Raw genomic sequence first — 144,179 nt, 5'->3', positions numbered from 1 at the left:
AATTTTGGAGTTATGTGTCTGTTTTGCAAAAAAACTTTCTTCCACTCTCATTATTTCCACTTTTAATGCTAATTGACAATTTTTTTTTTCGTCTTCACTCTCTTAAGCCATTAACTAGCTTTAACTAGAGGTCAGGGGCGAATCTAGCATTTTATTGGGGGGGGGGCAAGAGGAGTCCATACCCGATAGTTAAGGGGCATGGAATATATAATATTTTTCTTTCCACATTGTTTTGTGGGGTGACTCCCCCCCCCCAAAAAATGACGCCCCTGCTATAGGTCAATCGTCAATTCTTGATATTATTTTTAATACTGATTTTTTTTTTCCATTTTATCTGCCTTTTACCTGTTTTATGTGTGTTTGACAAACTGCTTTTGCCAGCTTCGTATTATATTAGCAATTCAAATATATTTTATTTTCTATTTCAACTGCCTACTTTTTACGTCCAATGCAGCGATTAAAAAAGGCAATCCATTAACACCATCATGTTGTCCAACGTAATTCCCTCAGGATGTGCGAAGATGTACGAAGATGCGAAGAACAGAGCAGCGCAAAGCCGCAAACCTTGGTGCTTGAAGTCAAAAGCCAAGTTTTTAGTCCATATAATAGAAGTGCGCAAGCAGAAGCGCTAAAGCTTTTAATTTCCGTTGTGTCGTAAGCCGTTCCGTTGCAAGGCTTACTTCGAATGCAGTTCAGCCCTTTTAAACTTCAGATAATTCTGAAAATTGGGAGAAGAATATGCACACCATTATTTCATCAAATCAAACAATATACTCAAGCAAGGAAAAGTGGTCGGGGACGGCAATTAGAATATCACCATTCATATAGTTCAAAGCATTATCAGAAGGTGGTAGAAGAACCACAAGTTTTTGTCAAGCAGATTGTTATACTTGTCATGATGACTTCCTAGAGCGAAGTTCTTGAACCTTTTAGCAGCTTGGCTTTAGTGTTACAAACTATTCTTATATCATCAGCAAGACCAAGGCTTCCAAAAAAATTTGTTACAATTAAAATGATCACAAAAACATATAACTCAGCCATGTATAACTCAGCCATAAACATATAACATCAAGCCATGGAGAAGAGTTAACGAACTAAACAACGCTGAGTAGTTCATTTAATAATTTCGTACATACTCTTCAAAAATTATTCTTTTCATTTAATGTTTCGTTCTTATTGATTTCCCGTTTTGATTTCCTTGAAGTGCAGAAGAAATGGACGAAAAACTTGTATAATGCGGTTCTATTAAGACGGGTGTATAATTTAGATAGTAGAAAAAGAAGTACACGTGTTTGTGCATAACAGAACGAAAATTAAAAATGCCGAAATATTCAATCACAATCTGAAGTGCCATTGGTATTTGTAATTTCTAGTAACTAAAAAAAGAAGGAATTTTAGTTTGAATATTGACGGTAATGGATTACACATGAATTGATTGGACGTTATTGACGTTAACTCTTTTGTTAATGGAGTGACGTTCACTGATTGAAGAGTGAATAAATCGATATGCATATCAAATATAATATCTAATATGATATAATATCTAAAATCTATGTATATATAAGAGATACAAGTGGAATGAAATCATTTTAATACAATCCTAAAGAGGGCTTATGCCATATTTGCCTCTCACTCACTTCGCCTATTTGTCTTGGCTTTTTCTAAAATTAATTAAAAAAAAAACTTTCCGCAAAATAAGTTTTTCAAAGAAAAGTAAAGCCCATTTTAAACTTAAGCTCAGCAGAAACCAATATCTGTTAAAATTAAAACTCAAAACGACCAGAAATTATTACTAAAGAATAAATGAAACCCAAAACGAACAGAAATTAAATGAACAATCATAGCAAAAAACATACAACAAGTAATAAAATAAATGAACAAATAGATCTTAAAGCGAGTAATGCTTAGATTGAATATGAAAATCAAGCCTAAAACGAAAAAAATACATTTTCCTATTGAAGTACAAATGAAACTTAAAACGAACAGAAATGAAATAAACAATCAATGAAAACAAAAATACAATAGATATTAATGTAAATTAATAAATTAATCGTAAAACGAGTGAAACTTAAATTGAATATGCAAATCAAGCTTGAAACGAACAAAACTCACTAGTAAAAAGAGTTTGGGTATGACCTCCTTCTCTCACTTTAAAAGTCTAAAACCTGTTGCGTCATTGGCGCTTTACCGAAAACCAATTTTATGACAAATATTTTCTTTTGTACTTAATATTGAAAATGAACATTAAAATTAAAGTAACATTTTGAACTGATGAGCTTTCAGCAATTAATATCATTATACATTAAATATTCAGTTTAATTTAATAGCTCTTTCTAAAGTTGTTCAAGACGAATATAGTTTCACTACAAACAAGTGTTTCGATACTGCCTCCTTCCTCAACTATAGATAAAATCCAAAAGCCTACTGCGTCATAGGCGCTTAACTGAAACCGAATTTTATTACAAATATTTTCTTTTCCGGTTCTTACATAATTAAAAATAAAAAAAAAAATTACCGTGAAATAAATGCTTGAACTATTGGATCTTTCTACAGTTAATATCGCTATATATCAAGTATTCAATCTGATGTTGTTTATACTTACCAAGACTGTTCAAGATGCATATAGTTTTTTGTAAAGCGCCAATGACGCAGTAGGTTTTAGAAATTAACAGTGAGAGAAGGAGGCGATACCCAAACTCTTGTTTGTAGTGATTTTTGTTCCTTTCAAGCTTGATTTGCATATTCAGTTTAAGTTTCACTCGTTTTAAGATTTATTTACTAATTTTCTGTAATATCTATTGTATGTTTGTTTGCATTGATTGTTTATTTAATTTCTGTTCGTTTTAAGTTTCATTCATAATTCAATAGCAAAATATTTTTATTCGTTTTAAGTTTGATTATCAAATTCAATTTAAGCATTACTCACTTTAAGATCTATTTATTCATTTATATTATTACTTGTTGTATGTTTTTTGCTATGACGGTTCATTTAATTTCTGTTCGTTTTGGTTTTCATTTATTCTTTAATAATAATTCCTGGTCGTTTTGAGTTTGAATTTTAACAAGTATTTGTATCTGCTGAGCTTAAGTTTAAAATGACCTTTACTTTTCTTTGAAAAACTTATTTTTCGGAATGTTTTCTTTTATATTAATTTTTGTTCGTTTTTGATTGCTAAAAGTTTCAAGTTTTTAAAAATTCCTTATTTCAAAATCAAACTTTAATAAAAATCGAATGTTCATCAAAGTATCAAAACTGGTATCAAAGTAACAATATCACAATGAAAAAATGGGTTTGTGTCAACCTCGAAGTTTTTATTATCTGATATTTGAAATATTTTTAACAAAATGGCTATATACAAATTTTATCGGAGGGGTGTGGGGGAAAAGGGCGTGGGGGGGGCGAATTAACCTTCGATCTCTTTTAACTCTTTAGAATTGAACTAGAACTTTCTATTTTTAGTCAAATTAACCCGCTATGGCGTTTATACGATTATTCCTTCTGGAGAAAACATATATATCCCCAGAGCATAAATGGCCGCGCATACTTCCGAGCCCTGGGGGGTTGTGTCAACAATAAAATTATAAAATATGATGGTTGTACCATTTTTTAACAAAACGGTCACCTCAAGTTTGTATAGAATGTGTTTTTCCATCGGATACACCCAAAGGCGTGGAGGGCGGGAGGGCCTAGTTGCAGTCCGATCTTTTTTCACTCTGAGAAAATGATTTACAACTTTTAATTTCCATCCAAATGAACCCTCTCTGAAGTTTATACGAGCATCCCTTTCATAAAAATCATAAATGGCCCCAGGACATAGTTTACAATGTCTGCCTCCGGGCCCGGGGGGGGGGGGGTGATTCGACACCGGAGTTTTTGTTATCTGACCTTTGAACTACTTGAAAAAATGGCTCTCTCAAAGTTCTTATCAGATGGGTTTGAGGAAATTAGGGCGTGGAGAGGGGGCTAGTTGCCCTCCGATCTCTTTTGACTCTTAAAAAGTGAACGAGAACTTTTAATTTTCAATCATATGAGCCCTCTCCGAAGTTTATACGAGCATACCTTCCATAAGAACCATGTATGCCCCCAGAGCAATACTTACAACGCCTGCCCCAAGCCATGAGGGGGGGTTGTCGACACAGAAGTATTTCTTATCTAACCTTTGAATTATTTTTAACGAAATGGCCATACGTAAAGGAGTTTTTGTTATATGATCTTGAACTATTTTTAACAAAATGGCTATCTCAAATTTTTTATCAGATGTATTTGGGGAAAAAGGGCTTGGGGGGGGGGGCTAGTTGCCCTCCGATCGCTTTTGACTCTTAAAAAGGGCACTAGAACTCTCGATTTTCAATCGAATGAGCCCCTTTAAAGTTTATGCAACGACCCCTTCTATATGAAGTGCCTCTGGAAAAAAAATAAAGAGAGTGTGGGAGAAGGCTAGGTGCCCTCCAATCCCTTTTGACTCTTAAAAAGTGAATTAGAATTTTCAATTTCCAATCAAATGAGTCCTCTATGAATTTCAGAAGAGCATCCCTTCCAAAACAACCATATGTGCCCCCAGGGCATAACTTACGACGCCTATCCACGGGCCCTGGGGGGCTGTATGGACACCAGAGTTTTTTTTTTATCTGAACTTTGATTGATTTTTAACAAAATGACTATCTAGAAATTTTATCTAATGCATTTAGGGCGTGAAGGTGGAGGGGGGGGGGGGGTTAGTTGCCCTCAGATATTTTTTGACTCTTAAAAAGTAAACAAGAACTTTCAATTTCCAATCAAATGAGCCCTTTCCGAAGTTTAGTCGAGTATCCCTTCCATAGAACTATATATGCCCCTAGAGCATTACTCATAACGCCTGCCTCTGGGCCGTGGGGGGGTTGCGTCGACACAGAAATTTTTCTTATCTGACCTTTGAACTATTTTTAATTAAATGGCTATTATAAAAATTTTATCGGATGGCCTTGGAGAAAAAAGGGTGTGTGGGGCGGGGGCTATTTGCCCTCGAATATCTTTTGACTCTTAAAAATTGAACTAGAAATTTTAATTTCCAATCAAATGAGCCCTCTCTGAACTTTATACGAGCATCTTTCACAAGAACTATATACGCCCCCAGGACAACACTTAAAACGCCTATCCCCCGGGCCCTGGGGGGAGTTTTTGTTATCTAATTTTTGAACAATTTACAAAAAAAATGGCTATCTCAAAATTTGTAGCGGATGGGTTCTGGGAAAAAAGGGCGTGGGGGGGGGGATAGTTGCCGTTAACTCTCTTGACTCTTAAAAAGTGAACTAGAACTTTCAAGTTCCAATCAAATGAGCTCTCTATGAAGTTTATACGATCATCCCGTTCATAAGTTCCATACATGCTGTTAGGGCATAACTCAGAACGCCTTCCCCTGGGCCCTTGGGGTTTGTATTGACAACTGAGTTGTTCTTATCCAACCTTTGAACTATTTTTAACAAAATGCCTATCTCAAAATTTTCATAAAATGGGTTTGCAAAACGAAAGCGTGGGGGGGGGGCTAGCTGCCCACGGATCTCTTTTGACTATTAAAAAGTGAGCTTGAACTTTCAATTTCCAATCAAATGAGCCATCTCTTAAGTTTATACGAGCATCCATTTCATAAGAACCATATATGCCGAAGGCCATAACTTAAAACGGCTACCCCCATGCCCTGGGGGGGGGTTGTGACGACACCTGAGTTTTTGTTATCTGTCATTTAAACAATTTTTAACTTAATGGCTGTCTCAAAATTTTTATTGGATGCATTTGGAGAAACGGGGCGTGGGAGGGGGGCTGGTTGCCCTCCAATCTCTTTTGACTCTAACTAGAACTAGAACTTTCAATTTCCAATCAAAAGAGCCTTCTCTAAAGTTTTTACGCGCATCCCTTCAATAAGAACCATATATTCCCCGAGGGCATAACTTACAACACCTGCCCTCGGGCCTTGTGGAGCGGTCTTAGCCCCGGAGTTTTTATTACATGGTCTTGTCGGATAGGTTTGAGGAAAAAATGGCGTGGAGGGGGGGGGGGGGGGTCGAGTTGCCCTCCAATCTCTCTTGACTCTTAACAAGTGAACTAGAACTTTCAATTTCCAATCACACGAGCCCTCTTTGAATTTAATACGATCATCCCTTCCATAAGACCCATATATGCCCCAGGGCATAACTTACACCGCCTACCACCAGGCCCTGGGGGGGGGGGGGTTGTGACGACACAAGAGTTTTGTTATCTGTCTTTTGAGCAATTTTTAAGTTAATGGCTGTCTCAAAATTTTTATTGTATGCATTTGGGGAAAACGGGGCGTGGGGGGGCTAGTTGCCCTCCAATCTCTTTTGACTCTAAAAAAACTGAACTAGAACTTTCAATTTCCAATCAAATGAGCCCTCTCTGAAGTTTTTAAGGGTATCCCTTCAATAAGAACCATATATTCCCCCAGGGCATAACTTACAACGCCTGCCCTCGGGCCTTGGGGGATGGTGTCAGCCCCGGAGTTTTTGACTCCCGGAGAACTATCTCAAAGTTTTTATCGGATGGGTTTGAGGAAAAACCGGCGTGGAGGGGGGGGCTAGGTGCCCTTCAATGTCTTTTGAGTCTTAAAAAGTGAACTAGAACTTTCAATTTCGAATCAAACGAGCCCTTTTTGAAGATAATACGAGCATCCCTTCCATAAGACCCATATATGCCTCCAGGGCATAGCTTACAACACCTGCCCCTGGTGGGTTGTGTCGAAATCGGAATTTTTTTTATATGGTCTTTGTGCTATTTTTAACAAAATAGCCAGCTCAAAATTTTTATCGGATGCATTTGAGAAAAAAAGGTCCGGGGGAGGGGGGAGCTGGTTACCCTCCGATATCTTTTGATGCTTAAAGAGTGAACTAGAACTTTCAATTTTTAATCAAATGAGCCCTCTCTGAAGCTTATACGAGCATTTCTTCCATAAGAACCATATATGCCCCCAGGGTGTACCTTATAACCCTTGCACTGAAGACTGTGGGGGGAGAGTCTTGTTAAACGTATAATTTCCAGAACTTTCAACTACGTTGAACAAAATGGCTATGATCAAAATTTTGATTGGATGTGTTTGGGGAAATGGTGGGCGTGAAAGGGGTGTTAGTTGCCACCCAATCACTTTCGACTATTAAAAAGAGAACTAGCCATTTAAATTTTCAATCGAATGAGCCTTTTCCGAAGTTTCTACGAAAACGCTTTCTATAAAAACCTTATATGCCCCCAGGGCATAACTTACAACCCTTGCCCTGAGGGATGTGGGGGGAGGGTTGTCATCCTCAAAGACCTAATTTCCAGAACTTTCAACTACATTGATCAAAATGGCTATCTTAAAATTCTAACTGGATGTGTTTGGAGGAATGGTGGGCGTGAGAGGGGGGTTAGTTGCCCTCCAATCACTTTCGACTATTAAAAAGGATACTAGCCCTTTGAATTTGCAATCGAATGAGTCATTTTCGAAGTTTCTACGATAAAGCCTTCTATAAAATCTTATATGCCCCCAGGGCATAACTTACAACCCTTGCCCTGAGGGCTGTGGGGGAATGTCCTCCTCTAAAACATAATTTCTATCTGGATATCAACTACCCTGAACAAAATGTATATCTCAAAATTTTGATTGGATGTGTTTGGGGAACTGATGGGCGTGGAAGGGGTGTTAGTTGCCTCCCAATCACTTTTGACCCTTGAAAGGGGCAGTAGAACTCTCAATTTCCAATCGAATGAGTCCCCTTTGAAGTTTCTACGATGACCCCTTCCATATGAAGTGCCTCTGGGAAAAAAATAATAATAAAATGATGGAGCCGTATGACCTTTACTATAGGCAAGGCTATAGCGTTGCCTCTGATTAGCCAAGGCTTGATGCCTGCAACTACCTGATGTCATAGGCAGCGCGTGAGCGCTGCCTAAGTAAAGAACGATGTGGGCACTATGTGTTTTTTTTCTTCTCCAGCCGGGCACTTCGTATCGAAGGAGTTGTCGTAGAAACTTCGAAAAGAGCTCATTCGATTGGAAATTGGAGTGGCTAGTGCCCTTTTTAATAGTCGAAAGTGATTGGAGGGCAACTAGCCCCACCCCACGCCCATCATTCCCCCAAACACATCCAATCAAAATTTTGAGATAGCCATTTTGTTCAGCGTAGTTGATTTCCAGATAGAAAAAATGTTTTTAAGGAGGACACTCCCCCACAACCCTCGGGGCAAGGGTTTTAAGTTATGCCCATAGGGCATATAAGAAGGATGTTGGCACAGTGTACTATGTATTATTTTTTTCCTTTAGAGCAGGCCACTTAATATGGAAGGGGTAATCGTAGAAACTTCATAAGGGGCTCATTCGATTGGAAATTGGGATTTCTAGTGCCCTTTTAATAGTCGAAAGGGATTGGAGGGCAACTAGCTCCCCCTCTATCCCATCATTCCCCCAAACACATCCAATCAAAATTTTGAGATAGCCATTTTGTTCAGCGTAGTTGATTTCCAGATAGAAAATATGTTTTTAAGGAGGACACTCCCCCACAGCCCAACGGGCAAGGGTTTTAAGTTATAACCTGGGGGCATATAAGGTTTTTAAAGAAGGCGTCGTCGTAGAAACTTCAAAAAAAGCTCATTCGTTTGGAAGCTCAAAGGGCTAGTGCCCATTTTAATGGTCGAAAGTGATTGGAGGGAAACTAGCCCCCCCCCACGCCCATCATTCCCCAAACACAACCAATAAAAATTTTTAGATAGCCATTTTTTTCAGCGTAATTGATTTTCTGATAGAAAATATATTTTTGAGGAGAGCACTCCCCCACAACCCTCAGGGCAAGGATTATAAGTTATTCCCTGGGGGCATATAAGGTTTTTATTGAAATCTTTGTCGTAGAAACTTGAAAAACGGCTCATTCAATTTGAAATTTTAAGGGATTGTACCCTTTTTAATAGTCGAAAGTGATCTGAGGGAAACTAACCCCACTCTCTCTTCTACCTTTTCCCAAAACACATCCAATCAAAATTTTTAGATAGCCATTTTATTCAACGTAGTTGAAAGTTCTGGAAATTAGGTCTTTGAGGATGACAAAGTTTTATTTATTTAAAGATATAAAGTTTTTATTGAAAGCGTTGTCGTATAAACTTCAAAAGGGCTCATGCAATTGGAAACTGAAAGGGCTAGTGCCTTTCTCAATAGTTAAAAATGATCGGATAGCGACTAACGCCCCTCTCACACCCACCATTTTCCAAAACACATCCAATCAAAAATTTGAGATATCCATTTTGTTCAACGTAGTTGAACGTTCTGAAAATTAGGTCTTTTAGGATGATAACCCCCTCAGAGCCCTCAGTGCATGGTTTGTAAGTTATGCCCTGGGGGCATATAAGGTTTATATAGAAAGTTGTTGTATAAATCATAGGCAGCACGATCGCGCAGCCTAAGTAAAGATCGGGGACATTTGAGAACGAGACAAGAAACGGGGACTAAGTAAAGAGGAGGACACTCCCCCACAACCCTCAGGGCAAGGGTTTTAAGTTATGCCGTGGGGGCGTATAAGAACGATATTGGCACAATGTATTATTTATTAATTTTTTCCTTTAGAGCAGGGCACTTCGTATCGAAGAAGTTGTCGCAGAAACTTCGAAAAGTGCTCATTCAATTGGAAATTGGAGTGGCTTGTGCCTTTTTTAATAGTCGAAAGTGATTGGAAGGCGACTAATACCCCTCTCACGCCCACCATTCCCCTGAACACATCCAATCAAAATTTTGAGATAGCCATGTTGTTAAACGTAGTTGAAAGTTCTGGAAATTTGGTCTTAGAGGATGACAACCACCCTAACAGACCTTAGGGTAAGGGTTGTAATTTATGCCCTGGGGGATTTAAGGTGTTTATAGAAAGCACTATCGTTTCAAAAAGGGCTGATTCGATTGGAAATCGAAAGGCCTAGTGCCCTTTTTAATAGTCGAAAGTGATTGGAAGGCTTGACATTTTTATAGTAAAGATCGAAGTGGGTATAATATATTATTTTTTGTTGTTGTTGTTGTTTAGACCAGGACATTTCGTATCGAAGGAGTTGTCGTTGGAACTTCGAAAAGGGCTCATTCGATTGAAAATAAAAGGGGCTGATGCCCTTTATAATAGTCGAAAGTGACTTGAGGGCAACTAATCCCCCTTCCCCTCCCACCCTCCCACACCCACCCTCCCACGCCAACCCTCCCATTTCTACTCTTAATATTTAACCAAATCAAAATAGCGTAAGTGTATCCAAGCTATCAAAGAAAGTAAACAGATTTTTTGGGGGGGAATCAAGTTTTCCATTTCAGGTCAACTAGAGGAGGTATGAAACTAAATTAAACAGTAATATTCGTTTCCAAATTTTCTAAAGAGTGTACGTTGTTAAAAACTGCTGAAAATGTTTCTCCAGCATACAAATAGCAGGCCATAGTGTGAAGTCTTAAAAAACGAATAGATTTAAAGTACTGTTTCCTATCTCCCTGAAAATGAAATGTCAATATAAAGCTAACATACAATAATTTAAAAAACTTTGTCCCCGTAATAAGATTTACAACTTATAGTAAAGAACTCCATTTAACAAAAAATGCACAAAAATAAAATCAAACAATCTACCAAGCGTGAAACTACCACAAATCAGCATCGATAAATAAATGAAACCCAAAACCACAGTTTATAGAATTAACAGTATGATCATTCCTTATCTTACCCATTATAAAAACCCGGACCGAGGTGCAAGTGCTCTAAAGAATGTAAAAACATAAGCGGCATTAGATCTTTTCACGGGTAGACAAGTCATGTTTCTCTTGGACGCGAAACTTAGAGTTATAAAAGAAATAAGTGGCAACCTGCTATTACGAATAATGCACTTTGTAACCCTCTTCAACGCGAAACTTACAGTTATAATAGAAATAAGTGGAAATAAGTGGAAACCCGCTATTACGAATAATGCACTTTGTAACCATTTCTCATTGATTGACGCAAACACACTGATACATAACTGCACAAATAAGTGGGAGGAGCTTTTTGTTCACACCGAGAATGAAGACCAGAAATGATCTGCGATAAACTTACTGGATAATTCTATAAACTGTGCCCAAAACGAACAGAAATTACAATAATTAACCGAGTCAAACTCAAAGCGAGCAGAAATTAACATAAGTTGGGCGCAACACCCCTATGCCCTCCCAAAGCCAGAACAAAATTTGCACTTTATGGAAAAAATACAAATGAATGTGCATTGTCACTTTAATATACATATACTGATATTTAGTAATCGAAATGTTAAAACTATTTGATTTATTAAAGTTATAAAATTAAAAACATTTATATTTTTTCATTCTCATTTTTTGTTTAATGGAGTTCTTTACTTTTTTATTTGAAAAACTTATTTTGTGGAAAAAGTTTTTTAAATTAATGGAATTAAAAATCGTAGGGCCTATCAATCTATCTGCGTTGTTCCCAACATGGGATGCTGGCCCCGCCAGTAGGGCATGGTAATATTTTGGTGGGTCAAGGGCAAGATGTGCACCCTTTGGCTGACTATACATTAGAGCCTTAATTTGAAAAAAAAAGTCATGTGAATGACACAACATTCATGTGCTTTTCAAGAGCAATCGAATGACGTCACATTCATATGCATTAAAAGAGTAAAAAAGATATGATAGTAATGCAATAACGTTAAGCATTGTATAGAAGATCTTTTCTACAGAAAACGTCTTTCATTAGCTTAAAATACGTCTAAAGGACGAAATCCCCCCCCCCAAAAAATACCAGGTTTTTTAAGCTTCCTTTTGGTGAATTATCCATGTGAAATTTTAAATATCAAAATTTTAATATCACGGATAAGGAGGACATCAGGAGTTTATAAATTCTTAAGGGGGCATGGCTAAAAGTGGTTGGGAGCCACAGATCTATCTCCTCTTTACATACCGCCCTTCATGAATCACGCTCTATCTATCAATAACTTTTTTCCTGGTCTGGATTTGAAGGCAATTTGACCTTAATTGGGTACTCTTGCATTATATGGGACTTTCTAAAAAGTCAAGTTTGGTTAACGCTGATGAATAAAATAAAATAGGTTGAATATATAATGGTTTATAAACAAATTTGGGCTATATATTTGCACGTTAGGGGGTGGGAAGTACAGCATACCATATATTAAATACGTAACCTAACCTAACCTAGGTACCTTTTTCCCTCCCTAAACTCCAAAAAACAACAGTTTAAATATCGTATACGCAATAAAAAAACCATGCTATGCATTGTATTACTCTATAACGGTTAACCTGTCAAAAACGGAGTTTTCGTGACTGGTTTCTTTGTAAAGGTTCATATAATACAAGAGTACCCTTATATGTATCCATTGACATAAAACCTTGCCCTGTAATTTATATATAAATAGACTTCTTCGAATGACGCAAGACGCACGAAAATGTTCAAAGTTCCAAGTCCTCCAAATACCAAGACTTTTACAGGTTCCATATATTTTATGATACACCTATTTCGGGTATTTTCACGAACTTACCTCCTTCCCCAGATAAATTATAGCGTATACTACATTCCTGAATGGACAAAATAGACTGTATCGAGTCGCTGAGGCGAACGAACTGAATCGCAGTTGCTGAAATTTAAACGATGGTCGCGTGGATTCATATAATATATGTTCTGTTAAGCTAAAAATTAACTAAAAAAAAACAAGTTTTTTTAACTGAAAGGAACGACGTTAAAACTTAAAAACGAACAGAAATTATTCCGTATATGAAGGGGGCTGTCCCCACCTCAACGCCACGCTCTTTACGCAAAAGTTTTTTTTTGTTTTAAAAAATAGAGTTGTGAGAAAGTAAAACTTTAGCGTAAAGAGGTAGGCGTTGAGGAGGGGACAGCCCCCATCATATACGGAATAATTTCTGTTCTTTTTAATTTTTAACGTCGTTCCTTACTTTCAGTTAAAAAAAACTTGTCTTTTTTATTTAATTTTTGAACGTTTTTGAATTAATGCAGGTTTTGATTTTGGCTCACCCTACATGAATAATTAAAACAAAATTTGCATATTAATTTTATTTTTATTTGGTTAAATGGCTTTCTCGAAACTTGTTTAATTTTATTTACGAACGTTTTATTAGTAATAAATATACGTAACTTACGAATTAACTGACGCAACGAACTTCTATATTCATATATTTTTAACACGTATATTAGGGGGTTCGCCCCCTAGTCAATACCCTGCTCTTTAAGCTAAGGTTCGAATTTTTTTTCCAATTCTTTAAAAATGACCTCTTAATCACAATCAGTTGATCAGTTGAAACACTTTTTTTTTTATTTAATTTCTAATCTTTTACTTTAACAATGATGGGAAATCCGGCGCCCCCTTCATAGCAATGTCTCTTCCCCCATGAAAACTTCTTTCATGGAAAGATCCTCCCATATCACACCCGACCCACCCCCTCCCCCCACCTGCCAAAAAAATCCCCCCTGAAAACGTCTGTATACTTCCCAATAACCAATACTATATGTTAACATTGAGTAAAGTTCATAACTTTCAGTCCTCCCCCCGGGGACTTTGGGGGATTAAGTCATCCTAAAAGACATTTTTATCATATTTTCGACCACGCTGAACAAAATGGCTGTCTCAAAATTTTGATCGGATGACTTTGGAAAAAAATGAGCGTGGGAGGGGGCCTAGTTGCCCTTTTTTTTGGTCACTTAAAAAGGGCACTAGAACTTTTAATTTCCGTTCCAATGAGCCCCCCACGATATTCTAGGACCACTGGGTCGATACGATCACCCCTGGGGAATAAAAACAAAAAACAGATAAAAACGGATCCGTGATTTTTTTTTCTGGCAAAAAAATGCAAAATTTCATATTTCTGTACATAGGAGATTGAAACCTCTACAGTAGGGTTCTCCGATATGCTGAATATGATGGTGTGATTTTCATTAAGGTTCTATTAGGGGGTCTTTCTCCCTTTTTTCGAAAATCAGTCAAATTTTCTCAGGCGCTTAACTTTTGATACGTAAGATTGAACTTGATTGATGTTATATGCTTGAATTCAACATTGGAATTTGATTCGTTTGATGCATTCATTGGTATCAAAAACTCTTTTTATAGAGATTCGGTTACAAATGAGCTGTATCACTCCTTACTTACAGTTCCTTACCACGAACTGTTTAATTAGCTACACCATTCAGCGCTAATATTATCGATATTGTTTTCAATAATACATCGAAATTCGGGAGGAGACGCTTAGTATATAGCCACTGTGTTGGCAATGATTGAAAAAATCCAACTAAACGTCATTCAAGTAAACACAAATGACATTGTTTGTCAACATCTGTCCCCTAATTTGGTTGCAATGCATTGTCTAAGTGAAAATAATGTCAATAATGTCAGAATTAACTGATACACTTCATAATGTTCTAACCATCATTTAAAATAGTGTAAATTCTGTTTAAACTTCTGCGTCTTAGGAGAATTCCCTAGAAGCAGGAAAATTAAATTACCAGCCAGACCGTATAGTTTGTCTCATCCAGATAGAAGGTAAGATATTGGAACCAATTGGGAGGGGGGAAGGGAATTTTTAAAAACATTCTATTGGTATTTTATTAAAAAAAACTATCCCCCTTGATTTTAAACCAAGGCCGTATCCAGAGGGGGTAAGGGGTTTGATCCCCCCCCGCCCTGCCGAAATATTTGTTCGACTCGTAAAAACTTAACAAAAATGCATGTATACAAATTTTTGATGCGTTTTTAAAGTTATTTTGTAAAAACACCCCGAATAAATACCCCCCCCCCAAACAAAAACCCTGGATTTCGCCCTATTTGAACAATACCTCTTTTAAAATTTTATTACAATAATAGAAAAATTCTTGCCCCCCCCCCAAAAAAAAAAATCCGTAAATTTTTTTTAAAAAAAAATTTACTGTCATGATTCTATCATTTTTTTTTTTAATATTCGATTTTAAACATGAATTTTGTTGGAATAATCTCCTCATGGAGTCAGTGCTAGATAAATGTGTAGCATGAAAAAAATTGTTCTGTTATAGCTGTAAATTTATCTCCGCTGATCTACAGTCAATTATATTTAGAAAAAGGAGGGTTTTCTCGATTGTGCAAAATTTAAAGCTAAATATGTTCCAGCTCACTAAACAATAGATGCCAAGACTTTTTTCTTTTAATCTAATTATCCAAAATCGGTTGTTCATGTTGGGCAACTGTGAATCCGCCCATATATAACTCATTTCCCCCTTGACATGGCAAAAGTATCTGAATGCTTCGAGTTCAGAAATGATACGGACCTCTCAGCATGAGGTACATGAATGAAAGTAGCCAAACCGCTTCTATCTGCCCAGACTTGCTGGATGTAACTCGCTGATATGCCATGCTTGGAACGCAGCATAGGAAAGGGTTTTTTTAAGAATCCACGGGGGACTTAGTGAAAAAATTTTTGATTGCTTTTGCATTTAAAATTAGGAACTTTTGAATGCTTTATTACTCGCATAAAGGAACATAATCAATGGTAATAAAGAAAGTTTTGCTAATAATTTATTACAAAAAGACAAAAAAAAAAAAAAAAAAAATGAAGTTTTAGCTTTACATAGAGACAGTGATAACTTAATGAACAGCAAGCGACATTTTAGGCAAAGCGAAAAAAAGATTTACGAAATTAAACCACTTAATTTCGAAAAATCAACAAATGAAATAGTAAGAAATAAAAGAAAATAAACCAGATTCGGTGATCACTTTGATTTCAGAATCCAAGCTATTCTTTGCAAAGTGTAGAAGTGTTTAAACTAAGAATAACCATGTACAGTGATATTATACAGGCCGAAATCGGGAAGCAAAAATTTTGGTACTTGTGCATTATATCCTACACAGCGCTATAGACTGCACAAGGAAATATTACAGGAAACAAGTCAAACGGGTATTTGCAATGGATAAATGCATCGCAAAGCCTGATTTCTTATTACGTTTACAATATTTAAACTGTTGTTTTTTGGGGTTTAGGAGGGGAGAAATAGGTCCATAGGTTAGGTTGCGTATTAAATATATGCTATGCTTTGCCCCCCCCCCCGTAACGTGCAAATTTATAGCCCAGATTTGTTCTAAACAATTATATTTTCATCCTATTTTATTTTTTTTCATTAGCGTTAACCAAACTTGACTTCTGGGGTTTGTAGGATATAATGCACAAGTACCGAAATTTTCCAGATATCTCCTATGCCTAACTTTTGTCTCTACCTGCCATTTATGCAAATTCCAGATACGGCATTCTCTGCCAAAGGACTTGGTACAGAAGTTAACACTCGAGTCGTTTAATGTAAATTTAGATAAATTCCTTGTGAAGATTTAAGGTGGATTAAGGGGGATTTTTCCTCCTCTCTCTTTCTAGAATTTATTGTACAGTAGAATCAGCGTTTTTATAATTATTTTCTTTTTATTTATGTAATTCTTTAATTTTGGCGAGTGTCCTTAAATCCTTATTCCCTCTCCCACAGAATAAATGAATATTTTGTTAAGTAAATTTTTAGGTGAATTTTGTAATTAAAGTAACTTTTTGTCAAAGGCGAAATAAGTTATCTAAATTGGACTAGATAAGATTTATTCATAATCAATTAATCATACAAGAAAATACATTGAACTAATCCCACAAAGGCTCCTAGGCCTGTAATAGAGGGGGAAAACATACCGTTTAAATCAAACACTAAATCAATAGAAAAAAAGTTAAAATAGGCCTACATTGAATAAATTACACAAGATGAAACAGATTAAATAGGCTAAAGTATTCTTCATTTATAAAATATCCTTATTTATATTTTATATACAAAGTATTCTTTATTTATATTTTTGGCTAGTTTGGTTGCACGTATGCCAAAAATACTTAGGCCTGTAATAAATCAAACTGAACTGAAATAAAGATGCTTAGTCGACTTTTCAATATCAAACAGTTCGTGGTAACCGAAACTATAAAAAACAGAATTTTGATACCAATAGATACATCAAAAGAATCAGATTTTAATTATGATTTCAAATATATAAGTTTCATCAAGTTTAGTCATACCCATCAAAAGTTACGCGCCTGAGAAAATTTGCCTGATTTTCGAAAAAAGGGGAGAAGACCCCCTAAAAGTCATAGAAACTTAATGAAAGTCACACCATCATATTCAGCGTATCAGAAAACCCTACTGTAGAGGTTTCAATCTCCTATCTACAAAAATGTGGAATTTTCCATTTTTTGCCAGAAGAAAGATCACAGATGCGTGTTTGTTTGTTTTTTTTTTGTTTTTTTTTTCCCAGGGGTGATCGTATTGACCCAGTGGTCCTAGAATATCGTAGTTGGGCTCATTGGAACGGAAATTAAAAGTTCTAGTGCCCTTTTTAAGTGAAAAAATGGAGGTAAATAGGCCCCCTCCCACGCTCATTTTTTTCCCAAAGTCACCCGATCAAAATTTTGAGATAGCCATTTTGTTCAGCATGCTCGAAAATATTACAAAAATGTCTTTTAGGATGACTTAATCCCTCGAAGCCCCGAGGGGGAGGGCTGAAAGTTATGAGCTTTACCCAATGTTAAACATATAGTATTGGTTATTGGGAAGTATACAGACGTTTTCAGGGGGAATTTTTTCTGGTAGTGGGGGGGGGGGGGGGCTCGGGGGTTATATGGGAGGATCTTTTCATGGAGGAAGTTTTCATGGGGGAAGGGACATGGCTATGAAGGGGGCGCCGGATTTCCCATCATTATTTAAAACAAAAATCAGAAATTGAACATAAAAAAACAAGTTTTTCAACTGAAAGTAAGGAGCAAAATCAAAACTTAAAACAAACAAAAAATATTAGCTATATGATTGGGTTCACCTTCTAGTCAATGCCTCGCTCTTTCAGCAAAAGATTTTTTAGTACTTTCATAAGAGCTATTTATTCTAATTAACGGCCTTTGTGATTAAGGGGTCATTTTTAAAGAATTGGAACAAAATTCGAACTTTAGCTTAAAGAGCAAGGTATTGACTAGGGTTACATAAGTTAATTTGTAAATTACGTCAGAAACAAATTCAGAGACAGCCATTTAACAAAAGAAAAATAAAATTTTTATGCAAATTTTGTTTACTTATTCAATGACGGTGAGCCAAAATAAAAGCTGCATTAACTAAAAAACGATCAGAAATTAAATTAAAAAAACAAGTTTTTTAAACTGAAAGGAAGGAGCGACATTAAAACTTAAAACGAACAGAAATTATTCCGTATATGAAAGGGACTGTCCCCTCCTCGACGCCTCGCTCTTTAAGCTAAAGTTTGACTCTGTCTCACAACTTTATTTTTTAAAACAATAAAAAACTTTAGCGTAAAGAGCGAGGCGTTGAGGAGGGGACAGCCCCTTTCATATACAGAATAATTTCTGTTCGTTTTAAGTTTTAATGTCGCTCCTTAATTTCAGTTTAAAAAAATTGTTTTTTTTATTTAATTTTGTTAAAGAACAAAACACTTTTTTCTGTAGCCTATTTCAATGTTAAAATTTTTATTCAAAGATCTAAAAAAATCAATTATAAGAGTGAAAGTATTTAGCTGAATTGGAAACTTCATTTAGGTATAGCGCATAAATTAGGTCTAATAGACTTTAAAATAAAAATAATTAAAAATGCCCAGCATTTTTCCTGGTCCTGGTCATGCTCAGAATCACCTACCTAGAATCCTACCTACCTAGAATCACCTACCTACCTAGTACAGAATCACTACATGCCCAGAAGCACCTACCAGAATTACCTAGGCGATATAAGTGCGCATGTGGAAATGTAATCAGTTGACAAATCATGGACAGCTGCAACCTAGTAAAGAGCGAAGCATGGCCAACAGTAATCGAAAGTTAAAAAAAAATGTTTAAAAAGTTTTGAAAAAAAAGTCTAGTGAGAAAAAACTGCCATTAAAGCCAACTCGGGAATGGTAACTATTATTTCAATTACTCTTAAAAGTAAAAGTTTATTGCGTGAACGAATGACAATTTCGACGAAAGAGCCCGAAAAATCTCAAAAATGGCATCGGATCGAAATTAAAAATAAACCATTGGAGATGCCATGATTGAAAACCATGTTAATGAGGACTGCAGCCCCCTTCCTTGCAAAACGAGGAACATCACTTTTTTGCATAAGTCACTGATTTATCTCCGTTTTGTTTACTCGAGGATAACTTACCGAGGCTGTGGTCGAACAATGTCGGGAGAGAGCTCATTGAAAAGAATTCCCAATATTTAGTACCCTATTTAAACAACAGAAGAGATTGTGCCACAGGAAAGTAACCCATTTCCTTTAAACCTTTCTTTATGTCGTCTTCCCACTCCAGACGAGGACGACCTGATTTCCGTTTAGCCCTAGACGGTTGGCCGACAAGGACAATCTTCGGCAATCTGTCCTCCTTCATCCGCAACGTGCCCTAGCCACCTCAACCTTTTTTTCATTATAGCCCTAGAAAGCGGTATTGAACCACATTTTTCGTACAGCCAATTGTTTGAAATACAGTCAGTCAGCCGGGTACCCAGAAAAATCCGTAAGCAATTTCTCTGGAAAACATCTAGCAAATTTTCATCCGCTTTTCGGAGCGCCCATGCTTCACAGTCATATTTGACCACTGTCATCACTGAAGCTTTTAATATTCTAATCTTGGTTTGCAGACTTATGTTCCAAACTTTTTTTAACTGTGAAAAAACACCCTGAGCCTTGGCTATTCTATTTTTAACATCTTCACTGCTCCCACCATCTTTACTAATAATAGCCTACTACCAAGGTAAGTGAAGCTGCCCACCTGATCATTCTTTTCGTTACCCAACATCACCTTTTCATCTTCACTTATTCCTAGCCTTAGTGACTTAGTCTTCATAACATTAATTTTCAAACCAATTTTAGCACCGTGAACTACGCAAAACCTCTAAAACTTCATTCATTTTGCTCAAACTTTCATCTAGGATGCTTAAATCATCAGTATAATCTTAGTCCAGGATACTCTTTCTTCCCCATTGGATTCCGTGGTCTCCCATTACCTTTCCTGTGCTCCTTAAGACAAAGTCCATCAAAATGATCCATATAAAGGGGGATAGAACACAACCCTGCTTAAATCCTGATTTAATACAAAACCAAAGGTGTTGGATAACTCTAGGCACTTCTCAATTATTAACCTAAGAGTGAGATTTTGGTCGACAAATCCTCTACCTTTTCTAAAACCGCACTGTTCTTCTCTTAAAACTTTGTCTACATCATCTCTTAGTCTAAAAAGTATATGGAAATAGATTTTTTAAAAAAATATGAAGCTGTTTAGATACAGTTTAATACATTTTTTTTAAAACTTTCACAATGTCACAATAAATCAAGTTGCGCAAACGAATGTATACTCAGTTTTAGGCTTTTGATGGACTCCAAATTTGAGCTTTTTTCTACCTGAATGCCTTCTTTTAGAGAAATGTCGGCTTAAGATAGTGTCAGGGATTGAGATGTGTCAGAGATGACATCACCCGACTAATTGATCAGTATGCATAAGTCAAGGCACTATTGAAGACTCCGAGAGAAGATTTAGAAAGAAAAAAATAGTTGCAAATTAAATGCTAAAGGTAAATTCGATTAATAATCAAATCTCTTAAAAGACAAAAAAAAAAATCATTTTAGACATCATGGACAATAAAAGTATGCTGGATTCCGACATATTTGAAAAAGTGGTTCCATAGAACCGAATCATTGCCACTAAATAAGAAAATTCACGTCAACATAAAACCTTGATAGAACTTTAAAAAATCGCTTCATAGTCAATATTTTTATAATACATTTGGACTTGATGGTGTATGTGGTTTAATATATAAGGAAAAAAACTCGAATATTTCAATTTGTTCAAGCTTTTTGATATAATCAAACAGTTTGTGGTAGCGAACTGTAAGTAAGGAGCGACACGGCTCAATAGTAACCAAAACTTTAAAAAACAGAATTTTGATGAAATAGATATATCAAAAGAATCGAATGTTTATGCTGATTTTTGCCAATATTTTAATGGGAATATTTCTCAAATTTTTATAATATTCAATTCAATTTATTCAATTCAATTTATTAAACATTACAATAAATAAATAAATGCACTTAAGCGCTAGAGGTCCCAAGAAGCATAGCTTTTAGAGGACCTCGTATCAATCACAAAATCCACACAAAACAAATCAGGGAAGGAAAAAAAAATACAACAATATCTCAAAAATATAAACACAATGCGAGAAAAAAAAAAAAAAAAAACAAAAAAACAACTGCTACACAATAACTTTTGAATTAATTTTATCTGAACTGAAAATGTCCTGTAATTTATTAGAAATCCAAACCATTAATAATATTATTAAACAGCGGGGTTCGAATCTCATTCAACATAATGAGAGAGGAGAAAAGAAAAAAAAACTATATAAAGTAAAGCGGAATAAGTAGATAAAGCAAAATGAATAAAGAAATAAAGAAAAAAAACGAAATACTTCAAGCCTTAGAGAATATTTTTCTGCAAAGGGAAGAAGAGTTTTTAAGAAGAGAAAGTTCACTGGCAATAGAGTTCCTAAGAGCAGTTGCTCTATAAATTAGTGACCTCTGAGCTGCTGAGGATACCCTTTTAGGCAACCGAAATTAGTGAACAGAGCTCCGTAGCAAAGTCTGGTACTTACCTGTTGATACTCGGTCAAAGTAGAATATCGTATTTGGAGGAAGCGAGAAATTGAAGGATCGGTGAACCAGTGTTATGTTCTGCTTCTGGGTAAACACGTCTAAGGCATCTAGATCTGTATCACTGTAATAATTATCTGTATCATAGAGTAAGAGAAGGCGAAAAGTTGCCTCCACTGCTCTATTCTGTACTGTTCGGAGTTGCCGAAGGGAAGAATAGTTAGTATTGCCCCATACAGTAAAAAGGTAAAAGGTAAAGGATGCGGCACTAGACCCTTAAGGTCCAAACCGGCGGTGCTGATCTCCGTTTCGTGGCCCTTCAGCCAGGAAGTGCAATGGGGGGCTGGGGGCAAGCATTACTGTTTAATATCTTCTTGTTTACTGGGCAGGTCATTGCCTTCTTGCCCTCTGCCAATGCCCACGGTGAGGTCACAAGATTTTCCCAAAATGGATATACATCTACTCAGTTTGCTAGCTTATTACTCAAGGCGTCAATTGACAATAATGTAGGGGATTTGGTTTAAGATTAATTTTGTTAATCTTTTGGGGGAAAGGGCAATTTTTTGTATTTTTTATTTCAATAAAAATACCAAAAAGGGTGTTGTCTTAATCTAGGGGGCAATCACCCTAGTCCCGCCTCTGCTTATACTTGGGGTACTGAGTAAGTCATTAGATTAATGAAGCACTTCTAAGGAAAATTCAAGAGGGCAGAGTTTAAATAAAAGACATCCTCACAAGTTACTACATCAAATAACCCACATATCGTCCATATGATTGTTAATTCTTCTGCCCACTAATTCAGAAAGAACTATTGCATTGTTTAATTCTTCCAAGCGAGAATTTAAAAAAATACGAGGACAGCAAAGAAATTTCGACGACTGAATACCAATGAACGTTGTCTCCACTAGTCCTCTTTAGTTCCTAAGTCATCAATCATATTATCATCGATCATTTGATCACCCGTCTACTTAACACACTAAAAAAATGTTTTCATTGTGTGAGCTCACTAGCGTAGATACAAATTCAAACCGTTTTCTTGCTGTCAAGGTTTTACTGCAAGAAAGTGAACACCAAATATTGAAATTCATTTTAATAAATAAAAAAAAAAAGAAAAATGAAAAAAGGTACTTACGTGTTATAGCGACCACACTCAAGAAGTGAAGTTAATCATTATGAAACTTACCAAAATATGATGAAAATATAATATTTTAGTAACAAAATTAAGGAACCAAAAACAACAACACTATTCAGGGTCAGTGCCATAGTTGCAATCAAATGTTTAACTAAGAGTCCCAAACATGAATTTTTTTCCTGGTCTTTTGCCATTTTTTTCTTCTCTATTGTTATTTATGTTAAACTTTCTTTTATTTACCGGAATTAGCAAAATTAGCCAATTCATTCCGTTACTTTTTTACCAGTCGCTTTTTCAAGTATTTTTTTATTTATTTATTTAATGTGATTTTTTGTCATATTAAGTTAACAAAAATGTTTGAATAGTACTGGGATATAAACAGAGCATACAATAATTCTGATTTTAGAATTGTTCTCTATGGATCTCTATAAATGCGTCTAAAACTAAAATTCAGAAGTTTTGATGTCCGGGCACAGCAAAGTTATTTTGGGAGGGATAATTGGCTATAGCCTCGTAACGCTTAGGAATACATATATTACGGGGTCTCTACCTTAGCTCTTCTTCCCAAAACTTAAATTAACGGGCTTGTCTAACTGGCAAGCTTAATCCAGCTGGTCTTAATCCTAAATTCCCAGAGAAGCTGCTCAGAAAAAGCTTAGGTCGAAAATCTCACCGTCTCTTGTGTGCGATTTGAAAGAAGGCCCTCGTTGCTGTGACCGTTTTCGAGTCGACCCAATGTTTAACCAACTGCTATCCTTTTTTCTGATTTTTTGTAATCTTTTCAAAGAACAATTTTTTATTACTTGTCAAACAGGACTGACAAAAATAGCTATATTTTCTGAATAATACATATATTTTTTTTCTAGGCTATTAAGCACAAACAACTGACCAATTGTGATACATGGGGGCCATAAAAAATTTAAGCTCCATAGACAACTTGACATCCAACTGAAAAGACCAACTGAAAAATAGACCAAAATTGACATCCCAACCGAAAAGAATAATTTAGATCTGACTGCGAAGAAATGATTCAAAGTTCAAATAATCAGTATAGTTATAAGACTTGGATTTTTTTTTATTCCATCCCCAGACAAGTTAGTATAGGAAAAGTAAAATCCGGCAAAAATAAACAAATGTTTCTTCTAAGGCTTTTTGGATTTCTTCTTCTGCAGGGTTTCTTCTGTGAGTATGCCCGTCTTTCCGTTCTATTTGTGTATTTCAAAACGTTTCGACGTCTTGAAGTCATCCCAGTACGAGGGGCTTTAGAAGATAGACTGAGAAGAGAATTTTAATCTTACCTGTTCGTAAAAAAGTATCATCCTTTGGACAAAATGTTCCTACATTTTGGTAAATAATGTTCATGAGTCACCTCTAGGCGTTTTGAATCGAAATCCCAAATCTCACTTTTTCAGGGATTGACCCAAACACAAAAGTAGTCTGCGTTTTTGCTGAATTCAAATCCTAAATAACCAGAGCATGAGAAAGTTCAATATCTTCATTCCTACTCCGCAAAACAAATGAATAAGATTGAGCGACATACAACTTAGCTTATTTCATTCAACAATCCACACTTAACTTCTGAATTCAATCGAATCGCTTCTTCACACCAGAGAAACCTATTTCTATGCAATCATTTACCCTTTGAGTTTTTTGTATACAAAACTCCAGCCATGAACGAAAACAATTAAAGTCAATGAATGCTTTCATTTGCTTCTTCTTAATTATTACTTTCCAAAACTTTGTTTCTAACAAGACATCATTTACTAAGATTTACACTGTGGATGACGTCTGGGCCCTGCAGCTTCATTTAAGGACGATCACAAACAGAATGTTTCTTCAGAGCCGTGATTCCCAACATGGGATGCACGCCCCACAGGTGGGGCATCGTAATATTTTGGTGGGTCGTCGGCAGGACGTGCACCCTTTGGCTGACTATACTTTGAGCCTTAATTTTGAAAAAAAAAAAAATTTCATGTGAATGACGTATCATTCATATGTATTTAAAGAGCAAAAGAATATATATATATATATATATATATATATATATATATATATATATATATATATATATATATATATATATATATATATATATATAATTATAGAATATATATAATTATAGAATTGCATTATGGTTAGTTTTCTCCTTTTCTATCGTTTCCGATTGAAGCTTAATGTTTATGTTCCCTCTAAAACAAGCAATTTTACAAGCCTACAGCTGTAACTTGCAGCAAAATGCCAAGATACTATATCATTGCATTCATTAATCTCGGATCTGTTCTTTCACCGAGCCACAATTATTACTTTTTTTCTTAAAGAAGGGTGTAGACTAGCTTAAAACACGGAAAAATTGTCCTTTCTTCGGTGATTTTCAAGCCATTTTCAAAGTATTTTTAACCTAAAAACCTCTATATACCGAAATTCAGGAATTTACGTTGGTAGATGGATAGAACTGAATATGAGCTATGGAGTAATAGTAAAACTTTCCTCTCCCGTTGATATATTACAACTGCAGGAGAGCAGAAAAATAACATTCCGAAACTAGGACAGGAACTTAAACCTTAAGCCTAACTGTTAATTATCTTCTTAATTTTGTTCTTCTTTGCTCAGTGAGTTGTACTATTTTACACTTCTTGTGGGTCATAAAAAAACAAGAATATATAGAAAATATTGTGTTTCGAACAAGGATAAATAGAAAAGGACACGCGGACGGATTTTACAGTGATATAACGGGGCTTACAACGAAACATGGTTTAAATCACTGTTCTTTTGCAAGGAATTATCTTTGTTTTGTACTTACTAGAGAGCAATGGCAACGTCAAGATGGTACAACCATAATAAAAATAAAAATAAAAACTAAAAAAAAGTGCAAATTTAGGCTTAAATTATGCCACTGTGGAATATTAGGTTACAAAACAAAATTATGGATTGTCTGCAGTGTCAGAAAAGAAAAAAACATCATTTAAAGAATATATATAAGATATATGCTGCAGTAAAAATGAACTTAAGCTGACATGTAAATAGTCGATAATATTCCAACATTCGTTAGCTTCACTTTTTTCCCTTGAAACGACACTATACCGGAGCGCATTTGGAAAAATGGCCTCGGACTAGTTTCTAGTCTAGTTAGCATAAGAATAAAAGACAAACATTACCCAAGCGTATCCATACTTGAAGCCAAGCCAAGGATTGTACACAAAAAAGGTGTTCTTGTGCCTCTGGCTATATTTAACTAGTAAAGCGTAAGGCTATATTAACCCAGACCCATATGTGAGGGTTTTCTCTGGTGGAGGATGGGGCAAGGCACATTGAGACCCCAAAAATAAAGAATTTATGAGAAAAATATAAATACTTGGCAGATTTCGGAGGGAGGACACCATCCGGAATAATCCCCTTCAAAATACGTAACTGTACTCACAAGCCGAAATCACAACACATTACGTACAATCTCCATGGTTTTGAGTTACGCGTATCATAAAAGTGCCTCAGTCTAATGCATCGATTGGTGAAATTGGAAAACCACTTATATTACGTATTTGGATTTATCCCAAGTCTAACAAATGCGTACCTGAATTTTTTTAAAACCCAGTATAGCACATTCAAACTCGAAGAAAAATGGCAGTCCGAACCCCTAGCCCCGACGACTTCGGGAAGGTTGCAATGAGATGAGCAGCAGAGAACACAAACAGCTCCTGTTGCCACCAGCTCAAATTTGTGCAGCTTTTGTATTTTTGATTGAAGAATTTGAGTTCTAAAACCTCTATTTCTTAAGTGCAAAGAGAAACAAAAATATACGATCGCATAATTTTAATAACATTATTAAAAATAACCTTTACATATATACATTATTATGAAACAGCTAAATTTACAACTCCGTTAAATACGTATGTAATATACACTTCATAAGATATATTGACAGACTAGGTTTGAATTGGCGAAATTCATGAAAAATTCAGTTTGCAAAACACAGCAAACAAGTAAAAGAACGTTCAAATTCTTTAACAAAGGATATTGCTCAATTTTACAGAGTAGAGCAAGTTATGAAAATGTAACTCATCATTGTTTAATTTACTCTTACAGACTGAAATTCTTACAGCAAGTGTTCATTGTCACCTTCCGTTTCCTTGAGGGCATTTAAAACAAGACCCAAAATCCCCTTCGATTATCTCATTGTTCAAGTTGACATAGTTACACATCGTTTAGGCCCAGGTAGGTTCAGTATTTAATAGGGTTCAGAAGGGCTGTAAAACCATTACTGTCTCCGCTAAAACGCCTTGTCACAAATTCCTGAGTCCAACTTGATATACACAGGCTATAGAATTTTGTGGTGTGGGACAGTAAATTCAATAAACAAAGTCCACTTCTCAGTCAAGTAAACAGGGGTCAAAAACAGGTAACAGCAAATTATGTACGATTTAAACAGATATTGCTTGTCACATTGCTCAAATTCATTTTGGATATGTAAATATTTAAATAAACGACTTAACTCTGATTTTTGACACAACATGTCTGAGAATTTAAGAATTAAAGTCATGCGAAAACAAAGAAAATAATAGGAATACAAAATATAAAATAATAGTTTTTTTTGTGTAGAAATTGTTTTGTTTGAATAGAATAACAAAATACAACCTTATCCTTAATACTTTTAGGGTATGTGAATTTAAACAACTGATCCCTCAAACTCGTTAGGTTGGAAATGGTTGGTACCTTAATTATTACTGAAGAGACACGCATATCATGCTTAAGAAGTTTTCGAACCCATTTATGTGATTATTCACCCCACCCCCATTCAAGTTAATATTATTGTTTTTGATTTCCCTGGCGATCGTATTGAAAAATCGTAACCACATTTTCGGATACTTTTCTCAGAATGTCAAAAAATTTTAAATGTAAGAATTAATATTGTACAGGATGAGTAAAATGTGGAGAATGATGAAACAAATGAAACTGCTTTATACTAGAAATGTTTCTCTGCCTAGATTTGCAAAAGAAGCAGTTTTCAAGAATATTCCATGGAAACCATAAAAACACATTCGCATTCGCTTTTTTGTTGTCTTTTGTAAAACTTATAGATACCGTCTGTCTTTACCTTTTCAAACAAGATTTTTAGAATTAAAAGTTCAAAGGTTTTCTAAATAAAAGAATCTACCAATACCCCCCTTTCATTTTCAAACCAGTTGAGCTTTTTTGGACATTCAGCAAGAGACAGTAAATAACAAAAAACATACTATTACAAAACTCGGCGATTATCGGTCTGGACCAGACAAAGAACATTCGGTGAAAGAAACAAGCTTTGATTGAAAACAAAAATTGATTACTTTCATTCGTAACAAATAATGGAATCGAACAAGCTTGGCGTTCGTTCGGCTAAACAAGCAATTGCATTTGCATGAACGAAACGAAACACTATACACTTCATCATTTGATCCCTAGGTGGCACATTGGATAGGGTAGCGGACTTACGGATACCCCAGGAGATCTCAGACTCGAGGCAATGTTTCAACCTAAATAGGACGTTCCGAAACAATGGCGCTATGATGAGTTGCCAAACTCTAATGAAAAGTTATTTTATCACAGGCTCAGGATTGATACAAATTTTCACAACGATCAACATGACTTAACACCCTGTCTATCCTTTGCGTTAAGATTTTAATAGTTTTGTCAGGTAAGAAAGGTAAGTAATCAGATACTTCTTTTTCTCTAGTTTCAAATAAATCTTTCAACAAACTACCTATATTCTTTCCACTCTGTAGCTTCCGTAATCGCTTCACTGTTCTCCGCCTAAATAGACACATACTATCCAATAATAATTTATGATAATGTTCATATTTATCAAGTAATCTATAACCATGTAACAACCCACTTTCATTGTCTAGAAAAACTAAAAGTCCACTTTGTGGATCTTTCACTAAATTATGAGCAGGCGCGTCCATCATTTGAGGGTTCCATTGAAGATTATACATATTATTTACCACACGATCAAGGTTTGCAGTTAAATAGTCAAATATAATAAGCTCCGACCACTGGGCTAATTCTTTGAGTTGTTCAATGTCTTCATTAACTCTCAACTGGGATATATCTGATGGATGCAAGCGTCGAGTTGAGTTTCTTAACACTGGGGGAATTAAAGCTGGCTCTAGTCCTTCAATAAACTGAGTCAAAACTACAGGACGGTCTTCATTCCACTGAGCTAAGGTTAATTGCGATCTTATATTAAACCACTTTTCTTTTTCAGGTCTAACTAGGGCAAGAGAAGTGGGAGGCAAATTACGAATACCGAGAAGGCGGGCTAGGTAATAACTAAAAATCTCTCCCTGTATTTGATCGAAGTTTTGCCGGTAACGGCCACAAGATCTCTTACCATTATCAAAAATGACAAGACGGTTCTGCATTCGACCACAGCCTTCTTCGAGTCGAGCAATCCGACTTTTTTTCAAGTATCGTATCCATTCTTCTTCTATTTCTTCAGAGAATCCTTTAGGCAGTAAATTTTCTACATTTTCACTCCAAAATATGCCATCAACTGTTTCTGAATGTATATGTATCACTTTTGTCTCAGTTATTTCAATGGGCTCTGGCCTGACATGAGATATATTCACTTTTAAAGGTTCAACGAAAGTTACAGAAGCCTTAGTTTCAGTAACTGGTAGAGTCAAATTAGTTAAGTCTTGGTAAGGAAGGCCAGGTAAAAGCACAAAAGCAACTATGGCACCAACTACAGTACCTAACGTAAAAGCTAGGCATGCAGTGGCTAAACACAAACTCCTAGAGGGTTTTGATGGTGAAGAGGGTCCAGGCATTGGTAAAGCTGCCTCAACACCAAACAGTCTAGGTTTTCTCATTCTCAAATGTGATGCCCACTGAACTACAAGCATATGGGCATGATCACTATTATCCAAAATGTAGTATTCCTTTGCTACTAGTCACGAAGTATATTTTTCCAACTTGAATGTCCAATGGCAAAATTGGCAATAAGCAGTATCACACTAACAAGTTCCGTCCGTTCGCATCAAACAACTACTGAAGACTGTCTATTGAATCTCTCTCGGGTTGGGCTCAGGGTCTCAGCATTCGCTATGTGACAACGGGGGGTACAATGGTTGAATACCTCAGGTACTGACTACCAATTCATCCGTGGGGTAGCTTTGATGGCTATTTTTCAGTGTCAGGTGCTCTACCGGGATTCAGCCTTCCGCTCGGTTAATTCTGAAAAATAATAAAGGATTATTCGCGCTTATCTTATATGTACTTTATTGTAATCTTATCAAGACCAGGAGTGATTGCATTGTCGGCTAACCGTCGCCACTGCTCTATACTAAATTTGACGGAAAAAAAAATTTGACGCCAAAAAGAATGGAAAGTAAAAGTAAGATCATTGTTGAATATGAAACGATAAAGCTACGAAAATATTTGTTAACAAACAATTTTTTCTTAGACGATTAAAATCGACTTAAATTAACCCTTTTTGTGATTTTCAAAGCAAATATGTACTCAGGATTTGATCTTAAGGAGGTGGATTTGATAAAAGAAGCAGAATCATAAAAAAATATATACCGAATTATACCATACTCCCTAAAAAACTGTTTATGCATAACAAACTGTCTATAAGCAATTAAATGTATCGTATATCCCCCATAGGAAGGGGGGCGTAGAGGTATTTTCCCTAACCCATATAAAGATCGAAAGTATACAAGGATGGGGTAACTGAATGCGGTAAGATGATACTCCGCCCCTTTCATTGTACAAGTCTGTTTGTGCCAAACCGAAACGTGACCTATGTTGAAAATGTACTTGAATTGAAGACGAATGGATATTTAATAAAAAAAAAAAGAAAAAACAGAGTTTAATTGACGATATGTCTAATTTAAAGGCTAGCATAAAGTAAACAAAGAAAAAAAAAAGATAAGAAAAAACACAAACCATTTAAGATGGTTCATACTAGTAAAGGCAAAAAGCAGTGTTGAAAGTGAGGAGATGAAGGCGCATTAGCAAATCTCAATTGGAGAAAAAAAAATTAAATGTCCATTAATGATTGTTACACTTTTTAAGTACGCAAATATAATCTCCCATTCTCAAGCTTCGTAAAAACAAACTATCAGCGTAAATGGCAGGGATTGAGGGACCGGAACTGATCCTTACACATAAGATGATTTCTGGTCGTTTTGAGTTTTATTTTCGCTCTTTGCTTTCATTTGAATAACTTGTTAATTTTTGTCTAATTTCTGCTCGTTTCAATATTATATTTAGTATATCATAAGTATGAGGATTTCTTCAATCCCAATCCCTTCTGGCCTTTACGCTAAAGTTAACTGTTGTATAGAAATGCTTCAAAAATGCCAGTCGCACCTAAAAATACGACCCCAAAGATTTTTTTTAAGACGGGTACGAAATGTACAATTTTTTTCAGGAAGTACTGTTTATATTTTCAAGGGAAGAATTACGCCGAGGAATGACCCCCCCCCCTTCCACTTTTGTGTAGGTAAGCATATAATACGAAAATTTATCGGAAAATGCCAAAAGGCCATTGCAACAAACAAAATAATAAACATAGATAACAAACGATCTTCTTATCAATATAATTAGATTTACATAAAAAATAAACTAGAATGCCCTTAAATTTTCATTGTGCTTCATAAGGATATAACCTAACATAACATGAGGAGTTTTCCCAGCCCCGTAATAGTGTAGTGTTTTCCCAGCCCCGTAATAGTATGATATAAATTATATTTCACACATCAAAATATTTCTGCAATAATAAGGGGGCCACTCTCCTCTTAGCCCCCATACCATATGCTTATTCCGAGTACATAATTTAAAATTTTGGAAAAGCTGGAAGAGCCCTACCGAAATCTATCCCCCCCCACACAAGACCCAATGACCTTCTACCCTACTCCAATAACAGGTAGACAATAACTAACAAATAACGCCATTCCTAATTATCAAAAAATATGGTGGGAGGGGGAAAATCACGAAAATGTAGGGAGACAAAAGGAATTATTTTTCAATTACTTCAATGAAGATATAAGAAAGGTTTTTAAATATGTATAGTAATGGGCAATTTTTTATGCCTTTTCAAGCAAAATGCTAACATAAGGTATTTTTCAAAACTTAAAGGGGGGGGGGGTCGAAATATGTAAGGGGAATTACTCTCCACCCCCTTCGGTACATGCTGATGTTTTTAAATAAAACATTGTTTCCAATAACATAGATTTTAGCCTTTTAGTCTTCATTTTAATATTTAAATCATTGCATAATTGGTAGCTATTTCACAATTCAAGAAAATGTAACGACTTTTCTTTCCGGTGGAGGCGATCACTTTCCGCCCCCTGATGCTTATCTCAAAACACCACCTGTGCCAACAGTTCCGCCACAATTAGCACAGTTTCCACCATGTTTGTGGCACTTCCGCCATACTTGGCTGGTGCCGCTTGGTGTACATAATTTCTGAAAGAGGACGTCCCCTTGTTTCTTTCAATTAATGTGCTTCAGCTTCAAATTTTTAGTGAACTTTTATAGAAAACTGGACTGTTTGGGTTGAAATTTTCACTGTTAGAGTCAAACAGGAGGATTCAGAATCCAAGAGGATCAGGACATGAGCTTTTAAGACTTTCAAAGTTTTACTAAGGGGCGAGGGGGTATGATTAATGTAGATTTAGCGACTGAAACACCTCGGCCAATGTATGAACAAAAAATTACTTAAAAGAGTACCTTGAAGAGCAATGAGCTATGTTGGAGAATCTGTAATATGAAATTGGGAAAAAATTGACTTGATTAGACACATGCATAAGAATCTATTCGGATTAGGAATTATTAATAATCTAGTTCACTTATTCATTTATATTTAGTTTTATTGCTTATTTATATACATCATCCCAGAGGTTCATTTCTTTCAGAGAAATTAAATAAAAAAGACAAGTTTTTTTAATGAAAGTAAGGAGCGACTTTAAAATTTAAAACGAACAGAAATTATTTCCTCTATGAAAGCGACTGTCCCCTCCTCAACGCCCCGCTCTTTACACTAAAGTTTGACTCTTTCTCACAAATTCTACTTTTTAAAACAATAAAAAAAAACTTTAGCGTAAAGAGTGAGGCATTGAGGAGGGGACAGCCCCTTTTATATACGAAATAATTTCTGTTCGTTTTTAAGTTTTGATATCGCTCCTTACTTTCTGTGAAAAAAACTTATTTATTTTATTTAATTTCTGATCGTTTTTTAGTTAATGCAGCTTTTATTTGTATAAAAATTTTACTTTTCTTTTGCTAAATGGATGTCTTTACAAATTAACTTACGTAACTAACTTCTATATTCATATATTTTTCTTCTGGCAAAAAAATACAAAGTTGCATATTTTTGCAGATATGAGCTTGAAACCTGTGTAATAGGGTTTTCTGATACGCTGAATCTGACGGTGTGATTTTCATTAAAATTCTTTAACTTGTAGGGGATGTTTCCCCCCTCTTTAAAAAATCGAGTAAATTTTCTCAGGCTCGTAGCCTTTGATGAGTAATACTAAACTTAATAAAATTTATATATTTAGGATCAGCATTATAAACACATTCTTTTGATACATTTATTGACATCAAAATTTCGTTTTTAAAAGTTTCGATTACTATTGAGCCGTATCGCTTGTTTTTTTGTTGTTTTTTTTATTACGTATATGTTATTACTTATATGAAGGGGTTCTCCCCTTAGTCATTACCACGCTCTTTACGTTAAAAGTTAAAAAAAAATTTGATTCAGAAACCCCTGAATCACAAAGGCCGTTTAATTAGAATAGATAGCTCGTTTGAAAGCACTAAAAAAAAACTGTAGCGTAAAGAGCGAGGTACTGACTTGGGGGAGAACCCCCTCACATACGTTATAATTTCTGTTCGTTTTAAGTTCTAATATTCCTTCTTACATTTCAGTTGAAAAAACTTGTTTTTTTTTATTTAATTTCTGATCGTTTCTTAAATAATGCTCGGAAATCCGGCGCCCCCTTCATAGAACTGTCCCTTACCCCCAAGAAACATCCTCCACAGACATCTTCTCCAGAGTAACCCCCTCCTCTAGCCCCCCTCCAGAAAAAATCGTTCCTGAAAATGGTTGTATACTTCCCAATAACCAATAAATAATGCTGGCAAGTCCGGCGCCCCCTTCATGGCAATTTCCCTTCCCCCATGAAAACTTCCTTCATGAACAGATCCTCCAACATAACCACCGACCCACCCTTCCCTCCCACTACCAGAAAAAAAACCTCCTGAAAACTTCTGTATACTTACCAATAACCAATACAATATGTTAACATTGGGTAAAGTTCATAACTTTCAGCCCTCCTTCAGGGAACTTCGGGGGATTAAGTCATCCTAAAAGACATATTTATCATATTTTCGACCATGCTGAACAAAATGGCTATCTCAAAATTTGGATCGGGTGACTTTGGGAAAAAAATAAGCGTGGGAGGGGGCCTAGTTGCCCTCCATTTTTTTTTGGTCACTTAAAAAGGGCACTAAAACTTTTGATTTCCGTTCCAATGAGTCCGCCCACGATATTCTAGGACCACTGGGTCGATACGATCACCCCTGGGAAAAAAAAAAAACAAACAAACAAACAAACAAACAAACAAACAAACAAATAAACACGCATCCGTTATCTTTCTTGGCAAAAAATGCAAAATTCCACATTTTTGTAGATAGTAGCTTGAAACCTCTACAGTAAGGGTTCTCTGATAAGCTAAAGATGATGGTGTGATTTTCATTAAGGTTCTATAACTTTTAGGGGGCTTTCCCCTTTTTTTGAAAATCAGCCAAATTTTCTCAGGCGCGTAACTTTTGATGGGTAGCACTAAACTTGATGAAAGTTATATATTTGAAATCAGCATTGAAATCTGATTCTTTTGATATATCTATTGGTATCAATAACCTGTTTTCTAGAGTTTCGGTTAGCCTACCATTGAGCCGGGTCGCTCCTTACTTACAGCTCGTTACCACGAACTGTTTGACTGAAAATTAACGGACGGGTAACCAATTAGAATATCCGACAAATATGCGATTTTTCTGTAAAAGCAATTACAGTAACTATAGGGAAAACCGCGAAAACTTCACATTTCGGCGGTAGGCACGTATCCAAAGACCACAACCCTTTGTACATATGTGGGGTTGATCTCTTTTAACACCAAGCCCTCCAAAAACAAGCTTCAAAAAATATACAGAAAGAATTCATTTTAGAAGGAAACCAGACCCCCTTAAAAATCAAACCCTCTACATCCACTATTCCTTATTAGGGATTTAATTAATAGTACTCACAAGGAGCAGGATAAAAGGTACCACGATAGGTATCGCTACTTTGACCAGAAAAACAGCTAAATTAATCAGAGACTGTCGCAAAGCGTGATCAGGCCTATTGATAGTGATTTCAGTCGCAGAGAGGCTCAATATTTAAACAAAGACTCTTTTAGGTAACGATAACGTGTTTTAATGGCCCAATTCTTCTTTGTTGTCATTTTTACCCTTCGCTCAGGAAATATTTGGCAATTAGTGGTCTTCCAATTCGATTTCGCCGCCTAACTGGCGAGTAACTTTTGTACTAAAATAGTCACATGATTTTTAGATTGTTGTACCATTGATTATTTTTTTACGTTGATGTTTTTTTATTATTTTATATATATAAAAATATTTTTCGTATGAACTAAAGATTGACGAATGCCGTATACAGAAGGGGGATTAGGGAGTTAGAACCCCCTTGAAATTTTGGTCCGACTCGTAAAAACTAACAAAAATGAATATAAACAAATTTTAGAGGCATTTTTTAGTTTTTTGTACCCCCCCCCCCCAAAAAAAAAAATCCTTTTGTAACTCCACCACCACCACGAAAAAAACCTGGATACGGTCCTGAGAGTAACGTTAAAGCTTAAAACAAGCATCAATTGTCCAACATAAGAAGCTGATCCCCACTAATAGGGGGGGACTGATGTTTCAACATATTATAATTGGTATTAATATTATCAATAAAGAAGAAGCTAAACTTTAGCGTGAAGAATGGGGCATTGAGCTAAGGGGGAGGCAGCCCCTCATAAATATCAAGGTAATTTGTTTTTTATTTGGTTCTAAAGCCGCTTCCCACTTTCATTTTCAAAGGCCTAAAGGTTAACTTTTTCATAAAATAGTTTGAAAATCAAAATCAACCGTGAAAAATTGCACCATCAACAAACAATAATTGTTGATAGAGGGGCAGAGGCTGAAGTGCCAAAAATTTAAGTTATAGTCATGAATAAGTTTTTCAGGTGGGATGCCGGTGTACATACATTGCCCCAAGGGGGTGTCTCATATCCATTTCGTTGTTTTGCAAGCGACATTCTGTTTTACTCTAACTGCAATGAGTCGGGGGCTATCACCCCCTTACCAAGTATTCTGCATGCTTATTTCAAATACATTATCCAGATGAAGGGATGTTAGGGAGTTCATCCCCTTCCTTCAGTATCTGAAGGACCTCTCATGAAAAATTAGCAATAAAAATGCATTTTGGGGGGTTCATCCCTCCCCCTTTCTCCCCACAAAATGAAGCATTGACCTCCCCCGCCGAAAAAAATGGCTCACAACTATGCACTATTGATGAGCCAATAGTAACACTGCTTGTGCGAATATATATATATATATATATATATATATATATATATATATATATATATATATATATATATATATATATATATATATATATATATAATATATATATATATATATATATATATATATATATATATATATATATATATATATATATATATATATATATATATATATAATTCACCAGTGAATGTCCGAGATTCCCTTTTCTCTGCTTGGATTAAAACAGCTTTGCCAGTCAGGCTCAATGGTAACCAAAACTCTAAAAAACGGAACTTTGATACCAATAGAAACATCAAAAGAATCAGATTTTAATTCTGATTTAAAATATATAAATTTCATCGAATTTAATCCAATCCTTCAAAAGTTATGCTCCTGAGAAAATTTGCCTTATTTTCGAAAAAAGTGGAAAAAACCCCCTAAAAGCTATAGAACCTTAATGAAATTCACACCATCATATTCAGCGTATTTATGCGTGTATGCGTGTTTATTTGTTTTTTTTTTTTTTTTCCCCAGGGGTAATCATATTGACCCAGTGGTCCTAGAATATCGTAGGAGGGCTCATTGGAACGGAAATTAAAATTTCTAATGCCCTTTTTAAGTGACCAAAAAAATGCAGGGCAACTAGGCCCCCTCCCACGCTCATTTTTTTTTTCAAAGTCACCCAATTAGAATTTTGAGATAGCCACTTTGTTCAGCATAGTCGAAAATCTAATAAATATGTCTTTTACGGTGACTTAATCCCCCACAGTTCCCAGGGGAAGGGCTGCAAGTTATGAACTTTGCCCATTGCTTACATATTGTATTGGTTGTTGGGAAGTATACAGACATTTTCAAGAAGAATTTTTTTTCTGGTGGGGGGGGGGGGCTGGAGTAGGGGGTTAATCGGGAGAATCTTTCCGTGGAGGATGTTTCTTTGGGGTAAGGGACATTTCTATGAAGGGGGCGCCGGATTTCCGAGCATTATTTAAAAAACCATCATAAATTATTCTATAAAAAACTCGTTTTTTCATCTGAAAGTAAGACGCAGCGTTACAACTTAAAATTAACATAACTTATTACATATACGAGGGTGCTCCCACCCTAGTCAATGCTACATTATTTAAGCTCTAGTTTTTTTTAGTGCTCTAAAAATAGATAGCTATGATAATTAACCGTTCTTGGTGTTTAATGAGGGTTTTTTTTAAATTTTTTTTTAACTTTAACTTAAAGAGCGTGTTATTGACTAAGGGGAGAACCCCATCATATACGTAATAACATATACGTAATAAAAAAACAATAAAAAAAACAAGCGATACGGCTCAATAGTTATCGAAAATTTTAAAACCGTTACTATGATGTAAATAAATGCATCCAAAGAATGGGTTTATAATGCTTACTCTAAATATATGAATTTTATTAAGTTTAGTATTACTCATCAAAAGCTATGAGCCTGAGAAAATTTACCTGATTTTTTAAAGAGGGGGAAACATCCCCTAAAAGCGAAAGAATTTGAATGAAAATCACACCGTCAGATTCAGCGTATCAGAAAACCCTACTACATAGGTTTCAAGCTCATATCTGCAAAAATCTGCAACTTCGTATTTTTTGCCAGAAGAAAAATATACGAACATAGAAGTCCGTTACGAAAGTTAATTTGTAAATTACGTCAGAACCAAATTTAGAGACAGCCATTTAGCAAAAGAAAAGTAAAATTTTTATGCAAATTTTGTTTACTTACTCAATGACGGTGAGCCAAAATAAAAGCTGCATTAACTAAAAAACGATCAGAAATTAAATAAAAAAAACAAGTTTTTTTAACTGAAAGTAAGGAGCGACATTAAAACTTAAAATGAACAGAAATTATTCCGTATATTAAAGGGGCTGTCCCCTCCTCAACGCCTCGTTCTTTACGCTAAAGTTTTTTATTGTTTAAAAAAAATAGAATTGTGAGAAAGTCAAACTTTAGCGTAAAGAGCAAGGCGTTGAGGAGGGGACAGCCCCTTTAATATACGGAATAATTTCTGTTCATTTTAAGTTTTAATGTCGCTCCTTACTTTCAGTTAAAAAAACTTGTTTTTTTATTTAATCTTATGCAAGGTTTGACCGTAACAGTTAAAGTTAGGTTGGATTAGGTTAAATTAAGGTATAAATCTCAGAAATGGGTTAAAAACCTAATAGATTGGATAGATTGGGATGGAGGAGCGGGCGTAGCTGTGTTGGCCTCAGGTGACTTGGTGCTGCGGTGAGTTGTTAGAAGAAGTATATATATATATATATATATATATATATATATATATATATATATATATATATATATATATATATATATATATACATATATGGTACTTATTTAGTAACCGATAAACACGTGAGAATTGAATTGCGAGATCAGATAGGCCTTACCCGGTACTTATATGAGACGCTGTATAAACAAAGGATATCCAACTCCGGGAACTATATTTAAACTTTAGTTTTTTGGGGTTTAGGGGGAATAAAAGGTGCCTAGGTTGGGTTAGGTTACGTATTTAATATATGCTATGCTTTACCCCCAACCCACCCCATCCCCTAATGTGCAAGTATATAACCCAATTATGTTAAACTATTATGTATAAACTATTACATTTATTGTGTTTATCAGTTACTAAATAAGTACCATATATATAAATATATATATATATATATATATATATATATATATATATATATATATATATAATATATATATATATATATATATATATATATATATATATATATATATATATATATATATATATATATATATATATATATATATAATGGTACTTATGTGTGTGTGTGTGTGTGTGTGTTTATATTTGTTAAGGGACAAATACATCATCGCGAGGTAGCATGGCCTCAGAAACTGGAAGATTACGTATGCGGTTTTTCGATTGTTCCCAACCGATTGGGAATTCCTAAAGAAGTCTTATTCCTGAAGAATTACCTTATTATGTTAATTAATAATCTTTTAAAGAATATATTAAAAAGAACCGATCTAATTCCAAAAAAGTCTCGTTGTTTTAATTTTAGACAGTTTTTCCCTATAATAAAGAGTGAATTCTAAATCAAATTCAGGCTGCGCCGACTGGAAACGCAATTTGTTGCTGGAACTATATCTTAGTTTCCAAAAAAAGGTAATTGTGTCAAACAGAATCAACGATATGTTTGGCAGGAATTTAGTTGCCAAATAGGTGCCACAATTGAAAATGAATGGGGTTAGTTATGAGGTTTGTACAATAGTTTTATTTAATAGCCTTCCTTCTTTCAATACTAGCAATATTCCCATTCCCAATGACAATTTTCCTCTGAATTTTCACGTAACTTAAAGAAAAAACAATCAACAACATCACTGCTTTCGAATAGACGTAAAGAACACCGTTAAAACTTAAAAGAAGCAACATTTATCCTGAACGAGAGGGGGAGGGAGGTGTTTCTCCCTTAGTCCCCTACTCATAGCGTTCAAGCGATCGTACGGAAACCAAAAATTTTTTAATGTTTTCATTGAGAATATGAAAATCCTTCTATTTTAATTTTTTTTTTCTACCATGAATGTACTTTCAACTCTTCATTTGGCTTCACTGGAAAAAAGGTAACAATATCAACTGGCTATATTTTTATTTGGATTAAGTAATTTCAGCATATGCAATAAGATATGCTAATTAATGAAAATATCTATATGAAAAAAAAACTTTTGCGTTACATTGCAAAACAGATGGCCAGCATTTAGTTTGCTTAATCATATAGACTAGTGGTTACTAAAGTTGACTGGGCCCCGACACATCTAACAAAAATTTCCAGTCTTGGGACCCACCTTTTTGCTGCTTAGAGAAAAGAGGGCATTAATAGTGGTAATCCTCAGATTCCGTAGCCACAAGCAGTGGAACTTATTTGTTCTAACTGAAATGAAAAAAAATACAGTGTCAAACAGTTCGTGGTAACGACCTGTAAGTAAGGAGCAACCCGGCTCAATGGTAACCGAAACTGTAGAAAACGGAATTTTGATACCAGAAGATATATCAAAAGAATCAGATTTTAATGCTGATTTCAAATATATAAGTTTCATCAAGTTTAGTCCTATCTATCAAAAGTTACGCGCCTGAGAAAATTTGGCTGATTTTCGAAAAAAGGGGGAAAGACCCCCTTAAAGTTATAGAACCTCAAAGAAAATCACACCATCATATTCAGCGTATCAGAGAACCCTACTACGGAGGTTTCAAGCTCCTATCTACAAAAATGTGGAATTTTGCATTTTTTGCCAGAAGAAAGATCACGGATGCGTGTTTATTTGTTTGTTTGTTTTTTTTTTTTTCCCCCAGGGGTGATCGTATCGATCCAGTAGTCCTAGAATATCGTGAGAGGGCTCATTCGAACGAAGATTAAAAGTTCTAGTGCCCTTTTTAACTGACCAAAAAAATGGAGGGCAACTAGGCCCCCTCCCACGCTCATTTTTTCCCCAAAGTCACCCGATCAAAATTTTGAGATAGACATTTTGTTCAGCATGGTCGAAAATATGATAACTATGTCTTTTAGGATGACTTAATCCCCCAAAGTCCCCGGTGGGAGGGCTGAAAGTTATGAACTTTACCCAATGTTAACATACAGTATTGGTTATTGGGAAGTATACAGACGTTTTCAGAGGGGATTTTTTCTGGTAGTGGGGGGGGAGTGGGTCGGGGGTTATGTGGGAGGATCTTACCATGAAGGAAGTTTTCATGGGAGAAGGGACATTGCTATGAAGGGGGCGCCGGATTTCCCAGCATTATTTAAATAAAGATCAGAAATTATATATAAAAAAAAAGTTTTTTAACTGAAAGTAAGGAGCAACATCAAAACTTAAAACGACAGAAAACATTACGTATATGATTGGGTTCATCCCCTAGTCAGTACCTCGCTCTTTAAGCCAAAGATTATCTAGTACTTTCATAAGAGCTATTTATTCTAATTAACGGCATTTGTGATTAAGGGGTCATTTTTAAAGAATTGGAACAAAATTCGAACTTTAGCTTAAAGAGCAAGGTATTGACTAGGGGACGAACCCCCTAATATACGTATTAAACATATAAGAATATAGAGGTTCTTTACGTAAGTTAATTCGTAAGTTACTGATATTTATTACTAATAAAAACGTTCGTAAATAAAATTAAACAGGTGTCGAGAAAGCCATTTAATCAAATAAAAGTAAAATTAATATTCAATTTTTTTTAATTATTCATGTACGATGAGCCAAAATCAAAACGTGTATCAATTCAAAAACGTTCAAGAATTAAATAAAAAAACAAGTTTTTTTTAACTAAAAGTAAGGAACGACGTCAAAACTTAAAAAAGAACAGAAATCATTCCGTATATGAAGGAGGCTGTCCCCTCCTCAATGCCTCGCTCTTTACGCTAAAGTTTGACCTTCTCACTAATCTATTTTTTTTTAAACAAAGAAAAAATATATCGTAAAGAGCAAGGCACTGAGGAGGGGAACGCCTCGTTAATATACAGACTAGTGTATGTTAGGTTTAAGTTTTAATGTCGTTCCTTACTTTCAGTTAAAAAAACTTGTTTTTTTTATTTAATTTCCAATATGAATGAAAGACTATTAAAATAAGAAACACGACTTAAATAAATTTTTTATTATTTACATAACTACTGCATTTTTTTTTTTTTTTTTTTTTTTTTTTTTTTTTTTTTTTTTTTTTTTTTACAGAGTCATTTCATTGGGAAGGATGTATTGTTTCCGATTTTTCTTCTTATAGTTTCAGCATCAACTTCAACTTCAGTTACTTTTAATCGCAGTGAGCTTGATATGTCCAATTTATTTCTGTACTTAGCTTTAATGTAACCCATAGCCGAAAATCCGGCCACCCATAGATATGAGCCAGTAAAGAGGAGGAGGAAAAAAATTGACAAAAATATTGTGCACAATTTCCACAATTGAATTTGCAAAAATTGTGCCCAAATTGGCACAAATTGTGCACAATTGAAAACACATCTTCGCACAATCGAAGTAAGCCTACTGGTAAACTAGAACAAGTTCAACATTGAAAATTATACTAATAAAAAGAAATAATAATTTTAAGATATTGTATTTTTGAAAGCTAGCCAGTGATGGATCCTGAACTAGGGGGACGGGGAGTGGCGATTGTCTAGATACACATTTTACTCGACAGATTAGTGCAAATTGAAGCGCAGACAGAAAAATAATAAACTGCACCCAAGCCAGGGGGAATTCTAAGCTCCCTTTATCATGCCACGAATAGTAAGGCATGGTGGTGATATTAGACGGGATAAATTACGTCAAATTTTGCCCTTAAATGGGAAAGCAGAGAGGAAAGCTTTAAAGATGTATGCGTCGTATGTTCCCAAAAACTGTGAAGCTAAATGCATAGCTGTTCAACAATGTTGAATAAATTGGTTATCAATTTTAATTAGAGAATATTTTGAAATTACTGGGCCAAAATTTTCGTTATCTGGCACAAAATGTCAAACATCAGAATGCTCTGTTCCCACTTTAAAAGGTTGCCAGATATCAAGATGGACTATCAAATCAGTCGATATCCATCTCAATACGACATCGCAGTGGCCCCCTGGCGCTGGCAGAAAAATAGGATATCACTGCTACTAATGCTAAAATTCGAATGTCAAGACAAGGAATTTCCAATCCTCTAGTCAAGGGTTTTGGCCATGGATATTCCAGTTGGTACACTTTATTTCAATTTATGGCCATTTTAAAAAGGCTTTGCGCTCTTTTTTTTGAAAAAAAAATGCAATAAAAAACAATTAATCATACCATGTCAAATAGCTATCATATACATTGACAATTTGTTCACACTAAATATCAAACAGTTCGTGGTAACGAACTGTAAGTAAGGAGCGACCCGGCTCAATGGTAACCGAAACTCTAGAAAACGGGTTATTGATACCAATAGATACATCAAAAGAATCATATTTCAATTCTGATTTCAAATCTATAATTTTCATCAAGTTTAGTCCTACTCATCAAAAGTTACGCGCCTGAGAAAATTTGCTGATTTTCGAAAAAGGGGTGAAGACCTCCTAAAAGCTATAGAACCCTAATGAAAATCACAACATCAGATTCAGCATATCAGAGAACCCTACTATAGAGGTTTCAAGCTCCTATCTACAAAAATGTGGAATTTTGCATTTTTTGCCAGAAGATAGATCACGGATGCGTGTTTATTTGTTTGTTCGTTTGTTTGTTTTTTTTTTTTTCCCAGGGGTGATCGTATCGACCCAGTGGTCCTAGAATATCGTGGGAGGGCTCATTGGAATGGAAATTAAAAGTTCTAGTGCCCTTTTTAAGTGAAAAAAAAATGGAGGACAACTAGGCCCCCTCCAACGCTCATTTTTTTCGCAAAGTCACCCGATCAAAATTTTGAGATAGCCATTTTGTTCAGCATGGTCCAAAATATGATAAATATGTCTTTTAGGATGACTTAATCCCCCGAAGCCCCCAGGGGGAGGGCTAAAAGTTATGAACTTTACCCAATGTTAACATATAGCATTGGTTATTGGGAAGTATACAGAAGTTTTCAGGAGGTTTTTTTTCTGGTAGTGGGAGGGAAGGGTGGGTCGGTGGTTATGTTGGAGGATCTGTTCATGAAGGAAGTTTTCATGGGGGAAGGGAAATTGCCATGAAGGGGGCGCCGGACTTGCCAGCATTATTTATTGGTTATTGGGAAGTATACAACCATTTTCAGGAAGGATTTTTTCTGGAGGGGGGGGGCTAGAGGAGGGGGTTAATCTGTAGAATATTTCCGTGGAGGATGTTTTTTTGGGGGAAGGGAAATTGCTATGCAGGGGGCGCCGGATTTCCAAGCATTATTTAAGAAACGATCATAAATTAAATAAAAAAAAAAACAAGTTTTTTCAACTGAAATGTAAGAAGGAATATTAGAACTTAAAACGAACAGAAATTATAACTCATGTGAGGGGGTTCTCCCCCAAGTCAATACCTCGCTCTTTACGCTACAGTTTTTTTTTAGTGCTTTAAAAAGAGCTATCTATTCTAATTAAAAGGCCTTTGTGATTCAGGGATTTGTGAATCAAATTGTTTTTTAACTTTTAACCTAAAGAGCGTGGTATTGACTAAGGGGAGAACCCTTTCATATACGTAATAACATATACGTAATAAAAAAAAACAATAAAAAAACAAGCGATACGGCTCAATAGTAATCGAAACTTTTAAAAACGAAATTTTGATGTCAATAAATGTATCAAAAGAATGTGTTTATAATGCTGATCCTAAATATATAAATTTTATTAAGTTTAGTATTACTCACCAAAGGCTACGAGCCTGAGAAAATTTACTCGATTTTTTAAAGAGGGGGAAACATCCCCTACAAGTGAAAGAATTTTAATGAAAATCACACCGTCAGATTCAGCGTATCAGAAAACCCTATTACATAGGTTTCAAGCTCATATCTGCAAAAATCTGCAACTTTGTATTTTTTGCCAGAAGAAAAATATACGAATATAGAAGTTAGTTACGTAAGTTAATTTGTAAAGACATCCATTTAGCAAAAGAAAAGTAAAATTTTTATACAAATAAAAGCTGCATTAACTAAAAAACGATCAGAAATTAAATAAAAAAAACAAGGTTTTTTAACTGAAAGTAAGGACCGACATTAAAACTTGAAACGAACAGAAATTATTCCGTATATGAAAGGGTCTGTCCCCTCCTCAAAGCCTCGCTCTTTACGCTAAAGTTTGACTGTGTCTCACAACTTTACTTTTTCAAACAATAAAAAATTTTAGCGTAAAGAGCGAGGCGTTGAGGAGGGGAAAATCCCTTTCATATAAGGGATAATTTCTGTTCGTTTTAAGTTTTAATGTCGCTCCTTACTTTCAGTTTAAAAAACTTGTTTTTTTTATTTAATTTCTTTGAAAGCACGCTCTTTTTAGTTTTCGGTGACTAGCCTCTTGGCCAATGTTCGCTCTTTACTAGGTTGCGCTACCACAGCAACCATGAAGTGTGGATGAATTAATCCAAAAGAGCTCAAATTATTTCTACCTAATTATTCAGACGAGTAAGAAGGTTTATAGTTTTTAAGTCCCTAAAATTTCAGACTTAAATACCTACTTTGTCAAAGATCATATATTATTTGTGATGTCTTTCACACTTGGTTCAGAATTGAGGGCGCGTGACACGTTAGATACCAGTTTTAATTATCACTTCCGTACGAACAGGTTTAAAAACAAGTAGTCGAAGAGGGATTGCTAGCCATAATTGGTAAGTCAAAGAACGCATTTAGTGGGCATCTCAAAAAGGCTTTTTTTCAGTCCAAACATAGTAATAACTTATTGTATATTTCAGTAAAATATTCATACAATTCAAAAAATTAAATTTTCCAAGACGAGAGGGGGATTTCTTGAGACGGTGCTAAGGCAGGAATCCTCTCTTTAGTGGCTTCAATTCATGAAAAATTAGGGGGGGGGAATATATTTTAATTATCTAGGGGGGATTTCTCGTTTTCTTTAATACCTCTAAAATAGATGTTTTTTCGTCAAAATCTAGAGAACACAAAACCCCTTGCCCCCAACTGACGCCGAGCCATTGTACTGAGTGAGAATTTAATTTGATAATAACTATACATTAATACCTTCAGTCAATGAGAAAATATCATGAGTGAAGTGGGCGCTATGTATTATTGATTTATTATTAATATTCTTTTTTTACCAAGACACTTTGTATGGAAGGAGTTGCCTTAGAAAATATGGAGGGGGCTCGTTCAATTGAAAATCGAAAGTTCTAGTGTTCTTTTTAAGAGTCAAAAGCGATTGGAGGTCAACAGGCCCCGCTCCGAAGCACCTTTTTGTTGCCTTCCCCAAAGGCTCGATCAAAATTTTGAGATAGCCATTTTGTTAAACACAAATAAAAGGTCAAATAACTAATTCCTCTGGGGATGAAATGACCCCACAGCCCCTGTGGCAAGGGCTGTAAGTTAAGTAATTGGCCAATTGTTTACATTTTAGGATTTATTATTGGGGAAAAATGGCACCTTCGTTCTTGAGTGGCCAAACAGGCTAAGGAAATTCAGGTGAAGTTTTCAGGGAATGTTGAGGGAAGTCCTGAACTAAACCAAAACGCACTATGTGCATGCAAGTTAGCAAACTTTTGAAGCATGTTCAGGGGGATGGTCGATTAACATTTGTCTGTAGGCAGGGTTGTAACAAGATGGTGGTCAGAATCGGTACAATCCTATTAAAACCCAAAGATTATGCAGATTTTTAATCCATTTATTTAAATAATATTCCACGTACCCAATTCAAGCAAAGTTCTATAGTGCAACTATTATTAAAATTTGTTGCAAAATTTTATCCAATATATGGATAGGAAGCCAAAATATTGATTCTTAAGGAGAAAATTCAAAAAAATTTTAAACATGCTTCTTATTATCCAATAAAAAAATTGGAGTTATTTAGAAAGCGGTAAGTGCGCGAAAATTGAAGTTTCGCTAATGCTAATGAAATAAAACAAAATAGGACGAAAATATAATATTTCAGAAACAAATTTGGGCTATATATTTGCACATTAGGGGGGGGGGGCGTGGTGAAGCATAGCATATATTAAATACGTAACCTAATCTAACCCAGCCTAGGTACCTTTTAGTCCCCCTAAACCCAAAAAAACTAAAGTTTAAATATAGTTCCCGGTGTGAGAAACACTTTGTAATGCCTATCTTTATACAACGTCTCATACAAGTACCGGATATTGCGTATCTGTTTTCGCAATGCACTTACCAAAAATGTCAATTGAACCAAACAGAAATTCATTTAAAACTTTTCTATAGAAGAAGTTTTCCAAAGAAAAGTAAAGAGCTAAATTACAGCTAAGACGAGCGGAAATAAATTTGAATTGTAAGCCATGTGTAAAATGAACATACATCACTGCAATAAATAAGTGATATCCAAAACGAAGAGAAATTACAATAATTAATCAAGTTAAACTTAAAATGAACAATAACTAAAGGAAAAGAGAGTAAGACTAACAAGATCACGGTTGCCATGTAAAGACCAGAATGTCATTTGCACTTTACCTAAAAAATGAATAAAATATGTTACAGATTAAACTATGAATTTGCATTTCATTGGATCTTTTCAGTAATTTTGGTTAATAAGATTTTCTTTCTTTTTTTAGTTGATGTTATGACAATTACAAACTCACAGCTCGAAATAAGGATTGTTTTCAGTAAAGTACAAATGACGTTATGTCTCTCCAAGGCACATGGGGGCATTAGCCTACTTCTGTTTGCTTTAGTTTATGTTAGTTTGAAGTTTAAATTGATTATTCACTGCAATTTCTGTTCGTATTAGTTTCAATTATGTATGATAGTGATATATGTCCGTTTTACACACGAATTACTAATTGATTTTATTTCCGCTCGTCTTACGTTTAATTTACCTCTTTACTTTTCTTTTAAAAAAATTTTTTTGGAAAATTTTTTTCGAATTAGTATAAGTAAACGTTTAAGTTGACGCATAGAGCATTTATTCATTGTTGTTTGTATCACAGTTTATAGAATTATCTATAATATTATAGAATTATTCTATTTATAATTCTAATTCTATAAACTGTTGTTTGTATGTACAAGGCTCAATATGTTTATTAGTGTTTCAAACTAGAAACAAAGGTCTTTGATATTGCCCTTCTTATTTGTTCATTCTTTCTTTGGAGAGTAAAGAAGAGGTTTGAGATAAAAGCAAAACTACTATCTGATGCAAAACTTACTTATTTCACTTTCTACACGACCCAAACGACTGTTAAAGACAGGGGCGTCAATAGCGGTGGGGGTAGGTGGCGTTTGCCCCCCTTAGATTTAAAAAAATACTTTTTTTTTGTATTTTCATTGAAAAAATTGAAAGACCGCGCAGATTTTGAATATATAATTTGACCCCCCCCCCTCCAAAACTTTAGTGAATTAATCCAACTGGTTAAAGAATTACGGGTAATTCTCAAACTATAAAACGTCGATTTGCAAACATTTCGTAAAAAGAAAGACGATATTTTCGGTTTTATTTGCAACACCATAATCGGTAACTAACATTTAAATGATTCCGTATACCTTGCCCGTGTGTTTATGCATACTTAGTTTTTTTTTGCATTGTAAATTTGAGCTTTTTCTTATTTACAACGAAGTCTATAGGGCGATAATATACTAAATGAAACTTGTATGATTTATGCCTATTTTCTGAAGTGAAAAGGAAGGAACTCATATGGAAGACCCCTATTTCGCTTGGAAAAAACTTGTCATTATAAAACATATCGCACACATTCAATCATTCATAATATATTTTTAAAAGAAAAAACGGCTGATAAAAATAACTGGCTGCGGTAATTCAAAAGGTGTTAAGTGACATTTTCTAAGAAAGCGACATTTTGTGATATTTTGTTAAGCGACATATTGTGAAAAAATCTCACCCACCTCAAAAACATTGAGTTGTATCAAATGGTTAAATACTTTTTTTCATTCATTATTATGTTCGTCATATATTTATACAAGTCCGATTTTTTTTAAAAATTCGTCCTGTCTTCTTTTCAAATATTTATATATTGGAGCTTTCGATATCCACATTATATCTGTTGTATATTGAATCTTAAAAAAGAATTAAAAAAATTGTTTTCGCATAACCAATGGTCCGCAAATCGCAGGTAACGATCTCCTGATTCATCTGGGAGTGCTATGTATGGTTGGGGGCAAACGATCAGATCCTTCCCGTGTAGTGATGCGAAATTACCGTAAAATAAAAAATTGGTAAGTAAAATTGGTAAAATGAGGTACTCTCTAGGAACAAAGGGCAAAATAGTGTTTTGGAGTTGCCCTGTAGCTACAAGACCAGTTGAGCATTCTTTTTTAATCATAACTTATAACTTTTAATGAAATTTTTTAATGATTCTGATTTTCCTGGGCTTAAAAAAGCTAAAGCCCCTTCATCTAGAGTTCACCAATTTAATTAACTGTCTAGTTTATCCCTCTGGTAGTCTTGTGCATAGGGTAATACCTCAGCAATAGGACAGTGCCTGATTTTGGACATCTATTTTGCAAAAAAAAAAAAAAAATGATAATAATAAAAAAAGAAAATATTAAATTTACCATTAGTTGGGAGTAAAATCATAAGTCATTTTTTTCTACATTTATACCAAAGAAATATTAACCTAAAAACCTTGCGCATTTGAATAGACGTGTTCAGCCACATTCCTCATATCATATACATGCTATTTTTATTTAGTTATAAAAGTACCGAATACAATAAAAATGAGGTTTATAACACTTTGATGACTTTGATTAACAAAGCACTGGATAACAAGAGCGGAACATTCAGCCACTTTCAGTCATTAAGACTCTCTTCAATGGGATTTGCTTGTAAATCTAGCCCCTCAGTTTCAGAATTAGATTTTGATTCAGGTAACCGTGCCTGTTTCAAAGCCCCCACCCCCAAACAAAAGTCTTCTATACGGCCCTGGGGATTATATCAATTTCTACTACCAACTTCTCATTGTTTCAGCCTTTGAGTTATCTCTTTAATTTGCTCATCTTTCTTTCTAAACGACTGGTGAAAATGCAAGGACCGTTGCACTAGAATAAGAGTTTCTTTAAGATAATTTTGTCAGTAACAACTCATTCAGTAGCAATTGGTTGAAAAGCAGGCTAAATCTTAGAAAAGGCTACTGGAACTTTCGATTTCCAATTGACTAAGCCACCTCCAAAGCTAATTCGACACCCCTTCCACATGAAGTGCCTCAGGAAAAAAGTAAATGAACAAATATTAATAAATTGAAACCTTATCGGTCTTTACCATAGGTAATGCAATACGATTGCCCCTGATTTAAACAAGAGAGTAGAAATTTCAATTTCCCTTCTAATAAAAATCTGGAATTATCCAAGGGGAAAATAGGGGGTTATTTTCCACGGGGTAGAGAGGATAATCCGTGGGGCTGTTTTCCAGTGGAAGGGAGGCTTCTCCAGCTTCTGGGGAAAAGACGACGCGAATACCAGATTTTTCTGAGATGTGAAATTTAAAATAAAAATAAGGATATTTTCTCTGATTTGGCCCTCCTTAGTATTTAAAATCCAGAACATTTAGTTCTTTTTAATGATGCATTATTAACATTTGAAGCGAATGGCTTCCAACATTCTTTTAGGATGGCAATTGAAATTAAGAAAAATCCATAAATAGAGGACCTTGCTTTAAGTAGAGATACTAGAGATTTTCCTTTAAACCCCAAGCACAATAATTTAAAATTAAAGAATTCAAATAAATTTTTTCTTCATTTTAATTTAAGATCATCTGACCACACTTTTAATGAAAATTGGGTCAGTAGACAACCCGAGTCAATCACTAAGCAAATAACGCTTGCCCAATTTAATTGGTGAATAGTCTTTCATTTATTCTGACTTGGTTTTTTGGTTAGTTTGATTCAGTCTTTCTTCTGCTCAGTCAGAGTTAATTCAAATGATGGCTGGGCGGAAGTCCCTGACGAAATATCGACCTCTATCATTTCGCCTCTTTTTTATTCTGCTGGCTGACATTCAGCTAACATTTCACCATTTTAAAATGATAATACCTGTACTATAATACACATTATCGTTCTCATAATAAGAGACCCAAGTTAGACAGACCGCCTTTTAAACCGGGAAACACAACTATACACAAAACAAAATCATATTCAATCCCTTTTCTGCTAGGCGCTTCACGTTTTTGTGATCTGAAAATTGCAAGCTGTAGCAAAATATGTCACTAAAATATGTAAAATACCAGTAAAATACATAAAATACCGGTAAAATACGTGAATTACGTAGAATACGTAAATTACGCAAAATAGGTAAAATACCAATTTTGCGGGGTTCCGTGAAATTACGGTAAAAGACGTAAAATACCCAATTTTACCGGTTACAACACTATTCCCGTGTCCCCCAGATTTCTCTAAGAACCCATTTGGAGCTGGGTCGAGCTCTGGCTGAGTTTACGGAGTCACACAACAGAGCTTGCAGAGTCAGGTATATTGGATGCCTACTCAATTTTCTCATTAGTTCCACCCTACTGTAAAATTTAGGCTTTGTACCGCAATGCTTTTAGAATAACAGTTGCAGCAGCTAAAATTCAATCATTAAGTGTACGAGAATAGTTATATATTTAGCATTTTTGGAGTTATATTTCAGTGTATGTTTATCACAGTTTATATAATTAGTTCATATAATTACAGTTTATATAATTATATAGTTCTATAAACTGTGATGTTTATGAACACAATTAGGTGTTTGCATTAGGGTGTTTGTTGCATTTGTCCCATAAAAAATAAATTGTCTGCAGTATATAGCAACTAATTTCAAATTAGGGACTTGTACAGTCTGTTTTAAACTGATTTGAAAAAAAAGTGATAACAGGCAGTTAGCAGTAGTTTTGGGAGATATTTTCGATTTTTCAATATATTGAAATTTTCATATTTGATATTCCATATAAAAACTTAATAACCTCTTTATACCTTTATTACCTCCCCTCTTACTCAATTATCACGGATAATATAAGACCAATTGAGTAAACTTCAGGATCAATTGTATAAAAAAGAAGGTACGAAGTCTCAGCCTTGAAACTAGTAGCAATAAAAAAAAACCTAGCCTAGTACTGCTTTCTAGTATTCAAAAGATGCTTCTTCCGATGCTCCTCTTCGAAAGAAACAGACAACACTGGCCTGAAAAGGGTAATTAATTTTAAGTGGAGTGATATTTTCACTAATTACGCGGGGATTGGTCTCACTCAGAACTACAGATTTCCTCTTCAAAAACTTAAAAGTCAGTGGCAATCAAAATTTCAACTACAACAAAGTCTTCCGTCATGCCAGCCCCATAAGGTAGCTTGTGATCGTATTATCTGGACTGTGACAGCACGTGCGCAGGGTTGTCACTCGGTAAAAAAAAAATCACTTAAGATTCTCGTGGTTTTTTGGTTGATTGAATGATTTTTCTCAATAATCAGGCAATTTATGTGCTGATTTAGTAATTTTTATGCTTAGCCAATATAAAAAATCAATAAAAATAGTGATAAATAGCGGTGGCAACTCTGCACTTGCGTCTGCTAAAGCAGATTCTACTGGTAGCAAGGCCAAATTGACCCCTCTCGCCATCCACTGGGAGAAGATTCATAAGAATTATTAAGGAGCCACTGGTTTTCTTGAACCGCAAAACATGGTATCTTACAATAGTTATACTAGTTATTTTAGTTATAGTTATTTTAGGCGAAATCGGCCGAATAAAATCAGGTTTTTGTCTGTCGAAAACAAATTTCCAAATAAAGCCATTTCAAATGCGCCTGGATTGCCTTCCTGAGCCTTAAAAATAACCAATGGAGACAGAAGTAGCCTGAAAAAGTAAAAAAGCACGGGCGAATTTGCCTGAAAAGGCCATAATGAAGACACGGTCTAAGGCTAAAAGGCTTCCATAGTCTCCAGCAACATTCGAATAACCACAATCTAAGTAAAATTAGATGGCGTCTAACATGCTTGATAAAGGCAGGAAGTAGGAAATGGAAGGAATTCTTTCAAAATAGCATGACTCCTCAGATAATGTAAGCAAAACAGTTACATTTGACATAAGAACCCAATTCACTGTCATTTAGTAGTTTGTTAACTTTGCCTAAGAGTAAAAGTGCACTTATTACCAGCTAATCGAGGCGTTCGGTCAGTAAGAAATTTTGTTCAATTGATTCTTGGTCAGTAAGAAATTTGTCAGAAAGATTTTCCGACAAATTTAAATAGAGCCATTGTTAAATATCCTAAGGCCACCTTTGCCAAAATTAAAAAATCCATAAGCAAAATTCTCAACATCCTTAAGTGAATGGTGCCGACTTTACGTAGTGGTGGGAGTTACTAAAAATCAACTCGAGTTCGAGGCTAAAACGATAAGAGTAGCTGTGACTAGAGAGGGCGAAACGCTTGAAGTTTTACTTCGGTTCAACAATAATCAACTGAAGTCCAGAGTGAGAACACATCTATTGCAGGATTATGAGGAGCAGCTTCCATCTTGTGGTGAATTCAATTTGAAGAGAATTAAGAAGAAACAGAATTTATAGGAACAAAGCGGATTTAACCATGTCAGTGTGGACTACTCTGACTTTTTTTTTACCAATTGAGCGAATCAATACCACGGTTAACAATTAGGCTTGTAGTGTAAGCCTGCATTGCTGTAACAAATCTAGACGCACGGATCCTAGGCGCTAGCTCGTAAGCACTGTATATAAACAGTAGATTAATTACATTATCTATATACAGTGCTCGTAAGCGTCTAAGACTTGGCCACTCATAGAATCCAAGGTCCAAATATAGGTACCCCAGTCCGAAAAACGCTGTTTAGTCCAGCAATAAAGCACTATATCAAACAGTTCGTGGTAACGAACTGTAAGTAAGGAGCGACCCGGCTCAATGGTAACCGAAACTCTAGAAAACGGGATTTTGATACCAATAGATACATAAACAGAATCAGATTTTAATGCTGATTTCAAATATATAAGTTTCATCAAGTTTAGTCCTACCCATCGAAAGTTACGCGCCTGAGAAAATTTGGCTGACTTTCGAAATAAGGGGGAAAGACCCCCTAAAAGTTATAGAACCTTAATGAAAATCAGACCATCATATTCAGCGTATCAGAGAACCCTACTGTTGAGGTTTCAAGCACCTATCTACAAAAATGTGCAATTTTGCATTTTTTGCCAGAAGAAAGATCACGGATGCGTGTTTTATTTATTTAATTTTTTTTTTTTTCAGGGATGATCGTATCGACCTAGTGGTCCTAGAATATCGTGGGAGGGCTCATTGGAACGTAAATTAAAAGTTCTAGTGCCCTTTTTAAGTGACAAAAAATTGGAGGGCAACTAGGCCCCCTACAACGCTCATTTTTTCCCCAAAGTCACCCAATCAAAATTTTGAGATGGCTATTTTGCTCAGCATGGTCGAAAATATGTTAACTATGTCTTTTAGGATGACTTAATCCCCCGAAGTCCCCAAGGGGAGGGCTGAAAGTTATGAACTTTACCCAATGTTAACATATAGTATTGGTTATTGGGAAGTATACAGACGTTTTCAGGGGGGATTTTTTCTGGTAGTGGGGGGGGGTGTCGGGGGTTATGTGGGAGGATCTTTCCATGAAGGAAGTTTTTATGGGGAAAGAGGCATTGCTATGAAGGGGGCGCCGGATTTCCAGCATTATTTAAAAAAAAGAGATCAGAAATTAAATATATAAAAAACAAGCTTTTCAACTGAAAGTAAGGAGCAACATCTAAACTTAAAACGAACAGAAAATATTACGTATATGATTAGGTTCACCCCCTAGTCAATACCTCGCTGTTTAGGCTAAAGATTTTTTAGTACTTTTATAAGAGCTATTTATTCTAAATAACGGCCTTTGTGATTAAGGGGTCATTTTTAAAGAATTGGAGCAAAATTCAAACTTTAGCCTAAAGAGCGAGGTATTGACTAGGGGGCAAACCCCCTAATATACGTATTAAAATACATGAATATAGAAGTTCGTTACGTAAGTTAATTCGTAAGTTACGTATATTTGTTACTAATGAAAACGTTCGTAATTAAAATTAAACAAGTTTCGAGAAAACCATTTAACCAAATAAAAGTAAAATTAACATACAAATTTTGTTTTAGTTATTCATGTACGGAGAGCCAAAATCAAAACCTGCATTAATTCAAAAACGTTCAAAAATTAAATAAAAAAACAAGTTTATTTTAACTGAAAGTAAGGGACGACGTTAAAAATTAAAACGAACAGAAATCATTCCGTATATGGAAGGGGCTGTCCCCTGCTCAAAGCCTCGCTCTTTACACTAAAGCTTGATTTTCTCACAACTCTAAAAAACTTTAGCGTAAAGAACGAGGCGTTGAGGAGGGGACGGCCCCTTTCATATACGGAATAATTTCTGTTCGTTTTAAGTTTTAACGTCGTTCCTTACTTTCAGTTAAAAAAAACTTGTTTTATTTTATTTAATTAACGGTCTAGGATCGACGGTGGAATGATTGACCTCTGATTTCAAAAGCCTCATACGTTTACAATTTCAAACCAGATGCTACAGTGTGACGCGCTATCCGCGATGAAAAACGTCCAATTATGAGTTAGACAAACTGAATTACAAAAACGAAGAAAAATAAATGTAGACAAGTACATCATAGATGAAGACAAACTTGTGCACCGCAGTACTAAAATTAAAATAGCGCCACCTGAGCGCCACTTGCGGTAGCTGTGATTAAAAAATATTGACAAAGACGTGTCAATTTTATTCCTGTAAAAAAACGTGTCAAATAGCGCCACCTGAGCGCCACTTGCGGTAGCTGTGATTAAATAATATTGACAAAAACGTGTCAATTTTATTCCTGTCAAAAACGTGTCAAATAGTGCCACCTGAGTGTCACTTGCGGTAGCTGTGATTTAAAAATAAAAACAAAAACGTGTCAATTTCATTCCTGTCAAAAACGTGTCAAATAGCGCCACCTGAGCGCCACTTGCGGTAGCTGTGATTAAAAAATATTGACAAAAACGTGTCAATTTCATTCCTGTAAAAAACGTGTCAAATAGCGCCACCTGAGCGCTACTTGCGGTAGCTGTGATTAAAAAATGTTGACAAAAACGTGTCAATTTTATTCCTGTAAAAAACGTGTCAAATAGCGCCACCTGAGCGCTACTTGCGGTAGCTGTGATTAAAAAATGTTGACAAAAACGTGTCAATTTTATTCCTGTCAAAAACGTGTCAAATAGCGCCACCTGAGCGCCACTTGCGCTAGCTGAGGTTAAAAAAATATTGACAAAAACGTGTCAATTTTATTCCTGTCGAAAACGTGTCAAATAGCGCCACCTGAGCGCCACTTGCGGTAGCTGTGATAAAAAAATATTGACAAAAACGTGTCAAATTTATTGCTGTCAAAAACGAGTCAAATAGCACCACCTGAGCGCCACTTGCGGTAGCTGTGATTAAAAAATATTGACAAAAACGTGTCAATTTTATTCCTGTCAAAAACGTGTCAAATAGCGCCACCTGAGCGCCACTTGCGGTAGCTGTGATAAAAAAATATTGACAAAAACGTGTCAACTTTATTCTACAAGTTATTGCGCGTAGTAGTACTCATTGTGCCAAACCATCCTTAATATTACCATCTTACCTTAATATTACCAATCTTGCCGTACCAGCTTCATATTACAAATAGTACCAATTCAATTGAGTTTCGTGATGTTATTTATACATGGAGTAAAGACAAGAGCGTCATGATCTTTCAATTATATCATTTTAAATATTTTTGGGCTACAGAAAAACAGATTTTATATTAAAAGATTCGAAGATTTTCGGAAGTTACGATACACCGATACGATTCCCCGGATAATGATATTTTCGGTACCCTAACGAATATTTAAAGAAAACTAATCCGATGTTCAGACTTGAGTCCAGACCGTAAAAATAACGAGCGATTTTCGTGATCTCAGAAAAAAAAGGATGGCCTCTTCAAACGGTGGCCGGCGTTTACCCTCCCCCCCCCCCCCCGCGGAAAATACGCCCTCGGACCCCCCCCCCCCCCCCCGTGGAAAATAAGGCTTTACAAATTTGAGAATTTTATTTGAGTTTTATTTTTTCATTTCCGTAGGGGGAGGGGATTTTGGTACTTGTATATTATGCGCCACTCATTCAAAATCACGCTGTGTAAAATTCGAAAACTTATCAGTTTTTTCGTTAGTTTCTTCGTTACTTTAGAAATAAATTTGGGCTATAGATTTGGATATTAGGGGGGGTGTATAAAGTATAGCGGGTATGCATGCAAAATGTGTTTGGTACAAATATTCTATATGTTAGATGGATAGATAGAGAAGTTTATTTTAAAGCCAAACATATAGCCATAAACATAGTAAAATAACATAAGTAAAATGCGAACATAACATAAAGTTTGATCATCACTCATCATATAAAGCTTAAATTAAGAGATGAATAAACCTAATAATAGTACTTAATATTTAGAAAATCGGTCATTGAAAAAGAAACAAAAAACACTTAACACTTTTAAAAAACACTTAAATGAAATATTACATTTAATTTATACTGGGATTTTTTTTTTTCTTTTTAGTTAACAATATTTCCAGATACCTCACTATTTTTCTGTAATTTTTTAGTGGATACATACCTAGAAAGAATTATTTTCTGACTTCAAACTGTCTAAATACTTTACTCCCCCGGTAAATAGCCCCCCACCCCACCCCTGGAAAAGAAGGCTTTCCAAATTTTACAATTTTATTGGAGTTTAAATTTTTTAATTTCCGTAGGGGAAAGGAGTTTCGGTACTTGTGTATTATAGGCCACTCACTCAAGCTTAAGCTGTTTAAAACTCGAGAACAAACCGGTTTCTTCGTTAGTTTTTTCAGCTTAGCGCGAAACAAGACAAAGACAAGTGACAGAATATATGGGAAATATATAATTTGGGCTATATATTGCCCAAAGGGGGGGGGGCAGAAAACAATCCTTTTTAGGTATGGCCACTAAAAATTACAGAAGAATAGCGAGGTTTCTGGAAATTTTGTTCACTAAAAAAAATAAAATCCCAGTATAAAGTAAATGTAATGCTTCATTTAAGTTTTTTTTCCAAGTGTTAAGTGTTTTTTCTTCATTGATCGATTTTCCGAATCCTAAGTACCACTATTATTAGGTTAATGTAGTGTTTCATTTAAGTGTTTTATGATGATCCCTGATCAAAGTTTATGTTATTTGTGCCTTTTATTTATGTTATTTTATTATGTTAATAGCCGTATATTTGGCTTTAAAATAGACTTCTCTATCTATCTGTCTAATATGCAGAATAATTGTACCAAGCACATTGTGCATATAGACCCGCTATACTCCCCCCCCCCCCAAAAATGCAAATCTATAGCCCAAATTTATTTCTGAAGTAACGAAGAAACTAACGAAAAAACTGGTGTGTTCTCGAATTTTACATAGCGTAAACTTGATTGAGTGGCGCATAATACACAAGTACCAAAAGTCCTTCCCCCTACGGAAATAAAAAATAAAATAAAATTTGAATAAAATTCCTAAATTTGGAAAGCCTTATTCTCCACGGGGGGGGGGGTATTTTCCGGGGTGGGGGGTGTAAAGGCCTAGAACCTTTTCAAGCAAACACTTACTCATTTTAGGATCTACAATAGGCTTATCCTGTCCTGTTTTAGCTTTCCAACAGTTTTCGCGGCAAAGCGTTTGAGTACTTAAAGAGCTTATTCGTGCCAGAGTTCGTCCATGGAGATATCCTACAGAAAGAAACGGTACGCAACAATAGCTTTGGCATTTATGGCTGCTGGATTGTGCGTGATATAGCTTCAACCCCAAGGCAAAAAAAAAATTGTGAGGTTGCATAAAAGACCATTTAAATAACTTTACTGAGGCTGATGGAGTGTCTAGGACCTTGTCATTCCTATTGTCAGACTTGAAGAAACTGTACAGTCATCTGAACTCCTCAAGATGTGTGGTCTGAATTGAGGAGTATTTTTTATTGTCTACAAGTCTGACACAATCATGAAATTTCTTTTCATAGTTCTTAAAGTATATAGCTAAAGTAAATAAAAATACCGTTGAAAATGAAGAACGATTCAACAATAAATTCAATTGTCTAAATTCGTCCGAGAGAATTGAGCACAATTCGGACACTTTAAATGGTTAAAACATCAACTGACTTTCACGAATTTCACTTCTATTTATTGTGGGAATATTTTTCTTTAAATGTTCAAAACCATCCCATACTGATTCAATCCTTCTAACTTTCTGTTTTATTTCTGATAACTATATTTTTGGATTTGCTTTACTGGTATACTTTTTTATTTCAACTATGTAATTTCTTTTCCAAATTCATGGAGCCCGATCTGGCTAATAAATTGATTAATTAAAAAAAAACTTTTTCCACAAAATAAGTTTGTCAAAGAAAAGTAAAATACTCCACTAAACAAAAAATGAGCAAAAATAAAATAAAATAATTTACGAAACGTGAAACTACCGCGAATCAGCATCGATAAATAAATGAAACCCAAAACGAACAGAAATTACAATAAATAACCGAGTCAAACTCAAAACGAGCAGAAATTAACTATAATTTGCACTTTACTGAAAAAAATATAAATCTTTTTACTTTTATAACTTTAATAAATCAAATAATATTAACATTCTGATTACTAGATATAAGTATATGTATATTAAACTGACAATGCACATTCATTTGTATTTTTTTCAGTAAAGTGCAAATTATGTTCTGGCCTTGGGAAGGCATAAGGGTTTTTAGCCCAACTTACGTTAATTTCTGCTCATTTAGAGTATGACTCGGTTATTTATTGTAATTTCTGTTTGGTTTGGACTTGATTTCTTTATCGATACTTACTTATAGCTGTTCCATACTTCATAGATTATTTGATTTGATTTTTGCTCATTTTTGCCCTAACTGAAATATTTTCATTTTTCTGAAAAACTCATTTTTTAGAAAAAGTTTTTTTAATTAATTTCTGTTTGTTTTATATTGACATAGTTTTTTAAGGGAAGAAGAAAATAATAATTTAAATATTTTTGTTTTTTTAAGAGTTTATAGTTTGGTCTGCTATTTGTATGCTGCAGAAATTTTCTTAGCAATTTTTAACAACATACACCCTTTTAAAAATCTGGACACAAATTGTAGTGTTTTAATTTCGTTCAATACCTCCTCTAGTTGATGGGAAACTTGATACCATTCGCAAGAAAATCTGCTTACTTTCTTTGATAGCTTGGATACACTTACGCTATTTTGACTTGGTTAAATTTTAAGAGCAGAAGTAGCCCCGAAAGTTTGAAAATAATACCCTCAATCGTTCTTGAGATACTGCTGATATGCCTTTTTGGGAATTAGCATTAACACAGTAATTTTTGATTTAACCTTAAGGCAACATTTAGTTTTTAAACATAAAGGCAAATAGGAGGGTGGGAGTGGGATGGGGATTAGTTGCCCTCCAATCACTTTCGACTATTAAAAAGGCATCAGCCGTTTCTATTTTAAATCAAATGAGCCCTTTTCGAAGTTTCTACGACAACTCCTTCGATACGAAGTGTCCTGGTCTAAACAACAAAAACAACAAAAAAATAATCATACACTATACCCATATCGATCTTTACTATAAAAATTTTAAGCCTTCCAATCACTTTCGACTATTAAAAAGGGCACTAGGCCTTTCGATTTCCAATCGAAGGAGCCCTAATTGATTTTCTACGACAACGCTTTCTATAAACACCGTATATGCCCCCAGGATAAATTACAACCCTTACCCTAAGGGCTGTGAGGGTGGTTGTCATCCTCTAAGACATAATTTCCAGAACTTTCAACTACGTTACACAAAATGGCTATCTCAAAATTTTAATTGGATGTGTTTGGGAAAATGGTGGCCTAAGAGGGGCGTTAGTCGCTCTCCCATCACTTTCAAAAATTAAAAAAGGCACTAGCCCTTTCAATTTCCAATCAAATGAGCCCTTTTGAGTTTTCTACGACAATAATTTCAATGAAAATTTTATACGACCCCAAGGCATAACTTACAACTCTTGCCCTGCGGGCTGGGGGGGGGGGTTGTCACCCTCAAAGAATTAATTTCCAGAACTTTCTACTACGTTGAACACAATGGCTATCTGAAAATTTTAATTGGATGTGTTTAGGGGAATGGTGCCGTGAGAGGGTGGTTAGTTATCCTCAAATCACTTTCGACTATTAAAAAGGGCACTAACCCTCTCATTTCTCAATTGAATGAGCCCCTTTTGAAGTTTTTACGACAACTCTATCTATAAGAATCTTATATGCCCCCAGGGCATAACTTACAACCTTTGCCCTTGGGGCGCCGGGGGGTTTTCCATTCTTAAATACAGAATTCCCAAAACTTTTAACTACATCGAAAAAAAGTGGCTATCTCTAAGCTTTGATTGACTGTCTTTGAGAAAATGGCGGGCTTTGGAAGGGAGTCAATTATTTTCCACTCACTATCGACTATTAAAAAGAGAAATTTCAATTTTCAAACAAATGACTCCTTTTTGAAATTTCTACAACAAGTTTCTATATAAACCTTATATGTCCCCAGGGCATAACTTACAACCCTTGCACTGAGGGCTCTGAGGGGGTTATCACCCTAGAAGACCTAAGTTAAAGAAATTTTTACTACGTTGAACAAAATGGATATCTCAACATTTTGATTGGATGTGTTTGGGGAAATAGTGGGCGTGAGAGGGGGGTTAGTTACCCTACCAATCACTTTCGACTGCTTACATGCCCCCAGGGCAAAACTTACAACCCTTGCCCTGAGGGTTGTGCGAGGAGGAGTTGTACTCCTCAAAGACCTAATTTCAAAACTTTCAACTACGTTGAATAAAATGGCCATCTAAAAATTTTTATTGGATGTGTTTGGGGAAAAGGTGGGAATGAGAGGAAGGTTAGTTGCCCCCAAATCCCTTTTGAATATTAAAAAGGACCCTAGCTCTTTTAATTTCCAATCGAATGAGCCCTTTTTCAAGTTTCTACAACAAATATTTCAATAAAAACCTTATATGCCCCCAGGGCATAACTTATAACCCTTGCCCTGAAGACTGTGGGGGGAGTGTCCTGCTCAAAGGTATAATTTCCTGAACTTTAAACTGCTTGGAACAAAATGGCCATCTCAAAATTTTGATTGGATGTGTTTGGGAAAATGGTGGGCGTAGAAGGGGTGTTAGTTGCCTTCCAATCACTTTCGACTATTAAAAAGGGCACTAGCCATTTCAATTTCCAATCGAATGAGCCCTTTTTGAAGTTTCTACGACAAAGCCTTCTATAAAAAGCTGATATGCCCCCAGGGCATAACTCACATCCCTTGTCCTGAGGGCTGAATGGGAGTTTCCTCCTCAACAACATAATTTCTATCTTGAAATCAACTACGCTGAACGAAATAGCTATCTAAACATTTTGATTGGATGTGTTTGGGGAAAAGGTAGCGTGAGAGGGGGGGGTTAGTTACCCTCAAATCACTTTCAACTAACAAAAAGGACACTAGACCTTTGAATTTCCAATTGAATGAGCCCTTTTAGAAGTTTCTACGACAAAGATTTCAATAAAAACTTATATGCCCCCAGGGCATAACCTATAACCCTTGCCCTGAAGACTGTGGGGGGAGTGTCCTGCTGAAATGTATAATTTCCTGAACTTTAAACTGCGTGGAACAAAATAGATGTCTCAAAATTTTGATTCGTTTGGAGAAATGTGTTTGGAGAAATGGTGGGCGTGGAAGGAATGTCAGTTGCCTTCCAATTACTTTCGACTATCAAAAAGGGCACTAGCCATTTCAATTTCCAATCGAATGAGCCATTTTTGAAGTTTCTACGACAACATGTTCTATAAAAACCTTGCATAACTTACAACCCTTGCCCTGAGGGCTGTCGCGGGGCAGTCATCCTCAAAGACCTAATTTCCAGAACTTAAAACTACGTTGAATAAAATGGCTATTACAAAATTTTGATTGGATTTGTTTGGGGGAAAAGTGGGCGTGAGAGGGGGGTTAGTTGCCTCCAATCACTTTCGACAATTAAAAAGGGCACTAGCCCTTTGAATTTCCAATTTAATAAGCTTTTTTAAAGTTACTGCGGCAACGCCTCCTCTAAAAAACCTTATATGCCCCCAGGGCATAACTTACAACCCTTGTCCTGAAGGCTGTGGGGGAGTTATCTCCTCTAAAACATAATTTCTATCTGGAAATCAACTACGCTGAACAAAATGCTATCTCAAAATTTTGATTGGATGTGTTTCGGGAAATGGTGGGCTCGGAAGGGGTGTTAGTTGCCTTCCAATCACTTTCGACTATTAAAAAGGGCACAAGCCACTCCAATTTCCAATTGAATGAGCCCTTTTTGACGTTTCTACGACAACTTCTTCGATACGAAGTGCCCTGCTCTAAAGATAAAAAATAATAAATAATGCATTGTGCCATCATCGTTCTTATATGCCCTCAGGGCATAACTTAAAACCCTTGCCCTGAGGGTTGTCGGGGGTGTCAACATATTTTATATTTGGAAATCAACTACTCTGAACAAAATGGATATCTCAAAATTTTGATTGGATGTGTTTGGGGGAATGATGGGCGGGGGGGGGGAGGGCTAGTTGCCCTCCAATCACTTTCGACTATTAAAAAGGTCACTAGCCACTCCAATTTTCAATCGAATGAGCCCTTTTCGAAGTTTCTACGACAACGCCTTCGATACGAAGTGCCCTGGTATGGAAAAACAAAAATAAATAAATAATACATTGTGCCAACATCGTTCATTACTTAGGCAGCGCGATTGCGCTGCCTATGAAAATAATTTGGGCAATAGTAACTGGAGCTTATATAACAGAAAAAAAACAAAACAAAAAAAGCGTAATCCGACAGAGGGACAGCCCGCTCTCAAATATTGTGTACACACTACACAGGGTGGAACGTCCCAGGCGTAGCAGAAGTGCGAACCCCAGTACATATTATTATTAAGTAATTTTAGATTTAGCCTCTGCTCTTCAAAGTATCAAACAGTTCATGGTAACAAATAGTACGTACGGCTCAACAGTAACCGAAACTCTAAAAAACGGAATTTTGATACCGATAGATACATCAGAAGAATTGGCCTGTTATGCTTATTCTAAATATACAAGATTCATTAAGTTTAGTGTTACCCATCAAAAGATACAAGCCTGAGAAAATTTGCCTGACTTTTGAAAAAGGGGGGAAATACCCGCTAAGAGTCAATAATGAAAATCACATCACACCTTCAGATTCAGCATGTCCGATAACCTTACTATAGAGGTTTCAAGGAATTATTCAAATATATTATTATTAACTTAGTAGAGAAAGTTAGAGCAACGGGTAGAAAATGACAATTTTCTACCCGTTTTCTACAATTTTCTACAATTTTCTACTACTCTCTCACAATTTTTTAATATCCGGTAAATACCTTTTGAAAAATTGAATTTGTACTCGGGCATTATATGGGCCTATCTAAAAAGTCAAGTTTGGTTAATGCTAGTGGAATAAAATAAAATAGGATGAATATATAATAGTTTATAAACAAATTTGGGCTATATATTTGCACATTAGGGGGGGGGGGTAAAGCATAGCGTAGTATTTTGTGGGTGGTAAGTTGGTGTTCCCGCGGATCCTGAACACGACTGTGAAAAGGTCAATCAGGCAGATATGTAAATATGTAAATGAAGTGTTGACATCAATGAGTGAAACTTGATATTTATGTTACTTTTCTTGTGGAGTGTGATTAAGAATACTGTTCTGTATGGCCTGTTTTTTGGCTTATAATAAAATTATTATTATTATTATTATTATATTAAATACGTAACCTAATCTAACCTAGGTACTTTTTTCTCCCCCTAAACCCCAAAAAACTACAGTTTAAATATCGTAAACGCATTGAAAACCACGCTAAGAATTGCATTACTGTATAGCGGTGTCTTGAATTAACCCGTCAAAAACGGGTTTTTCGTGATTGGTTTCCTTGTAATGGCCCATATAGTGCCCAAGTACCATTGAAATTGAATTTATACAGCACTATGATGCATAAATCCAGAAAGATAGGAAATAAAACATAAAATAGGGTTGATTAATTACGATTTTTAAGGATATTAAATTTTTTTAAAACTTTTCTTTTTCAACTGAAACTAAGGAGCAACATTAAAACTTAAAACGAATAAATATTATTCCACAATTGAGGTGGCTGCCCAATCCTCAACTCCTTGCTCTTTATGCTAAAGTTTGACTTTTTGCCAAATTTTTTTTAAAACAACTGCAGAAACGCAAGGTTCAAGGGATTGGAATAAAAAACGTTATAAAGCACAATAGACTTTAGCATAACAAGCGAGGGATTGAGGAGGGGCCAGCCCCCTTCAAGTACGGAAAAATATCTTTTTGTTTAAGTTTAATGGTGCTCCTAGTTGTCAGCTGTTTTTTTTTGTTTTTTTTTTAAAGGAAAAGAATTAATTTTTTAATTTAATTTCTGACCTTTCTCAATTCATGCCGGGAACTTGCTCCCTCGGAAGAACATTTTCCCCGAAAAAATTCCCTTCCCACAGAAAATTATCCCCGTAGAAAATCATCTCACCTCCCAAAATTTTCCTTACACTTCCTAGTAAAAAAATACTAATTGTAAACAATGGGCAAATTGAATAGCTTATAGCCCTTTCCCCAGGGGCTTTGTGGATCATGTCATTCCCAGAGGAATAGTTACTGGACTAATTTCAGAACTTTGATCAAATGCCTTCGGGAAAAAATAGGGGTATGGGAGGGGGCTAGTTGCCCTTCAATCTTTTTGGTCACTTAAAAACAGGAATAAGAATTATTTCCGTTTGAAAGAGCCCTCTACCAATCTCTAGGGTCATTGGCTCGATAAATTCACCCTTGAAAAAAATAACAAAATAAACAGGCATCCGTGATCTTTCTTTTTGCACAAAAAAACGCATTTTTGTAGCTACGAGCTTGAAACTTCTGAAGAACGGTTCTCTGATACATGGAATTTCATGATGATATTTTTCATCAAGATCGCTTGATTTCTTTTAGGCATTTTCCCCTTCTTCAAAAATCGGGGAAAAAAAATACCCCCGCTCGTAATTTTGATGGGTAAAATTCAGTGGCGTCGTTTGGGGGTGGCAATAAATTGAAAAAGAAATATTATATAGCCCATGCTCCTTGACCCTCTGGATGTGGAACTTTTTGGCTCCTTAATAAAAGTGCTAATAAAAATAAAATGCCCCTGTAATAAAATAAAAATAAAATAATAAATAATAAAAGTAAAAATAAAATGCCCCCCCTAATAAAAACGCCCCTGGTAAGATTAAATTTAATGTGTTTTATATATTTGTACTCAGCATAAAAAGCGAATTCTTTTGATGTACTAATTGTTATCAAAATTGCCTTTTTTAGAGTTTTGGTTACTATTAAGCAGAGTCAATCCTCAAGGAACTGTTTGACTAAGACTCTTATTCGAAGATTACATGGATTACGCAATTACAACAAGATTCCTGTTCAAGTTTAAAGCACAATATGTCAATTTAGTGATACTAGATTTAGGAGACAAACTGATGGTCATAAGGTCTAAAACCTGTATTAACCAAAACCCAAATTTGGGATCTTTATACAAAAGCTAGTTGCAATCTATTGTTAGCGTATTCGATTTACAGGAAAACATGAGATTTCAGAAGTCTGGATTCCAATCGCGATAATTAAGGCTTTATCACGTATCACGTACCAGCAACAAGCAAGGCTGCCACCTGTAGCACAAAAGTGCAATCATAGTACTATTTCATTATGTTGAGCAAATTATCAAAGATATTAAGATATTACTTTTTTGTTGGTAGGCCCACAACCCCCCCCCCGAAAAATTTATGATTATGTGCCTATTTGTTACCTAACAATTTTTTTGTCGTTTTTTCTGTGTCAAAGGTGGATCTTTTAAGGCATCGCCAAAACTGAGATTTGCAAAGTTCAAATCATTTCATCTGTCATAAGACAATTGCCACTAAAACGTTCTTTTTTTGTCGCTGGACAACGTGTCGTTGCTTCTATGTGTCACTGACCAGTGTTGTAATTTTATATAAATTTCCATTAAAACATCATAACATTATTTCTATTAATTAAACGAACATTGTAATTAATAACAAATTAAACATAAATTAACTGCAAATACCACCGAAGACATTGAAGCTATCAAACCCTCAAACTACCTTTTTCGAACATATTTTTATTCAAACATTTAAGGAGTCAAAACATTAAGTTTTAGTTTTAAATTTCAATATTGCTCTTTACTTTTAGTTCAAAAACTTATAAAAACTTTGCTTTGTACATCTAATTGCTATTTGTTTTATCAATGCAAAGTTTTTTTTCTCTTGTCCTTTTCTTTTCAGGACCTTTTTTTTACTATTGTTATTATTCACCCGTATTTCCACTGTTCATATTAATTTTTGAAGATACAAATTCTATGTTGCTGATAAACTAAGCATAAATATGAAAAATATAGGTAGTCCTGTACTAACGAACTCTTTTATATAGTGCTAGTTTCGTTAATGCTAAGGAAATAAAACAAAATAGGATGAATATATAAAAGTTTAGAAACAATTTGGGCTATACATTTGCATATTAGGCGGGGGGGGGGGGGGTAAAGCATACCATATATTATTGCGTAGCCTAGCCTAACCCCCCCCCCCCTAAACCCCATATAACAGCAGTTTAAATATCGTATACCCAATGAAAACCACGCTATACATTATATTACTCTATAGCGATATCTTGAATTATCCCGTCAAAAACGGGTTTTTCGTGACTGGTTTCCATTGCAGTATATAAAAGAGTCCGTTTAGTACAGGAGTACCAAAATATACATGTAAGAGGAAATGGTATACAGAACCTCAATTAGCAACTTGTTTGATACTACTCTACTCAGCTAATAGGCGGTTAAAAGTACGAAAAGGTATCTTTCACTGTCTTGTAGGACCGTGTCTACTCCTCCCACATCGGATTTGATTGCTCCTACCTCTTCCCTCGACATTTCAATAATTATATTTTAAGCTTTTGAACAGATTTTTGTATCACCTATTTAGTTAAACTTTTTTTTAGCTCTGACCTCTAATATTTCTTTAAAAACTACCAGCAAAATTTTCGCTTGCTAGAGCTTGCTAGAACAGGTTATAAAAGGCGGGGTTATGTTTCTCTCCAGAAATAAGGAATAATCCGACTGACTTACAAAACAATGTCGCAAAATTAATCCAACTGAACCAGGCACGTACGCAGGAATTTGTTTCGGGGGGGGGGGGGGCCAAATTCTTCAAGCCCATTATTCTGTGAGAAAAATCAGAAAATTATGGGAAAATGAAAAAAATCGTGAGATTTCAGGGGGGCCCGGGCCCCCCCTGCGTACGTCCCTGAACTGAACCAAAGGACAGTTTTTAACGTGGAAGTACGGGACGCTAATCTCCCTTTTTCTTTTTGTAACAACACCATTTTAAAAAGTTTTCATGGTCTCAAATCTTTGTACGAAAAATGCAATTCTGGATAAATAAAAGTAATAAGAATTTTTAAATTTAAAATTCATATAAAAAGATTTTAATGCCACAAACAGTGATAGATATAGCTGATAGATAACTACTATTACTGAAGAAAATCGATGTCCAATTTAAAAGATGGTATAGATTCAAATATTCGGTAATTTGGCAAAAAGAGGCTACTTTAGGAAAAAAGAGTAAATTTTGCCAAAAAACTTCTGTTGCTAGATACAAAGAATGTTTCACATTTGAAATGGGTACTTTTTTATGAGGGTTGGGTTAGCTTAAGTTAAACTGAGCTTGGACTATAGATTCACTCCTGAAAGTTTCACCGACCTAGATAAATGATTTCCAAGATATTGTCACCCCCAAAGGCCTTGAAAAAAAAAATTGTATTCTAACTTAATACCCCTAAACATTCTGAGATTTCTAGGATACGTCATTTTGACAGCAGAAATGCTCTTCCAGTTTTTATGATAGTTACAGGAAAGCACCCCTCCCTGGACCCCCAAGCACAACTAAGACCTACGGGGTGGATTATTCTATGAACGGTACTTGTGTATTATATGGTTCACGCTTGAGAATTTGGATCTACAGATCAAACAATAAACGATTTATACCTGTCAGTATTTGAAGAAAATTAGCTTAGGCTCGGTTGAAGTCTACGTTGTAGGTATATTTCTATTAAACATTTAATATAACGAGATGATATTTTGGTTGGGTTAGGTATTTAAAATAATGCGTTCTGTGCCCCCCCCCCTCCCTACCATAATTTTTTGTTGTAGTTATCACAATTTTGTTACTAAATTATTGCATTTTCATCATATTTTTGTATATTTCATTAGGATTAACCTAGCTTAACTTCTCGAGTGTGTAGGCTACCGTATAATACACAAATACCCTATGAACTTTGCACAGTGAAATTGTTCTGTTTCTAGCATAAATATAGGGCATACGGTAGTAATTATCAAAAATAATATGTTCATTTTTATTATCTGTTTGACACTTCTTCCAAATATTTTCTCCATACCTTGACTATCCCCCGTAACCTTGCATTTCGATGCCCCCTTATATACATTATAGGCTATAAGGCTCTTTACCATAAAAAAAAAGCTCAAAATAAGACTGAGAAGTTCGCTTCTTTATTTCGATAAAAAAATCCCTATCTTTAAAGATAAAGTCCTTCTTCTTTATTTAAAAGAAAGAAGGTAAACAAAAGAAAAAAAGAGGAAAAGAAAAAGTTTTGTCCAAATATAAATAGGTAAACTTACCGAGGGTTTCCTTTGATTCACAATACAGCCAACGAGCACATTCTGAAAAAAATAAGTTAAAGTAAAGATAAATTATAAAAATAAGTCAATATTATAAGAACATATTCTGAAAAATTAGAAAAGAAAATATAAGAAAAGGAGTTCAAAACAACACATAAATCCTGCTCCAAACAAATCCGAACTAATAAAGGAACTAGTTAGAAGAATTTTTAATGAGTTTTAATTAGGATATGAAATATCTAAGCATAATCTTTACCAGCAGCAAAGCCATTAAAAATACATAAAAAGTAAATAGGCTATAAAATCCACAAAAGTTTTGGGAAAAAATGAACAACAAAAGATGAGTTAACAAAGAAGCCCCCAGCAGTTGGATTAAAGATTTGCTATATAAATTTCGGGTTTTATTCATGATGACCTGCCATTGGCGGTTGGGTAAAAATAAGTCGTCCAAATTTTGGATTTTTACAACAGCTGAGAGAACAGTGAGCAGCTGTGTTGAGTTTCTTTGCTTTTTTTCAGCTACACATGTATCTAATTCCCCGATTATTCACGTTTACCTTTATTTTCTTCTTTTTTTTTACCTGAGAATGCAGAATGTGATAATCGTATAGGCCTATAAGCCCCTTGTGATAACTAATTATCTTTAAGACTTGTATCGGATAAGAAAATACATACGGGTATTTTCTATAGATCGTTTGTATGAATCTCCAATAGGAAAAAATTAAGAACTTCAACAGAATTTGTCCACAGAGTAAATGGATAGAAAAAAGTTTATATTTAGGAGCTAAAAGAGGACTGAATATAATCCTAGACGTGAAAAATAAGGACAATTCGTTTAAACTGAAACATTTCATAAAGCCAAAAAAATAATTTAACTTAGTTTGCTAAATATACTTTATATTCATACCTTTATCAGTTTATACATTATGTTACTATTTACTAAATGCCGGTTTCTATTTCATCATTTACGCCATAAATGATTCATTGTCTATGCGTTAGCGTAGGTTTGGTATTTTGGTAAAGAGCAAAGTTTATTGCGTACTTTTCGCCAGCCTCATAGCATTATGTACAACATTCTTATGTCGGATAAACAGATAAATAAGAACAATCTGGAAAGAGCCCTCTGTATAGGTTCCAGTAGGCAAGGTCACATCTGTGGGGATTCTGGATCCCCCTCCACCCCGCCCCGAAATTTTTATCCAACTCGTAAAACATAACAAAAATACATATAAACAAATTTTGATGTGGTTTTTGAAGTGTTTTTGTAAAACATCCTCTGAATCTTCTGAATTTAATTGAAGCCCCTGATTACAAGTAGGCCTGTTAATTTATCTAATTAAATAGAGTTAAAATACACTGAAAGCTGAATTGTTCTGGGGAGCTACCAGTGTGTTTATGCCTACTATTAGTAATACAGTGTTAAATATAGAGTTTATTTACAATTAAATTGAACATTTAATTGAGTTTTAGTATCAAAGGGTATTAAAAGAATGATTTGCTAATAGTTTTTGAGTAAGAAGTAGCCTAACCGCTCATATTCTATGATTATTCTTAAATACGTTTTTATCTCTTTCTTTTTCTAACCCAATTTTTCCTTGTTGGACTCTTGCCAATGCTGCTTGAGTTATACACAAAATGGTCTGCTCTTTATATGAAGGGGGTATGTAAAACATACGCCCCTTCAGACCAAAAATCCTGGATAGACCCTTGCCAGTAGGAAAAAATTAAGAACTTCAACATTATATGTCTTTACGAAATAAAGATTTATACATGATTACAGGGTTTCCCTCGCGTAATTTTTTTTTTAAATAGTGCAACTTTTAAAATAATTGGGAATTTGTACAATATTAGTAAAACTCTAACACCCGAACCTGGTCCGAAGGAGCTTCGTTCCAGAAAACAGTAAATGGTCGAATAAAAGTACCTTTTTTTTATTTCGGTTGAGTCTGTATGCATATATGATTGTAGGGTGGTGAATAGCTCTTGACTAAGGTTGTCTATATCCGAAACCGTTTAAACCCAGGTGGAACATACCATGCATGTTATAAGTACAAGGATGCAGCTAGGGTTTTGAGTTTGGAGGGGGAATAGAAAGATTGTGCCGACAAAATCGTCCATTTTGCCGACGAATGCGGACATATAAGCTAAATTAAACGAAAAACATAAGCTGAATTCCAAGGCGTCGCCGCTACGCGCCGACACCTAGGAAATTTGGGGGAGGGAGTCCACCACCCCCTATCCTTCTCTTAGCTGCGCCCTTGTATATGTGTGACATGCACAAGGGCGTGCAACGTACTGCTACGCATAGCAGAACAAGTGGCTTTCAGAGATTTACACCAGACGGCAGAGTTCGCTTAGACTTCCCGAATCCCGCACCGACTGACGCATAAAGCAACAGTGGTGCCTTTCCATGACGACCTCTCTTGTGCTTTAGACCAAAGATCTTCGAGTGGCGATCTGGACAGCGCAGCATCCTTCTCAAGGTATCGGCCGAGTGTTGCCCTTTGTCTTCCTGGTCTTCTGATGCTGGGAGGAGTCCAACACCACACACCATGAGGGAGATAACCCTCGCTCATCCGCACTATTTAACCCAATAATGCCATCGGTTACTTTTGATTCTATCGGTCACGAGTGCCTGCTATCAGTTGAATTAACGAAAAGCACGACAAAAACTGTAGTCGAGAAATTTTCACTTTCTTTAATGCAGTGAGTTTGAAGCAACATATTTTCAAAAATCAAAAATTCAATTTATAGTTGGTTATTTTTATGGGTGGTACATGCTAAGTTTCTTGATAGCCACTTTAAATACATTGTGCCCTATTTATCCGTTTGTAAACAGATGGACTCCATAGTAGCGTTGAATAGGCCTATATTGCTTAAGGTTACTAAAAGAAAACATAGTAACAAAGAACAGTTGTACGCATGGATTAATTTTGGCTCAATATAAAGAATAAGAAATGAAAGTAATCAAAATTCTATAGCATTTGAAATTAGACACTTTGTCATTTCATAATAAGCATAAAACTATTCAACTTCCGGTACACTTTTTTTCAGCGCTACGATAGAATAAAGCTTAAGAAAACAACATACTAAGGGAATTCAAAGTTCCAGATATAATATTGGACATCATACTACGTATACAAAGACAAAAGTCTCGGTGGATGGGGGATTTGAATATAATTATAGAGGAAGGGGGAGGGGGTAAAAAAGGAGCTTGTATATTACACCTGAAATTAATAATTCATCTTTTGGTGTTGGTGTATTCGGTCAATCTTTAAGCAGAAGAAACCTTTGTGATGATACTGTGGATAGACAAAGTAGAGTAAAATGTGGTATAGACAAGATAGAGTAAAATCGATTCACTCCTCTTCTCCCCTCCTAAGCACAAAATATACCCCAACTCTTTTAAAGTTACTTAACTTCCTATTAAGCATTTCAATGTAGGCTAACTATGTACTGCAGCGGCGTCACTTAGGAGGGCAGGAGCGTAACTTGCTATGGGGCAGGGAGCAACTGCCGCTTCCAGAGCTCGGTCTGCCCCCCCCCCCCAAGCTGAAATTCAGTTTCATCAAAAAGGTTGTCAAAAAAAAAACAAAAAAAAACAGCATAATTCAAGCATCCACAGAAACGGGTCAGTTTTTTTTAAGGATTAAACAAGAAAACACGTTTTTTTTTTAACTGAAAGTAAGGAGCGACATTAAAACTTACAACGAACAGAAATTATTCAGTATTATGAAAGGGGGTGTCCCCTCCTCAACGCCTCGCTCTTTACGCTAAAGTTTTTTATTGTTTTAAAAACTAGAGTTGTGAGAAAAATTCAAACTTTAGCGTAAAGAGCAAGGCGTTGAGGAGGGGACAGCTCCTTTCATATACGGAATAATTCCTGTTCGTTTTAAGTTTTAATGCCGCTCATTACTTTCAGTTAAAAAACTTTTTTTTTATTTAATCTCTGAACGTTTTTGAATTAATGAAGGTTTTGATTTTGGCTCACCGTACATGAATAATTAAAACTAAATTTGCATATTAATTTTCCTTTTTTTTGTTAAATGGCTTTCTGGAAATTTTGATCGGGCGATTTTGAAAAAAAGGACGGGGGAGGGGCCTAGTCACCCTCCAATTTTTGGTTACTTAAAAAGGGCACTATAACTTTAATTTTATTTACGAACATCTTTATTAGTAATAAATATACGTAACTTACGAATTAACTTGCGTAACGAAATTCAACATTCGTATATTTGTATTACGTATATTAGGTGGTTGGCCCCTAGTCAATGCCTCGCTTTTTACGCTAAAGTTCGAATTTTGTTCCAATTCTTTAAGAATGACCCCTTAGTCCCAAAGGCCGCTAAAGTAGAATAAATCGCTCTTATGAAAGTACTAAAAAAACTTTAGCGTAAAGAGGGAGGTATTGACTAGGGGGAGAACCCCCTTATATACGTAATGATTTATGTTTGTTGTAAATTTTGATGTTGCTCCTTACTTTCAGTTGAAAAAAAAACGTTTTTATTTATTTAATGTGATCATTTTTAAAATAATACTGGAAAATCCGGCGCTACCTTCATAGCAATGTCCCTTCCCCCATTAAGAGATCCTCCCACGTAACCCCCTCCCCACCCCCCGACTACGACAAAAAATTCCCCCGGAAAACCTCTGCATACTTCCCAATAACCAATACCATATGCAAACATCGAGCGAAGTTCACAACTTGCAGCCCTTCCCTCGGGGACTGTTGGGGATTAAATCATCCTCAAAGACATAGTTATTATATTTTTCGACCATACTGAACGAAATGGCTCAAAATTTTGATCAGGTGACTTTGGAAAAATGAGCGTGGGAGGGGGCCACTAGATGCCCTCCATTTTTGGTCACTTAAAAAGGGTACTAGAACTTGTAATTTCCGTTCGAATGAGCCCTCCTACGATATTCTAGGACCACTGGGTCAATACGATCACCCCTGGAAAGATAAATAACAATTAAACACGCATCCGTGATCTTTCTTCTGGCAAAACAATACAAGATTCCAAGTTTTTGCAGATAAGGAGCTTTAAACCTCTACAGTAGGGTTCTCTGATACGCTGAATCTGATGGTGTTTCTCCCTTTTTTCGAAAATAAGGCAAATTTTCTCACGTAACTTTTGATGAGTAAGATGAAACTTGTATATTTGAAATCATCATAAAAATTTGATTCTTTTGATTCTTAATATAATTTTGATTCTTTTGATTATTGATGTATCTATTGGTACCAAAACTCCGTTTTTTAGAATTTCGGTTACTACTGAGCCGGGTCGCTCATTATTTTCAGTTCATTACCACGAACTATTCAATATCTTTACCTTTATGGTACTATACGGCTATTTTTTCAGTTTTAACTGTCATTTTCAATTAATTTAGGATAATTGGCTCCTGCTTTGCCCCCCCCCCCCTGGATTTTGACTAAATTACGCCATTGTAGGATGGTATTACCCTCCCCTAAATTTATTCCCTTCCTTGATTTTGAAAAACACCTTTTTTTTTTTAAAGGTTTCCCATTTAAAAAAATGTATAATTTTTGGTACTTCTACTGAAAAAAAAACGATAAAACAAAATTAAAAATTGCTCCCCACCACCCCCTAGTTTCCGTGAATCAACACCACTGACGCAGCGCAGTGATGTGCCTTATTCTATTATTACTTAAAATTTTAAGTGAATCTTTTTTTTAGGGAATAAATTTATTTGACTCCTCCAAGGAATAAATACCATAACTGCAAAGGATTTTCTTGACATTAATCTACTCTCTTTAAACGAGCAACTGTGTATTTATGTATGCATGTATAAGTATAAGTATAAATATAATTTTTTTTCTTGAAAACGGCTCCATAATTTTTCTTTTTTAAATTGGCACTCTGGGCCTAAAAAGAAAAAATACATCTAGATCAGTCACGAGATAGAGGAAAAAAAAAAAAAAAAATCGAATGAGGAAATTCGAAATTTTAGAAAAAAAATATGTGAGTGACGTTACATTTATATAGGTTTCAAGACCAAGAATTACATTAATTTTCCCCCATGAGGGGTCGTATCATTTTTTGTACCTACACGGTAAAAAAAAAACGTACTTTCACGTTGACAGCATTATTTCACGTTTGATCAGCGTACTTTCTAGTTGTTGGATTAGCGTGAAAATACACTTTTCTAGTGTGTAGGTACTTCTGTCGTGTTTTTACCTTCCTCGAATATATGTTTAAACTCGTTCAGTGTACTGGGAGGAGCTAATGACAATCAACTGTTGCGAAAATGGGTCATACCGCGGGGCATGACCGATGCAAAAATATCTTGAAAGTAGGTTGTCCAGGTTTTGATCTATTGTGATTTAAAGCTACACAAACGAAGACCTTTCACTTGTTGTTGTGGACTTATTTCTGAAAGGTAAGTTCTTTTTATGTTTTTTTTTCTAGTTTTATATAAGTCTTATGAACTTTGCAGATAGAATGGTAAAATTCTACTTTAGCTACTTTTGGCTATCTTGGAAAGAGGTTAGGTTAAGAAAATGAAAGATTCAGGGATGCGTCTACAGGCTAAAGTATGTACCGGGAAGGTGTTTTGAAGTATTTACCTCCAGAGGGTCCTAACCTTTGTTGACCTTTAAAAATCTGTGTGTTATAAAAGTGAAACCTTGTTAAATAGATATTCTGCTTAAATAAAGTACAACAAAATTCTTTTCAGCTTCACAACTTTGCTCAATCCCAATTTATAAGGTTTTAAATATATGCAAATATATTTCCTAAATAAAAAAAACCATTGATACGGCTTAAAATTCTACTCAAATAACAGGAATTGCATTTTCAAAACTAAGGCCAGAGACATTTAAGGTTAAAAGTTGTTTTGACAAAATTTCAATAGGTCATGAGACCTTTCATGTAGGCAAATTTCAGGAGCCTCTCGAGGCAAAAAGAGTGGAGGTAGGTACTTCAAAATACTTTCCCGGGACATACTTTAGCCTGTAGACCTATCCCTGTAAGTTTCTTTTTTCTAGCTTAACTCCTTTCCAAAATAGCCAAAAGTAGCTAAAGTAGCATTTTTAGAATTAAACAATGCTCTCTGTGATTCTAGGCCTTTACCCCTCCCTGGAAAATACCCCTGCGGAAAATCCCCCGCGGGGTATAATATTCAACGGGGGGTATTTTTTGGGGGGGGGGGTAAACGCCAGTGACCACCCTCTGTACAGTTGCGGGCATTTGTGAAATCAAAAGGGAAAGGGGATTCTTATCAGAAAACACTTTTATAATACACTATTAATATACGTAAAAATTCTATTAATAAGATTTAATGTTTCTTTCCATTTTTATACATGTTGTCAAATAGTAATTAGATAATATATTTATCCGACTTCAAATAGATTGTAGAATTGTACTAATATAAATTAAGCAGATTAACTGACATTTGAGTTTTGTGTTAGCGTCAAGAGGAGGCACGGGATAAAAGTCATATACAAAGGAGCGTTGGCCTTTGGGTCCCGGCTCCTTCCAATTTCAAATTGTCTGATAATCGAATCCGATATTTTACGGGTGGCGCCTCATCTTCGCAGAGAAGTGTAACATAATGGAAGTGTCGTATTTTTATTCTTTAAAGAAATCATGTGATTCAGAATTTTTAGTTTTTTTTTAGTTTTATATAAGTCTTATGAACTTTGCAGTTCGCTACTGCCGTTCCTGGAGATATTGTTAATCACAGCTTGACCTAATCTGAATGCTATACATACTCACATTGTTCCCCCACTGAATAATTACTTATTGCTACGAAGAACCCTTCCTGATTGTAGTAACCTTATGAATTATCTTTGCAAGTATGTTGCCAAGATTGAACCAACGAAGAAAGCTCTCCTACCAGCAAGAGTCAGGGAATTTTTAAACAAACTTTAAAACAATTTTTCTTGTTTTTATTGTAATTTCTTAGTCAGATATATGTGATATTGATTATATTGAGTTATATTAAAGTTAAAGTTATATTAAAGTTATGAGTTATATTATATTATTGAATAATAAAGAAATAATTGGATTCGTTTGTCTTTTTACGTAGTGTTTGTTCTGATGGTCATGTTTTTAAGTTGATAACAATTAGTCAAAAGTTATAGGCCAAGACTGTTTATGCTTTTTTCTCGTCATGCAGTTGGTTTTCGTGTACAGTTTTTAATATACTGGGCAGGAGCAACTGCAATGGAAATAGTAGAGGTTTCGCTTGGCAGGTTTCACTTTGAATTTAAACTTTGTATGGTATGATGGATCAAGGTCTTTTCGCACTTTTTTCTACTGCCATTTGACTTGATATTTTCCCCAGAAGTCTGGATCTGTGTTTAAATCCAGCCTTTCAAACAGTTCATGGTGACAAACTGTAAGTAAGGAGCGACCCGGCACAATAGTCACTGAAACTCTAAAAAATAGAATTTTGATACCAATAGATACATCAAAATAATTGCATTTTTTGTTGATTTAAAATATATAAGTTACGAGCCTGGAAAAATTTGCCTTATTTTCGAAAAAGGGGGAAACACCCCCTAAAAGTGATAAATCTTAACGAAAATTACACCATCAGATCAAGCGTAGCAGAAAACTCTTCTGTAGAGGTTTTAAGCTTCTATCTGCAAAAATGTGAAATTTTTTATGTTTCGCCAAAAGAAAGATCACGGATGCGTGCTTATTTTTTTTTGTTTTTTTCTTTCCAGGGGTGATCGTATCGATTCAATGGCCCTAGAGTATCGCGAGAGAGTTCATTCAAACGGAAATTAAAAGTTCTAGTGCCTTTTTAAATTACTAAGAAACTGGAGGGCAACTAGGTCCCCTCCCATGCTCTTTTTTCTCAAAGTCACCCGATCAAGATTTTGAAATAACCATTTGGTTCAGCATAGTCTAAAATTTAATAACTATGTCTTTAAAGATGACTTAATCCCCCAAAGCCCCCCGGGGAAGGGCTGCAAGTTATGAACTTTGCCAATTGTTTACATACAGTATTGGTTATTGGGAATTATACAGACGTTTTCAGGAGGGATTTTTTTCGCAAGAGGGGGGGTCGGGGGAAGGGGATTACGTGGGACGATATTTTCATGGGGGAAGGGATATTTCTATGAAGGGAGCGCCGGATTTCCAAGCATTATTTAAAAAACGATCAGAAATTAAGTTAAAAGAAACACGTTTTTTCAACTTAAAGTAAGGGGCAACATTAAAACTAAAGTAAGGAGAAGATTTCAACTTAAAGTAAGGAGCAACATAAACTTCAAGGGTCATTCTTAGAGAATTGGAACAACATTCGAACTTAAGCGTAAAGAGCGAGGTATTGACTAAGGGGAAAACCCCATCATATAGATTATAATTTTGGTTCGTTTTAAGTTTTAATGTTGCTCCTTACTTTCAGTTGAAAAAGCAGTTTTTTTTTTGTTTATTACAATAGGATTCGATTGCGGTACACCTGTCAAACTACTATTTTCTGGTAGTTTGACAACCTGTTTGCTACTGGAAACGATTTAATTGTAATACAACTGTTAGATTATAGACTATTTTTACTAATTGTTGAACAATAATGTTGGTTTGAATAATATTTGTACATAATGTAGTTGTACTATATTAATTTTACAATTAATCAAATTGTAAAGGCTGCAATTCCAAATTCTAACTCGGAACCCTCCCCGCTCCAGAAAAAAATTATTTTGTCCTGACCCCAAAAATCATCGTGCACCCCCCCCCCCTCCTATAAAAACTTGTATGGGTTGCCCCACCCCTAACGGCTAATCATTATCCATTTAAGCTAAGGGAGTTTAATTGTACGCCAAAAAATCAAGACGCGGAGGCTTCTTTGGTAGGTAAAACTGAAACTGGAAGGCCACGCCTTTCACGCCAAACCAACGAAAAATTTCGATAAATGACTGTAGTTTCGCAACAGAAAAGGGTCATTTTACGCTGAAGAATTGTAATTTCAGGATGACAGGGATTGGCTATCTCGACTACAGTGGGTCCGCCCATAATGTTAAATCAGTCACAATCTACGCTAGAATACTTTCTATTTAATCTTCTGACTGACAAACGCTGAATTAGCGTCCGTTAGTAAAAGTATGCTTTTTTAGCATAAGTCCCACTTGTTGCACCAAAATTTAGCGTAAAAGTACGAACGGACTTTTTACCGTGTATGACGCACGCAAAAAATAAGATGGCAAATTACTCTGAACAGCTAAAGAAAAAGCTACGAAACAAGAAACAGCAAAAATCACATTGAATTGCAAATGAAAATATTACACACAATAGTATGCGGTTAGAAGACAAAGCAAAATTACAATGGAATGAAAGAACGTATTAGTTTAGCATGTGTAAGTCTGTGAAGGATAAACATGAAGGAGGAATTGGTTTTTAGTATCTATGATACGTGCACAATTACATGAGGTAAGGCGCACACCCACGGGCGGGGGAGGGGGGGCTAAATGGGCTATATCCCCACCTCAAGAAAAAATCACATTCTGCTTTTAAACCTTATTTAATCTGCTAGGTTTTAACATTCATTCCTGAGTCCCTAATCAAAATTTGCATTCAAAGAGCGAAAATAAACTTAAAGCAATGCCTTAAAATACCGTTTTTTTCTAAGGAATTTTTAGAGTTTTCCGTTAGTTGGCCCAAGGGCCCCCGGCCTGCCCCCCCCCCCCCCTAATTATTTTCTGAGTGCGCCACTGCATGAGGTAATGATGTATAAAAATAAAGCACAAGGAGATCTGCGTCTAGAAGGAATGCGACAACAAGCATCATAACCGAATCCCAAATAAAAATAATGAACGAAAAAAAAATTATACGGTTAGAAGATAAGCGATGGGGATGATCATTTGCAGTTAGAAGATAAGCCACAGAGATGATCACATCGAATCGTAATCAAAATCTGTGTTTAGAAGAGAAGCAACAGTGAGAATCACAACGAGTCCCATAAGAGAACAAATCCTACAAAATGAATGATTCTTTGATACCTTAACACAAAGGAGGAATTGAATTCACTCGATAATTTCTTAATTCAATTGAAATTACTGATTTGACCCCGCGTGACTTAAAAAAGTGGTGATTATGCTAATACGTAATTAGAGAATAAAATATATATAAGCCTACCGCGTGCCGAGTACCGGAGCCCGGGCGAAGCCCATTACTGAAATTTATGTCAGAACTTGGAAAAAAGTTCAATACATCTTTTAAGTCAAGTAATCACTGGTATTAGAAACCAGCCCTCCCATTTACCCTTCGACTACACCTATGCTCAGTTCCATAAGTTTTGTTAAGAAGTATCTAGAAGCAAGGCCATACCTAGGATTTTTTTTCTGGGAGGGGGGGTTACTCGAATATTTTGCTCTTGGGGGGGAGGGGTTACACAAAAAACCTAAAAAATAGCATAAAAAATTTGGTTATATCCATTTTGATTACGTTTGTACGAGTCAGAAAAACATTTCGGGGGGGAGGGGTTTAAACCCTCCCCCCTGGGTACGGCCTTGCCTAGAAGATACTATAAACGATGAAGAAAAGATCTAAGGCCGAGCTCACCAATTTTTGATTGTTGGGAAATTTTTTTGAGGATCCCTGAAGCTTTTGTATGCTGTATAGAAGATACTATAAACGATGAAGAAAAGATGTAAAGCCGAGCTCACCAATTTTTGATTGTTGGGAATTTTTTTTTAGGATCCCTGAAGCTATTCAATAACGCAAGGCCCAGCGAGAGTAGAATGTGATGTATTTAAAAAAGGGAAAAAATGGTGTTATGTTTTTTTTTGTTTTTTTTTTTATATATGTAAATACAGTGGAAAGTGTTTTAAGAAAAGTGAAAGTATTAAAAGGTCAAAAATGTATATGTAGCATAAATTTGTATTTTAATGTTATATGTAATAGGCTTCATGTTATATGTTATAGCCCCTCGCCGCCGTGTATATTTTTTTTATAGAAAAAAGCCGAGCTGACCTACAATGAGGAAACTAAAAAAGAAAATCTTGAACTACAATGAGTATACGGTCAGTAGAAAAAAAAGAAGAACAATCATACGAATATTCCGCCTATATACAAGAAGGCGTCCTCATCATTGATAAAGAAAGAATCTAAAACATTATATTATATTTTAGGCAACGCTGTATCCAGGGGGCAGGGGCGGATCCAGGATTGTTTTAGGGGGGGCGCGCAAAATAGGTTGATCTGATAAACTTGCGTTAGGAGCAAGTTTATTTAACACAAACTTGCGTTAATCGAGAAAATTACATTACTTTAGACTACGTTGGGGGGGGGGCCCTCACCCCTCCCCTGGATCCGTCACTAGGAGGTGGTGGTACCGGGTTCAAGTCCCCCTCACCAAAATTTTTGTCCAACTCGTTAAAACGTAACGAAAATGGATATAAACAAATTTTTGATGTGTTTTTGTATCCCCCTCCCAAAAGGAAAATTCTGGATTTGTCCTTGGTTTTAAGTTGTTTTTTTTCGACATTGATGACACCTTGCTGTATACAGGTAAAATATTCGTGCAAATATTTTTCTTTTTCTTCCTACTGGCCATAGACCTTGTTTCTCATGATTTTCTTTTCTGGTTTTGTTATACACGATAGCTAGCTTAATATTCCCTTAAAAAAAATTCCACAGTTTCTCTTTACGGTATTTCAGGCAATTCCTTCTTTAAGTTCAAAGTTTATTAAATCCTGAGTTTATGCTTTTGAATTGGTTTTGTTTGCGACACTATAGAATTTTTATCTTTAGCCCTGTAGGATCTCGTCTCGTTTCTCCCATTTGATCATACCCTAAAGGTAATTTTGGTCGACATAGCTAATTTATGCTATATTCGGCCTTTAAACAATCTCGTATGTGTGTAGATGTTCACTTGTAACAGGCAATTAAATAGCGAATGCAACAAGCCTCGTAAGCAATTTTTGCAGATTAAAGAATTTGTGTATTAAAATTAGGAGTAAACCTGAGCTTCCTAGTCTATCTGTGGGAGGCACTGAAAGAGGGGTCTCTTTCAGATAAATACCAGAGCACTCCCTGCGTGTTGGGGTGATTTAGTATATTATTTTATTGATAGTGATTACATCTTGTATTTGATTTAAATATTAGAAAGTGATTTTTAACAAATTGTATTTTAACATATAATGAGAAAACTTCGTAGACAAAACGAATTTGTATATAAGAATTGGCAGTGTGCGTAATTTTATTGTAATAGGGTCTTGCTACTGAAAGGCTGTCTGAAACTGCCAAAAAAAATATTAAAGGCGTAAGCTTCCCAGTTTATCTTCTAAAGGGAATGAAGGAAGGCTCTTGAAGATAAATCTTAGAATAATATTGCCCCTATAGCGATTTAGCATTGCACTATAATTTATATATTAATAAGCGATTATATTTAAATATGCAGTAAGCAATTTTTGCAGAAAAAAATATTTGCACATACAAACTGAGAGTGTGCCTAATTTTATTGGAAACTGGGTTTAGCTGCCAAATATGGGTAACTGGTGTCTGAAACTGCTTAATAAAATGGTATTTTAAACCTAGTCTTCCCAATTTTGGGAGGGCTTGAAAGAGGTGGGGGGGGGTACTCCTTACGTACTGTTTTGTATTAGTACATTATTTTACTTATTTGAAATTAAAATTTGCATTTCATTTACACAGTAAATCGGAAAAAAATGCTTCACTGTAAAAATTTGGGATACAACAATTACATCTTTAGATGAACTTCGCTACACTCCGCTTTCAAACTATTCTTAACGGTCCAAAGAAAAGTGTCAGATATGAACAGTTTATTTCAAAGCATTTGAAAGTTTATCAGAAACAGAATAGACTGGGAACAGCAGTTGCAACAGGTTTTTTTTATGCGATTTTAACGGAGTTTTATAACCTATCTCTCATAAAATAGGGACCAAATCAACATATATAAACAATATAACAGTAAGATCGCGGCTTAGTGATTTTTGGCTACTACATCCTCGGCGCGTACAAACAGCTCCTCCCATTTAATATGCCATCAGCGGTCCAGTGTATTACCCTGGAACGCGTATTTTCGCAGAAACTTTCAGAAAATGCATTTGAAACCAACTCGAGACTTCGAAACCTACTTGTAATTCCTTAAAACATCTAATAATAACATTGCGCTAATAATTACCGATTTTTACATATGTATTGAAATAAATTAATATAAAATTAGATTTTTTAAAATCTAGTGTTACAAAGGTGAAGCCAAGTTTTGCGTTCAAGAGAAATCTGACTCGTCTACCCGTGAAAAAATCGAGTGTCGCTTATGCTTATACTTGTTTAAATATTCTTCGGAGAACTTGCATCTCGGTCCGGCTTTGTACAATGGTTGAGATAGGGAATGATTATACTGTATTATATTTATTTATCAAAAAAACTTTTTGCACAAAATAAGTTTAAAAAAAATTAAAGAACTCCATTAAACCAAAATTGAACAAAAATAGAATCAACTAATCTACCAAGCGTACAACTACCACAAACCAGTATCAATGAATAAATGAAACCCAAAACAAACAGAAATTAAAATAAGTCAAACTCAAAACGAGCAGAAATTAATCTGAGTAGGGTTCTAAACCCTATGCTTTCTAAAAGCCAGAATATAATTTGTACTTTACCGAAACAATTCAAATGAATTTATTGAAAAAATGTGCATTGCCAGTTTAATATACATATGCTGATATATATTCCTTAAAACCTTAATTAATATTTGTTTTTTTAAAGTTATAAGTGAAAACATTTGAAAGAATGTCTTGGCTTTTTCTTTCTACAATTAGCCCTGTCTGGATGCCTACTGCAAAATACTTGATTTTCAATTCAAAATTCTAATTCAAATTGAATTGAAGATCAAGTAGTTTGCAGTATGCATCAAGACATGGCTAATTGTAGAAAGGAAAAGCCAAGACAGATAGTCCAAGTAATTGAGAGGCAAATGTTTAAATGGCTGCACGGGTAAATGGCGGCAGCAAGTATGACTCTTTTATTGGACAAATACTTGTTTGTTAGTTTGTCTGAGGTCAGAAGCATAGTAGAGTTAGAGTTACGCCTATTAGCTAACTCACATATATTTATTTGTTTAAAAACTGCACATGATTTACGCACTTTGGCAAATCAACACTTTGAATCACAGTTTATATAATTATCACAGTATATTATACTGTGAATAATATACTTTGAATCACAGTATATTATATAAACTGTGCTTTCAATGCACGTTCTTTTGCCTCGTAGGGACAAATGTGGATCATAGCAGAGAGCAAATAGAGAAGCTTTGAATTGGCTGGGTAGAGGAGAAGTGTGCACAACTGTGTTCACCCCAGGCAACTTGATGCTGTGAGGAGTTGCTAATAGTAGTAGCCTATTGCCCATAAGAAGAATGTCTATTCAATAAAGTAATATGCAATACATATCACACTAAAAGCGACTTGAGTCACTTTGATATAGTTTCACATTAATATACATAGGACACTAATATATATTAGTGTGCTATGTATATGCACAAATCATGAACGAATAAGGCTATTTGAAAATACATACATGTTAAATAACTGTCCTATATCGTTAAACATTTCCGTAGTTTTTGCATATCCAGGAGAAAAGAAATATGTGAAAAGAGGAGTGAGTACCTATAGGTCCAGTCTTTATTTTCAGGATGATGAAAACGTGGACAAACTTTTGTTAGAAACACTACTTAGAAATTACACAAGAGGACTGGCAAGCTCTGGAGCACAAGATAAGTTGGGAAAATAATAGGGCTCATAGGCTTTCTTGACAGTTATAAGAAGCCAAAATCTTTAAGTATTTTTCTGCTTATCATGTTTGTATATTGAGTAGAATTAATTCTAAGGAAGAGAATGCTCTGAATTTTACTTCAATCATCATCAAACGCGGAGAAAATCCTTTTGCTTAGGCAACAAGCTATGATCAAATACTGTATAAATCCTTCCCATTCACGACACTGAATAGGATTTTACTAGATTTAGAGGACGGAAAAGTAGGGATAGCCTCATTGAATGTAGGGTGAGTCAAGCTTAGCCAATGTCAAGGTTGCATACGATCCATTAGATGGTCTCGAGTCATGGAACGACTAGTTTTTAAGTTAAGCCATGCATATCTCAAACTTGAGTGCCATTTAAAAGAAAAAAAAATATCCTTAACAAGTGCTTTCGCAGCTGAGGTGGAGAAAGCTTTGGTGCCAAGTCCTTTCCCCAAAATTTCAGGATTAGCCTACAATTCACCCCAATGTTTCTACGTTTTCATACTATTTTCTCTCTCCCTGATCGACACTCTTGTGTCAAATCTGTTCCTTAACAGCTCTCTACCACATTTTAGTAAGCCCTTTCCTTAGTTGGCAAGTTCAGATCTTTGTTGGTATTACAGAAACAGATCAAATGTTTGTGCGTTTTCACAAACAGGTCCTTGCCAACTTTGATATCTTTTGACCTTAAATGTTTCTTAAATGTTCAACCAAGGTCTTGTTAGATGTTCAGGCAGCGGTACTTGTTAGCGATCCCGACCACACTCAAGAAGTGAAGTTAGGTTAGCATAATCATAATGAAATATATCAAAATATGATGACAATATGATACTTTAGAAACAAAATATCGAAACTACAACAGAGAATTATGGAAAGCAGACCACCCAAAACGCATTATATTAAATACCTAATCAAACCGGTATGGTCGCTAATTATAGAGAAACCGGTTTTACCCAGATCAAGAACTTGAGTGTGGTCGGGATAACTAACAAGTACGGAAGCGACCATACTTTCCTTTGAAGTCAAAAGTGCTTGTACAGCCTCATACTTTGTAATTTCCAAGAGAGCCCTGCTTTAACAAGATGTTCTATAATGTGATTAAATAAAAAAGCTTTTTTTTAGACAGAAAGTAAAGAGCGACATTAAAATTTAAAACAAGCGAAAATTATCAAATATTTCGCAATTTTTCCGCTAAAATTTGACCAGTACTCTACCGAAATCATTTTAGCCTACAACGAATATAACTACTTGGTAATTGTTTTACTTACCAATTGCCATTTAAAACATTTGAATTGAAAATATTATTGTTTAAAGCGCAAATGCAAATAAATAAGCTCCTCCAGTAGAAGCACTGTTATAAAAATTTAAGTTGTTTGGCCTAGGTTTGCTCCAAAAACTTTAAATTGCACCGAAGGTACTTGTAGGATATACCCCTTACTTAATATTCTTCTAATATGTTTCTCTCACGCTCAATCCCAATGAAATATATCAAAATAAGATAAAATATAATGCTTTAGAAACAAATTTGGGCAATATATTTGCAAATTAGGGTGGGTGGGGGGGGGGGTTGGGGGTAAAGTATAGCGCGTCTGCATGGCTTATGTGTTAGGTACAATTATTCTGTATATTATGCAGTAAGAATTGTTTTATAACTTCACGCTGTCCAAATACTTTTCCCCCCCCCCCCCTAATGCAAAAATATAGCCCAAATTATATATTTTCCATCTATTCTGTCACTTCTCTTTGTCTTGTCTCACGCTACGCTGGAAGAAACAAACGAAAAAAAAAAAAAAACGGTTCTATAATGCGTCAATGAATGAACAACTTGAGCCGTAGGGCGTATATCATACAAGTGCCACACCGAACACTGGGTACTTGTTGGTTATTGGAAACACAACCAAGAATTATGATTAAGTTAAATCTCAGAAAACCGGTTCCATAGCTTCAAAAACAAGTTACGGATGATACAGTGTCATTGGACTTGACAAAATGCATTATTTGGGCTATATATTTGCACATTAGGGGGGTGGGGGATAAGTTATATTAGTTTGGGTTAAGTTTCCATAATTTAGATTCTAAAGTATTATTTTATCATTATGTTTTGTTATACTTCATTAGCTTTAACCTAACTTCTCTTCTTGAATGTGTTTCCAATAACCGACAAGTATCGAACGTTGTACTCGAAAGCCTGATTTACTCCTAGGGGTGAATTCTAACGTTTTGATTTGTAGAGATACAGGGTTGTCATTTGGAAAGTAGTTTACAATGATACAATACTAAAACGGTAGAATACTTTCAAAAACGAAGCGCATCCCATTCAAATTGCAATTTTATGAATAACACGTCGTTACTTATTGGACTGCAGATTTCCAGTCAATCAAAATCTCTTGACATTTCAAGTAAAAAAGGGAAAAGGAAAAGAAGCTGTCTAAGGAAAGCACCATTTTCAACGAGATCCCATCAGTTACAAATAGCTCAGCAGTCTGAATATACTATGAAGGAATCAACTACAAAAAACAAAATCTAATTCGTGAAGCACATTCTTGGTGTGTAACTCATTCATCTTATTGGCAAAAAAGGCAAGTTTAGCTGCAAAATTTTAAAGTTTTTTGCCAATAGCAAAAGGTGGAATTGCCGTTGACTCAACAAGTCCAATTAAATTGTTCCAAAAAGGTATTTCTTTATATATGTGTGAAACACGAAATATAACACTGAAAATGACATTAAGTTAGAACAAGGCTTCACCAGCTCCTTATTTTAGGGCAAACCCAATATCCTATCTGAATTCCCTTGACTAACTCTTTACAAGTTTCAATTATTCTCCAGCGTATCTGGGATGTTCAACTCGCTTTGGTGTCCATTCTCGAAAAGAGAAAAAAGAAACGTAACTGCAAATAAATCTAAGTATATCATTAGGGACGTATCCAGGATTTTTTTCTTTTTTGGGGGGGCGGGGGGGGGGGTGCCAAAAAACTATAAAAAACAAATTAAAAATTGGTTTGTACTCATTTTTATTACGTTTTCACGAGTCAGAAAAACGTTTCACAGGGGGGAGGGTTAAACCCCTCCCCTGAATACGGCCTTGTATATCATTATCGCTAAGAATAGGCACAACATATTTCAATTGAAAATATTGCAGTATGAGCGATTAATCACTAATGTAGGCATACATGTACACATGGAGGATGCCAGGGACCAAAAGCTCATTCCTGAAGAAGGGGTGGAGGGTCAAAAACACAAAAGAGAACACTTTCAAGCAAAAATTTTGATTTTCAGGAAGTTACAATCCAATATAGAGAATACAAAGTAAAAGAAAATAACTACAAAGAAAATATAGAAATTACAGGAAGTCATTTTGGCGGAATAGCAAAGGCCCAAAGCAGTCTCTCCTGCTCGTAACCGATCAGTTGGGTAGGGGCAACTAAACAGTACCCACGAAGTTTTATTTGAGGGTAGTTAGTGCATAAAAAAACTGATTTACTTTTCGTTAGAAATTGAACGCGATAGTAGACAGATAGAAAGTGATATTGCATTTCCACTGGAAGGGCCATGAAGAGCCAAGGCTGAACCCAGGGCATAGTAACTACAACACATTTTCAAAACATAGTAAATATATTATTAATTTCAATATAATGGGAAAAAGAGGTTATAAAAAATTGATAATATATTAAACTAAGAAAGAGAAAATTTGTAACAAAAATGTCGATTCCACATTAAAATAAATCTAGCACCGAGTCTTTTTGCAGCTCAGGCCTTGCCGATTCCGCCCTACCCCCTCGTCGGGCCTGCCTATAGACCGTGCCTGTCCAATTTTGATAAAGGTCCGAGCGGCTAACATTTTGACCTGTGGTACGTTACAAAACAAGTTTCTTTTTTAGTAATACCTCGTAAATAACCCTTATTAGTGTGATTTTTTTTTAGTATGAATGTGAAACGTTAAATGACAATTTTAATTAGGCCATCAGCTTGAGAGCTTCATTTAAGTCCAGCTCGAAACGCAGAATGAATTCTCCTATCCCTGTTTAGCCAAAAGTTCACAGACCGATAGACTTTGAGAAGACCAGAGATGACTTATCGGGATATTTTGGTTTTGAAGGGAAGGGGAAGAGGGCTGTGAGACCAAGAGATCTACTAGATATGACCTAAGGGGTAACTTTTTATAAAACTCTGAATATCCATATTTTTGTTCATTTTAAGACATTCTATCGAGCTTTTTTGAAACTATACTTCAGATCTACTATCTTTCGTCAATATTTTTCATAACAAATCTGGGTGTGGGAGGATTCCCATCTAGCCCTCGGTTATGCTCAAAAAGGTACTGGTATGATATACCCAATATCGCTCAAGTTGTTCATGCATTGAAGCACCGGTTTCTTTTGATTTAGCGCGTGAATAGACAAAGAGAAGTGACAGAAAAAATGGGAAAAATATAGTTTTGGCTATACATTTGTACATTAGGGGGGAGAGGTAAAGTATATGGACAGTGTGAAGTCAGAAAACAGTTCTTACTTCATAATATGCAGAATAATTGTAGCTAACACAGTTTGCATGTAGACCCGCTATACTTTACCCAAACCCCCTATGTGTAAATGTAAAGCCAAAATTTTATTAGGATTAACCTAATTTCACTTCTTGAGTGGTATATTCTCTGAGGCCAACCTGACTCTTGTACATGATAATGGTAATAAGCTTACCTAAGCTATGGATGTCAGGTATTGTGTTATCTTGGAACGATAATTTCGACAGGACCTGTGCCTGTCATCATCAGGTTCAAATTCAAAACTCTTGGATTTGAATTTTGAGTTTTGAATTTGAACCTGATGATGACAGGGACAGGTCCTGTCGAAATTATCGTTCCAAGATAACACAATACCTGACATCCATAGCTTAGGTAAGCTTATTACCATTATCATGTTCTTGAGTGGTAGTGGGTATATCATACAAGTTCGCTCAAAAATACTCTGTAATCATTTAATAGATAGAAATCAATATTTATTTGCATTTACAAAAAGTCAGCCAAGGCAATCCCTAATCATCATTAGATTACAGAACATACATAAAGCCAAACAGTGAAATAAAATCTCCTCCGAACATCATGTTTACGCCCACCTGTCAATTTTCAGGTTAGTATAAATGAGTAAGTAAGTAATTTATGGTTTCGGACCTCATTTAATCCCTGCAGGTCAAAGTGCAAAAAGCTATGAGCACTCAACAGTAGATTAGCACAGCCTTCCTCTAGATTTCTTAATCCTCCTCATTGTTTCTTTAAAAATGCGGTACTTTCCCATTATATGGGCGTCTAGGGTTAACCACAATAGAGTAGGCAATGATAAAATCCGTTTTTGACGTCTTAACTGCTATAGAGTAGGCAATGATAGCATGGTTTTCATTGCATATACGATATTAAACTTTGTTTTTTGGGGATTTAGGGGGGAAAAAGGTACCTAGGTTTGGCTACGTTTTTAATTTATGCAATAATTTACCCCCCCCCCCCCCCACCCCTAATGTGCAAATATATAGCCCAAATTTGTTTCTAAACTATTATATATTCCTCCTATTTTATTTCATTTCGCTAGCATTAACCAAACTTGACTTTTTAGAAAGGCCCATATAATGGGAAAGTACCGAAAATGCTAAAGATATAGCTAATAGACCAAGCAGCATTAAACCTGACCAACGGGAGGTATTTTCCTGTCACCCTGTTCTCCACTAGAAACTGCTTCAACAGCTTTTTGCTGGAAGGGACAAACATAATTATTGACTAACACAACATTTTCGGCTGAGATCCTCGAAAAAGTGTAATTTAACATGAAAATTTAAACAAAACGCCCACAAATAAACAAAGATTTAAACAGAATATAAACAACTGTTGTCTCCTGGCAAAAACTCCTCTATAAAAACAGTTTTAACAAGTCTAATTTACTGTAAAGCTTATACAAACTCACGAGATTTGCTTATATACCTCGTATTATTATATAATGTAACATATTATATTATTACCTATTATTATATTAACGTTATGTACTATATTACATGTATTATATAATGTATACTTAATATTAACTCAGGAGATTGTAGGTCAGTTACGGATACAGGGTGGGAGAGCTTTCCGGGATTCCAACCCTTAACCTCAAGATTTTTAGAATTTTCCAAAAAATTTGCTATATTTGTCATATACGTTACCGCTTCTTTTTGTCCTTTCTTTTCTGATTCTCCTCCATAAAATTAAAGTCCTTGTTACGTTCCTGACTTATGGGAAAACATAACTGACACCCGCCAGCCTCGACATCAACATTCTTAGCTATATGGTCAGGACCAGTGGTCTGGTCTATAGAAAAATTATTTTTTCTCATGATAGGCGTTTTCTCAGATTTAAACTGGCAAAATCACTTATCGCTTAGAGGGTATGACCTTGAATTAATTTAAAAAAAAAACAGTTTTTCTGATAAAAGTAAAGAGCGATTTTGAATTTTAAAAAACAAAAATCCTTGCTTCGTATCAGCAGAATTATCTCATATAAAAGCGACTCCTGGTATTTCCTTATATTTTTAGAATTCTGAAAAACTAGCGATTTACTGAAAACACAAAACCGACGCAACAAAACAGGACTAGGAGCCTAAAAGTCCTTAAGTAGCCTGCAGAAAACACAAGAACAATGTTCAAGGCTTTCAATAGTTTTTCACCGATCGTGAAATCAATAACTTTCAGTGTACAATTTCAATTCTACCACAAACATCAAACAAACTAAGTTTTCAGTAAAAACCTAGTTTTTGAGAATTCTACAAATATACCAAATTTTCACTACTCAGTTTGTTTCAGCTAGTTTTGCGGACATATGTTGCATAAATTGCGAAACATTAATTTTGTTCGTTTAAAGTTTCAACTTCACTCTTTACTTCCATTAGAAAAATTTCATTTTTTAAAATGTCCTGACGAACCGATTGGCTAAATTATATTGATGTTTGGTGGCCCAAAATAGTGACAAATGCCACTTAGCTGTGGCACGACCGCTTTTGTTACTTAAAAAGGGCATTAGATATTGTGATTTCCGTTCAAATGAGCCCTTTCTCAACTTTCTATGATCCTTGGTTCGATACGATCATCCTTGGAAAAAAGGGGAAGTAGGAAAAATCAGTGGTACCCGTCAAAAGCAGTTTTCATTGTCGTTCAAGTTGGGGAGTTTTGTCGGCAAAGTTTTTCTGTATGGGACTTTTGAACGATGATTCCAACAGGACAGCGTCAATTTGGTCCAACGGCATTTTTGTGGGGTTTCAGGCTCTTTTTTGAAATTCCCATAAATTTGTATTTGTTCATAAAATAGTTGTATTTAACCCATAAGTTAACACAATATTCAAGCTTTATTGATTATGTTATTGCAAACCAAAGACGGGCAGGATCGACAGAAGATACTAGGGTATATAGGAGTGCTGTTATTGATGTTAAAAGTCAAGATCACAATCTAGTAGTGCCTAGGGTTAATCCAAAGATGAAATTTAGGAATGGTAACTACTTTCTGGTATATTATGCCGTTAGTAGACTCCAGGATAAAAATTTGAGAGGAAGTTTCAAGGAACAGTTGAATACTAAACTAGGGAGCTTAAAATATAACAGTGCAGAAAATTAATGGAATAATTTTTAGGAAAATAGTTTTTAAAGTCACAGATGGTGTCTTAGGGAGAAAAGTTAGACACACGGCTAGAAATTTTAGTGAAAATGCTTTATATTTAGCACAGAGAAGGAGGGGTTTGTAAAAGAAATATTCGTGGGATAGATCATATGAAAATAAGAAGAATGTAAGGACAGTGGATAAAGCATTAACAGATCAATTAAGGAGGTGTGAAGTGGACACCATGATGAAGTTGCTGAAGATCTGAAATATACAATCGGATGGCATAGCAGTTAAATATTGTGCTGACATGTAAAGCAATTCGGAGGAAACATTCAATCTAGTCTTGTCCCACTTAAAGATAGGAACGGGCCACAATTAGTGATAAGGAAACAAGTAAAGAGAGACGGTTAGAACAATTTTGAAAATGTGCTTAACCGTGATAAAGGTATAGGGAAAAAATATAGAAAGGAATGAAAAAATTTGTGACACTTTGGACGTGAAGGAAGACTTATTTTGTGAGGAAGAATTAGTGAAAGTACTAAAAGGATTCAAAAATAATAAAGCCTAACATGCTGATAACGCGGTAAATGATTTTTTTAAAAATTATGATGGTTGTGAGTTTCACGATTAATTATTGAAGATTATGAATATTACTTTTTGAAAAAAAGGAAGTACCATGTGATCTTAGGGAAACGTTAATCAATCTCCTCTGTAAGAAAGATGACAAGAGTGAGTGTGGTACTTATAGAGGCATTAGCTTGGTTTCTGTATGAGACAATACCATGATAATTAGTATGATGACGCTTTTTAGACCTAGAGATGTTGTAGATAATTAATAATCGAAGAGTGTTTGAGTCGTCAGCCCACTTTGGTCCTCAGTTTTACAGACTATGAGCAAGCGTTTGATTCGGCCGATAATAGAGCTTTAGTGAAGGCCCTATCCTTGCATGGTATACCGGACAAATAAATTAAAGGGATTAGTTCTATGTACGATAACATTACTGCAGTTAAGGTAGGAAACGAGGCTAGCAGCTGATTTCGTATTAGATTAGGAGTTTAGCATGGTTGCGAATTTAAGCAATTAAGCATGGTTATTCCCATTTAAATGGATCATGTTGATGGACACTGACCTAAGGAGCACAGAAAATGCTCCGAGAGAGCAGGGAATCAAATGGGGAAGTAAAACTCTCCTTGACTTATATTATAATGATTATTCAAGCGTCCTAATGAAAATGTTAGCAAAATGCGGACATTTTTGGACGTTTTGAAAGTTCAGGGTGCATTCGGTGCAAGAGTGGGTTTGAAAATTAATGTTAAGAAGACTAAGTCGCTAAGACAGGGAAAAAGTGATGTTGGAGCGGTGATATTGGGTAACAAGAAGATCAATCAAGTGAAGAGCTTACATACCTAGGTAGAATAACTAGTAAAGACGGTGGTGGGTTCAGTAAAGATGTTAAAAGTAGAATAGAAAAGGCACAGGGTGCTCTTTTCTCAGTTGAAAATAGTTTGGAAGAACAGGGAGATTCGTTTGCGAACCAAGATTAGAATATTGGAAGCTACAGTGAAGGTCAAGTATGGTTTTGACGTGTGGGCACTCCGAAAGACAGAAGAGAATTACTAAATGTTTTCCAGATAATTTTTTTACGGATTGTTTTGGATACACCTCTGACTGATCGTATTTCAAACAATTAGCTCTACGAAACAAGGGGTTCAATCCCGCTTTCTAGGATTATAATGAGAGAAAGGTTGAGATGACAATAACACGTTCTGTGGATGAATGATGACAGATTGTCAAAGATCGTCCTTTACGGCCAACTATCTAGGGCAAATGAAAAAGCAGATCGTCCCCGAATAGGGGTGGGAGGATGCCGAAAAGGAACAATTTAGGGAATATTGGGAACTTCTTGGCAAGCTGCCCTGGGTTCCGTGGCGTATCTGGGGGGGGATGCCACGGATGGAGGTTGCCTACTTTGATAAAATTCTTTACTTTGATTTGGCTTTAATGTCTTATATTTGAGTCGGGAGGGGGGGGGGGCTGTAAGGAACGGCTATGGTAAGATGCAGTATGTAAGAAGTAAGATGAGATTAGATCCTACACCCCCCGAATACACACATACTCTTACCTATACTTGTGCGAAGGCCCATGGAGAGCTAGACAATTTAGGTATTGAAATGTATTCTTTAAAACATGTAAAGAAAGAGGCTTTAAATAGAATGGGATGGAGGAGGAGCACACGTTGCCGTGTCGGCCTCTTGCGCTTGATGCTGCAGTGAATTGTTAGTAGATAGGCCTAGTATTTTTATTTAAAATTCCTTTTCGCTCCATGAGAATTTTAGCAAAGCCTCAACTATATTAAGCCCGCCCTCCAATTCAGCATGTCAAAAGTTGTCAGAACCTGTTAGCATAGGGCCAAGTTCTGCCAAATATGTTGCAAAACAACAATTTTGGCCCTATTAGGACAAAATGCTATTGAACGAACATTCTGAGATCAGTTTAAAATATTAAAAAGCTATATACATAGCCTCCTAGTTTCAGAGGCCACACGGCCACCTGGTGGCTCATTTACCCCTAAATATATATATATATATATATATATATATATATATATATATATATATATATATATATATATATATATATATATATATATATATATATATATATATATATATATACATATATATATGTATATATATATATATATATATATATATATATATATATATATATATATATATATATATATATATATATATATATCGTCCAAACAAAATGAACGGTTAATATGTAGCATGTATATGCAATACCACTATCGAGTTGCAAAACAACTATTGGAGGGACCTAGGAGATTTTTTTGGAGAGAAGGATGCCTGAAGTTTCAGAAAATGCATTTATAGAGTCAAATTCGCAAGATTCTCGTGAGAAGCCGTTCAGAGTAATATGGAGAGATTTACTCACATACAGCATTGGTAAGATCTACTTCGGCAAATCGTGCAATACGGGTGTTGAGGGATGATAGATGCCCTGTTTTTGTAGAAACGTTTTTAGTACGAAATAGTGATCCCATTCATGTGCATATCTGCGCAAAGGCAAAAGAAGTGGGGCAAAATTTCTCCAATGAATTCCCCATGAAACGAGTATCTGCTTTCGAAAAATCTAAGTATTGACGACCTGCGAAATCTTTTTTGGCATTTCAGACGCCCCAAGGCCTGAAGTTTTCAGGGGCAGGGGCATGATTACAGCTTTTCAGGAATTTAAAAGTTATACTTTACTGTAAGGATATCTTGATAACTCGTAAGTAGACTCATATTTAGGATAACATTGAATATGATACTAAAAAGAATGGAAATTAAATTAAAAAATCTTTTTTTTTAACTGAAAATGAAAAGCGACATTAAAACTTAAAAGACACAGAATCTTACTCCAAGTATGAGGGGCTGTCACCCTCTAATAGCCACACTCTTTTTAGTGTATCTATAATGTGTCGAACACTTAGCGTAAAGCGCGGGGATTTTAGGGGGCGGCAACTACCCTAATATACAGGGTATTTTTTTGTGTTTTGACGTCACTCTTCCCTTTCATTTGAAAAAAGCTTGTTTTTGAGTTCAATCCTGAAATTTGTTTTAAATTAAGACTAGCGTTCGGTAGGAAGGATTGGGACATGGATCCAGGTATGGGTAAAGAGTTTGCAGGGTTGTCATAAGAAAAAATACAGTGGAAGAACGGAACAGGAGAACAGATAGTCGACTCACCTGCAATGCAAGGTTAGGGAGGATGGGATGAACAATTTTAGGGTGTCAAAATCTACCTCAAATTAGGGCTTATTAATTGAAGGGGGAATGAAGACTTCTTGGTGCTTTGAGGTCTTCAAGCAGAACTACAACTGTTTAATTGGGTTAGAATTGCTCTTGGTTTTTTGTATATCACCTTACTGGTTTAAAACACACCAATTATAGATATTGCTAGATAGTGTATGTAACATCTTTGCTGCGCAAATACGAGTATACCTTTTGTCATTGCTTATATGCACTCACTTTGAGCTGAACAGGAGAAAAAGCTTGTTAATTCAATCATTAAAGAAAGACATTGCAATGCTCAAACAATCTTCTACTCAGGATGCTTGTAGCTGAATATCACAATAAGAAACATAGCTAACACACGCATAAAACTTGTACAACTATGCTAAAATTTTCGCTTAATTCATTACTTTAAGCATCTTTGATTCAAAAGAAAACGATCAGTTACTGTCAAAGTAAATGAGTTGCAAGAATTTGCAGACACAAAAAAATAATTATAAGCCAAACAATATATGGAATGGTCTTTATTGAAAGTGGATTGAAAAAATCCATTTGGATTCCTAAAAACTAAGGAATATGCATTACATATCCCCCAATCTGTGCAGGGAAAATTTAAACTGTGACTATGGTGTGACTATACCCACTGCACGAGGTATGACTATACAGCAGCTTGGGGATAATAGAGACTCTAAGCAAATTAGAGATCAGAAGCAATTGGAGATTGCAAAAGGAGAAGCAAAAAGGAGATTAGAAGTAATTGGAAAAACGACACTTGTGTATACCGACCTCACCAATATTTGGACAGTGTCACATGGAACATAGCCATAAAATTCATTTAGTTTGTAATATGTACTGATAGTGGATAGTGTGTGACCATGATCTTCAAATGAAGATTTGGGATTTGCCAAGGACTGAAGAAAAGGCAATTAGATTTTTCCAGGATAAGGGGGTGTTGCCCAAAACAAAACACTGCGTCAACGGACACAGCATGACTTTATACTCTTTCGAGAAGGAACCTTTTGGGAAGTGTACAGCTAGGCCATTTTTGAAGAGCTCCATTCAACGCGATTCTTGCTGACATATGCGTAATAGACAGACAGACTTGTAATAGACAGACTCTATTATGAATACATTAAATCTAAAGCAAGTGCCGCGAAGCTAAATAGTTGTATTTAAATAGACTTGGATGCAAGAATAGCTTTTGTTTAAGTTTAAATTAAAAAAAAAAGGTTTCCTAGGCTGTGATCAGCCAATCCTAACTAGCCTAGTCCCGACCATCACCGAATCCCAACTTTCTAAGAATATCTACATTATACCGAAGATCAGGAACCTTACTGCCCATGTTTATGAAAGATGAATTTCAATCAAGATATTTCTTCAAGATTTAGGCACTTTCCGAGTACTGGGGGTTTTAAGCAGTTTTGCTGGTTGAATCAAAGTGCATATCGACTAATATTGATCAACTATCTCTAATCCATGTTAATTCCTTAAAACGAAGGAATATTTGTCGCATAAAGTATCGGCACAGAAAATTTTAGTTGTGACTATGGCGTGACTACACCCAGTACACTAGGGCAGCTTAAATAGCGACGAAGACCACACTGTCTTTCCATCATAAACAATAAGTAGAACAACAGGGATTTTTTTTTTTTTTTTTTTTTTTTTTTTTTTTTTTTATATACAAGATAGTGGAACGCACTGTCTTGTAAAAAAAAAATTCCCTGTTGTTCTACTTATTGTTTACTAGGGCAGCTATAATTTAGCTTGGTCAAAACTGAGTCTCATCAAATCGGAAACCATAAAAAACTGAAGCAAAGAAGGGTACTCCAAACAATCCAGAAAAAACTCAAGTGAAGTTAGGTTAATCCTAATGAAATATACCAGAGCATGATGAAAATTGCGGTCTGGGCACCCCCCCTTCTGTAATTCTGTGTTGTAATTTTTTTTAAATTTTGTTGATAAAGTATTATATTTTCATCATATTTTGTTTTATTTCATTAGAATTAACCAAAATTTACTTCTCGACAGAACTTGAGTGTGGTTGCTATAAGACACAAGTACCGAATATTCTCTTTGCCTATGGATAGATGGATTTTTCTCCAATTATACCTCTAGCTAGGCGGGCAACGATTTTTTAACGGGATGATCGGTGATGGAAGCCATAATTCTCGTCCCCAATTGCAGATTCGTTGTTGTAGTATCTAGCTTTGACGAAAATAAGCATACATGCCCAGGCAAAAGCCTAAAGCTTGCCCCCTTAACTAATACCTTTAGATTTTTTTTAAAAAAAAGCCTTTATCATCACGGATGTGGAAGTTGCGTGACTAGTGGCTATCAAGACCATAAAAACGCTCACTTTATCGATTTAACAAACTTTGCAATTAGAGCAGGAAATTTATTATACTTATTTTTCATGAAGGTGGCATTGCTTTGAAAGGATTGCGAAACATGACTTTTCGCTGCAAAACTTTTGAGGTTCCTAAGGTGTCTCAGTACTTCACTGTTTTACAGCTGTATTAATATTATTCGCTTATAAATTGTAAAAAAAGATAAAGAAAAGAAACAAAAAATGTCTCGACACCTTTCAATAACAAATACTAAATCCCTTAACTTAGTTGATAAATTTTTGCAATATATCACATACAATCTTACAGCTAATTAAATAAAAAAAAAACAAGTTTTTTTTATTGAAAGTAAGGAGCGACATTAAAACATAAAACGAACAAAAATTAATCCGTATATGAGAGGGGACGACCCCTCCTCAACGTCTCGCTCTTTACGTTTTTTATTGTTTAAAAAAACAGAGTTGTGAGACAGAGTCAAACTTAAGCCTAAAGAGCGAGGCGTTGAGGAGGGGACAGTCTCTTTCATATATGGAATAATTTCTGTTCGTTTCAAGTTTTAATGTCGCTCCTTACTTTCAGTTAAAAAAAACTTATTTTCTTTATTTAATTTCTGGACGTTTTTGAATTAATGCAGCTTTGATTTGGCTCACTCTACATGAATAATTAAAACAAAATTTGCATATTAATTTTACTTTTTTTTTGGCTAAATGGCTTTCTCGAAATTTTGTTCTGACGTAAATTACGAATTAACTTACGTAACGAACTTCTATATTCGTATGTTTTTATTACATAAAATAGACAGTTCACCCCCTAGTCAATACCTCGCTCTTTACGCTAAAATTCAAATTTTGTTCGAATAACAAACCCCTGAATCACAAAGGTCGGCTTATTATAATAGATAGCTCTTTTGAAAGTACTAAAAAACACTGTAGCATAAAGATCGAGGTATTGACTAGGGGGCGAAACCCCTCATATACGTAATAATATCTGTTAGTTTTAAGTTTTAATGATGCTCCTTACTTTCACTAGAAAAAACTTGTTTTTTTTATTTAATTTTTGATTGTTTTTTAAATATTGCTTGGAAATCCGGCACCCCTTCACAGAAATGTCCCTTCCCCCAAGGAAACATCCTCAATGGAAAGATCCTCCCCCAGAACCCCCTCCTCCCCCCACCAGAAAAATCGCCCCTGAAAACTTCTGTATAGGCCTACTTTCCATTAGCCAATACAATATGTAAACAATGGGCGAAGTTCATAACTTGCAGCCCTTCCCCCGGGAACTGTGGGGGATTAAATCCTCCTCAAAGACATATTAATTAGATTTTCCACTATGCTGAGCAAAATGGTTATCTCAAAATTTTGATTGGGCGACTTTGGGAAAAAATGAGCGTTGGAGGGGGCCTAGTTGCCCTCCATTTTTTTTATCACTTAAACTTTCAATTTCCGTTCGAATGAGTCTTCCCACGATATTCTACGACCACTAGTTCGATACGATCACCTCTGAAAAAAAAAAAAAAAAAAAAAAAAACAAAAAAAATAAAAATGCACCCGTGATCTTTCTTCGGCAAAAAAAATCCACATTTTTACAGATAGGAGCTTGAAACTTTTATAATAGGGTTCTCCGATACGCTGAATATGATGGTGCGAATTTCATTAAAGTTCTATGACTTTTAGGGGGTGTTTCCCCCTTTTTTCGAAAATAAGGCAAATTTTCTCAGGCGCGTAACTTTTGATGGGCACAACTAAGCTTGATGAAACTTATACATTTGAAATCAGCATAAAAATATGCTTCTTTTGATGTATCTATTGGTATCAAAATTCCGTATTTTAGAGTTTCGGTTACTATTGAGCCGGGTCGCTCCTTAGTTACCACGAACTGTTTGATTATAAAACTGACAATTTCTTCACGAATTTTCCGGCAGAAAGGGCAAACACTAAATAACGACTGAACTGAGCGATCCTGAGTTTATGTAAAACTTAATGGTTGAGCAGATGTATGACAGCTTTCGAACTAACATTTCTTTACAGTTTATAGTATATTTCTTTATAATATTTCTTTAAACACTCAGTTTGAGCGTTTTCAAGGCTGAATTTTTAGTTTGAGAGATTTTCTCATTATTTTGGAATATTTTCAAAGAAAGGTTCGTGGAATTACTCACTACCTGTCTTAATATGCTAACTGATGGCTTGGTCAAGCAAATTGTCTTTGTCGAGTGTTGTGTTTTATGAATTGAAAATAATTGGTAAAGAATACGCTACCTGTCTGTGAAAAAAAAGCTCATCAATTGCACATGTGCGCTTCTAAAACACTGGAAGAAAACGCTGTGTCTTTCTAGCCTTTTAGTTTCACGAGTCAATAGACTTTTTTTCTCTCCCTCTATCTCTGTTTGGTAAGGCGAACGGCCGAGGGATTATTAAATCAATTTTTAACCTTGCAAAGTCTGAATAAAACGGAAAATACAAATAGTAATTTGAATAACTCAAGGTTTCTTTCAAAACCCATTTTACTGAACACTCAAGTTACGAAGTTACTTCAGTCAAACTTTATAAACCAAACATAATATAATGGAAATAAAATACTTGAATACTAATAATAAAAAATGAATCATTGGCTAAATAAAACCACGGGTACATTTTTTGCCAGTTTAGTTGCTGCTCCCGACGACTCCGATGCCAGATGCTTTAGTAATCTGACGGAATCGAGACCCCCTGGCAAGCGCTAGATTAAAATGCCTCAGAGGAGACCACAGCGCATAGGTAGATTGAGAAGGCGCATTCATAAAGTTGAAAATTTGGAAGGTTGCACCTTGGAGTCTACAGTCTTTCGTCACTTGCATTATTTCCAACTTTGAACATCTATTTCAGTTTATCCTTCCTATTTTGGATCGCAAAAATGTACTGGGTTATTAATAGCAACTGTAGAAAGAGTCGAATAGAATGCTCGTATTGTATGTAAAGTGCAACCCATGTTTATTACCTAATAGCAACTCTAAAAAACACGAGTTAGAAAATAATATATAACTCAAATATATATATATATATATATATATATATATATATATATATATATATATATATATATATATATATATATATATATATATAAAGAACATGTATTTTTTGTAGATTTCAAGTAAATTAAGTTTATTAAGGGTACTTATCTGTTAGCAAGTGTAAATCTATAATTCCTATCTATAAAAACCGGTAGTAACCGGAGTGTTGTTATTTGTATACGGAGACAGCTAATTTTGGTTTAGCAGACAACAACATTGTAGGTATATTAATATATATTTAGTTGGTATTTTGATTAGGTCAAGTTACATTTTGCATGCAACCCCCCTATACTAAACCCCCAGGCCCGTCCCAATGTGCGGATATACAGCATAAATCATAGATCCAAATTCTCGAGTCTGTATTGGCTAACAGATAAGTACCTTATTAAGTTTCGTTACTCATTTAAAATTAGTATCGTAAGAAAGTTCGCATACTTTTAGAAAAGGCAGATACCCCCCCCCCCTCCAAAAAAGGGATACAATCTCGATGAAACCTACACAATAAAATTGAACATTTCTGAGAAGAGGGGTTACAAACCCTCTGTTAATTCTTTCTTTTTTAACTAGGGATGATCGTGTCAAACCACTGGTAGTGGAATACTTAGAGAATGGCCTTTTGAACTTCTAACTAGGGATGATCGCTCCGAACCAGCTGTAGTTAAACATTGAGAAAATGGTCAATTTAACTTTAAAGTTATACAGTCCGTTTTAAGTAACAAGAGACCGCACTACAGTAAAGTACTGCTCCCATTTGGACCACAAAACAACAATTTAGGCTGGAATAGGACCAATATGCTCTTAAGCAAAAATTATGCACAGTCAATCTTTTTTGAACAGTCGAAAGCTATTCATTCCTTTCATTCATTTCCTTTCAATCTGCGAGGCCTTACTGTCACGCGGTGCGCTTCATCTCTAAATATGTTTTAGCAGGGTTGTCAACTGCTAATGTTTGAAAAGAGCGCAAATCAAGGCCCCAAAAGACGGATTTTTGCCCAAAAAAGTGCAAGCCAAAAAGTTGCCCCTCTCACTTTTCTTATTGCTCTTACGTCATTTACAAATAATTACAAGTTATCCTGCGATCCTTAAAAATAGTACCCTTAAATTTTTCAAATGTAGCCTATTTAAGTTAAAGTCAAGAGAGCTCCCTACTTAAAGGAACCTCTAAATAATGAGTTACGTAATAATTCTCGTTCCATTTATAGTTAAATGTAATACTCTGCTAGAGATTTGCGTGTGTTAATTTTGGTCGCTTGGACCTTTAACTGAACCGTAGTTGGCTTCATAAAATATTTAGATAAAGTTTTGTCTCCAAGTTGTTCAAATGCTTTGAAAGAAATATTGGAAGTCCAAGCAACTAGTCATGAACTATGGCTGACTTCCCTATAGTCAAGTCAAGTACCGTACCATAGCAGGAAAAAATTGCTTAACACATTTTTAGTCACAAAAAATAATTCTTCTTCTTTCTCCGCTGGGTCTTCTTCTTCTTTAGAAGGGAGGTCATTGGATCTTTCAGTGGGAGGAGGGAAGGAGAGAAGGAGGCTGTGAACCAGGAGCGGATTAGGACCGAGATGGCTAGGGAGGCGGTGAGTGACCTGCGCATCCTAGTTAAGTCAGATACTTTTTGTTGGGGGGAGGGGATAAGAAAAATTACAAGAGATTATTTGGGTTATCGACTCTACTTAAAAGCCTCTAAAGACATTCAATTTAATGAAATGAGTGACTGTACTTTAAAGTACAGCTTAATGACCAGCCAGATTAACAAGGGGAAAGCCTTTGACAGCTGATTTTATTCACATGAGAAAAAACATTCGACCGATTCGGTACCAAGTATAACTACGAACGTGGCCGTGGTCATGTTTGCTCCCCCTAAAAGAAAGGGTGAACCCGATCATCTAGGACAAACAAGTTTAACATATTCTGCCAAAACGCATCTTGTACCCGATTTTGGGAATTTTTCTACAGGGATGCTGAGTTTTCTAGGGGGCACTGCCTCCTAGCTACGGTCATGAATGTAACTGAGCAAATTCCCGCATGCACACATACAAAGAAACTCTAAAAAGCTAATGTATGAAACATAGATTAGTGGAAATGGATCTACATTTATATTTCCAAAAATCTCTTCGAACTTGATTTTACAAAGAAGCTAGCGCCCACACTACATTATAATGATTGCCTCAAGAAGCTCATTCGATAAACTCGATTTTATGACTTCAATTAAACAACTTATCTATAGATATTTTTCTTTCAAATTAAAAGAGAATGCCGCCTTTCTTCAACTCGTCTAATAATATGCAAGAAGTCGAGTAGACAGAAAATATACAGTGAAAAAGTATTTCTAATTGCGATTTTTATGAACATTGGTGATGCCACCAAAAGCAATTTACGCAAGAAAATCGCATCGCATAGCACCCATAGTAGTGTACATGATGACCAACAATCACCCATAGTAGTGTACGAAAGCACCCATAGCACCCATAGCAGTGTACATGATGACCAAAAATGCGTGCAAAGCAATGAACCCCCCTCGCGAATGGACCACAACCAATATTGCAAATGGATTTCACCAATTGTTCCTTTATTTGTTACAGGCCCTCTCAAACAAGGAAAATGATGTATTTTCAGAGTGAAATCTAAATCAAAAGGAAGGGGAAAGAAAATGCAAAGAATAATGTATTCCACTAAATAGACACTTTGTACCAAATCAACCCAGACAAGAATTCCCCTTCGCATGTCCCCCTGGGTCAGTATGTAAAAGTTGCGAACACGAGATTATGAACGATTTTTTTTTTATTATTAAATCGCTACGACTTACGGCCCAGTAAGCATAATTTATTTAGAGGAGAGTATGCACAGTTGAACATAATTTATTTAGAGGAGAGTATGCACAGTTGAACATAATTTATATAGAGGAGAGTATGCACAGTTGAACATAATTTATTTAGAGGAGAGTATGCACAGTTGAACATAATTTATATAGAGGAGAGTATGCACAGTTGAACATAATTTATTTAGAGGAGAGTATGCACAGTTGAACATAATTTATATAGAGGAAAGTATGCACAGTTGAACATAATTTATTTAGAGGAGAGTATGCAGGGCGGAGGGATACAGGCCCCATCCCACAGTATATAAATTAAAGACAGTATGATCTTTCCCTATCTCACCCATTATAAAAACCCGGACCGCGGTGCGAGTGCTCCAGAGAACGTAGAAACATAAGCGACTTTAGATCTTTTCACGGGTAGACAAGGCAGATTTCTCTTAAACGCGAAACTTGGCTTCAACGTTGGAACACTGAATTTTGAAGAAACTGATTTTAAATTAATGTATTCTAATACATACATGAAAATCGGTAATTAGTAGTGCAATGTTATCATTCGATGTTTTTAGGAATTAAAAGTAGGTTTCGAAGTCTCAAGTTGGTTTCAAAGGCATTTTGAGAAAGTTTCTGCCAAAATACATGTTCCAGGGTAATTGGACCGTTGATGGCAGATCAAATGAGAGGAGCTGTTTGTACGCGCTAATGCAAGAATAAGTGGGAGGAGCTGTTTGTTCGCACCGAGAATGAAGAGCCAGAAATTATCTGCGGTAAACTTACTGTTATATCTTTATACTGTGCCCTATCCCTTCTTCCCTTTTATATGTGACTGACAACTTCTGGGGTTGCATTACTTCTTTTAAAGATAGTAAAGTTTAAGTTTTGGTTACGGCGATTTTCTACTGCAACAAATCTGGGCGTCTCACAGAGATCGAAAATCTAAATTCAAAACTGCATCTTAGCTGAGAAATATGCCACTGGTATATTTTGAATTTTGAACTGGAATACATTGAAAATAAACGATTTGGCTGTTTTTCAAAAATTCACTAATCGACACAGCAAGTTTGATAGCAATATACACAGTATTTAACATTAAAATTTAAAGTGATCATAATGCGTTTTTATTTTGGATACTCGAATACTAGGCCGATCTCTTTGAACCACAAACTAACATTCCAATAAATTAAAAACTGGGGTTTCAGAAGAAACAGAGAATATTAAATCTGCTTGGATTTTTACTTTTCTTTTCATTTTTTTGTAGACAACTTCCAAAATCCAGGGTGTCTCATAACTAGGAATTAATTTCCAAAGATTTTCCACATTGCAATCAGTAATGGGTAATAATCTTCCACGCACCCCTTCAACTCTAAGCAACTGTACCGGGGGAGATTGCACCGACCTCAAGATTTTGGGCTTTGGAGCGAGAGTCGACAAAACCAGCAAACTTTAACTTCAATCTTTTGTGGTGCGATCATCCTTGGCTACAACCACCCAATCACTATTTTCGATTTTAGCTTAATCCATCCGGTAAAAAAAACTGTTAGCTAAAGTTCAGCCACCCATATCAAAACAACAAAAAAAAACTACGAAAAAATGAGGCTTCGCGGGGCCCATAATGTAAACCCAAACAGGGTTGGGTGGAAAACGACAAGGTACATGTTCGAATGGGAACAAGTCAGTAAGGTGACATCTAGATTAATAGTTTCTGAGATGGGACATTAATCTAATTATCCATCGGTTCGATTATTAGGAGGGTAAAACCAGAAGCGCGTTTCAGACCCCACTTTATTATGACCAAGGGGCCCTCCACACCGTTCCTTGTCTGCGGGTATGGTTATATCCATAAACGACGCATCTAAATCAAAATATTAAAACTATAAAGTTTGCTCTGATCTTGGATAGTCGGTACTTACGTGCTATACCAACCACAATCAAGAAGTTTGATCTGTTTAAAACGGATTTTTTCTGTATGCATTCTCAGATAATCAGCTTAGCCTGAGTGAGATAAACTACTATGCAGGTATATTTTACTTAAATATTTAATACATAGAGTTGGTTAAGTTAGGAGCAGGTACTTATCGGTTATATCTACAATAATCAAGAAGTGAAGTTAGGTTGATCCTAATGGAATATACCTAAATATGATGAAAATATAATACTTTAGAAACAAATTTGGGCTATATATTTGCACATTAGAGAGGGTCGAGGTAAAGTATAGTGAGTCTGCATGCTAAATGTATTAAATACAATTATTCTGTATATTACAAAGTAAAAATTGTTTTCTAACTTAACGCTGCCCAAATACTTTACTCCCCCCCCCCTAGTATGCAAATATACTGCCCAAATTATTTATTTCCCATCTATTCTGTCACTTGTATTTGTGGCTCTCACGCTACGCTCAAAGAAACTACAGAAAGAAACCGGTTCTGTCAGACCAAGAACTTGAGCCTGTAGCTATAACAGATAAGTACCGATAATGCGTTCTTGGCGGCCTGCTTTCCATAGTTCTCTGTTGTAGTTTCCACAATTTCATTATTAAAGTATTAAATTGTCATCATATTTAGGTATATTTCATTATGATTAACCTAGCTTCACTTCTTAAGTGTGGCCAGGATAACACGTTCACTTCTTAAATGTAGTCAGGATAACACGTAAGTACCGGATAGTCTTCCTGCCTTCTTCATTTTTTTCACCACCCAAAAATTTACTGCACTTCTTTTATTGAGTCAGTTGTATATTGAGCAATTTTATAGGTTTGTCAATGCATTAATGATCTCTTTCATTATAGTTGGATGCGTCATCTGTTTTATGAGATTGACGGAAAGACCTAGTGACGACCATTCGGACTGAATAAAGACCTTCAGGGCAGAAACCTATCAAAATTTAATGGAATGTAGCCCGTACGGTCTCTGGCTATGATCAATTACGCGACGCGAGGGACGAAGAAGCAGTTTGTCTAAATAACTGACTCTGCGTGACCAGAAACGATTGCCACCAGCAAGCAGCAAAAAATGTACAATATTTAAGAATCTATTGCTTAATACTGGGGTCGTAATGCATGAAAAAGCAAACACTTGATGTCGGTAAATTGGATAGATACTATAAAATTAAATATGCATTTGTTTCTTTCCCATTTTTTCGCTTACGTCAACCTCATCAAAAAACGAATATTACTAAGTGTGTTTTAAATAGCTGCTTTCAAATGTCTTTTTTATGTCGTAGCTAATTTGAAAAGTTTAGGTAAATGTATTTTTTAGTGTCAGTATATTTTGGAGGTAATAAATAAAATAGCTGCGACACGTTATTTTTGTTTTAATATTAAGGATAGACAGTGGTGTCAATCCAGGGAAATTTAGAAGGGAGCAAAATTTACTTTTTGAGAATCAAGGGGATTTTGGTCGTATTTTTTTTTCAGTTTTTACGATTACAATACCAAAAAAGGCTTTTTTTTTAACGAAAAATATCATTAAAAGGTATTTTCAAAATCTAGTTGGGGCGCGGGGCAAAAGATCTAGGAGGCACATTCCCTCCCTTACCCCTCACCCAAACAACTGACGTCACAGAGGACAGGTCTTGTAAAAACGAAGCATTAATTCTTTTTCAAAACGGATTCAGTTGAGAAAATAGCCATGCCAATGATAATGATAATTATTTATTACCCAGGTTCATAAGAAATACAAATAGCGGAGTACCGTAATATGAAGAAAAAAAAGAAACAGGAAACGGCCTGAAAAAAGAAAGAAAATCTACAAAAAAAAGTATAGGAAAACAAATGAACGAAACTGTGCTGAGGTGACAAGCACCGAAACGCCGTTCTATGACAGTCAATTGTGTAAATAAGTCAAGCGAAGCCAGTTCACGGAAATGTAGGGGGGGGGGGGGTTAAAGTATATTTTTCAAAATCTAGGAGGGGTATTTGTTGGTTTTCGACTATTAAATAAAAACACCAAAAAAGGGACTTAGAATGAAAAAGTACTTTTCAATAACTAGGGGGGGCAATTAATTAAAGCCCCTGCATCAGCCAGCTTCTGAATAATATTTGGCAGAAGAACTTCTTCATTATTTTTCACTCCAATACCAACACAAAGAACAGAACGATCGAAAAAGAAAAATGAAATCTGGCTTAGTGAGCCGAATTTACCTCTACTGACTACAATTTACTGTTATTTTTTAAAGGTTATATTCTTCAATTTTTTCTTTTAAAAATCAAAGTAATTTGTCTATTTCTTGTAGTTTCCATTGAAGCTGGCCTACCTCAGAAGCAAATGCTTTCGTTCCCGCTGTGACTCCATAGGCACCATAGAAAATATCTATATCACCACAGTTGTAGTCTTTTCGCAAATTATTCTCTTAGTGCTAGAATTCTCTGTCGCTGTTATCCAATCCTATGTCTTTATGACTCTGATGAATGTCTATGCAAGAGAATAATGAGTCAATTAAACCACACCTATCATTTAGTTTGCATTAGACCCTTGGCCACGGGTATTGGAACCTTTGTGATGACTTCAGGACTTGTCAAATGGTTCCAGTCTATACTGGTTACTGGTCCACTCTGATTCTTTACTTTAAGTCCAGAGGCAACAAGAAGGGCTGATGACTCTCTATGCAAGAGAATAATGAATCAATTAAACCAACCCTATCATTTAGTTAACGTTAGACCCTGGCCCTTGGCCACAGGTATGGGAGCCTTTGTTATGACTTCAGGACTTGTCAAATGGTTCCACTCTATAATGGCAGACCCTCATATTTTACAAAAAATTTCCTTCCTATTAAAAAGAAAATATATAAAAAAACTTAATTCTTTACTTTAAGTCCAGAGGCAACAAGAAGGGCCATGCTTAACAATTTAAATCACACAATATTTTATGCTCTCTTCTAACTACATAAGCAATCGTTATGCTTATAAAACGGAAATACCATTTATGGACGACCATTTTAATTCGTAATTATTAGACTGATACATCATCCTTTGAAAAATGTCCCGAAGAGGACCGTTAGATCAAGAAGGTTCAAGCTGTTTGGGTTGTGATTTGGTCGTTGGTCCCACCGCTACCACAAGCTTTTTCTCCGTCCCTATCCCAGGAAGAGAAAGCCTGCATGCGTGGCTTCTTAGCGGCGTCTAAGTTGGATGAACCTTTTACAAGTTTGCCTAACCAGAACCGTGACTGGCAACAAAATTGCAAGGCGATCTTGACGAGTGGCACCCATTGAGGAAATTATAGCCCAGTAAACGGCATAACATTGCAATGGATTTTGAGCAAGGCAGAGTTCTTTCGGTTTTTTGGCAAACTTTCATCCGCCAAACGTGTCCTAGCCATCTCGACCTTCCTCTCGTTAAAGCCTTGAAAAGTGGGCTGGGCCCACATGTTTAGCATTTTTGTTTGATATAAGGACATTAAAGGGGCACCAGAACTATCCAAAGCTGCCCAAAACGGGCACAAAACTCTTATTGATGTTAAAATTAAAGATTACTAACCAGCAGTATCCAGAGTTAACTTGCTGAAACTCAGGAAGATTAACTGCTTACCAGGTGGTTACACTTAGATTTTAGGATGACAGTTTCAGAAGAACGCTCCCAAACCAGTTCGACATGAAATTGGGAGGTTTAGAATTTGATAATGTAGGTGATGGCTAGAACAGTTCAAGGAACATATTTTGTGAAGTAGCTGAAGATGCTTTAGTGAACAAAGCACGAAAAACAGCAAATAAATATCAATGAAAAAGCGCAAAGCTTGGTATAGGGTTTCGTATAAGAAATTTCTGAGCGATATAACTAGAAAATAAGAGGGGAGCAAGGAAATTAGGGAAGGGATAAAACGCGGAAATTAAGGATACATGAAACAGAGGCTATGGATTAGTGTTGATGACCTGAAAGGTGCGGTCGGACAGCATATTAGTAAGATGCGTATTAGTAAGATTGACATAAGGGAAATTGTAGGGAAGTAGTCTGTCCGGAACAGTTCCAGTTAAAGGTAGGAGCGGGGACACAGTTAGTGATTAAGGTTGTTAGGGCGAGATGACTAGAATATTCTGAGAATACCCTAAACCATCACAAAGCGTTAGATTAGGATATAGAAAATAATAAGATATTTTGATAATTTAGATATGACGGAAGATTTACTTAGTGACAAGGAGTTAGAGACGGTGCTGAAAGGATTGAAAAATAATAAGGGGTCATGTATTGAAAGTATGGTGAAGACATATTTGAAAATGGGGTTTCGAAGTTATGGATATCATGTACATCATTTTTTGATAAAGCGTAGGTAACAAGTGAGTTTAGGTAAAATAAACCTCCTTATGTAAGAAAGGCGCTAGGAGTGAACCCCAAATTATAAGGCATTACAGCAATTATTAGGCTATACAAACAAATTACTTAGCATCATAGTAGGCTACTTAGTAGAGCAAGAGAGGCTGTGCATAAGTTTTAAGGAAGAATAGCTGTGCGGTATTTAATTTACACGCTTAGTTCATAGTGTCTGAATTTCCAGACCTACTTTAGTCCTGAGTTATATAGAATAAGAACAAAATTATGTTGATAGAAAAGCTTAATTGAAGGTTCTATCCTTGTATGGTATATCAATTAAGAAAATCAAGTACATTTAAGTGACTATTGCTACTTACAGGAATAATATTACTATAGTTGAGGTAGGAAGCAAATTAGTAGCTGGTTTGGCGTGGAATCAGGATTTAAGCATGGTTGTGTCTTATCTCTGTTGTTTAATAGACTTCGTGTAAAGGTGAGGAATTCACCTTTGGTAATAAATGCTAAGGAAATAAGGGCTCTCCGGGTCTTAAATTGGGTATATAATCTTAAGAGTTCCAAAGAAAATGGTTACGAAATGAACAAATCTGTAGAGACTCTGAGATTTATGAGCCCGAGAAAAGCAACGAAAAGTGGCACTGAGAAAAATAAGATTCTTAAATTACGAGTAAACGAAGGTGAAGAGGTGATGTTAGGAGGCGAGGTAATAACAGAGCGGGTAACTTCAGTAGCCGAGGTATACTAGTATTGATGTTGGATTTAGTGGCATCCATTCTGGGTAAGAAGTGGCAGGGTGCATGTGCCCTCCTATATTTTTTGGTCCTCCTTAAATTTTGAATAAAACCTTTTCGGGGCATTTTTATCGAAAAAAATTGAAAATAAATTTTGTCCCCATCCCCTAAATTCCAGTGATTTTTTTCGGAGTTGTAAAAGGCGTGGAAGAACAGGAAGATACGTATTAGAACCAAGATTATGACCCTAGAGGCCAACGTAATGTCAGTAGTCAAGTTGGGTTCTGAACGTGGAAGATTTAAAGGGTTAAGATAATATGTTAAATTTGTTTCAGAGGAATAGCCTAGGAATAAATGTGGGTACTCGTTTGATTTGCCATATAATAAACCATAGGCTGTACTATAATTTGGTTCGACCTCACTTTCTAGGGCTATAACGAGAGAAAGGTCAAGAGGGATAGGTCATATTTTGCAGCTCAACTATGATATGTTGACAAAACTGTGCTTTTTGGTAATTCAAGTAGAACCAAAACAAAATATATAGGCTACAATTGACAAATGGTAGGTGGATCTGGCCAAGAACAAAATTTATAGGCTTCCACCGAAAACAAACTCTTCAACCTATGATCGAGCATATTCCAGTTCAGCGCCCTGTTCCCTTACAAATTAATTACTATCTTAGACAATAAATCGCATGATTAGAGGTAAATTGTGAGTATAAAATTTTAGAACTGGCCTTTTTCAGTGAAGAATAAATTTACTAGTTATTAGCCTATGTATTCATCCCAAATGCAAAACTACGGTGTAAAATTTGCGATTATTAAAGATGGTGCGGAGATGGAGGGACTTGTCACCAGCTAGGATGCCAATAACAAGCTCAGCATTCCCGTAATTTTCTTTTCGCCTACAGGGCCCCAAAAGATTGGTCTGTTCACAATATTGTTGACACTCCCACTTTTAAAAATAGTGAATTTCTGTTATGCCATGTATGGTTGTAAGTTTCTCTCCAGGTCAGATCTTTTTTTTTCCTTTTGGATGGTTTTAGGCAAATTTACAAGTTTTTATTGTTTTTTTCATATCCTCTTGTGATAATTCTTTATGAATTTACCAGGCTCCCTAGAATTTCAGTATTTATATAACCCTCTCAGTGTTTTCCATATTAACATTTTTTCTCTCTCTTGTTCTAATTTGTTTATATTTTTTCTTTGTTTTTTGTCTCTTGATTTCCATATGGAGGGATTTATTGTGTATTTTAGCCACACAGGCTCCCTAGAGCTTAATGGCTGACCATTTTTATGTACTTAGTTTTTTTTTTTTTGTTTTTTTTTTTTTTTTTTTTTTTTTTTAAATAAACCAATCCTCTCTCAAATCCAATTAAATCCAAAGGTTGTCCTAAATAAGGGAAAAATAGAGCACACACATTACTGTGCATAGCACGTCGTTCCGACATTTTACATCACCACTGGCTCTGAGCAATTAAACTGTAATAAAAAAAAAATATTGATCAGATTTCAGCGAATTTAGCGGCTTGAGAGCAAATTTAAGATCCTTCTGTTTGTCATAAAAAATAAACAAAACGAATGGAAATATACAGTAATCAGGGCCGTATCCAGGATTTTCGTTCAGGGGGGGGGGTACATAATTTTGCTTTTGAAACGCATCAAAAAATTGTGAAAATACATTTTGCTACATTTTTAAGAGTTAGACAAACATTTCGAGGGGGGTTAAAGGGTTAAACCCCTTAATTCCCTCTTGGATGCGGCCTTGACTGTCATTCCGCAACAGATAGGCTATATTTCAATAAACGGTAAAATTTTGTTATGACCATATAGGTAAGTTCACCTACCGGTACTTTCTTCCTTATCCATTAGGCATGTGAGCAGAGAGTTCTGTCTCGTGTTTCCTCTCCCAAACTCTAGATTTTCAAGGTTGTCTACGTATTTTCTTGCCTTTCTCATATAGTTAATTAAGTTTTTGCGCTTCTCACCCCCCCCCCCCACTTCCCAGATATAAATTCCTGAATATGTATCAGTTACCCAACGATAATTTTTTGTCGTTGTTTTGAATTACTGTGTCTTATTATTAAACGAATAGTTTATATTATGAAGCAGGGCCGTATTCTGGATTTTTTTGGGTAGGATCATTTTTCTGGGGGGGAGGGTTACAAAAACTTAAAAAGACACATCAACAATGCCTTTATATGCATGTGTCTTACGTTTTACAAGTCGAGGGGGTAAACCCACTAACCCCACCCCTGGATACGGCCTTGTGATTTTCAAAAGGTAGATTTTGAAATAACTCATATGATACGCCCATTTCACTAAGCAAAAATCATCTTTGTGCAATAACGTATATGACATGTCGTTTTTTTCAGCATCAGCCATCAGCAGGGTTAGACTACCCCCCGGTGAGAAAAAAAATAGCTAGATTTTAGTGTTTTTTTTTATTATTATTTTTATTTGATGATTTTCTTCAATAATATAACGATTTATGTTATTTCTTTCTTTAGGCAATATAAAAATGGTATTTACGTGCTGTAGCGGCCACACCCAATAAGTGAAGTTAGGTTAATCCTAATGAAATATACCAAAATATTATGATAACATAATATTTTGGTAACTAAATTATGGAAAATACAACAGAGAGTTATGGAAAGCAGGTCGCCCAGAACGCATTATATTAATTACCTAACCTAAACAACTGTATATATGAAATATTTAATTAAAATATACCTGCATAGTAGTTTATCTCAGTGAGACCAAGCTAATTATCTCTGAATGCAGACAGATAAACCATTTTTACTCAGATCAAGGACTTGAGTGTGATCGCCATAACACGTAAATACCTAAAAATCCCTAAAGATAGTGATACATAACTAGGGGTGACAACCCTGATCATCAGTAGCTTACACGGTTGTCCCACTTCTATATCTCAATTGGGTGGCAATGAGGAACCGAAAATTTATTAAAATACCATGCGCAGTCTCTTTTTTCTTACTTTGTTTTCGGGCTTGACAAATCAGCAAAATCAGTAACTAAAAATATAGCAGTTTCAACCACTGAAAATTTCAAGTTGAAACTGATACCTACACAAACCGAGCTTATCTCTGTCTGCTTCAGAGGAAACCTGTTTAAATTGTTCTTTTTTCTTCTTTTTTGTAGGTTAAAACATCTAAAGAAATTAGATTCACTGTAGTATTTTGTTACAGAAGAACAAGAAAAACTATTTAGCTTTGCATAAATTCTGAATGACTGACATTTCAGTTCAGCCGTTTTCGTATTGCGCTATTGACCAATGAGGATACTGAGGTGTGTTTCAAATGGAAAATAAAAGCCCTCATGCACCTCAAGGAATTAACATCTTAATCCCTCACGCGAGGTGTCTTATACCACCTCTTATACCACCTGGAAAATCATGATTTAAGGATTTTCCCATAATTTTTTTTTTAGTATTTCTACTGAAGACGGTCGCTGTATATGTGACCGAAATATCTGGACTTTTGTACCTGTTTTTCCACTGTCTAGATAAATGGATTTATTCCCATTTGAAAGTTTATTTGTTCGTCTTAAAATGGCAGTGTGGTCTAACAAAACAACACCTAATTTAAAGGTGTTATGTCGAAAATATTGGAAGCATTTTTAATAAAAAAAAATTCTAAAAACGTTTTAATTTTTAGTAGATGAATAAAACTAAATCTCAGCTATGAATTGATATAAAAATTTTCGTCTTTCTTCGATAGAAATGAGAGCAGAAAAATAAAAAACAAGATCTTGCAGACATGGACCTCAAAGGAGGGAGCATTTTTACCCTAGATATCCCCCCAGATTATGAAAAAAGCATTTCGGGGATATTCTCATTGAAAATGCCTTTTCTGTGGCCATTTTCATCATTTCACCCTTTGGTTTTGAAAACACACATTTTGCCCCACCTATATTTCCTTGAATTCCTGCAACTACTTGCAGAGGGAACATAAACCTTAAGATCATGAAAAAAAGCAAATATCTGGACCTAGATAAATCTAACCACTTTTTACTTGTCGCTAACTAGACATGGATGTGGTTATTTGATACCAACCGAAGAATGACTAACAAGTCCCAGTGAAATTGAAGATGATGGATTTAGTAGTAGAACAAAAACAATATATAGCTCCAACTTGTTTTTTGTCTTCTAATACCAAGAAGACTGTCATCATTCCATAGATATGCAATGAAAATTTCCTTTTTGTGTCTTGATTGTTACAGCATATTGTAACCAGGGTTGCCAATAAAAAGTTTCAAAAAGAATTTCTAAAATAAGCTCCAAAAGTCTACATTCAGTTTTGTAGCCTATAAAATGAGGCTCTATTTTCACAAGAATACAAATTGATTGTTTTATATAGGCTACTTATTTACGGTATTTGTGACCATTAGACTCTTTTTAAACTTTATACGAAGTGTGTGTTCTTGTAGCACAGACATAAATACTGTACATTTGAACAAAATAATAAGTTCCTAAAAAGTCATCTGGAAAGAAACAAAATCCACGTGACATCCTTACCAAATTCAAACTTTCAAACGGTGATAACATGACAGGACGAAAAAAGTCTCATGACATTAAAATCCCCCTTTAGCACCTTTATGCTTTTTTTCTTCTCAGAACAAAGAAGGTCCCTTGAACAAACTTCATTTTTTTTCGTATTGTTTGCTGTGTTTTATTTCCATTTTCAGTACAGAAAAGTGCAGTCGAACAAAGAGGCTCGCGTAGAAAAATTAAAATTTTCTTAGACGCAATCCTCCATTACTTTCTTACTTTTAAAACGTTTTTCGCCTGCTGACCAATGCTCTGCGCTGCGCAGGTACCGATCTCCTGCATCAGTGTCTTCGGCCATGAATTTAATGCGTATAGTTGGGGGCAAATCATTCGACGCTTCCCGTGTTTTCCCCCTAGATTTCTTTAGGCATCCATTTAGAGGTGGGTTGACTCTGAGCTTACAGAGCCACACCATTGATCCCCGTTCAAAACCAACCAGCGACCCCAGGACTCGAACCTCTGACCTTATTATTCAAGTTTGGGGCGCTACCCACTTGGCTAGGACAACTCCATTAGACGTACCATTTGAAAAAAAGCAACAAAGTGAGAAGAGAACTTTTCCGTTTATTCGCTACCATTTTTTTCCGTTATCAACAAAAACAATTCCGCTCTCATTTTATCCTGCACCTTGGTTTTTCCTGTATCCGTGTAATTGTTTTATCGCCCGCCGATAGTAGCACTGGGGGTCAGTACCGTCCGATGTTAAACAACTACTGGACTGAGCACATGTGGTGTAAACGTTTCGGTCCTTAAAATCTATTTGAAAAGATGCTTTAGCATGTTTCTGAGTTTATGTCACCAAAGCAAATCTTACATGGAACCTTACTTGCCTTAATCGTAAAATCCTTCTTTAAGCTGTGTGTATTTTTGCGTTCAGATTAATTTATTGCGTCAACCCTACACCGAGTATTTTTTTTCTAACACACTTAGGCTTTTTTATACTTACGTGTATTTTATTAATTAAATAAAGTATTTCAGGAACTAGAATGTTAGTAGTCAATTAACGGAATTATAAGCCAAAAATAGTAGCTGAAATGAATAAAAAGACAAGTTCCGGGGGAAGTGATGGAGTTAACGAGGTTTTTTACTACGAAGGTGAAGTTATGTGTTTTACCTTACCTACTTTAGGGGCTGTATCTACATAAGTGGTTCTCAAACTGGGGTATGCGTACCCCTTGGGGGTAGGAAAACACTTTTAGGGGTACGCGGCCGGCCAACAAGAAAGTAAAACAACCCCTTAGTTCTAGGGCTGACAATTTTATTTATATTTTAAATATAGTTTACTTAGTACCAGTAACTGAGAAGGGGTACCTAAAATGTTTTGTGGGTAAAAAGGGGTACAGTGTCCAAATAAGTTTGAGAACAATTGATCTACAGTATGGCTAAGAGCTCAGCTATCCAAGAGATTGGGGCTAATTGAGTCCGCCTAAGAAAAAAAAATATCCCCGGTGTACTGAGCAGAACATGCAAGTTATTATTGACCTTGGTGGAGTGGTAAAGTCCATAAAACAGCTAAGGTAAAGTAAGGTAAAGTCCATAAAACAGCTAAGGTAAAGTAAGGTAAAGTCCATAAAACAGCTAAGGTAAAGTAAGGTAAAGTCCATAAAACAGCTAAGGTAAAGTAAGGTAAAGTCCATAAAACAGCTAAGGTAAAGTAAGGTAAAGTCCATAAAACAGCTAAGGTAAAGTAAGGTAAAGTCCATAAAACAGCTAAGGTAAATTAAGGTAAAGTCAATAAAACAGCTAAGGTAAAGTAAGGTAAAGTCCATAAAACAGCTAAGGTAAAGTAAGGTAAAGTCCATAAAACAGCTAAGGTAAAGTAAGGTAAAGTCCATAAAACAGCTAAGGTAAAGTAAGGTAAAGTCCATAAAACAGCTAAGGTAAAGTAAGGTAAAGTCCATAAAACAGCTAAGGTAAAGTAAGGTAAAGTCCATAAAACAGCTTAATCCATAACCTTCGCAATTCTGCTTTGTATAATTTTAGCCAAAAGGGTGTCACTTTTAATAAAAGATGGCCCTTTTTGAAAAGAAAACGCAACATTTTTACCAAGGAACACAAATATACAATAAAGGCGAAAACAACGTTCCATTGGAAGCAATGCAATTGTCTATAGAGCCTACTCAAGAGTTTAATAACAGGATTTTTAATTTATAGATGGGTCCATTAACAAATTTTCTTGTTGCACAGATTGCACATAAGAACACACATACGCATATTCACCTTCGGAATTTAACTGGGGTGAGGAAAGAGTCACGATTTTTTTGGGAAGCAAGACTGAACAAATACCCATTTTCCTCTGACTTACAATAAATTCGTTTGTTGCTTGCCCTTATATTTCACAAATTATTAGCCCTATGGAGGCAGCTGCTTCATTGCACCCTCAGACAACGCCTATGCCAACGTCTTATCCCCCGTGGAAATAAAGCTTAATACACAACCATTATTACGATAAGCCTTTTTGTCAAAAAAGAAGATAAAACTCTTCCTGTATTGCTGCTAAAGCTATTTTGGATGCATTAGCTGTGTGAAGCATCCATAAAACCCCAGAATTCCGTTAAACAGCGTTTGCCTTTAGAGAAAAATTTGAATGTGAAACATTGGGAACGACATACCTTTAAGTACTAGCATAAAAACATGCGGAATGGGAACAAGTTATTGTTTAGTAATATTGCGTTTAGTTTTTATAGCTCCTGAAGGCGATACCGTATGCGGGTATTAAAGCAAGTCTAACTTTCCGAAAATTCTTAGCTTTTTTGTCTAGGAAAACGTAAAACTTCTAAGGTGACCATTGATAAAAGCAGCCAAGGCCGTATCCAGGGGGGGGTTACCCGGTTTTAACCCCCCCCCCCGAAATTTTTGACCGAGTCGAAAATAAGTCTAAAATTAGTCAAAAACTGAGTCAAAAATTAGTAACCCCCCCCCCCCGAAACAAAATCCTGGATCCGCCCTTGAAAGTAGCAATGTTCTCCCTCCAAAAAAAGTATTTTACCGTTAGTCCAATCATATCCGCAAACAGAGTTAAAGGGAATCCCCGCCCACCAAAAAAGAAAAAAACTCGAAAATTTGGTCAAAGAGCTGTTTGATTCCCTTAGAGAAGTCCTCTGATATCCCTTTATTAGTTTTGGAACTGTGTTCAATATATTTATGAACTAAACTAGGTTCGATTAGTTAACAATATTTGAGGACTGCGGGACTTGTCTCCTATTCCCACCAAGGCATTTTGATTGGCTTAGAGCTAATGATCCTCGAAATTTTTTTCAATCTCACTCTGAAAGCCATCCGCAAGGAGAAAAAAAACTTGGTACTTTTTTTTAGGAATTTCCTGCAAACGCCGTTCGTTAGTGCATAGCACCAAAGCGTTAGGAGAGAGATATGAGAAGGCTGACATTAGAGATAGGGAATTGAAGCCTTGGCTGATCTGATGCAAAATTTCTTTTCTTGTCCAAGATTGAAAAAAGAATTCTGAAATGGAATAATATTTTTTCCTTTTTTAGTCTTTGGCCGTTTTCGAAAGGGAAATCCTCCCTCCCTCCCCCGCTCACATCTCTGACTATGCCTATGCATATTTGGTACTTTCCCATTATGTGGACACCTCTAAAAACCAGTCACTAAAACCCGAGGCATCCACTCGACAAAAGCAATGATTTGACGCTATCTGATGTTGTATAAGCAAATATTCAGGGGTTTTTCACTCTGAGAACTATATCTAAACTGTTTTTCTGGGTTTAGGGGGGGGGAGGGAAGGTACCTAGGTTAGGTATTTAATACATGCAATGCTTTACCCCCCACCCCCTAATGTGCAAATATATAGCCCAAATCTGTTTATAAACTATTATATATTCATCCTATGTTGTTTTATTTCATTAGCATTAACCAAACTTGACGTTTTAGAGGTGTCCACATAATGGGAAAGTACCACATATTTTAACCGTTGCTGAGATGGTTATCAAGATGTACTAACATGCAAAAGAAAGACAAACTAAAGAGCTAGCTACTCACCAAACCAGTTCATCTCGGGCGGAGACAGAAGCATAAAAGAAATTCGATGCAGCCTAAAACCAAGTATTTTAGACGGGGTACGAGGCCCGCAATCAATTGCAAAACCAAGTTATTCTATTCACAACCCCTCGAGGCAAACTTCAATAATCTCAACCCACGTTTGACGCCTACTTGCTAAATGCAAACAATCGGCTTGACATCATATCTTTTTCGACACTAATTACTAAACTAATCTCAAGTTTAGGGCTACTGTGCCAACACGAGGTACTCTAACTGATTATACCAACATAACTATCGCGAAGCTTTGCTATAATTATCAAACACTTCGCAACATACCATGCATGTGCGTACCATGTTATTAGCATATACCGGTACCTTGATGATACGGATTATACCTGATCCGACAACCGAGTACTAAACAGCCACCATGTCTTAACTTGCCTTCTACATGATTGCTGGCTATTATAGTCCCATTTCTACTCCCTCTATTATTATCTCAATGTATTACAACTACTAAATGGGATGTGTTAGTTTTTCCTATATAATAACAGTATTTAAGGTAGTTAAGGTCATAAAGCGTATTTTGATGCTCAATTTAAAAGTGAGAAAAAGTTAATAGGTTGTATATTGTCAATCTATTTAGTTACTACTGAATAATTATTGTTTTACATACTTTTAATATTGAATTAGGCAATTTGAATAGGCAAATCATGCACCAAGCGAGACAGCGAGTAAAAAAACAGGGCTGCCAAAACTTTTGGGGTCAAAATGAGAAAAAAAAGAATAATTTTAGCGCCCCTCCAGGAAACTGGTGGCATGGCTCTAATTCTAGCTGATTTTTTACGTTTTTTAGCGGAATTGTCACATGATTCTTCAAGTCATTTATTTTACAGCGTTGCAATTTTATGAAAAGCAAAGACAATGAGCTTGTTATCAAATTGAGATAATAGGCCTACAGAATTTACTAACACCGAAACTTAGCTAGCTGATTTGAGCCAAACAGATTTTTCATAGAATTTTCCGGTTGGCTGAAAAATTCTATGAAAAATTCGGACTGTCTCAAAATAGCCCTAGTTAAATCTTTGTGTTGGTTACATCTCATCGTGAATGGGCCTTTAACCGTTTAATTTTAGTCAAGCTAGAATTGTCATTTGTTGGGTTTGGTATCAAATAAAAGTTTGAAAGGCACAAGCTTGGTTCTTAGAAATAAAATGTAAAAAATCAAAACTAACAAGTTTTATTTGAAAAATGGAAAAAGCGTCACAAGCCTGCTTTCTTGAGACCAATGTTAACGTATTATTGTTCTTTAATATATACCACCCTTAATATAACTAAATTTGAACCTATGAACAAGAAAGTGTTATTTTACATTTACTTTGTATACCGCCAGAAGATTTATGGTGCCAAAACTCGTTAGTAACTTTACTACAGATACATATGCGGGGAATGTATCTAAGCACATAAAAACCCATCCCAAATTCTCGAGTTTTTAATTTAACGGTATATTACAGCTTTTAAGTTCTTGTATTATCAATGTAACTCCCTTATTTTGCGTTTTTTTTACCTTAAGACTCCCCCCTCCAATGTGAAGGGTATGAATGTATTACTTTTATGTTTTAAAAAGTGAAAAATATGTTTCATCCATGTTTTTTTTTATACTTTGAGACCACTGTGTGACGGTCCTGTCTATTAGCCTTGGGTTTCGTCATATCAGACTTAATTTAATATATTCACCAGGAGGGGGCCCCTGGATCAGTCATAGGTGGTGTCTCTTAAAAATACTGGTGGTACATTGTAAAAATACTTTACAATAAGTGAATTCGTTTCGACAATCCCACCTTCATTGATATGAACTGATTATCTCTTCAATATTGGGTAGGTAAATTAAGCAACTAGAATCACATGACAGATCAAAGGAACATGACATCTCATCCCTCCCAAGACTCCTCCCAAGCCCCCTCCCAAGACTGGTGAAATCGAAAATTATGTTCTAAGCCTTTTTTTTCTAGCTAGCCTTCGTTTTACTACGTACATACTTAAAATTTAAAAAGCTTGTATAAGTATTGTTGGAGCAAATTCTAGAAGTACGAAGATGTACGCGCAATCCTACACAAAACTAAAAAGCTACACGTCATTCAACATTCAAAACGAAAAGGTTGCTACCATTTCGACTAACCGTCACAAGCACTAAACGTCATAACATCTAAAAAAAATTTTCTATAATAGTAAAAAAAGTTTCTATAATAGTAATAAGTTTATAATAGTTTAGAAACAAATTTCGGCTACATATTTGCACATCAGGGGGTTGAGGTAAAGCATAGCATATATTAAATACGCTACCTAACCTAACCTAGGTACCTTTTCCCCCCCTAAACCCCAAAAAACTAAAGTTTTTAAAATTTAGATGTTATGACGGTTGGTGGTTCTGACGGATTTTTTTGTCGATGTTATGACGGATTTTGTAGACGAAATGACGTTAGTGCTCCTGACGGTTAGATGTTATGATACCTTCCCAAACGAAAACAGACTAAGTGGAAAAACAACCTTAAAGCAATTTAAACACAGATCGATGCAACTAGAACGCTTGGAAAAAGAAGGTGCACATAGGTGCCTACAAGTCCAAATTTAAAGAAATCAGAATTTTATTCTGACATGATTTATGAATCATTAAACCCCTTTAGTTCTCAGTTTTATGGATTATGAACAAACGTTTGATTCAGCCCATAGAAGCGCTTTAGCTAAGGTCATATCCTTGTATGATATACCAGATAAATACATTGAAGTGATTAGTGCTATGGTCCAGAATAACTTTGCTGCGGTTAAGGTGGGAAGTGAGGTTAGTAGCTGGCTTCGTATTAAACTACAACATCGCTGAAGTTAGTAGCTGGCTTCGACGCTAGGATTCGACGCTAGGATGGACGCTTCGACGTCGACCAAACTTTCCCTCTCAAATTATTAATTGAGAAGTGCCTGAGTCATCAAACGCCTGTAGTCCTCATTTTTGAAGAATATGAGCAAGCGTTTGATTTGGCTAAGTCCTTTCCTTGTACGGTATTAAATAAAAAAAACAAGTTTTTTAAACTGAAAGTAAGGAGTGACATTAAAACTTAAAACAAACAGAAATTATTCCGTATATGAAAGGGGCTGTCCCCTCATCAACGACTCGCTCTTTACTCTCAAGTTTTTTGTTGTTCTAAAAAATAGATTTGTGAGACAGAGTCAAACTTTAGCGTAAAGAGCGAGGCGTTGAGGAGGGGACAGCCCCTTTCATATGCGGAATAATTTCTGTTCGTTTTAAGTTTTAATGTCGCTCCTTACTTTCAGTTAAAAAAACTTGTTTTTTTTATTTAATTTCTGATCGTTTTTTAGTTAAAATAAAATTTAGTTTTATTTTGGCTCGCCGTCATTGAATAAGTAAACAAAATTAGCATAATAATTTTACTTTTCTTTTGCTAAATGGCTGTCTCTAAATTTGGTTCTGACGTAGTTTACAAGTTAACTTACGTAATGAACTTCTATATTCGTATATTTTTCTTCTGGCAAAAAATACACAGTTGCAGATTTTTGCAGATATTAGCTTGAAACCTATGTTATAGGGTTGTCTGATACGCTGAATCTGACGGTGTGATTTTCATTAAAATTTTTCCACTTTTAGGGGATGTTTCCCCCCTCTTTAAAAAATCAAGTAAATTTTCTCAGGCTCGTAGCCTTTGATGAGTAATACTAAACTTAATAAAATTCATATATTTAGAATCAGCATTATAAGCCCATTCTTTTGATACATTTATTGACATCAAAGTTCCGTTTTTAAAAGTTTCGATTACTATTGAGCCGTATCGCTTGTTTTTTTTATTGTTTTTTTTTATTACGTATATGTTATTACGTATATGATGGGGTTCTCCCCTTAGTCAATACCGAGCTCTTTACGTTAAAAGTTAAAAAAAATTTTAATTCACAAACCCCTCAATCACAAAGGCCGTTTAATTAGAATAGATAGCTCTTTTGAAAGCACTAAAAAAAACTGTAGCGTAAAGAGCGAGTTATTGCCTTGGGGGAGACCCCCCTCATATACGTAATAATTTCTGTTCGTTTTAAGTTCTAATGTTGCTTCTTACTTTCAGTTGAAAACACTTGTTTTTTTTAATTTAATTTCCGATCGTTTTTTAAATAATGCTTGGAAATCCGGCGCCCCCTTCATAGAAATATCCCTTGCCCAAAAGAAACATCCTCCACGGAAAGATTCTCCCGAGTAACCCCCTCCTCCAGACCCCCCCCACCAGAAAAAAATTCTTCCTGAAAATGTCTGTATACTTCCCAATAACCAATACAATATGTAAGCAATGGGCAAAGTTCATAACTTGCAGCCCTTCCCCTAGGAACTGTGGGGGATTAAGTCATCGTAAAAGACATATTTATTAGATTTTCGACTATGCTGAACAAAATGGCTATCTCAAAATTTTAATTGGGTGACTTTGAGAAAAAATGAGCGTGGGAGGGGGCCTAGTTGCCCTCCATTTTTTTTGGTCACTTAAAAAGGGCACTAGAACTTTTAATTTCCGTTCCAGTGAGCCCTCTTACGATATTCTAGGACCACTGGGTCAATACGATTACCCCTGGGAAAAAAAAACAAACAAACAAATAAACACGCACCCGTGATCTTTCTTCTGGCAAAAAATGCAAAATTCCACATTTTTGTATATAGGAGATTGAAACCTCTACAGTAGAGTTCTCTGATACGTTGAATATGCTGGTGTGATTTTAAGGTAGTTATATAGATTTTAGGGGGTCTTTTCACCTTTTTTCTAAAATCAGACACATTTTCTCAGGCGCGTAACTTTTGATGGGTAAGATGAATCTTGATGAAACTTTTATATTTGAAATTAGAATTAAAATCTGATTCTTTTGATGTATCTAAAGAATCAGAATTCCGTTTGGTATCAAATTCCGTTTTTTAGAGTTTCGGTTACCATTGAGCTGGGTCGCTCCTTACTTACAGTTCGTTATCACGAACTGTTTGATACCAGATAAAATACACTAAAATGATTAGTGCTACGTACGTTAGCAAAATGAATGAGTTTTTAAAGTTTTTACGAGTTCAGGGTGAGGAGAATTTGCTAGAGGTTTTCAAGAGAAATTGCCAACGGATTGTTCTGGGTACCCGACTGACTAACGGTATCTAAAAATTTGGGTCGATCCCTCTTTCTAGGGCTATAACGAGAGAATGATTGAGATGGCTAGGATACGTACTGCGAATGAAGGATGACAGATCCCCAAGATCGTCCTTTTTGGGCAACCGTCTAGGGCCAAACGAATAGCAGGTCACCCATAGTGTGATGGTAGGATGTCGTAAGGGAAAATGTAAGGGAGATAGATACTTCTTGGGAGGGTATAAAGAGGGAGGCTTTTAATAGATTGTGACAAAAAAGGAGCATCCGTAGCTGTAATGGGCTCAGGCAGCTTGGTGCTGCAGTGAGTTGTTAGTAGTGGTAGCATTAGTAGAATTTTTGCTGAGGAGAGATCTGATGCCTTAAAAAGTGTGTCTGCTGGCCAAATTTTTTGAGATTTTACTAGAAGGTCTTCTATTCTATCTGGGATATTCTATCTGGGAGAATCCTCCACTGGTGTGCATCAATAAAGATATGTTCTACGTTCTGAATCAAACCGGATCAAAATAGAAACATCTAACAGTTTCTCAGACGCCAACGATCGACAAAAAAGAGGTATATCCTTACATTTTCAAGTTAACTCCAAACCGTGAAAAATACGAAGCAAACATTGGCATAACTGCCGAGGACCTAACTTTAGCAGCCTACTTCCTGTAAGTTGTTAGTAACTACATTTTTGGTATCTACTATCTGTGACTCTTACACTGCGAAAAATACTTTGATTGTTAGCTATTCTTGAAATTTACCTGTGGCTATTTAGTCGTATTTGGCTTTCAGTATTTAGCCGCGGTTGAATCACTAAGCTTTAGGTACATCATGACAGCGAGTGACCCGCAACATTTACGAGCAAATCTTGAAAAATGTTAACTTTTCATTCTACTTCGAAGAACAGAGGAAATAGTCGACAGCCAGAAGAAAAAAAAAGGCAAAACAGACACGGGCCTTTCTTCAACATTCGAACATCAAATTGATGACTCTTAGCAAAGAACGCCCGTGTACTTTGAAGCAGGGGTATTGATATAAAAATTGCGGTTAAGGGGAATATTTCAAGGGAAATTTCCGCAGAATTGCTGCAAACTCGTCCCAGTTTACTCTATAAACCTCATAAGATTTAGAATATTACAATCAAGGATTCGATGGACAGGCTAGCATCAGAGGCGGTTCTGGGTTCCCTTGTGGCCGGTCAAAATCATGATTAGCGCCCCCTCTCCTGTCTCAAAGATTTTCAGCCAAAATTTTAACAAACCTTTAATTTATTAATAAAATTTGTCATTTATTCAAATCTGACTTTTCTTACTTTATATGGGAAAAGAAATAGGAAAACTAGAAACTTCAAATTCAATTTGCTTAATCTTATTGCTAAATGCGTCCTCTACTTTATTTTACTATAAAAACAATTTCAAAAATTACAAAATGATTATAAATGTTTAATTTATTTGAAATTTTGCGTCCCTAAAATTTCTGCGCTTGGGGCTAGTGCTCTGTTCTCCCCCACAAAACCACTTTTGGCTAGCATGCAGGATATATTTCGGAGGGGCAACATTTCGGGGGAGTCTTAATTCTTAAAAAAAGGTCAAGTTGTGCGATGCATACCAAATATCATGGGTAAAACCCAAAAATTCATGAGATTCTGAAGGGCAAAGGGGCCCAAAGACCCTAATCCACTGGTGTGTCGCAGAGGATAAGAAACACCCGAAATGATTGTTAACCTACAAAAATGTTTACGAATTTCTTCGAAAATGCCTATGCCGTCCACACGTGGAATTTATGGGCGAAAGACATTGGCTTTTAGGTTGAAAAAACGATGCATAAGCCAAGCCCTTAAGAAATGCTGAGCTAATACCCTAAAAATGACCTAATACCAAAACAGTTGTAGGCCTATCCCATATAACCTTAGGGAAGAAATATGGCTTTTATTAGCTTGAAAATGTGACATTTACCACGATCTTCAGGTTTTAAAACACAATGTTCGCTAGTCAAAGACGTTCTGTGCAAACATTCCGTTAAAAAACTGATTTGAAATCAAATTTAAAAAGAGCCAAATAAACACCTGAGCAGATGTATCAGAGCAACAAAAATATTTCAAAGTTAGGTCCATTTAGATAAAAAAAATGTCAACACAAATCCAAAAAACATGCCTTTAGTCTTTTCACCATTTTCTAGTACCATAGGACTAATTATCCGGACCAAACTAATTATCCGGACCAAATATCCGGGCGAGATTTAACATAAACCTGTAAGACAAGGAAAAATTGGCAAAAATGACTTTCCAAGTATTTCTGCAACTGATGCTACTAATAACAATTGGCCGCAGCACCAAGCCACCTGAGGCCAACACAACTACGCATGCTTCTCCCCCAGCCCAATCTATTCAAAGCAACCTATTTCTGCAAGCACTACATCAATTTCCCTACCGGCCAGTGTTTTGGTCTTGATCCTTAATTTCTAAAGGATCTGTAAAAAAAAAAAAAAAAAAAAAAAAAAAAAAAAAAAAAAAAAAAAAAAGAGAAGCTGCAGAATCAAATCCAGACCAATCCAACATTCCTAGTGTAAAAGGATAGAGTATAAATCTGAGTTTGAAAAACCGCGTCACTGGTTTCTTTTGAATTACGGGGGCAAAATCTTTCGCTATTTTAACTTTGATAAAAACCGTTAAAATAACCAAAAAATCATAATTTGTTCACTTAAAATCAGGACTGTGGAGTCGGTATATTAAAAATGTCCGGAGTCGGAGTCGGTTTGACTATCTTGGACCATGGGCTGATCCAGGATTTTTTTTTAGGGGGGGGGGCGTAAAATAGGTTGATCCGATAAAAAAAAATTAGGGGGGGTGCAAAATAGGTTGATCCAATAAACTTGCGTTCGGAGCAAGTTTAATTAACGCAAACTTGAGTTAATTAAGTAAATTATACTACTTTAGAGTATGCTATGGGGGGCACCCCCCTCGCCCCCAGGATCCGCCACTGTCTTGGACTGGGAAATGATAATTAGTTTCTAAGCACCATTGGATGAACCATCCAACTATAAAGATAACAAAAAGAAAAGCTTACAGTATGGTGCATCGACTAATGAAGTCTCAGCAATTGCTAAGTGTTGCTTTTTCCATTTGCTCTCATTTAAAAGACAGAACTAGCCTACTATTTTTTATCGGCAATTGCCAGTTTTGATTACTCAAAAGTTGATTCATGTAGCCTAATATTTTATTTTAGGGCTTTATGAAGCTCTTTTAGGGCTTTGCTCTATAGGAGACTATGATTAGTGTGAGTTGGTTCCTACCCCATAGCCGAGATTTTGTACGGTTATTGGTCAAAAATTTTCATCAGATTGTTTTTATTCTGTGGAATCACTAGCAGCTTGTTAATATGTTTTATGGCGCATATTTACTCTGCATATTTACGTCCATTGGAATTATCGGTCTGAATAAATGGGAAGTAAAAGCACAATTAGAACTTAGAATGCTATTTTTATCACCTAAAGGTGACATTAGATGCCATGGTAATGACAGTATGAGTATAGCTTGTGACAGAGCCGTATCCAGGATTTTTTTTCGGAGGGGGGTTTACGAAAGGACTTTTTCGGGGGGAGGGGGCAAAAATCAAAAAAAACATCAACAATTTGTTTGTATTTATTTTTGTTATGTTTTTACGAGTCGGACAAACATTTCGTTAGGGGAGGGGGGTCAAACCCCCTAACTCGCCCCCCTGGATACGGCCTTGGCTTGTGATACTTCTTCTTTTCCCTGCTTTTTTGATGAACAAAATAAAAGATACACCAAAGATGGGAGCCAAGTAAAGGGAGAATAAATTAATTTATCATACGTGACAAGCTTATCTTTTAGGCATCAGAGAAGACGAAATTGGTAGATGAAGTCCTTGATAATTCTGTGTTTCAAGCCGTAGTAAACACATCGTCATACCCACTTACAGGTAGACAGAATAACTACAGCGACATCGAAGTGTGGAACTATTGCCTATGTCTATAAAATTTTATGAGCTACTATGAGTGCAGAGGGTCTATTGTCTATTGTAGGTCTATTGTAAATCTTCAAGTTAATGGTTCATAGGTCTACGCTTGCGTGTAATACCTTTCTTACGACTACAGTATCAAACGGATCTTTTTATTTTGTTTTTGTTCATTTTATAGTCAAAAGAGATACCAGAAATTCAAGTCAAGTTAATTATATGCTTTTGTAGGTCGGCCTAATAGTTTAACATAATTATGGTATTTAAGCTACGCTTAACTAAGAATAAATGCTGTTGAAAAGAGCCGCATGTGGGATTTTTTTCAGGGGGGGGGGTACAAAAAGAAGATTAGTGAATATCTGGTTTCTCTGTGGAAAATTGTATTGGTTACTTTTGAACAAGTCTAACAAAATTTCGTAGGGGGACCGGGCAACACCCCCCTGGATACGGCCATGCCGTTTAAATATCCTTGCATGTAATACTTGGTAGAATGAGCTAATCTATAACTATGACTAGCTTAGAGGTCTATTATTAATTCCAGCTATTGTGTGATAATTTTCATCTGCTGAAAAAGTGCAAAAAAGCGCGTTTTAAGGGTTCACCTGCTCATAATTACGGATCATCCTTGAACAAAATCAAGAGAATTAAAGTAAATTATAGTAGAATTATTTAGATTAATTAAATTTTCTTGTATCATTTAAATAACCATATAAAATAATTACAACCATTGCAACAACTGCAATAATTATCCCAAAAAATTTATAATATAATCAAACAGTTTTATAGTGTAATAAATATTTCCGCAAGAAAATCAGTTTAATTATGGGTTTATTGCCAGGAGCATAGCTCCAGTTTTTTTTATTGGGGGAGGCATAGAGGGGTATACATCCGGAGAGTCAAGGGGCATTGGCTACATAGTAATTTTGTTCTACAAGTTATAGGGAGCAACCCCCCCCCCCCAACGACGCCCCTGTTTATTACAGTTGAAAATTTCCCATTAGTGGCTTTTAACTAATTCAGAATGCTATCAGTAGCGTCAACTCACGAAAATATTGGTGGGAGGGGATAGAATGTATTTTTAGAATCTATGGAGGGGCTTATATCGCTTTTTGATAAATTCCAATGAAGATACAAAAAAAAATGTATTTTACAAATCTAGGGGACCAACGTCTCCCTCCCCACAATTGGCACCACTGAATGCTATTAGACTAGGTAAATTAAACAATAACAAATGCACCAAAGCCTTAACAGACTTTAAAGATTCTACAAGATCTATCTTACATTTGAAAAAAAATTGAGTATGGGTTAAGAGCCTGCTTCTCTTGGATTGTAAACTTCGGGAGAGTGATCGCTAATATTCAAGCTTTGTCCTAAACAAGGCCGTATCCAGGGGGAGGGTTTGACCCCCCCTTTTTTATTGGTAAAAACATACCAAAAATGCATACTAACATTTTTTTATGCATTTTTTAAAGTTTTTTTTTGTAAGCTCCCCCCCCCCCCCCGATATATATTTGCACATTAGTGGGTGCGGGGAAATTTGAAACTTACCTCTCATTTACATCAGAAATAATATTTACCCCCACCCCTCAAATGGGCAAATATATACCCTGAATTGGTATGGGCCTATACAGGGGTGGGGGGTAAAATTCGTTTCCGACAAAAATGATAATTATATTTGGAAAGAGCATAAAAAAAGGCATCGAGTGGTATGTTTCCTTTATTCGTAAGTCAATAATATGAATAACGAAAAATTTACCCTGAGTTTTGACAAGATTTTTAAAGACACTGAATTTCAGCTTGGAGGGCAAATTGAGGTATGAGGCGGGTGGTAGTTACAGCCCCCCTGTACTACAGCAAATTACACCTGCCCTCACCCCCCCCCCCCCTATTTGGAAATATATTGTCAAAATTATATAGGCCTATTTCCCATGTAATTTCCGGTTTTTGGTTTCGTCACAGTTGACTCGATGTACTGGTACACGGGTTGAAACTAGAGTGGCACATGGCAAAATGCATGGGAAATATATAATTTGGGCTACACAATTGCACAGTAGGGAGGGCTGGTGGTAAAATATAGTGGAGATGCAGTCGAAATGTGTTAACTACTGTTATTCTGAAGTAAGAATTGTTTCTTTTAACAAGTTTCCTTCGCAACGACTTCAATTCTAGACTTATACCATAATCACAAATAGCCTGCCATTCCTAAATATCCCACAATAAAAAACCTTGTTCTTATCTAGCAAGATATTAATGTATATTTCTCCTATTTTGTAGTGTTCTATCGAGGAATCAGCGCTCTGTAAATGTTTAGTTAAATACACACAGGAAAACAAGTGGTAAATTTTTCGTTATTCATATTATTGACTTCCGAATAAAGTAAACATACCACTCGATGCCTTTTTTTATGCTCTTTCCAAATACAATAGTCATTTTTGTCGGAAATGAATTTTACCCCCACCCCTATATATACCAATTTAGGGTAACCCTGGCCAATTAGGTAAGCTTGTCTGCTATTCTCTACTTTTCCTTCACAGTGCCAAGGAAGTGAACAATTCGCTGTGGATACTTAAAGTAGTTGTTTACACTGATAAACCGGGCCCATTTCTCTAAACAAAATTATTGAAACCAGAATCTGCCGTCGGATGAAACTAAAAAGGCGTCGATGAAACACCATGTATGATAATACAGACTAAAGAACGTACCTTTTAAAAGACAGGCTGCTAATTTTTATTAAAAATAATCCAAACACAAAAAGTCTACAATATTATCTGGAAGTGACTTCAAGAGAGTATCCTTGATATCTACATATTACTACACACCTTTGGGCTGCAGTTGAACAACTATCCGACTACCCCCTGTAGTTCTCTACTCGACTAGAGAATTTTCAGTGTTTTTGAAACCGGTTTCCTTAGCCACTTCTGAATGCTTCTCTCAGCACGACAGAAGACTGCGGTTTAGCTAAACTTTAACTATTCTTATAACCAACTGTTCTCAAATTGGTGAGATAATATTTCGTCAAATTTCAATTTTAAAGTAAGAAAATGTTCGTTTTTCCTCTTCCTTTTGTTAGCAATCACTAACTTCTTGGAATTTGCTGCCATTTTTAAGGAGGAGCCATCTACAGCTGGTACATTTAATTATGTGCAAGACAATGGCAATGTTTTTTCTTTGGCCGGTAGTTTTTGCAACAGTCGACTCTTTTCTTTCGATTCATATGCTTCCAATTTCATGTTGATTATTCATAATCTATAATTGTTATCGATGAGCAAACCGTTGTCTGGTTCTGCTGAATCTAAACGATGAAGATTCATTACTTTTTGTGTAATTTCTTTGTATTTACATTGTCTTTATCAATAACTTATGATTTATTATGTGCTATTACATTAAGGAAGAACGATGTTGAAATACCATTAAAAAGAAGCTATACTACACACGCCAGCAAGGACTCTGAAAAACTGCTGCTTTCTATCAATTATTAAATTTTTAAGAAAATACGTTTTTTCAACTCAAAGTAAGAAGCAATGTTAAAACCTAAAACAAACTGAAATTATTCTGCATATGTGGGGGCTGCCCCTTCCTCAACCCTCACTCTTTACGCTAAAGTATTAAAGCCCCTTAAAAATACTGCCCATTTAGAATCAAAGAATCTTGTGTTTGAGTTGTCTTCCCTAAAGAATCAGGACGAAACCTAAACTTTAGCGTAAAGAGCAAGAGTTGAGGAAGGGGTACCCCCCTCCTATACAGACTAATTTCTGTTCGTTATAAGCTTTAATCTTGCTCCTTACTTTGAATTTGGAAATCTAGTTGTTTTTTTTAATTTAATTTTTGACCTTTTCAAATCATGCCATAAAATTCCCTATCTCCCCCCCCCTCTGTGTAACATTTTTCATAAAACAATCCCTCGGAGACTTTCCTTTCCATGGAAAATTCTTCCCGTGGAAAATTCTTCTCTCCCTCCCCTTAGAAAACTACCCCAAAACATGTCCTTATTTTTCTCAATAACAAATACTATGTGTAAACAATATGGGAAAACTGCGTAAGTTACAGTCCTTTCCCCAAAGTTTATGGAGGGTCATATCATCACCAAAAGCATAGCTATTGGACGTTTCAACTATACTAAATTAAATGACTATCAACAATTTTGATCGGATATCCTTGGGGGAAAATGGGTGTGGGAGGGGGGCTAGTTGCCCTCCAATCTTTTTAGTTCATAAAAAAGGGCACTAGAACTGAACTTTTCAGTTCGAATAAGCTTTCTCCCAATCTTCTACGGCCACTGGTTCGATACAATCACCACCTGGGAAAAAAAAACAAAACAATTTCGCATCCATTGTTATTATTATGTCTCGGTTTTTATGTAACTATTGCTATCGAAATATTATTTAAGAGTTTCGAATACTATTGGTCCGAGTCGCTCCTTACTTACAGTTCGTTACAACGAACTGTTTGACGGTTTCTCTGAAATTGAGAAGAAATCAAAATTCAGAAATTTGTTCGTATACTAAGCAATCAAATAGTGTTTTTCAACTTGACAGCAGCCTTTCTCTACATCTGAATTTAGGGGAGGGGGTTAAAAAGGATATTCTAATGAGAGTAGCTAATATTCTTTCTTGAAGAGGGAAAGACTCAACTCATTCGGAAAGACGGAAATTTTAAGTTATTTATTCTAAAGAATTGTTTCAAGAGTTCCTTGGTGTATTTGATTCATTTTAAAACCAACCCTTTCTTCTACGGCTAAAATTTCCTCTTTACTTGATCTGCACCGTAATAACTCATTTGACTGGGTAGAATCTAGAAAGTGTATATTGTTAAAAAGACATTTTTGGTAGCTATCAATAGTAGGCCTAACTTCAGAACGCCTTATAGATAGGCCTACTCTGTAAACTTGATAAGATAACTGTGAGCTAAATTGCTCACAATTTATAGTTCAGAGTTGAATACCAGAATAAATCCCTTTAAAACCACCCGACTGCTTAACATATTAAATAAAAAAAACAAGTTTTTTTTTAACTGAAAGTAAGGAACGACGTTAAAACTTAAAACGAACAGAAATTATTCCGTCTATGAAAGGGGCTGTCCCCTCCTCAACGCCTCGCTCTTTATGCTAAAGTTTTTTATAGTTTTTAAAGTTTTTATTGTAAAAAAAAAGAGTTGTGAGAAAGTCAAACTTTAGCTTAAAGAGCGAGGCGTTGAGGAGGGGACAGCCCCTTTCATATACGGAATAATTTCTGTTTGTTTTAAGTTTTAACGTTGTTCCTTACTTTCAGTTAAAAAAAACATGTTTTTTTTTATTTAATTTTTGAACGTTTTTGAATTATTGCAGGTTTTGATCTTGGTTCACCGTACATGAATAATTGAAATAAAATTTGCATATTAATTTTACTTTTATTTGGTTAAATGGCTTTCTCGAAATTTGTTTAATTTTATTTACGAACGTTTTTATTAGTAATAAATATACGTAACTTACGAATTAACTTACGTAACGAACTTCAAAATTTATATATTTTTAATACGTATATTAGGGGGCTCGCCCCCTAGTCAATACCTCGCTCTTTCAGTTAAAGTTCGAATTTTGTTCCAATTCTTTAAAAATGACCCCTTAATCACAAAGGCCGTTACTTAGAATAAATAGCTCATATGAATTTACTAAAAAATCTTTGGCTTCAAGAGCGAGGTATTTACCAGGGGGTGAATACAATCATACACGTAATATTTTCTGTTCGTTTTAAGTTTTGATGTTACTCGTTATTTCCAGTTGGAAAACTTGTTTTTTTTTATATTTAATTTCTGATCCTTATTTTAACTAATACTAGGAAATCTAGCGCCCCCTGCATAGCAATGTCCCTTCCCCCATTACAACTTCCTTCATGGAAAGATCCTCCCACATAACCCCCGACCCACCCACTCCCCTACTACCAGACCCCCCCCTGAAAACGTCTGTATACTTCCTAATAACCTATACTATATGTTAACATTGGGTAAAGTTCATAACTTTCAGCCCTCCCTCCGGGGACTTCAGGGGATTAAGTCATCCTAAAGGACATAGTTCTCATATTTTCAACCATGCTGAACAAAATGGCTATCTCAAAATTTTGGTCAGGAGACTTTGGGAAAAAAATGAGCGTGGGAAGGGGCCTAGTTGCCCTCCATTTTTTGGTCACTTAAAAAGGGCACTAGAACTTTTCATTTCCGTTCCAATGAGTCCTCCCACGATATTCTAGGACCACTGGGTCGATACGATCACCCCTGGAAAAAAGACGAAAAAAAAAAAATAAATAAACACGCATCCGTGATCTTTCTTCTAGCCAAAAATGCAAACTTCCACATTTTTGTAGATAGGAGCTTGAAACCTCTACAGTGGGGTTCTATAATACGCTGAATATGATGGTGTAATTTTCATTAAGATTCTATAACTTTTAAAGGGGCTTTCCCCCTTTTTTCGAAAATAAGCCAAATTTTCTCAGGCGCGTAACTTTTGATGAATACGACTAAACTTGATGAAAGTTATATATTTGAAATCAGCATTGAAATTTGATTCTTTTGATGTATCTATTGGTATCAAAAACCCGTTTTCTAGAGTTTCTGTTACCATTGAGCCGGGTCGCTCCTTACTTACAGTTCGTTACCACGAACTGTTTGAAAGATAATATACCTAGGTCAGAATCTGTATAATAATAAAAAGCGTTAATAAAAATGGAATGTGTTTAGTGTCTTTGCTGCTTACCCTAGACATCTCTGAAATATTTCACAGCTTTGGCGTCATGTGCACATCTCTTATGGGCGAAGATATCTATTTTTCGAGAAAGTACGCAGCTCAAAATCGCATTTCATAGGCAGCGCAATAGCGCTGCCTAAGTAAAGAGTGATGTTGGCACAATGTATTAATTTTTTATTCTTTTAAACCAGGGCACTTCGTATCGAAAAAGTTGTCGTAGAAACTTCAAAAGAGGTTCATTCGATTGGAAATTGCAAGGGCTTGTGCTATTTTTAACAGTCGAAAGTGATTGGAGGAAAACTAACACCCCTCTCACACCCACGCCTTCCAAAAACACATCTAATCAAAATTTTGAGATTGCCATTTTGTTCGACGTAGTTGAAAGGTCCGGAAATTATGTCTTTGAGGATGACACCCCCCAGAGCCCTCAGGGCAAGGCTGTAATTTTCCCCTTGGGGCATATAAGGTTTGTATAGAAAGCGCTGTCGTAGAAACTTTAAAAGGGGCTATTCGATTGTAAATTGAAAGGGCTAGCTCCCTTTTAATAATGGAAAGTTATTGGAGGGCAGAAAACCCCCCTGTCGCACCCACCACTTCCCCAAACACATCCAATCAAAATTTTGAGATAGAAATTTTGTTCAACATAGTTGAAAGTTCTGGAAATTAGGTATTTGAGGATGACAGCCCCCTCCCTCCCCCATAGCCCTCAGGGCAAGGGTTGTAAGTTATGCCCTGGAGTCATCTAAGGTTTTTATAGAAAGCTCTTTCGTAGAAACTTCAAAAATGCTTATTCGATTGGAAATTGAAAGGGCTAGTGCCCCTTTTTAATAGTCGAAAGTGATTGGAGGGTAACTAACCCTCCTCTAACGCCCATTATTTCCCCAAACACATCGAATAAAAATTTTGATATAGGCATTTTGTTCAACGTAGGTAAAAGGTTCGGAAATTATGTCTTTGAGGATGGCACTTTCCCCAAAGCCCTCAAGCCGAGGGTTGTAAGTTATGCCGTTGGGGCATATGAGGTTCTTATAGAAATTGGTGTCGTAGAAACTTCAAAAAGGGCTCATTCGATTGGAAATAAAAAGGGCTAGTACCCTTTTTAATAGTCGAAAGGGATTGGAGGGCAACTAACCCCCCTCTAACGCCCCCATTTTCTCAAACACATCCAATCGAAATATGAGATAGCCATTTGGTTCAACGTATTTGAAAGTTCTGGAAATTAGGTCTTTAAGGATGACACCCCCCCCTACAGCCCTCAGGCAAGGGTTGTAAGTTATGCCCTGGGGGCATATAAGGTTTTTATAGAAAGCGCTCTTATAGAAACTTCAAAAAGGGCTTATTCGATTGGAAATTGAAATGGCTAGTGCCCTTTTCAATAGTCGAAAGGTATTGGAGGGCAACTAACCCCCCTCTAACGCCCCCATTTTCTCAAACACATCCAATCGAAATTATGAGATAGCCATTTGGTTCAACATATTTGAAAGTTCTGGAAATTAGGTCTTTGAGGATGACACCCCCCCCCCCCCACACCCCTCAGTCCAAGGGTTATAAGTTATGCCCTGGGGGCATATAAGGTTTTTATAGAAAGCATTGTTGTAGAAACTTAAAAAGGGCTTATTCGATTGGAAATTGAAATGGCTAGTGCCCTTTTTAATAGTTGAAAATTATTGGAGGGCAACTAACCCTCTCACGCCCGCCATTTTCCGAACACATGTAATCAAAATTTTGCGATAGCCATTTTGTGCTACATAGTTGAAAGGTCACGAAATTAGGTCTTTAAGGATGACAAACCCCCCAAAGCCCCCAAGGCAAAGGTTGCAAGTTATGCCCTGGAGGTATATAAGGTTTTTATAGAAAGTGTTGTCGTAGAAACTTCAAAAGGACTCATTCAATTGGGAATTGAGAGGGCTAGTGCCTTTATTAATAGTCAAAAGCGATCGGAGGGCGAATACCCCCCACGCCTATCATTCCCCAAACACTTCCTATAAGCATTCTGATATAGCCATTTTGTTGAACATAGATGAAGGGGTTGGAAATTATGTCTTCGAGTATGACAGCCCCCCCCAGAGCCCTCAGGGCCAAGGTCGTAAGGTATGCCCTGGGGGCATATAAAGTTTTTATAGAAAGCATTGTCGTAAAAACTTCAAAAAGGGTTCATTCGATTGGAAATTGAGAGGGCTATAGCCCTTTTTAATGGTCGAAAGTAATCGGAGGGAATATCCCCCCCCACGCCCATCATTTCCCCAAACATTTCCGATCAATATTTTGATATGGCCATTTTGTTCAACGTATTTTAAAGGTATGGAAATAATGTCTTTGAGGATGACAACCCCCCATAGGTTGTAAGTTACGCCCTTGGGACATATAAGGTTTTTATAGACATTTTTGTCGTAGAAATTTCAAAAAGGGTTCATTCGATTGGAAATTGAGAGGACTAGTGCCTTTTTTATTAGTCGAAAGTGATCAGAGATCAAATGACGCCCCCCGCACATCCATCATTTCCCCAAACACTTCCAATCAAAATTCTGAGATAGCCATTTTGTTCAATGTATTTGAAAAAGTCTGGAAATTATGTCTTTGAGGATAAAAATTTCCCCAGCCCTCAGGGCAAGGGTTGTAAGTTATGCCCTGGGGGCATATTAGGTTTTCATAGAAGCCGTGGTCATATAAACTTCGGAGAGGGCTCATTGGATTGGTAATCAAACGCGTTAGTGCTCTTTTTAAGAGTCAAAGTGATCGGAGGGCAGCTACTCCCCCCCCCCCCGCACAAACACACACATCGTACTGTCCCAAAATGTATCTATAGAAATTTTGAGATAGCCATTCTATTCAAAATAGTCTAAATATCATATAACAAGGCTTTTTCGGTTGGAACAAACCTCATAGATTAGGAGCAAGGGTTATAAGTTTTGCCCAGGTGACATTTAAGGTTTTTATGGAAGGGATGGTTGTTTAACTTTAGAAGAAGTTCATTTTATTTGTGGTAGTATTAGTTGTAATGGTAGTAGCAGTAATAGATGTAGTAGTATAGTAATAGCAATAGTAGTAATTGTAGTAGAAAGTAGTAGCAGTAGCAGTAATAGCGGCGAGCAAATAAGGTCTTTTTGGGCAATTGATCAGATTGTCCCCCTCATCGTTTCCTGAAAGTATCAAATTAAAACACTCAGTCATTCATGATTTACGCCCTTTTGACAATCCCGATGTACGTAACGAGTTTTGACTTTGTTAAACTCCCCTTAATATTCTCTGAAAGGTTCACCTGAATCTCCTTCGTTTCGGACACTAAAGGTTAAACATGCCCACCTTTCTCAATAACAAATACTATATGTAAATAATTGGCGAATTTTCCATAGCTTACAGCCCTTGCCCCGTTGGCTGCGGGGGGGGGGGGGGTTGACCTCCCCAGAGACATAGTTACTTGACCGTACAACTATGTTGAACAAAATGCCTATTTCGAAATTTTTGGTTGGATGTGTTCGAAGAATGGATAGGCGTGGGAGGAGGGTTGGTTGACCTTCAATCACTTTTGACTCTTAAAAAGGGCACTAGAACTTTCAATCTCGAACCAAATGAGCTCCTTCGGAAGTTTCCACGACAAATTTTTTTATAAGAAGTGCCCTGGTGAAAAAAAAAAATAATAAATTGTGCTCAAATTGCTTTTTACTTAGGCAGCATGCTTCAATTTTTTTTTTGTGTGACGTTGTTAAACCCGTGTAAAAATACTATGAGTGAGCTAGGATTGTCGCTTTTTAGGCTCATATGGTTAAAAAGAATTAAAAAATCCGCCTTCCTGAGATATACGTATTTGCTGTAATGTTTCACCGAATTAATGCCCCTTATTGTGGGTACAGCTCAGAATCAGTTGTGGGGGAGGGGGTATTACCCATTAAAAATCATAAAAAGTAAGTTTAAAGCTAATTTTTGACATAGCTTAAGAAATTTACCCTCCCCCTTCTAGCTGCCTGGCTACCCTCTTTCTTAGGAAAAGGTCTTGCTTAACCTCATACCCCTTATTTAATTGAGGTTCCCTATTTCAAATCCTGTATCTCAATTCCATCAAGGGACAGCTAAATCGTGGTTTTAATTTGGGCTTTGAGACAGTCAATCTTCCTTATTTTAGTTGACAGAGTTTATAAAGTCAAAGTGAATATTTTTCTAATTACATTTTATTTCCGTTTTTTAGCGTATTTTCATATTTATAAAGTGAATAACAGGGCTCTCCTTATTTGTCGACATTCTATTTTCCGAGTGCAACCGAAATAAATACAACAATTACATTGGAAGCGAAAATTATGAATATAAATTGGAAAGACATTATTGTAAGCAGTTATAAAATTCCTTGTCGCTTTTTGTCATTAAATAAGCTTAAAAAAAAACAAAAAACAATAAACCACTAAGATTTAAAAAAGGTACTTAGGTTCGAAAAAAGCGCATAAATTTAAGATAGGTTCTGAATTAAGTATTTAAGTTTACAAATGTTAGAGACTAGTGGCATTTTAATAAGTTTTAATCGAAATATGTAAAGGAAAGATATAACTTCTGCAGGATAAATTTTTGTATCTAATGAAAACTATATGTATGTTGAACAGTGTGCTTTTTTTTCAAAACATCGACGACTAGTAAAAATAAATCAACATAATAATCAAGATGACTGGAAAGAATTGATAGAAATAAGCTGAATATTTAATATATAATGACGTTAATTCCTGGAAATCCCAGAAATTCAAGATTTTATTTCATTTTATTTCAATGTTATAAATAAAAAAATAAATGTTTATAATATATCTTGTTTTCAGTAAAGCGGAAATGATGCAATAGGCTTTGGAACTTTTACAATTAGGGGAGGGGTTGCTAAACACCTATTTGTATTAATTTTCGTTTGTTCTAAGTTTGACTTGGTTATTCAATTTAATTTTTATTTGTTTTAAGATTTATTTATTCATCTATGTCAGTATCTGCAATCTTTTTATCTTTATGCTTGAAATGATCGTTTACTTTAGTTTTGTTCGTTCCCGTTTTCATTTTATTCTTTAATCGTAACTTCTGGTCATTTTGAGCTTGAATTACTATAGGATTTTATTTCTACTGGTCTTGTGTTTAATGTAGGGGTTTATTTTCCTTAAAAAAAAAACTTTTTTGGAAAGTTATTTTTTAATTAATAGCTGTTCGTTTTTTATTGACAAAGTTTTATTATTTGTTAATTTGATATTTCTCCATTTTTCACGTCTTTCCCTTAAGAATAAAAATATACATTTCCAATTAATTAGTTCTAATTAGTGTGTTTTGATTTATTTCAGCGCCCTCCTCAACATTACCTGAAATTTTCAACTAAATGCCATTAGCTGTTTCAGAGATATTACATATACCCGGTTTTGGCAACCGGTATGCATATAGAGTCTTTTGATCGAGTTCAAAATCCTCCTCAAAATTTCCTGAAAGTTTCAGCTTAATACCCTTAACTGTTCCTGTGATATTGGACGTACCATTACAACAAATTGGATGTAGATAGTATCTTTTGATTTAGTTCAACATCCTTTGAAAGTTTCAACTAAATACTATAGCTGTTCATGAGATATTGCAGATACGCCCTTTTGACAACTGTGTAGCAATAGAAAAAATTGATATTTGTAGCAATAGAAATTTCTCCAATAGCGCCGCTTATAGCGCTGGAGATTGTGTCAACTAGGCTAGCGCCGCTCTCAATTAATGAGAGAGGATCGAATATGTAGACATATAAATGTGGCCTCTTCTTTCTCGAGCTATCTGGAGATCAGATTCCTTTGGGAGCGTTTACCTTGGAGACTTACGAACTAATTATCTATTATTAGGCTATTTGCGGACATATAAGATGAAATAAACACAGGTAAAAAAGACAATAGATTTATTGAACTTACATGCTTAGTTGCACAGGAACGGGTCACTTCAATGACAATAACGGTGACAAGAATATAAGAATTTCGTCTGAATCTCTCTGGGTCTGACTTACTAATCGTTTCAAATCTGACTTACGATTCAAATTAAAAAACATATCTACCCCACTACCAAACGCAGTTCTTTCGTCCTGCGCTGTAAGGACTGCTCGCCATTGGCCCAAGAGGACCAAGGATGTAAATCTTTCGTCCAATGAATTCTTTTAAATGTTTTTGATGATTCAAGCATTCACACGGTTTTTTTGCCATTTAAACTTCCTTAGAATATTGTGCAGAGCATTTTTTTGCTACTAATTATCTTAGAGAAATTCAAACGACTAGCGTCGTTGTTTAACTGAAGCTAGGATTCAATTTATCTTTTTGCGTATTAAGAATTTAGACTCTTGGAATCTGTATTTGAACTCAATTAGGAGACGTTTAATTTATGCCCGAAAAATATTTAGAATGGAAGAAACTTGTATTTTAAGTATATCATGGTACAACTGCAATGCGCATACTTGTATTTTGATTAAGTTCAACACCCTCCTCGACATTCTCTGAAAGTTTTTTTGCAACATTCTCTGCAATATCCTGAGATATAACAGATAATCCCATAATTTCAACCGTTCTTGCATTGTTTCAGCTACACCCATTAACAATTGGGACACACATAGTGTCTTGAGCTCAACATCTCCCTTAGCAGTCTCTTAATTTTTCAACTTGATACCCTTCCCTAACAGTTCTTGAATTATTGAAGATATGCCGTTTTGACAGTATGGATGCATATACAGTATCATCATTTATTTTACATCCCTCTTAGCATTCCATGAAAGCTTCAACTTGATACCCATGGCCGTTCCCGAGGTCAGTATAGGTACGCCCATACGCGCCTTTTAAGCAATTTGGATGCACCTAGTGTCTTTTGATTTAGTTCAACATCCCCATCAATATTTCCTGAAATCCTCAACTTAATAATCATAGCCATTCGTGGGATATATCTCAAATTTTAAATCAGATTTATTGGGGCGGAGAGCAGTAAAACGGACGTGAGAGGGTTACTGGATGCCCTGGAATATCTCTATTTGGGAAATGGAGATATTACAGATAATCCCATAACTTCAACCGTTCTTGCATTATTGCAGCTACACCCATTAACAATTGGGACACACATAGTGTCTTGAAGCTCAACATCTCCCTTAGCAGTCTCTTAATTTTTCAACTTGATACCCTTACCTAACAGTTCTTGAATTATTGAAGATATGCCGTTTTGACAGTATGGATGCATATACAGTATCATCCATTATTTTACATCCCTCTTAGCAGTCCATGAAAGCTTCAACTTGATACCCATGGCCGTTCCCGAGGTCAGTATAGGTACGCCCATACGCACCTTTTTAACAATTTGGATGCACCTAGTGGCTTTTGATTTAGTTCAACATTCCGATCAATATTTACTGAAATCTTCAACTTAATAATCTTAGCCATTCGTGGGATATTATCTCAAATTTTAAATCAGATTTATTGGGGCGAAGAGCAGTAGAACGGGCGTGAGAGGGGGACTGGATGCCCTCCAATAACTTTTGACTCTTAAAAATGGCACCAAAACCCTCGATTTCCAATCGAATGAGCCACCCCTAAAGTTTCCACGACAACTCCTTCCGTAAGAAGTGGCTTGGTTAAAAAAAAAGAAATACACAGAGCCACTTCGCTTTAGGCAGCACTTTTGCACTAGTTATCATTAAGCGTAGGCCTATAGTCCATAGTTCAGTTACATTGTTTAT

At 35.7% G+C, this 144,179-nt stretch overlaps 1 protein-coding gene across 4 annotated transcripts; it reads right to left on the bottom strand.

The window, feature by feature from the left end:
• Positions 1 to 26,580: 26,580 nt before the first annotated feature.
• fj (four-jointed box kinase) lies at positions 26,581 to 132,613 on the bottom strand. 4 transcript variants are annotated; one of them, XM_089088446.1, is made up of 3 exons: positions 132,477 to 132,613; positions 69,727 to 69,768; positions 26,581 to 29,988 (listed from the first exon to the last, which is right to left on the bottom strand). In XM_089088446.1, the coding sequence occupies exon 3, from the start codon at positions 29,655 to 29,657 to the stop codon at positions 28,362 to 28,364; it is 1,296 nt and encodes a 431-aa protein (XP_088944572.1). In that variant the 5' UTR covers positions 29,658 to 29,988; positions 69,727 to 69,768; positions 132,477 to 132,613; the 3' UTR covers positions 26,581 to 28,361. The 4 variants fall into 4 exon arrangements, with proteins under 4 accessions (XP_088944572.1, XP_088944573.1, XP_088944574.1 ...); XM_089088447.1 differs by having other exon boundaries at positions 132,594 to 132,611; XM_089088448.1 differs by lacking the exon at positions 132,477 to 132,613 and adding an exon at positions 129,631 to 129,647.
• Between the last annotated feature and the right edge of the window lie 11,566 nt (positions 132,614 to 144,179).

Source organism: Artemia sp. Qi Xiang Cuo, chromosome 4 (assembly GCF_049724085.1).
Source record: "Artemia sp. Qi Xiang Cuo chromosome 4, ASM4972408v1, whole genome shotgun sequence".
In the NCBI taxonomy this organism is placed as follows: domain Eukaryota; kingdom Metazoa; phylum Arthropoda; class Branchiopoda; order Anostraca; family Artemiidae; genus Artemia; species Artemia sp. Qi Xiang Cuo.
Note: the sequence above shows the minus strand (reverse complement) of the source record. Positions and strands in the feature narration are given on the sequence as shown.

Bases quoted from the DNA above. Each gene is read 5' to 3' on its own strand.
- fj (XM_089088446.1), bottom strand. From the start codon at position 29,657: ATGCTTGTAGTTCAGTGGGCATCACATTTGAGAATGAGAAAACCTAGA.